General features: G+C 40.9%; 1 protein-coding gene across 1 annotated transcript; it reads right to left on the bottom strand.

Moving 5' to 3' along the window:
* Positions 1-12,112: 12,112 nt before the first annotated feature.
* cul3b (cullin 3b) lies at positions 12,113-118,112 on the bottom strand. Its single transcript, XM_080185524.1, has 16 exons — positions 117,767-118,112; positions 84,021-84,218; positions 82,877-82,990; positions 67,045-67,205; positions 61,829-61,943; positions 61,137-61,365; positions 51,873-52,018; positions 49,470-49,646; positions 39,490-39,660; positions 38,174-38,281; positions 35,998-36,122; positions 32,935-33,046; positions 27,335-27,469; positions 25,632-25,818; positions 19,060-19,205; positions 12,113-17,877 (listed from the first exon to the last, which is right to left on the bottom strand). The coding sequence occupies exons 1-16, from the start codon at positions 117,827-117,829 to the stop codon at positions 17,746-17,748; spliced, it is 2,319 nt and encodes a 772-aa protein (XP_080041650.1). The 5' UTR covers positions 117,830-118,112; the 3' UTR covers positions 12,113-17,745.
* Positions 118,113-121,995: the final 3,883 nt, after the last annotated feature.

The raw sequence follows: 121,995 nt of genomic DNA, 5'->3' as shown, positions 1-121,995 counted from the left end.
GCTGGAGTAGAGATTTATGGTCAAGTAGGAATATTCTAACAGAAATTTCACTCAAGTTTCCTTGCTTTATCCAGTGAAGTATTAATCAGGGTCTTAATTAGCCCATTACAAAGGAGTATTTACAGCAAACAGGCGCATCAGATTTGCTAGTCAATGCGTCCTTCCGTTATTTATTTAAAGCGTCACCACCTCCTATCCCTTCTTTTCTATGTTCTTCTAACACATATACTTGCTAGTTATCTTCCGATTGGGCACTTTACAGCCTTCTGTAAAGTTCAAAACTTCAGAGCACGAACTCTCTCCTCCACCTTCACCCTATTTCCATTTTTATTCAGTTTCATCCCATTCATCCATTTCATCATCCTTCTTTCTCGCTTCCATTTTTCCACTTTCCAATCCAGCTCTCCTTCCTGCCCCTTGTCCCAGCCCTCTCCTGCTTTGAGCAACAGCTACATTCCTCAAGCATTAATTTAACAATCGGTATCTCTGTTCTGCCATTCACACATTCGGATCACTTAATGATTACTGTTTTGCATCTTCTCAGCCTTCTGTTTCCTCGTTTATATTCCCTTTGTCCCATTCTGCCACTCCCATAGTGTAAATCTCTGCTGATTCCCTTTGCTCTCAGTTCAGATGAATGGTCATCCAAACTCGAAACATTGCCTCTATTCTCTCCCCATTGATGCTGTAAGACCTGCTGAGATTTTCCAATATATTCTGTTTTTGTTTCAAACTCTAGAATCCACGGTATTTTGCTTTTATCTTTCAGGTCACCCCTTGGACTCTTTCTAGAGAAGAACTTCAGCTTAATTGTTCAATCTTTCTAGATATTCACTAGTATCATTTCAGTAACTGTTTTGTATTTTCTCCAGTGCCTCTATAATGTTCATAGTACTTTAAATGTGGTCCAACCAAAGTTCTATTTTTATTTTAGTAAGGCATTTGATAAGGTTCCCCATAGTAGGCTCATGAAGAAGATAAGGATATGTGGGATAGAAGGAAATTTGGCCAATTGGGTAAGTAACTGGCTGTCTCATGGAAGACAGAGGGTGGTGGTGGAAGAAACATTTTCAGACTGGAGGCCACTTACCAGCGGTATACCACAGGGGTCAGTGCTGGATCCTCTGCTATTTGTGATTTCTATCAATGACTTGGAAGAGGGGGCTGAAGGGTGGGTTAGTAAATTTGCTGATGACACCAAGATCGGTGGAGTAGTGGATGAGGTGGAAGGCTCTTGCAGGCTGCAAAGAGACATTGATAGGATGCAGAGCTGGGCAAGAAAGGTGGCAGATGGAGTTTAGCCCTGGTAAGCATGAGGCGATTCATTTTGGTAGGACAAACTTGAATGCAGATTACGTGGTCAATGGCAGGGTTCTGAGGAAAGTGGAGGAACAGAGAGATCTTGGGGTTCAGATCTCTGAAGGTTGCCACTCAAATGGATTGAGCCGTGAAGAAGGCTTATAGCGTGTTAGTGTTTATTAACAGGGGGTTTGAGTTTAAGAGCCATGGGGTTATGCTGCAACTATACTGGACATTGGTGAGACCACATTTGGAAAATTATGTTCAGTTCTGGTCACCTCACTATAAGAAGGATATAGAAGCATTGGAGAGAGTGCAGAGGAGATTTACCAGGATGCTGCCTGGTTTGCAGGGTAGGACTTGAGGAAAGGTTGAGGGAGCTGGGGCTTTTCTCTTTGGAGCGGAGGAGAATGAGAGGTGACTTAATAGAGGTTTATAAGATGATGAGAGGGATTGATAGAGTGGACGTGCAGAAACCGTTTCCTCGGGTGGAAGTAGCTGTTACTAGAGGGCATAACTATAAGGTGCATGGTGGGAGATATAGGAGGGACGTCTGAGGTAGATTCTTCAGTCAGAGTGGTTGGGGGTGTGGAATGCACTGCCTAATGTGATAGCAGAGTCAGACACTTTAGGAACTTGCAAGCGATTATTGGATAGGCACATGAAGCATGTCAGAATGACAGGGAGTGGGATAGCTTGATCTTGGGATTGGACATAGCTCGGCACAACATTGAGGGCCAAAGGGCCTGTACTGTGCTGTAATGTTCTATGTTTCTATATAAATTTAACTACTTTTCAATTTTATGCTAGAAGCTGGAGTACTGTGTGCAGTTTTGGGTGCCGTACTTACGCAAGGATATTTTGGCCCTGGAGGGAGTGCAAAGGAGGTTTACTAGGCTGATACCGGAGTTGAGGGGATTGAGCTATGAGGAGAGGCTGAATAAACTAGGCTTGTACTCGTTAGAGTTTAGAAGAATGAGGGGAGATCTCATTGAGACGTATAAGATGATGAATGGGATGGATAGGATAGAGGTGGAGAGACTCTTCCCGCTCAAAAAAGACAGTAGGACTAGGGGGCACAGCCTCAAGATAAAGGGGAGGCGGTTTAGAACGGAGTTGAGGAGGAACTTCTTCACTCAAAGGGTGGTGAATCTCTGGAATTCTCTGCCCGTTGAAGTGGTGGAGGCTGCCTCGCTAAATATTTTTAAGAAGCAGGTTGATGGGTTCTTGATAAGAGAGGGGATTAAGGGTTATGGGGAGAGGGCGGGAAAGTGGAACTGAGCCACGACAGATCAGCCATGATCTTATTGAATGGCGGGGCAGGCTCGAAGGGCTAGATGGCCTACTCCTGCTCCTATTTCTTATGTTCTAAATGAGCACCAATTCTGTATCACCTCACACTTGTCTACAATGAGGCTCATTTGTCAACTGGGACTTGCATTCACATTGAGTTTAATCATGGAATCTTAGTGTTGAAGGAGACCATTCAGCCCATTGAATTTGCACTGACCACAATCCCACGCAGGCCTTATCCCCATAACCCAAGCATTTACCCTAGCTAGTTCTCCGACACTAAGAGGCAAATTAGCGTGGCCAATCCACCTAATCTGCACATCTTTGGACTGTGGGAGGAAGCTGGGGCACCCAGAGGAAACCCATGCAGACACAGGAAGAATGTGCAAACTCTGCACAGACAGTGACCCAAACCAGGAATCGAACCTGGATCCCTGCCACTGTGAGGCAGCAGTGCTAACCATTGTACCACCATGCCGCCCCATTTGTATATTCCTTTATTTTATCACTGTCAATCTTTGAATTAATTAGACCTCTCATTTAGTGTTGTCTCAAAATTTGAAATTGTAAAGTATTTGAAATCATGAAAATCACTAACTAAATGCATGTATTCCTTGAAAGCAACATGAAATTACACAGTAACTATTCATGTTATTACCACAGTAACAGTGACTTCAATTATATTTTATATTACTTGCAATAGGATAAATGGAGCACAATTTCTTTGAATGAAATATGTCCATTCACATTTGAATATAGGTTTAACAATCTGGAAATTAAAAGCTGGCATCCTTAAAAATGATTTTGAAACTGGCAGTTTATTCAAAAATCCAACTGATTCAGTAATATCCTTTAAGAAAAGAAATATGCCATTCTAAACTGATTTATCCAATCTGGTATTCCAGACTCAGAACAATGTGGTTTAGTCTTGTGCTCTGATGTGACCCAAGAAGCCACTCACTTGTATTAAACCAGTACAAAAAACAAAAAAATGGGCTGCAGCAATTCAAGATGTCTCACAAGAATAAATTCCAACCCTATCAATATACCCACCTCTGGAGAGTAAAAACATTTGCATCCAGTGTGCAATACTTCACAGAAAATGATATAAGTAACCAATGGAAGTAAAATAATTATATTCAATGCTGGAGTCCCCACACACTTTTCCCCCACTCCTCCCAACATTTTGCATCTCAAAATACTTCAAGGCAATCATATATTTTTGATGTTGAGACACTTGTAATTTTCTAGAGAAACATGACAGCCTCTTTGCACACAGCCAGTTCCTACAAATGCAACACATTTCCTTTAAATTACTGTACCTCAGATGTTCTGATTCAGCATGTATTTAATTCTGTGAACTTCAGTATACAAAGAGTAGAATTTATGTTCCAAGGTAATCCAACTGCAGTGAGTTCCACAAGCAATAGTGTGCTAAGTTTTATAACTGATTTTCTGAATACAGAATGTTTTTTGTTCATTCATGGGATATGAGTGTCACTTCTGGGACAGTATTTATTGCCCATCTCAGAGGGCATTTAAGAGTCAACCATATTATTGTGGATCTGGATTCACATGTAGGGCAGATCAGGTAAAGACAGAAGATTTTCTTCCCTAAAGGACATTAGTGAACCAGATGGGTTTTTATGACAACAATGGTTTCATGGTCATCATTAGTCTTCTTTAATTCAGACATTTATTGAACTTAAATTTCACCATGTGCCATGGTGGGATTCAAACCCAGGTCCCTAGACCATTACCTTGAGTCTCTGGATTACCAGTTCATGACGACAACACTGTCTCCACATAACTCATGCTCTAACACTTTTTAATTATTACCACCATTTAAATTGCTATTTGCTTGCTTTGTACAAGTCGAACCCTGAATTTGAAGAAATTTAGTCCACCTTTTGACACATATTGGCTTGTCAGCACAAGAATTACACCCCAGTATCGCTTAGTTTAACCCTTCATCAGCACATTAAAAAATGATCAGATTATAAGTGGTTGCAGTGTTAATCTACAGCTATGATAGGCTATAGAAATGTGATTTTGTCTATAATTGGTTATAGGTTGGAGATATTGTCCTCAGGAGTTTCTGCTGAACTCCATAATTTCTTGTTCATGTTAAATTAAAATCAAACAAATGTGTTTTAATGTTCATGTCTATTGGCTATTAAGTTGTAGAGCACTCGATGCCTGTGCAGAATCCCAAAAAGCCATGAACCTGGTCACATGTCACCATCTATTTTTAGTATGATCTCAAGGGAGACTATCAACTTTTAAAGATATCTGTGGGTTATTGCGCCAGGCACTAAATTTAAATATCACTTACACACACCTGTCAGTGTCTCAAAGTCCAGGACTGTTACAGAAATGGCCCACACAGGGAAGAAGCATGCATCCCCAAACGTTTGCCAATACTTTGCTGGAACACCTGCTTGGCATTGCAGAAGTCTCCCAAGACCCTCAGTACTCTTGTCGCAATCCAAGGAGGTCCACAAAGGTAACCAACCTAACTTGGGACCAGGTGTCTGTGGTAAGCACCAACTCTACCCAAAGGAGATTGATCATACGGTGCAGAAAACACAAGAAATGACTCAACTTTCACTCTCTAACCTATCACACATTGGCAGGATCAAACTCTACAAGGATCTCTCACACTGTTATCACATGGGACACCATCAATCACTCTCTCACGCACTTTGACATCTCCATCTCGCCTCACATCCTCTGCAGTTCACATATTTATTGCAAACGTGGCTCCACTCAGCACACACAGCCTTCTTTATCATGCCATATGCTCTCTCTCTCTCCTCGCTACAAAGGCCAAGCTCACTCAATGAAAGCAAAAGATACCAGATTGGTGGGCCTGGCAGAGATCAGGACCCTCAACCAGAATGAGTGTGCTCTTCACCTGGCTGGAGAGGACCTGGACTGTCAGCAGCACACACAAGTGAGGATTCTGCACTCGGTTATCCTTCAGACCCCAACACTGAGGGTGATATTTTTGTATTATCATTACTTTCTTTTATAGGCACCTCCAACAAGAGACACTAAGAGGCAGCCCATCATCTCCAGCCCCCTTGACATCTTGAATGAGGATTATGAGGATGCAATAAATTAAGATCCTTCATAGTGCTCACCCACACCTTCCACCATTACAGAGACACACACTGGTGAGTTTAGAGTTAGAGCAGACTTGGATTTGCAATCTGCTGAGCACAGCATAGAATTTGGTCCATAGAACTGGAGGCAAAGACAAAGGTCAGGGGCATTCAGAGGACTAGTTTCTGTTGAGTCCGAGACAGATGATGAATCTTTGGATGCAATCCTAAGGCAGAAATTGAAGCTGTAGTGAGACAATGGAATATCAGGCAAGGTTGTCAGATTGCAATGTATGATTGAGAAATCCCTCCTCATTCAGTTTGAAGTTATAGCGCCAGCATGCCAAGGCATGGAGGTCAACAGAGTTGGGTGGCAGTCAGCAATGGAGATCTTCATCCAGGAGTTGGATCCTGCACTGCACTAGGAATTGCAATCCATCACTGTAGGCATTGGCTATCAGGGGACCAGGGCACTTTGATCTCACTCCATCTGTCCCTTCTCCTCAGGGAGTTAGCTGGGGGCCCTGATACCCATAGGGACAAGAACCAGCAGCTGAACAAGTTATGGCTTTCCACCCAGATGACTCTGGGTTGTCTAGCCAATCCCCTCTGTCTGCGACCTTATCACATCCAACTCTACAGAATGAGAAAGGTTTGCAAATGTTTGCTACATAAATTCAGATGCTACCCCATTATTTCATCGAATTCACCCAGTGCCTAACATCAAGAAGTCAAGTCAGAACTCAAATATTTGGAAGAATTAGAAGTCATAAGGCCAGGACAGTTTTCTGAATGGGCTGCCCCATTGTATCTGTACTGAAATTGGACAGAATAGTCCACATTTGGGATTGGATAATGATGCATCAAAATTTAAAATGATTAATACCCACAAGAGTTTGTATCAACAGACCAGGTTACTCCTCTTTGGTGTTCCTTCAATATGCACTATTCTTTAATGCACCTTGGAAAGTTTATTGCATGACACCCCCAAAATAGCAGTGCACCAAGATGATGTTTTAATCACAAGAGCTTCCTAAGAAGAGCATCTGGCAAACCTCAGATGTTTAAGAGACTCAAAGATTGGGGTGCAATTTAAAATAAAGTTTAACTTTCAGCTCACAAGGTCACTTATCTTGGATTTAAAGTCAATGTCAAGTGGTTACACTCTCAAGAAATAGTAGTAAAAGGTACTAAGGAAGCACCAGCACCTTGGAATGTATCAGAAATGAATTTTTTTTAGGTATGCTTAATTACCATGGATGGTTTAGACCAAGTCTCTCAATATTACTGGCACATCTGCTTTTAAAGAAATATCAATGTTGGTCTTAGAGACATACACAAAAAGCAGCTTTTGAGATTGTCTTTCCAATCTTCAGATTTGCTAGTCCATTTTGACCCAAAGAAAAATAATCCTAATGTGAGATGCACCACCCTATGGCATAAGGGCAGTGTCATTTCATAAAATGGCCCGTTGCTTTTGCAACACAAACCTTAACTGAGGCCGAGAGCAAATATGACTAAATTGGGGGGGGGGGCATGGCTGGCTGGCCTGGCCAACATTTATGGGATTAAAACATTTCACCAACATGTGTATGGCGTCTTGTGTGCACGGTGTTTTCTCTTTAAGGCAGATCAGCAGAAGTGTGTCATCTGACTTGAGTGATCACACCAAAGGAAGGAGTCACCTTGGGCAGAATCATCTAGAAGCCATGCTATAAAGCACATGAAGACTGGAGTTGCTGCTCCAGGGCAGTAAAGGGCTGCAACTCCTGTCCCAAGTTCTCTCATCAATAAACACCCTTTGTTTCCAACAAAGTCTGAAATTTCTTGAAGGTGTCAAAACAGGGTTCTACTGCATGATCGTTGCTGATCACAAGTCACTATTAGTCATGCCTATTGCATCAGCAAGAGTCTAGTGGTGGGCTTAATTTCTAGCAACATATAACTATGTGCTCTGACACCAATTGGGCACCCAAATCTGGAAAGCAGATGCCTGGGTTGCCTTCCAGTGCCTCAGATCATACCACCACCTCCAGTACCACAAGCCTTCAACCTTTTGGATACGTTGCCTGTAGCATCAATCCAAATTTGGAATCAGACTCAGAGGCCCAGTCCTGTCCAAAGTAATGCATTTGGTATTCCACGGATGGCACTTTGATAAGTTGGACCAACTCAAGCCTTTCCAGCTCGGCAAAGACAAATTGAGTGTGTGGCTGGAGTATTAATATGGGCATTTAGAGTAGTGGTTCCGGGCCGAGCAAGAGGAATGTTGTTGCAGGAATTACACAATGCTCACCCAGGTCAAACCAAATGAAGACGCTCACTAGTAGTTATAGGCCGTGGCCAGACACTGATAAGGACATTGAAAATCTGGTCAGCCATTGTGATCAATGCCAATTGCAACAGACACTGCCTCCTTTAGCTCAGTTGCACCCATGGGAAAGGTCTGGCCAACCTTGGACACTGTTACATTTGAATTTCACAGGTCCTTTTATGGGAACTATGTTCTTAATTATTGATGATGCCCATTCCACATGGCTTGATATTCATAAGATGAGAACAATTTCATCCACAAAAGTTGAGAAACTGTGACAAATCTTTGCCAAGCATGGCCTATCAAAAGTTTTATTCTCAGATTATGGCACTGCCTTTACAGGGATAGAGTTTCAGCATTTTACATGAAATAACAGAATACAACGTGTGCGTACGTACCCTAATACCCAGCCTCAAATGGCTTTGCAGAAAGAACTGTCCAAATATTCATATCAGCAACAAAAACAGCCGGTTACATCCTTGCGATTGAAGCTTGCTAGATTCCTCCTTAGATACAGGATGCCTGATGTTACCCACAGGAGTATTTGTCCCAGAACTGCAGATGGAGAAGTCCTTCTAGTCCAGATCTGACCTAGTGTTCCCCAATTTAGTGAAGAAGGTGGAGGTGAAACAGAATGCACAAAAGAGGTACCATGATTCTGTTATAGGTGATAGATCTTGAGGTAAATTATTTGGTATTCACCTGGAACTTTAGATTGGCCATTGTCCAGCCTGGGTCCTCGAAAGATCATAACAAAACCAGAACCGGTGTCCTATCTCATTGACCTGCAAGGCAGAGAAGGAAACATGTCGACCACATAAGAAAGAAACTTAATACAGTACAAGCAGAGCAGGCTGATCCAGCAGCACCTATCAGCATTCCTCCAATAGTGCCAAGACTGGTTACTCAGGAAGAGCCCTGTGTTGTTCCAGTGGGGACCAGAGTAGATGTCCACACCTCCTGAAACCACCCAGATGCTGCTCAAGACATCGTTATCTCAACTAAGGCAAAGCCAGCCAGAGAGCTACAGTGCTCTCACAGAATTCGTAAGTCTCCTGACAGACAGATTTTGAGACTACTGCTACCACCCCCCACTTTTTATTAAATTGACCATTATTGTAAATTGTCGTCTGTTCATAAATATGGCAATAAGGAACTTTAAGGGGGAGGGAAATGTGGTAGCACATGGAGCAAGTTAAGCTCAGGTCTAAGCATGCAAAGTGTTGGTTGAGAGAAGATCTGACAGCAGGCAGCTTATCAGTTGCCACCCATGAGTCATCATTTTTTTCCACATATAGATTTATTCAGGTAAACAGCTTCATTGAATTTCACCTACCGAATTGTTGTGCCTCATGGCTTTTAAATTATTTAAATATTCTTCATGACATGGCTTGGCAGGAAACAGGATCCACCATTGAAAGCTGAAGTGGGCAATCACACCCCTTTTCTTCATTGCTGGGTAACTGACTTCTTGGTCCCTGCAACATTTTCCTCTCCTGCCCACTATTGTGTCTCTGTGGGCAAAGGTGGAAAATCCCAGCCTTAGAATATTAACCCAGTTACTATTAATGGTTACTTCTCAACTCAACCCAAGGCTTCCCCTATACATTCCAGGATCCTGCACATTCTTTTGCTTTTCCTTTTGTAATCAAATAAATACGCTAGCGCTATCTGGCATTCACTTTTATTTCTTAATACAACACTGCTTGTGTCTATGTGTTTTACAAAGGAAATCGAAAGATGATGCACTGGATGTTGCATATAGATTTTGAGCCACTTCCATAACGTGGCTATTTCTCCAATAATTGGGACAATTGGAGCCATTCTCAAGATGTTAGGTTTCACGGGGTTATTCAATTTTTTCTGGATAAATGACACTCTTGACTAACTTCATTCGTACTTAGTGATTCAAATACCAGGAACACTCCCCATTCTTAATAACCACTACGCTCCTTGTCCTATCTTTAGGCAGACATAGACCACTGTCTGCATCGGCTCATATAACTCTTGGTCCCACAACTGCTTTACAGCTCCTAGCAGACACATTCATTGCCCACTCCAAGCCCCAATCAAGCTGCTTCTCTCTCTCTGAGTAAACGCACACCAATAAAGTAAAACAAAAGGAACCTTTCTAAACTCACAGCCCATTTCCACAGTAATGTAACATAGTCTGGGATGCTCCAAATGTTTTAAATCTTCAAAGTGAGACTCAATAATTTATCCCGGTAATGAAATCAACAATCCTCTTACTTGACATTGATTTCATCAATAATCCCTGCGTTTACAGGTTACTTTTACCCTCTTTGATCTGGAGAACTTGCATGACTAATTGAAACCTCCCTGGTTTACCCGCCAACTTCAAAGCATTTTCGGAGGTGTTTTGAGACTGTCAAAACTAGGTCTTCCAGTTGGAAGCAAAGTAGTCATTATAACTCTAGGTGTGAATGCCTTTTATCACCAGCCCCGCAACACAAAAAAACTTTTGAACTATTAGTCCAGCTCTGTTTGCATTGCTCTTACCCCACGGTTGTCAGTTTCTCAATCAGATGTTCCATTAATCTGCATTTAAAATTCACTTTCTAAAACTAAAAGTTATATTCCCAATATGAAATTAAGTATTTATTATAGCAAAATAGTTATTGCACTGGAATTTGAGCAGCTTCAATTCAGTGATAGGATTTTGTGTTACATTAACTTCAATGCTACAATATTCAACTTCATTAAAGATATAATGGTGAATCTAGGGTAACTCAAACTATCCAGCTACTAGATGAATTATCACATCCACTAGACTACTTTAGAGGAGAACGTGACAAAGATTGCCTTTGAGGGGCTTATGGATGTATATTTACAAGCGTGAATATTTTAGGACATACATTTTTTTTTGGAGGATATCTTGAGATGTTGAATTGGATTCAAGTATGCAACAAAAGACCAGAGTTACTATTTTGGAATGAAGGAATCAGCTGTCTTTGTTGCTTCTATACTGGACAATTAAATGGAGTTGTCCTTTTTGACTTTAAATCAACTGGTACCAGATGGTTTAATTTTAGTATAGATTTTATAAGTTTTGACATCATTGCCAGGGTGCGAAAGCAGTCTTCATTGTAGTTCCTAACTTTTATTTCCAATCAGATGGATTATTACTGAGCAAGTATTTGAAATGCATTGGCCAGAACACTTTGTTCCACAGATGAAGAGCTGGACATTCAAATTAGCTTTCTGGGATCAAATCTTTGACAAAGATGGTTCAATTTTATTTGATTCACCCACCAAAGTTTCTTTCTTTTCTTCTGAGTACTCAAATGAGCAGGGTGAGGGGACAGATTTAAGTTGGGGGCAGGAAATTTAGAGGAGATTTGAGGAAAAACATTTTCACCCAGAGGGTGGCAGGAATCTGGAACTCACTACCTGAAAAGGGTGGAAGAACTGGAATCCTCACACATTTAAAAAGCATTTGGAAGAGCACTGGAAGAACCATAGTATACAAGGCTACAGAGCTGGAAAATGGGATTAGGATAAATGTGTCACTATCCATCAGAGACACAATGGATCCAAGTGCCTTTTTGTGCTGTAAAACTCTATGGGTGGGATTTTGCGATCTTGTTCATTCTAAAACCGTAAAATGCTGCACCGTGGTCAATGGACCTTTGCATATCCCAGCCCTTGCCCAGATTCCTGTGGCAGGCGGGGTGGTAAAATTCCAGCTTTTGACTCCACATTCTAGATATAAAAGGTTAACATTCCATTTACCTTTCTGACTATTTCTCGTACCTAACTACTATATTTTAATGAGCTATGTTGCTCCCTAAATCCCTCAGGACCTCCACTTTCTCAGCTTTTCACCGTTCAAGTAATGCTCAAGATTTATCCTCTTTTGGCCTCAACGTTAAAAAATATGCCTACTTAGTCAATTGAAGAAAACTGCCTACGAAGATGGAGCAAGCTCGGTGCCATAGATTTCCCCTTGCCTGGCTTCAGTTTGAATCTTGCATCAGGTCAAAGGGATTTCCAAGCATTCAAGAACAATTATGTCATCAAGCAGAGTTAACAGACAAAATTCTCTGTGATATTAAAGCAGAAAGCAAAATGCACGGAATAATACACCAAATGCATTTTTAATAAAACTTTTTACAGAGAGCAAATTAAATAGATGGAATATGAGAGAGGAAATATAAAAAACTAAAACATTTTAATTTTCAAAAAATGTGAATCATATTAATTTGACATCCCACAAATATAAAATCCATTTTGTGAGAAGAGGAAGACTGTTAAGCAGTAAACACAAATTCAGTGCATTGTTACTCAGATGTATGGGACGAACGCCACCTGCGGGTTCATTTCCAATTCACAAGACATTCTGGCTTGGAAGTACCCTTCACTGTCGTTGGATCAAAATTCTGGAACTCCCTCCCTTACAAGAGTATACTTCCATCACTGGGACTGCAGCAGCTTATTTTCACCTTCTCAATAACAATTGTAGATGGACAATAAATTCCAGCTTTGCCAGTGACACTCATGCCCAGGACAAAAAAAGCTACATTTCATTGAACAAAGTGCAAGTTTTTCATGGGTTTTTAACATATGTCTTATAATGTAAAAAGGCAAGTTTTCATCAAGTTAGTGATTCTTACTTGACAATAACGTGGGTGGACTTCATCAGCACTCTTCGTGAGGAAGCGTAGAATCACTAAAAGTAGCTCTGGATTTCCATACTTGGCACAGGTACAGGATCTCAAAGTTGTTGACAGTTTCACAGCAATAATGACTGCAAATTTTACTAGCTTTGTTGTCATTACTGTTACAAAATCTGGGTGAATTATGAAATCAAGACACTTTGAGGAATTTGTTTTTATATGTGTCACAAGCAGGCTTACATTAACTCAGCAATTAAGTTCCTGTGAAAATCCCTAGTTGCTAAACTCCAGCGCCTGTTTGGATACACTGGGAATTTAGTATGGCCAATGCATCTAACCAGCGCATCTTGGGAGGAAGCCTGAGCACCTGGAGAAAACCCACAGTCACGGGGAGAACGTGTAGACTCTGCACAGACAGTGACCCAAGCTAGGAATCGAACTGGGTCCCTGGTGCTGAGATAGTAGTGCTAACCAATGTGCCACCCAATGGATGGAATTCTTTTGCATCCTATTTGATTAACCAGTGACAAAAAATACATACACGCCATGTGTACTTTTATCTGACTGGAGAGGGTGACACATATTGCAAACTGCAATAGAAAACCAGCAATTTTTTGGTGATTATATAAATTCTTAATATAAAGTAGTTGCATTATAAGATACACACAAAATATTAATTTTTTACTGATCAATATTTTTATTTTATGAAAAACCACCAACTCAATGATTAAACAAATTTTGCCCTAGACACAATGTCACATGCATACTCACGGTTTTCAATTACAATTAACTGAAAAAAGCTCCTACCCGCTATACAAACACATTTTAAAAATATATTACTTACCAAGTGAACCTCTAAAAATAGCTAAAATGTAATTTTAGTATCTTCAGCTAATTACACAAGAACCTATCCACACTTGATGCACAAGTCAAATCCAGTCAATAAATTCAACATTTTTTTTGGTATCTAAATTTATATTTCACAAAATTGTACATGAATCCCCACAAATACAAAAAATGTCACCCAAAATGAAATGCAAGTGTTCTTACTAGACATGCACAGAGCAGGCATGCTTGGTTACCTTTTAATGATACTGAACAGTTCAGCATCCAAACAAAATTGTATATTCATGCGTAAGTTGCTTAAGCTTAATGTAAATATGGCATTCAATTAAATCTCAGGTAGTTAGAAACTTAGAAATATAATTTTTTGATTAGAAGGACTATTCAAAATTGTAACAAGAGTCCAACTTAAATACTTGAATAAATGTAATTCAAGACATACAAACAACATCCATTTATTCATGCAGGCACATCAGTGGAATGGATAACAAAGTCTAGAGCAGTGAATGACTATGTGTTTCAAAACATTAGGTTAGAATAATGCTGTTTTCTTTGTACAACACATTACTATCCTGAACAAGGATGTCAGAAAATATACAGAAGGCAAAATAATCTAATTTGCATTTGATGCAGTGCAATCTCAGTACATTCCTGAAATTATTACACTATGCAGTAAGATACAACTTAGTAACTGACTAGCTTGGTAAGAATTACTTAGATTAAAAACTGCAGCAAAATATGAATAAATTAAAATATATAGAAATTCTAACATCACTATTAAATTAACTTGATTTGTGTGCACTTCTATTGTGATCCAACATCAGAGACCATAGGTTGTCATGGATGAAAATGTTATTTGTTTTACCATAACTTACGGCAGTGAAAAGTAAGCAATGTTTCTTAGCCTGCACCTGTTTGAAAAATTCAAAGTTTTGGGTATAACTATCATAGGATTTTAAATATTATTTAATTAATTTTAGCTTTTAGTTTGGATCAACTGAACGGATGTGTACATTGAGCTATTTCAGATTACTTACCGTCGATCAATCATCCTGGAAATATTCAGTATAAAATGTCTTGATTTGCTGAAATATTATAAAAAATGTTTACAACAACACATTAAGATTTTCAGTGCTCAGGTTTAGTGCAGAGACCTGAAGATCCGCTGTGTATCTAGGCACAACTTAAGCTGGATCTTTATCAGCTACTGGCATCATTTGATAACTTAATTCAGGGCAATAAACATAGTAATGTCCAGAACAAGGATGGTTGCAGATATACAGATAGAAAGGTAGCTAGATTTGCAGTTGAAAGATCTTTCCTGGCTTATGTTGCTGGACCAGGAACAAAGTTTTCATTAGTAATTCAGTGACAGTGAATTCAAACAATGGCAATCTGAGAATTTGATCTTAGTTTCAAATAGTTTGGATATTAAAGAGCTAAATGAAGCTGTCAGGTTGGCATTAAAAAGCGCTTCACTAATGCCATTTAAGGAAGGAAATAAATGTCGTTCTTCCCAATCTAGCCTACATGTGATTCTAACTGCCGTCTGAAGTGGCCTGGGTTGGAACTCAACTGCATCAAAACCGTAGTTCAAGAAAACAGCTTGTCAACTCTTATTTAGGGTAGCTAGGGATCAGCAAACATGCTAATCCTAAGTGATACAAGTACCTCAAGAATGAAGAAATATCAGTTAATTGAATTCAAATAAGTAAGCATGTATGTCAGCTAATAACCTTTCATATGACAGATTTTCATTCACAAGTGGAGCTTTCTTCTTCCTGGTTCTTTACAGCACAAGTGAGCTCAACAAAATGTTTGAAAATTTGAAGCTCACATCAAGATTCTCCATGGGTCTCTCAAAAATTACTCGCAAGTCAAATTAAACATTTTGACAATATAAGTAAGTATGGAATTTTTAAGCAAAACTGTGAAGATCCACATGAAAAACCAATTCTCAAGAGTTTTGAGTACTCCTTTCTCAAACATTAAGGCCCCCAGCCTTCAACACTATGAGCAGAAAACAATGCTTTCAAATAAATATAACTATTGCAACAGCCCTCCAAAGACAATAGCCTGCGTGAAGATAATTTTTGACTTTGTAGAAATGTAGTAAGTGGGATAGCAAAGAAGAAAGTTTCTTGTATTTAAACTGACTTCCATTAAACCAAATTCATTTGTTTTATAAATACAGAAATTTACTAATTCTAGGTTAAGTAATCAAGTCAACAGACAAAAAAACCTACAAAGGAACATTTTATGTAAAATAAATAATGTACTTCACAGAATAGCTTAATTCAAATATGAATGACAGAAAATAGGTGACACATCTAAATAGGTGATGTTTATATAAACAACTTCTGCAGTCAGTGTTTTTATTTTAAATGGACTTCATTTCCTTTCAGTATTATCCTAGAAGTTACATCAAAACATTCAACTTTGTATTTTGTGTAGAACCTTTAATGTGCATTCCATTGGGTGGGATCATAACAAAGACCTTGACTGAACTGGACTGATCGTAATATGCCCTTAAAAAGCAGTACAGCAAACAATCTGACATTTACCTGTAATAACAACCTCATAACTTAAAAAAAAATCAATAACCCATTAAGATTAACCTTTTAAACATAAATTATGGTAGATATACATATATTAAATGTCTCCAAAATTTTGTTAAACTTTTTTTATTTAAAAAAAAATCCCAGAAGGGATCACTTGCTTCCATTCTCACTCCACTATAGCAATGGATAAGGCTTCAAGAGAGTAACTCCAATTTAATTGTGGATATACTGAAGTCTCAGTCCAGAGAATATGATTAGTGAGGTAGCACCCCAAATTATGCTTAACAGTACCTGGGAAACGTATTTGGTGATTTTATTTGCATGTATTAAGAGCCTTACTTTATAAAATTCACTGAATCAGAGCATCACCAAGAACATTCTATCACTGAATAATGTAAATTAATTTTTTTAGGTAAAGTTCTAAAACACTGAACTGTGAAATGGGCTACACTACATACAAAAATGGTTGGGTATCCTTCAATGCTGTGATGGGGAAAACAAGCCTCATTAATAGCATATTTCTTTAATAGATATGGAATTCTTTAAAAAGAAAAAGACTAATTCACTCTCAGTCAAGAGACAGTCTTTCAATTTTCTGAGGCAGCCTTGCTTAGTTTGATATAAACGTATCCAAAAGATAAACTATAAGCAAGCTTTCAGCTTATCCACAATTGTAACTAAAGAGGAGTTTTTCTTTCAAGGCTCCCATCATTAAAAAAATCATCTATTTCATGCATATGTCACCTCTACCTTAATGCTTCATTTCAGAATACTAAGATAGGAAAATTAATCCCAAAAGATATTACGACTGTATACATCTTGCATACAATGTGGATTTTCTCTAGTTTACTAATTTTTTTTATTTTGAATTCCTCTGTCTACAAGAAATGTGATGAAAACAATGCCCTGTACAAGCTACTATTAGCAGTGAGTACAACAGCAAAAATATTATACATTTTATACACACTGAAATAAAACGTAATCAACTTAAGAAGTAACTGGATATGGACTGCACTTGCCTTCAACAAAATGAGAAACAATTGTTTAATACAATATTAGCGACGTAATGGGCTGTTCTACAGGGCCCTATCCAAAGATTTTTATTGTAATAATGCCTCCATTTATTAATGATAAATTACAGCATGTTCAAACAGCACATTCTTGGCATTTGAAAAATGTGCATATTATCTTGGAGTTTCCAGTCAAGGTTTCATCCAAGCGGAATATCGCAAAAGCAGGGCAATAAAAGTGAGGCAGCTGCAGTTCAACCAGCTCAATATACCCAATCCTTACAAGCACAGAGGTGCCAACACTTCAGAAAAAAATGCCATTACATCAACATTGAGAATCGGGGAAAAAGAAATCGAACAATTATTTTATTTTTATCGATGGTATTTCATGTTTTCTAGATTTTATTTTATTTTTTTTTACAGTACTGAAAACAAAATGAAAACACATTCACATTTTCCCGAGGAACTGTTAAAGATGATCTCTACATGGGTAAAACGGTGAGCAACCAGAAGATGGGTCCATTTTTGTTCAAAATTATCACAGGGAATGAGGGCTTGATCTGAATAATCTAGTACACTTACTGCAATTTATTTGGAGACGGTCTTCTTAATATTTTTAAAACGAACCTCCCAATTCATGCGATTATACAGTCCAGAACAGATAAACCTGTTGAATGCATCTTATGCTACATAAGTGTATACTTTGCGATCTTCAGGTGTTCGTGCCAAATATTCTCTCTCAATAAGTCCCTCGATTCTTTTTTTAATAACCACTGGGCTTGGTAAGAAGCGAGCCTTCAGCTGCTGGGTCACCTATGGATGGGAAAGGGTGAAAAACGTTACTTATGTCTCTAAACTGAACTACGATAAACATCAAGCTCTTAAAATTTCTGTAACTTAAGAGTGATCCTGGGGTTCGGCAGCATTGAGGAAATGGTTCTAGGATCTCACAGCTCTTAAGTGTAGATTGTGCAACATTATACAATTTGAAAAACAGTGCAAAGGAAGATGCTGGCCTTTGACAGAAATGCAGATTGGGAATGGAAGATTCAATTCACAGGAAAGGGGTGAGGGGAAGTGGAAGCGGAAGCATGAGGGAAGTGGCGCTTAAGAGGCGGAAGCCAAGTTCCTTCGGCAATGTAAGGAGTCTCACAACGCCAAGTTAAAGTCCAATAGGTTTATTTGGTAGCACGAGCTTTTGGAGCGCTATTCCTTCATCAGGTGAGTGAAGAGTTGGGTTCACAAACACGGCACACATAGACACAGACTCAATTGCCCTAGATGTGCCCTGTTTGTGAACCCCACGCTTCACTCACCTGATGAAGGGGCAGTGCTCCGAAAACTTGTGCTACCAAATAAACCTGTTGGACTTTAACCTGGTGTTGTGAGACGACTTATTGTGCCCACCCCAGTCCAAAGCCAGCATCTCCACATCACGGCTACCTTTTGCAATGGGCTGTGGCAGCAGTGGGGATTCTACAGTTTATCACAGGGGAGGCTGCGGTGATTTAGCAATGCAAAAAGGACCAGCAAGAGGGCAACAGTGTGCAAGGGAAGGCTAGTGAGGGGAAGGCCAGATGAATAATCCCATGTACCAGTCAGTCCAAAGTTAAAGTGCAAAGCTGTAAAATCAATGGGACTATACCAGCACAATAGAAAAACATGATGGGAAACATGCCACAGAAGAATAAACAGAACAAATGCATGACAATTAAGGGTCAATGTTATAGACGTGGATCTGATTCTTGGACATTGATATTAGGAAATATCTACTAAATGAGTCATATATGAAACAACCAGTTTTGATTATCATCTTTCACATGTAGGCCAAAATTTTCCACCCTCTTTCACGACTGAGATTTTCCAGCACTGCTGAAAGTAAATCAAGTTTTGGCTGGAATGCCAAATTTTTGTTCTCATTCGCAACAGGTCCTACCACAAAAGAGACCAGAGAATCCTGCCCGTACTTCAAAAAAAAATCAACTATTTTTTTACCTCTGCTACCAGGACATTATGCTGCATCTTCTTTCTCGATTTCATGATGCGTACAATGGCAGCTTCAATTTCATGCTTTCTATCATCATCAACTTTCTGCCGTGTTTCTTTTCGCTCTGGGTCAGACTCTCCTTGTTTGGCAGCAACTGTAAATTCAATCCAATAATCAATTTAAACCTTTCAAGAACCAAACTCACAATGTCTAAACTTCTGACATTTAATTTCATATGAACCTAACTTTCCTTTGATGAAATAAGAAATTAATAATTTCAAGCAGAGCTACAATATAGAATACAACACAGTAAGTTAGTAGGGGTTGAGCAGTAGCATTGCAAGACTTACATTTCATCAAATCATAAGAATACTGACTTTCCCAATGAGGACATATGTCAAAGAGCATTCTGTAATTCAACCTAAGTGAATATTTCACTGTTAAACTATATACCCACTAGTGAACAGATTACTTCAACAAAGCTACATAGATTGTCTTGGAGTACAATCAAAACATTAATTAAAAATCAAACTTCTGAATCAGAGTGGGGACTTCAATCAAACGCATGGGACACCAAGACAAACATATTTGCTGTTTTCTCTTGCAAGAAGTTTGTTTCTGTATACAATTTTAAGTAAAAAGTCTGACAACACCAGGTTGAAGTCCAACCGATTTATTTGATAGTACACTCACTAGCTTTCGGGTTAGTCCCTTCGTCAGGTGAATGGAGAGTTCTGGCCTCAGACAGAACATATAAAGCACAGACAGTTTACAGATTACGGATTAGAATGCGAATCTTTACACCTAACCTGCAGTTCAAGTCTTAAAGTGGTCGACAATGTGAATGGAAGGAGCACTGATCACAGGTTAAAGAGATGTGTATTGTCTCCAGACAGTACAGTAAGTGAGGTTTTGCAGACCCAGGCAAGTCACGGGTGTTACATATTAGTGCAACATGAACCCAGGATCCTTGTTGAGACTGTCCTCGTGCGCGGAACTTGGCTATCAGTCTCTGCTCAGTGACTCTGCGCTGTCGTGTGTTGTGAAGGCCGCCTTGGAGAATGCTTACCCGAAGGTCAGAGGCTGAATGCCCGTGACCACTGAAGTGTTCGCCAATAGGAAGGGAACAGTCTTGCCTGGTGACTGTCGAGCGATGTTCATTCATCCGTTGTCGTGGCGTCTGCATGGTCTCCCCAATGTAACATGCTTCGGGACATCCTTTCTCGCAACGTATCAGGTAGACAACGTTGGCCAAGTTGCAAGAGTATTTACCGTGTACCTGGTGGATGGTATTCTCACGTGTGATGATGTCATCCGTGTCGATGATCCGGCATGTCTTGCAGAGGTTGCTGTGGCAGGGTTGTGTGGTATTGTGGTCACTGTTCTCCTGAAGACTGGGTAGTTTGCTGCGAACAATGGTCTGTTTGAGGTTGCGTGGTCGTCTGAAAGCAAGAAGTGGAGGTGTGGGGATGGCCCTGGCGAGATGTTCGTCTTCATCAATGATATGTTGAAGACTCCGGAGGTGATGTCGTAGCTTCTCCGCTCCGGAGAAGTACTGGACGACGAAGGGTACTCTGTCCACCGTATCCCGTGTTTGTCTTCTTGAGGAGATCGGTACGGTTTTTTGCTGTGGCGCATTGGAACTGTCGATCTATGAGTCAAGCGCCATATCCTGTTCTTATGAGGGCATCTTCCAGCATCTGGAGGTGTCTGTCACGATCTTCCTCATCTGAGCAAATCCTGTGTATACGGAGGGCTTGTCCGTAGGGGATGGCTTCTTTAACATGTTTAGGGTGGAAGCCGGAGAAGTGGAGCATTGTGAGATTGTCTGTGGGCTTGCAGTACAGTGAGGTGCTGAGGTGACCATCCTTGATGGAGATGTGTGTGTCCAAGAATGCAACTGATTCTGGGGAATAGTCCACGGCGAGTCTGATGGTGGGATGGAACTTGTTGATGTCCTCATGTAGTTGTTTCAGTGATTGTTCTCCATGAGGCCAAAGAAAGAAAATGTCATCGATGTATCTAACGTATAGCATCGGTTGAAGATTCTGTGCGGTGAAGAAGTCTTGTTCGAACCTGACTGTTCCGTTCCTGTTGGCGAACACTTCAGTGGTCATGGGCATTCAGCCTCTGACCTTCGGGTGAGCATTCTCCAAGACGGCCTTCACGACACACGACAGCGCAGAGTCGCTGAGCAAAGACTGATAGCCAAGTTCCACACACGAGGACGGTCTCAACAAGGATCCTGGGTTCATGTCGCACTATGTGTAACCCCCGTGACTTGCCTGGGTTTGCAAAACCTCACTTACTGTACTGTCTGGAGACAATACAAGTCTCTTTAACCTGTGATCAGTGCTCCTTCCACTCACACTGTCGACCACTTTAAGACTTGAACAGCAGGTTAGGTGTAAAGATTCGCATTCTAATCAGTAATCTGTAAACTGTCTGTGCTTTATATGCTCTGAGGCCAGAACTCTCCATTCACCTGACGAAGGGACTAACCCAAAAGCTAGTGAGTGTACTATCAAATAAATCGGTTGGACTTAAACCTGGTGTTGTCAGACTTTTTACTGTGTTTACCCCAGTCCAACGCCGGCATATCCACATCATTACAATTTTAAGGGCATGGGAAGAAGAATCATGATACTAAGGATCAATCAACACTTCAGACTATCCACCCCTCCAACCCAGTCACAACTCTGATCTACAGTATGAAAGTTATGATAAACTACCCAAATATTTAATTGTGACCTACCTAGAATGATTACTGGTCAGAATCAGATTCATTTCAGACTCCATACAGTGGAGAGCTTTCAATTAATGTCAGATCCTGTTGCCATCTTTTTGAATGCACAAGTCAGCAACAGATCCAGTTACATAATGTGCCTTTGCTGAAGCATTTACCTCAGATTTAGGTTTCTGTTTTCCCAGAAAATCCACCCTTGTGCTTATCAATAACAAAGAAACTCTACACTTTGAGAAATTGAACAATGGCTAAACATACAGGAAAAAGTATCTGAACCGAAGTTTTTTCAGTGATCCAATTGAGGTATGGAAAGCATCAACAAAAAATCAAGTACTTGGGCGTATGTTTTCACAAAAGGATGTTTGAACCTATGACTAGAAGTCCATCAAATTTCAGTAGTGTACAATGCAAAAAAATATGCTGAAATCCAACAAACAATCATTAAATGTATGACAGGGGAGGTGGGGGAAAACATGTGATTAGAGTTTAGAAGAACAAGGGGAGATCTTATTGAGACATACAAGATGATGAATGGGATGGATAGGATAGAGGTGGAGAGACTCTTCCCGCTCAGAAAGGACAGTAGGACTAGGGGGCACAGCCTCAAGATAAAGGGGGGGCGGTTTAGAACGGAGTTGAGGAGGAACTTCTTCACTCAAAGGGTGGTGAATCTCTGGAATTCTCTGCCCGTTGAAGTGGTGGAGGCTGCCTCGCTAAATATTTTTAAGACGCGGGTTGATGGGTTTTTGATAAGCGAGGGGATTAAGGGTTATGGGGAGAGGGCGGGAATGTGGAACTGAGCCATGACAGATCAGCCATGATCTTATTGAATGGCGGGGCAGGCTCGAAGGGCTAGATGGCCTACTCCTGCTCCTATTTCTTATGTACAGAGTGGGACAGCAGCCCAATGGGATTAGAAACCTTATGGGGCAATTATAAAGGAGTGAGTTGTCAGTGGGGTGACACTAATATTTTATTGATGCGTGGCAACTGAAAGAAGAAATGTTAGCATCCAATGCCTAAAAAATTGTCTCGAGCTCAAAATCTCAACTAAATATCCATTTTACTGGATACTTCAACTGAAACACCACTGCAAACCTCTGCCTTTACTTCAGCTTTACTGCCATTGAAATGCTTACATATACATGCGTCCATCATTTTCAGATTCAATCAATAATTATCTCCCAATCTTCACTGTGCAAATTTCAATCTGCTTGAATTTCTGCTGCTTACATCTTGCTTCACGCATCTCATTTACTTATCATCCCGCTACAGCTGAACTACACTGATTTGGGCAATTTGAAACCATTGTGTTTAAAATCCTTGTCGAGAGAGATTCCCCCCACGACTTTTCCCACGTTATGAAGTTTCAAGTTCTATGTCTCTGATTTTTGTCATCATTTCAATTGGTGGAGGAGTTTTCGACAGCTTTGTCCTCATTACTAAGATCAAGCTATTGGTCACTTCTGATAATCTCACTTTTTTGTTCAACACCTATTTTTTCTTAAATCTACATGGGAGGGTTCTTGGAATGTTTCTTATAATCAACATCTCAATTAATTACTACTTCATTCTGTTTAGTATGTACAGAAATGTTCAACACGGTTAAGGCATTATTAACTTTTGTCCACATTACTTTTGGAGTTACTTAAGAGGTACAAAATAAAAAATACTTGTACTACAAAGTTCTTAGCTTCTTTCCAATATTATTGTTCTCATTTAATATCTAGCACTTCTGATGTGGTGTTTTTCACCCAGAATCCAGGATCACTCCAAAATACTTCAGATGCTGAAAATCTCAAAACTAAGTTGCAAACACAAAGATGGGCAAAGCATCTGTGGCGAATCACCAAGACATTGCCTATTTGGAGCTTTTGAGCTACGAAGAGGGGCTGGATAAGTTCAGTTTGTTTTCTTTAGAACAGATAAGGGGGGCCTGATTGCAGTGTGCAAGGTTGAAGGGTATGGACAGGGTGGATAGGAAGCAGCTGTTTCTAATGGCTGAAGGGTCAATAATGAGAATATAATTTTAAGGTGAGGGACAGGAAGTTTAGAGATTTGACAAAAAACATTTTTCACCCAGAAGATGGTGGGAGTCTGGAAATGCAGTGCCTGGGAGAGTAGAAGAGGCAGGAAAAAGTACACGAATGAGTATTTAAAATGACATAACATTCAAGGATATAGGCCAAGTGCTGAAAGTGGGTTTAGTGTAGTTTTGCTGCAGCTAATAAAAACAAGTGTTCCACCTTAACGACCCTATTAACCTGTCCTGCCATCTTCAGGGTTCTGTGGACAAGCATCTCAAGATCCCTCTGAGGTTCCTAGTGTCCTGCCACTCTGAGTACTCCCGTATCTTGTTCCTCTTTCCAAAGTGCATCACCTCACACTTTTCAGGATTAAATACCAACTGCTAGTGATCTGTCGATCTGATCGATTCACCTGTATTTTTCTGCAACATTAGACCTTCTTCCTGGCTATTAACCGGCTAATCTTTGTGTCATTCCAAAGCTGACTTAACATCTTCTCCACACTCTCATCTATATTTTTTATATACATCACAAACAAGGGACCTAGCATCGACCCCTTGAGTTCACCACTGGACATGGCCTCCAGTCACAAAAAATCCTTCTATCACCATCCTCTGTCTCCTTCCACAAAGTAAAAAATCTCACAACACCAGGTTGAAGTCCAACAGATTTATTTGGTAGTAAAAGCCACTAGTTTTCAGAGCGCTGATCCTTCACCAGGTAAGTGGGAATCCTATTCACAAACAGGGCATATAAAGACACAACCTCAATTTACAAAATAATGGTTGGAATGTGAGGTACAAACAATGTGAGTGGAGGCAGAGTTAAGCACAGGTTAAACAGATTGTGTATTATATCCAGCCAGGACAGTTAGTAAGATTTTGCAAGCCCAGGTAAGTCGTGGGGGTTACAGATAGTGTGACATGAACCCAAGAACCCGGTGAAGGCCGTCCTCGTGTGCGGAATTTGGCTATCAGTCAGCGTCCCACCATAAAGCCAGTTTTGGACCCAACTTGCCAAGTTACCCTGGATGCCATGCACTTTTACCTTCTTTATCAATCTCCTATGTGGGAACTTAGCAAAGACTTTACTAAAACCCATATGAACTACACCAACGGCACTACCCTCATCTATACACCCGATCAACTCCTGAAAAATTCAAATTTGTTAAGCATGACAAAGCCATGCTGACTATCTTGATCAAATCTTGCCCCTCCAACTGGAGATTAATTTTCTCCTTCAGAATTTTCTCTAATGTTTTCCCTGCCACTGATATGAAACTCTCTGGTCTATGATTCCCTGGTTTATTCCTATCGCCCTTCCTGAAATATAGCTGTCCAACTTGCTAACTTTTCAAATTAAAAGATACTTCTCTTACCTTGGTCTCCTTGTCTAATTCTACTTCGGCCGATTTATCTTTGTATTGCTTACTATAATTACTTATCACATATATGGGCTCTGACTTTTGTTTCTCCCTAGCGCTTCTCGATTAATTTTTTTCAACTAGAACTGATTGTTGACACTGTTCCAGACTGTATCACTGCAATGCTGACTGCAGGACACTATTCCCAGATTGCATCCCTGCAATATGAACTATAGGACACCGGCTCAGACTTAAAGCTTTAAATCTTATACAAGTGGGGAAAGGGGCCTCCTTAGCAAAAACTTCCTCATTACTCATTTTCCAGAAATGAATGTTAATAATTTATTCACTCTTAACTGGCCAAATATTTTAATGTGAGCAATTATTCCTATCTGCGCAAAAAATAATCACTTCAGTTTAATTGATTTTTTGAAACAAACAAACCTGTTTGAATCTTGACTCTGTGCAATTTTGATGTGAACTGATCATTCACTATAAAAACATGACCAGGCTCAATTTCTTTTGACTTGGGCTCTTTGCTAAGGACTCGTTGTGTTGGTTTGCCACATGCTAAAGACTGAAGAGCTCTGATCAATTCTCGTTCAGGAATATCTGTCTCTTGCTGAATTTCCTGCAAATAAATTACAGCGCTTTAAAAAGATTATATTTACAAAAATACCACATTTCCAAATGCACAACTTTGTTAAACATTAGCCAAGTAACAGGGCTTTTAGAAAAAACATCCAAGTATTTAAGTGGAACAATTCTAATTTTGACTTGATCCACATCATTGTAAAGCTTAAAAGCACTTGACAGAGAACGCACAAGTATAGAAAAGGAAATGTTGCAACGAAGAGACAAGCTACTGCTCTTTGACACATATCCTAGGACAACATACCATCTTTGATGTTGTTGTTTGCTTTGCAGCTCATGCATTAACAAAGTAGAAACATGGACACACCATCCCTCTTACAAGCACAAAGTTGGAAAACTTGCAAACATCATAAGTAAAAACAAAATAAAAATATTGTAGCTGCTGAAAATCTGAAATCACAGAAAATCCGTTAACACTTCAGGTTGCTGGTCCTTCATCAGAATTAGAAAAAGGTGTAAAGAGTTTATACCACCTCTAGGCCCATTTCTTGTTTCTTTACTCATTCCATTACCACCTGCCTTGAACCGTCATCCTTCTTGTCAATTAATCTCTTCTGTCTTGCATCCCATCACTAAACTTTCCCTTTTGTTCTCTCCTCTTTACTTCATTTCTTTAAAGCCTGATACATCTTCAACTTGTTTCAGTTCTAATGTTCACCCCTTTCCTCACTCTCCAAAAATGCTGCCTAACCTAAAGGCTTTGTTTTTATTTCTTTAAATATGTATACTGCTATTAAGTTGAAATGCAAGTTATAAATCACTCAGTTTAAATCTTCTACTCAGAAGTCTGAGCTATAAGCTCATTTTGAAGTCAACCAGCCTCTGCATCCACTCCTCTGATATAATCCATTCCGCTACCAGGGAAAAGCAGCCAGTGTAATCAAGGACACCATGCATCCCAGATACACTGTCTTCCACATTCTTTTGTCGGGAAAAAAAAAACAAAAGTTTGAGATCATGTACCAACCAACTCAAAAGCAGCTTCTTTTCTGCTGCAATCAGAATTTTGAATGGACCTACTTCGCACTAAGTTGATTTTTTCTCTACACCCCAACCATGACTGTAAGACTACATGCTGCATTCTCTCCTTTCCCTCTCTATGCACGGTATGTTTTGTCTTTATAGTGCACAAGAAACAATACTTTTCACTGCATACTAATACATGTGACAATAATAAATCAAATCATATCTCTCTGGATCCTATTAAGTGACTTAGATTATTTCACTTACCCGCACTGCAAAAACTTTTCTGTTGGTAAAATCCACACATAAATCAATCTACTCTGAAGTGCATTTAACAACAAAATAGCAATTATCTGCCTCACAGCAGCATTTGAGCAGTCATTACCTCTTTACATACAACTGTCTTGCAATTAAAAATGGCATGCAACATTATACCTGTAGGAACTCATCTTGCGGAGCCACATCGGGAAGAATGTCTATTTCCTAATATGACAGTCATGCATCACATTTTTGTCATACTCTATTCTCACCTCAAATGTATATTTCTCTCTATTGTTGAACAGCATTAATATGGTCATCTGGAAAGTAGATACTTGCAATATGTGCTTTCTGGTGTTCGAGCCAGTTACTTGTGCACCACCTACTCCAACTTCAGAACCGTCTTCCTGTTATGACACAAATGTATAATGAACATTCAATCCACACATATAATTATTTTTGAAACATTAGCATGTGACACTGTTATTCTAAGGTAGTGTAATCATATGAACACAAGTTTGCCAACTTAAAAATAATTTTGGCTAAACTTTCTGGGATTAAATCAATGGACTCAGTGAATGCATAATTATTAAAGAAAATTAGGTAAAGCTGTGCTTTTTAATGGTAACAAATCTGCAAAACTGTGCTACAAATGGTTTCACATCAGGAAGGATGAGTTGACATTTTAAAAATTCTCTTTAAAACAAAAGCCAGGCAACATGTTGCGACTGACACTCTGGTGGACTCCTAAATTGTAGTTAATCAAACCTAAACTTCTACAGACTATCGAGAATATAATTTCTCCCTACCATCCACTCAAGATGGTTAGTTAGCAGTATATTACTCATTTATCACCCACTGATTGCTACTGCTCTAAAAAACCCATTCATCAGCACATTTATAAACTCAAAATTTAATCAAACTCTATAGTAAACTAAAAAATCATTCTCAATTGTTTTGTCCTCTCAAAGGTCAGGGTTTGCCTGGCTTTTTAAATATATAAATACTTAAGGACAGGTTTAATCCTTTCACAAAGGAGAAAAAGACAGATTACATCTCAGCTGTATTTTCAGTTGGGCAGCACAATGGCACTGGTTAGCACTGCTACCTCACAGCACCAGGGATCTGGGTTCAACTCCCAGCTGGGTCACTGTGTGGAGGTTGCACATTCTCCCTCTGTCTGCATGGGTTTCCTCCAGGAACTCCAGTTTCCTCCCACAATCCAAAGATGTGCAAGTTAGGTGAACTGGCCATACTAAATTCTCCCTCAGTGTACCCAAACAGGCGCTGGAGTGTGACAACTAGGGCATTTTCACACTGAACCGCAGTGTTAATGTAATGACTACTTGTGGCTAATAAACTAAACTTGGATAGCTTAAACATTGTTTTAAACTCAATAACTTTTCTGTTGAGCAATACTGCAGAAGGCAAAATTCAGAATATAAAAACAGAAAATGCTGCAAGCATTCAATGGGTCATACAGAATATGTGGAGAAAGGGTTAACATTCACCAATTAGAACCTTTGTCATGACTTCAAAGAGTAACTAAATCTGAAGTTTTAACTGCTATCATCTTCGCAGAAGAAGCTGGATTGCTGAATGCCACCAACTTTGTTGTTGATCTATTGTGATGGAACCTATACTTACCTTAGTTTGACATTTGGAGGTTGGGGACTCTGATTTCTGAGGATTCTCGGGCGTTTCATGCATGCCCTGGTCAGGAACCAGCTGCACATATATAGTTCAGTTATTTCATGCTCTTCAGATTAAGGACCAGCCTTGTGCACCAGAGAGAAAGAAGAATGGCATGAAACCCCAGGTCAGTTGACCTGTTAGAGTCCCATTACCAAATAGGTGCCTTGGATCAGGACTGCAAGAGAACAGGGAGAGATCAGGAGACATCTGAAAAGGAGGTCCCAGGTAAGGGATAAAAGACAGGAGTTCCTATTAATTGAAAGAAAAGAGCAGAGAAGTAGGCTGTGAATTAATGTGCTGCAGGGAGCAAACTTTAAATGAAGTGGGTGTGAGAAAGGCCTTAAAGATCTGAAAAGGCAGCCAAAGTTTGTGACTCCGTTGTGGGCCACAGGGGAAAAGGTACCCTTTTGGAGTAGTGGTGTTCTGCATGGCACTGCCAAAGATTTGAGATTGTGCTTGGAAGGTGAAGCTCAGAAATTAAGCTTCCTTGGAAAGAAACCCTGTGAGAATGGAACACTGAGATGGATCAATTTTGAAGTCATCCAAGTTGGAGCAACGTTTGAGAGAATTCCAAGGTAAGAACTTCAAATGTGAAGATTTCTTGAAGAAATGTGAAGAATAAAGTTTCAGTGAGATTGCTTGGCTCACAATGTGACAAACGCCTGGATGAGCTGTTCAGAAGTCCATGGAATCTGTTTTCGTCACACTTTTTGTGTAGTATGGTGTGTTTGACCACGCTTGTTGATTCACATGTACCTCATACTTACCCTGAATGTAAGAGTATAAGGTATTATAGATCATTTTATCTTTCCAAACTTACAAGTTTATTTTTATTTATTCCAAATCTATGGAATCTTGTGGCTTTATTAGTAACCTTGAATTTTAAACATTTTCTAATTTAACAAAGAAGTTACTGGTCCCTAACTTGACCCCCAAGCAACCCTGGATTTGGTCAAGAATCATAGCACTATGTACTCAAGAATTTAGCATTGTCTACAAGAATTACAAGATTGTAACAGAGCCAGCAGTTCAAGATTTTGCCCAGAAGCATGATGATTCGATTGTCTTATGGTATGATATCACTTGGATATCTTAGGCAGGCTGCCATAAATTCTGATTACTTCTGTTTTAAAATGCTTTAATACTATTGTCCAAAATGGGCTACTGACACAATCACCAGAATATGCTTATGCATTTAACCAAAATATTTAAGACCAAATTAATGACAGAATATTTATTAAAACTATTTCTATTGAAAACATGACTCCCTGTACAATCAATTAGTTGTTGCAACTCAATATAAATAAAATTAACCAAATGATTAAGCTCCAGATGCTGAAAAGAAGCATATTTAAAGTCAAGTTCTAGATAAAGCTTGACTCGTCACTTCCATTTTACATCAAACTTAACTTGCAATGAAACACGTAAATTTATGCTGCAGGTTATATTAATACATTTTAAATTTGATTTATAGACCACAGCATCATCTTTGAAGTCTTTAAGAACATAAGAAATAAGAGGAGTAGGCCATCTAGCCCTTCAAGCCTGTCCCGCCATTCAATAAGATCATGGCTGATCTGAAGTAGATCAGTTCCACTTTCCCACTTTCTCCCCATAACCCTTAATTCCCTTGTCTGTCAAAAACCTATCTACCCGTGACTTAAATATATTTAGCGAGGTAGCCTCCACCACTTCAACGGGCAGAGAATTCCAGAGATTCACCACCCTTTGAGTGAAGAAGTTCCTCCTCAACTCCGATCTAAACTGCCACTTCCCCCTTATCTTGAGGCTGTGCCCTCTAGTCCTGCTGTCCTTTCTGAGCGGGAAGAATCTCTCTACTTCTACCCTATCCATCCCCTTCATTATCTTATACGTCTCTATAAGATCCCCCCCTCATCCTTCTAAACTCCAACAAGTACAGACCCAATCTATTCAGTCTCTCTTCATAGTCTAACCCCCTCATCTCCAGTATCAGCCTAGTGAACCTCCTCTGCATTCCCTCCAAGGCCAAAATATCCTTGCGCAAGTGCGGTGACCAAAACTGCACACAGTACCCCAGCTGCGGCCTCACCAGTGCCCTGCAGTTGCAGCAAGACCTCCCTGCTTTTATATTCTATCCCCCTCGCTATAAAGGCCAGCATCCCATTCGCCTTTTTGATCACCTGCTGCACCTGCAGACTGGGTTTTTGCGACTCAGTCCTTCTGCACTGTAGCATGCTGCAGCTTTTCGCCCTTTAAATAGTAATCCCTCCTACTATTATTTCTGCCAAAGTGGATAACCTCACACTTGCTAACATTGTACTCCATCTGCCAGGTCCTCGCCCACTCGCTCAGCCTATCCAGATCCCTCTGCAGACTTCCCACACCCTCCGCACAATTTGCTTTTCCACTCATCTTTGTGTCCAGCAAATTTCGTTACCCTACACTCAGCCCCCTCCTCCAGATCATCTATATAAATGGTAAACAGCTGAGGCCCCAGGACCGATCCCTGCGGCTCTCCACTAGTCACCAACCGCCAATCAGAATAGCATCCATTGATACCAAATCTCTGCCTCCTATTAGAGGACCAATCCTCTATCCACGCTAACACCTTATCCCCAACTCCATGCCCCCTAACCTTCTGAAGCAACCTTTTGTGCGGCACCTTATCAAACGCCTTTTGAAAATCGAGAAACACCACATCCACCGGTTCTCCTCTGTCTACCGCACTAGTCACATCCTCATAGAAATCCAATAGTATTGTAGGGTGTCGAAACCGAGTGTAGGGTGTCGAAATTTGCTGATGACACCAAGATTGGGGGAAAGGCAAATTGTGCGGAGGGTGTGGAGAGTCTGCAGAAGGATCTAGATAGGCTGGGCGAATGGGCCAGGAAATGGCAAATGGAATTTAATGTTGGCAAGTGTGAGGTGGTCCACTTTGGTAGGAAGAATGGTAGGAAGGACTATTACTTACGTGGCGAAAAACTGCAGCAGGCGACGGTGCAGAGGGACCTCGGGGTCCTTGTGCATGAGTCGCAAAAACCCAGCCTGCAGGTGCAGCAGGTGGTCAGGAAGGCGAATGGGATGCTGGCCTTCATAGCGAGGGGGATTGAATATAAAAGTAGGGAGGTCTTGCTGCAGCTGTATAGGGCATTGGTGAGGCCGCAGCTGGAGTACTGTGTGCAGTTTTGGGCGCCGCACCTGCGCAAGGATATTTTGGCCTTGGAGGGAGTGCAGAGGAGGTTTACTAGGCTGATACCGGAGTTGAGGGGGTTGAGCTATGAGGAGAGGCTGAATAAACTAGGCTTGTACTCGTTAGAGTTTAGAAGAATGAGGGGAGATCTCATTGAGACGTATAAGATGATGAATGGGATGGATAGGATAGAGGTGGAAAGACTCTTCCCGCTCAAAAAAGACAGTAGGACTAGGGGGCACAGCCTCAAGATAAAGGGGGGGCGGTTCAGAACGGAGTTGAGGAGGAACTTCTTCACTCAAAGGGTGGTGAATCTCTGGAATTCTCTGCCCGTTGAAGTGGTGGAGGCTGCCTCGCTAAATATTTTTAAGAAGCGGGTTGATGGGTTTTTGATAAGAGAGGGGATTAAGGGTTATGGGGAGAGGGCGGGAAAGTGGAACTGAGCCACGACAGATCGGCCATGATCTTATTGAATGGCGGGGCAGGCTCGAAGGGCCAGATGGCCTACTCCTGCTCCTATTTCTTATGTTCTTATGTTCTTATGTTCAATAAATTTGTCAAACACGACTTCCCCTTAACGAATCCGTGCTGCGTCTGCTCTATCAAACCATTCTTTTCTAGGTGCCTCGCTATTTCTTCTTTGATGACGGATTCAAGCATTTTTCCAACTACAGACGTTAAACTAACCGGTCTATAATTCCCTGCCTTTTGCCTGCTACCTTTTTTAAACAGCGGCGTAACATTAGCCGTTTTCCAATCTTCCGGCACTTCCCCGGAATCCAACGAAGTTTGATATTTCATCTTAGCAGCTAAACAAATGCCATGAGAAGCATGCATAGCTTTCTTTGCATAGCACCAGACACAGAATTGAGATTATTATCAAGCTGACAATGATTCCCTTTACTCCCTTATTTTAAGGATGATTTCATTTTCTTTCTTCACCTTCCTGTTTATAATCAAGTTGTCAGCAATTTGGTAAATGTTGGATTTTTTTTTATTAGTTACTATGAAGGCACTTGCCTTTTTCACAGGTCCATAGAAAGTAGCATTTAGATCTGCTGAACCCATATGGTGTTGGAGTGTGAGCTGTCGACCACTGTGCTTTGCCAAATAGAATCTGCAATGAAAACAAAAGTCAGCATTTCTATAAGCCTCCAGATCAAAATGCAAGGCATAATGACAATAACATGTAATTATATTTCAGTATGATTTAAGCTCCAGAAGTGATCACTAAGAATTTATCTATTCTTGGTTGACGTTGGCCACAAAGTGTTATTAATGTGGGACCTTAGAAGACAGTAATGTTTTAAAATGTCTCCACTCTTTTGAAAGAAAACATTCTGAAGAGGAGCGTGGGGTCATAATAAACCTCTGTCCAGAACTGCAAGGGGATTTTATTATCTTAATTGTTACTGGAGATGGAAATATTTTTCAATCACCCTCTGGCAGCACTTGCTGTGGAAAAGTTCATGGAACATTAAAAGGGCAAGGGAAGGTCAAAGAAACAGCACCCAATATAGTAAATCCAAACTTACCGTTCAGTTTGCATTCAGAACAATGCAGGACAGCACATTACTAATATAATAGATTCTAAAATGTGGTCAGTTTGCACGTTACAGGGTCAAAAAAGCTCAAAATTTTTTAAGTATTGCCACTGAAGGAAGTAAGTTCAAATAATTTGTTTCTAGCGGAAGTTCAAAGTCATAGAAACCAGTGTTAAAGAACATAAGCAATAGAAGGAGTACACTATATGGCCCTTTAAAACTATTCCACCTTTTAACATGATCATGGTGGATCACTGGCCGTAACCACCTAGTAAGAAGTCTCACAACACCAGGTTAAAGTCCATCAGGTTTATTTAGTAGCAAAAGCCACTAGCTTTCGGAGTGCTTGCTGTGCCTTCGTCAGGTGAGTGGGATTTCAGTTCACAAACAGGGCATATAAATTCACAAACTCAGTTTGTCTTTATATGGCCTGTTTATGAACTGAAATCCCACTCACCTGATGAAGGAGCAGCAAGCACTCCAAAAGCTAGTGGCTTTTGCTACCAAATAAACTTGTTGGACTTTAACCTGATATTGAGAGTCTTCTTACTGTATTTACCCCAGTCCAACGTCGGCATCTCCACATCATAACCACCTACCCACGTACTCCCACATCGCTTGATTCAGAGGAGCCCCAAAATCTGTATTTCAGCCTTAAATATATTCAATGATGGAACATCCAGAATCTTTTGGGATACACAACTCAAAGGATTTACAACCCTTTCTGGAAAGGAACCTGATCATCTTAGTCCTAAATAATCAGGCTCTGGTGGTTAGCATTGCTGTCTCACAGCACCAGGGACCCGAGTCCGATTCCCAGCTTGGATCCCTGTCTGTGTGGAGTTTACACATTCTCCGTGTGTTTGTGTGGGTTTCCTCCCACAAGTCCAAAAGGCGTGCTGGTTAGATACATTGGCCTTGCTAACTTCACCCTCAATGTACCCAGATAGGTGCCGGACTGTGACGAGTCAGGAATTTTCACAGTAACTTCATTGCAGTGTTAATGTAAGCCTACTTGTGACACTAATAAACAAACTGTAATCCGAGCCCCAATGTTCTAGATTCCCCAGCCAGGGAAAACCCACTTCAGTATGCACTTTGTTGAGTTCCTTCCAAATCTTGTATATTTTGATATTGGCTGGGTGTATTGCATTCAAGAGTTCAGAATATACAAACACTTAAATGGAGTAAGTCGGCAGAGTAACATTGTGTACTTAATGATTCCACATGGAAAACCGAACCAATTATCAGGACAACTGTCATTCGGCAACAAACATTAAATGCATTAGCATCCGTAATACAACTATTTGTGGATGCCAAAAGTGGTTGTATTATAGATGCAGATCCAATCAATAAGTTCGAAATTATAATTTATTCACTCCATATAAAACATTGGCCTGGGTAACAGATGGAGTATTTGGTCCAGTTGGGCATAAAGAACTCAGTGAAGAACGAGAGACGATCTCAACCTGCATATTAGTGTGAGGTGAAGGCAGCAAAGTCGCTCTCCATTCAAAGCAAAACTGGTGAAGGTGCAATTCAAATTGAAACAGCTAAACCAATTGAGCAACGCTCTGCAATTTCATATTATAGAGCTTGATAACATACATATATAAAGCTCACAAATCTAACTTTATGCACTGCATTTTTTTAAAAAAATGGGATTCAGAGATAACTCTGGAAGCTACAAGCCAGATTGAAGCTAGGAGGATAAAGGGACACAAGATTAGAATTACTGCTTTTGTCATGGATATAGGAAAAAAAGAGTGGAATTAACAACCTGTTTGCAATTTATTTTCTATATAATTAATTTCAAGCATCTTGTTTCATGCGTGGGGTTGTTGACTTCTGCTGCCACAAATAAATTCAGTTAAAGATGAAAGGCAGATTAGAATGTTGATTAAGCAGACTTATGGAAGAAAAGGATTAAAATAATACTCAGGGTCCGAAACAGATTAGTTGGATTGGAGAAGAGAGGATATACTCGGATTTCCGAAGAACCAATTTACATAGATTCAACTCTTGAGAAAATTCAAAGCTAGCTGCTGGGACGTTTTCCATCTCGTTACCCCCATTGTTATGGTAAATATCAATACTACTAAACTGTCCTGCAATAAAAATAGCTCGTGATATTTTGTAGAATTAAAAGTTAATAGGTTTTATAAAGTGACACAAAATAAATCAAATTCAAATTCTTTGTTACAAATAGTTAATACAAGTGTTTCAATTCTACATTTGCTATAGCAGACACATTAAGATGCTTTCAGGTAAGTCAACTCAGCTAGGTTTTAGACTTTTTTTTCAAAAAGTGATTGTGCATGAGTGAAAATTAAAATACAACTTCTCATTTACAATGCATTTAGTCCTGCAGCCAAACTCCTCTAATATCAAACTTTAAAAGAAAACAATTATTATCTTCCCCCACACAGAAAATTTTGATTAATCCAGCTTTTAATTTTGATTTTGTGACCAAATAAGTTGTTAAATGTTCTTAAAACAAAATTGTTTTATTATGAAGCTTTACCTTCTAAAGACTTCAAAGGCATGCCGTGGTGCTGGGGGGATGTTACATTTTGGTGTCGCAGACTGAGTAGGCCAATAACCTGTAGTCAGAACTCTTACTGTCAAGTCAACACCACCTAGAGAGACCTGGGGGGAAAAAAAGCACAGTTCATCTTTATTACAAAATACAATAGGCAGGCACTAGGCAGAATTTTGTGATTAGTGGCAAATCAACTATACCTCCTACACACCTTAAAAAAGACTGCCCACTAAGATCCTATGATCTTTATGGTCTTGATCTCACCTCTCCTAACATTAGTTTGATTCTGCAACAAAATCTCCATGTCTCCAACAGCAGTTTTATCAATGGGCAAACCAAGCAGTTGATCACGGTGAAGAATTTTCAGATGGTAAGCCCAAAAGTCAAGTGTACTGATTATCATTCATTTCTTACACATTTTACACTGGGTGAAATAAAAATGGGGACATGCCATAAGAACGTAAGAAATAGGAGCAGGAGTAGGCCATCTAGCCCTTCGAGCCTGCCCGCCATTCAATAAGATCATGGCTGATCTGTCATGGCTCAGTTCCACATTCCCGCCCTCTCCCCATAACCCTTAATCCCCTCTCTTATCAAAAACCCATCAACCCGCGTCTTAAAAATATTTAGCGAGGCAGCCTCCACCACTTCAACGGGCAGAGAATTCCAGAGATTCACCACCCTTTGAGTGAAGAAGTTCCTCCTCAGCTCCGTTCTAAGTCGCCCCCCCTTTATCTTGAGGCTGTGCCCCCTAGTCCTACTGTCCTTTCTGAGCGGGAAGAGTCTCTCCACCTCTATCCTATCCATCCCATTCATCATCTTATACGTCTCAATGAGATCTCCCCTCATTCTTCTAAACTCTAACGAGTACAAGCCTAGGTTATTCAGCCTCTCCTCATAGCTCAATCCCCTCAACTCCGACATCAGCCTAGTAAACCTCCTCTGCACTCCCTCCAAGGCCAAAACATCCTTGCATAAGTGCGGCGACCAAAACTGCACACAGTACTCCAGCTGCGGCCTCACCAATGCCCTATACAGCTGCAGCAAGACCTCCCTACTTTTATATTCAATCCCCCTCGCTATGAAGACCAGCATCCCATTCACCTTCCTGACCACCTGCTGCACCTGCAGGCTGGGTTTTTGCGACTCATTCACAAGGACCCCGAGGTCCCTCTGCACCGTCGCCTGCTGCAGTTTTTCGCCACGTAAGTAATAGTCCTTCCTACCATTATTCCTACCAAAGTGGACCACCTCGCACTTGCCAACATTAAATTCCATTTGCCAGTTCCTGGCCCATTCGCCCAGCCTATCTAGATCCTTCTGCAGACTCTCCATACCCTCCGCGCAATTTGCCGTTCCACCAATCTTGTTCCCCTGTACAGAAGTTGGAATTTCATAGACTTAAGAAAATGAAAAACTTACGGAATTTAGTCATGTAGAAGTTTGATATTCCACAAATATAAAATTAGTTTTACAATCAGAATTGTTCAGCAAAATTTATAAATTTAGCACACTATTAAAAACCCAATTACCTCTCATTCAACATGGTGCAGCTTTTTAAAAATAGCAATACTACAGCACAATGGGAAAGTTCACATCAGTTAAAGTGATTCCTAAAAACTACTTCTTCAACAGTGCATCCCAGTGGAAGAAGAGGGAATCGCTGACACCAACTTCTGAGCTTTGGGTTTAACTGCACATATGTGGGTTGCTGTAGTTGCTATCAGTTTCACAGTTCTAATGACTAAACGTTGGTAGTTTTGCCATTAATAAAATCATAATGTCTGAGCCATTGCTCATTATAGGCTAAAATTTAGTTTGTCTTTTTTAAAATAATAGATTTAGTTAGTATAAATCTTAAAGATCACATACACCAAAAAAGTTTTGGTGGCTCCATGCTTAACACTTTGAGGCAAAACTAGTTTATTGGTGGTTGTGCTTTGCTGGTGAGAAGGAAAGGTTAAAACTTGTTGAATACAAATAATCTACTCTTCTAATTATACAATCATTATCAACCATAGTCTACAAAATAGAAACATTCAACATCAATAGATAATAGTCTAATGGATATGTCAAATTAGAAACTTTGGTTTTCAAATCATATGGCATTGCCCATACCCAGGAGTATACTAAACACTTTACTGAAACATTCTCTCACCCCAGTCGTTTGTAGGTGCTGCCGGAACTCATCCATTGTTGTATTTGAGATACTCATGTCCCTGAACATTCCTTCCAGTTTAGATGTGAACTGGCAACCACACTCCGTCTGAGGGAAAATAATCATTTAATGCAACAATTCAAGAAATCAGCCATAAACTAAATTGGCATGCAATAACCCAAGTCCCAAAAATGTTGCTTTAGAAAGAGAAAGAGGTTTGCTTAATGAATAATATGTACAGTTTGCATATCCTGATCTCCAAATTCAAAAGGATTAAACAGAAACTAAAACAGTGACAAAATTATGCTTTTCATCTATTTCCTAAAATGATAGAAAAGAGATCTTATTGAAGATAAAATACCAGATTGTGATTTTAAATAAAGTTCCTTGAAATAAAAATTTCAATATTTTAAACAATAAAAATAGTTAGCTTATTCATATTCAAAAAATATTGTTCAACTGAATAATGTTGAATTCAATTATGTACTGTGGAATTGCCACAAAAAGCAACTTTTACATATGCTGTTCCTTCTGAACATTATTATTATGGGCATTTACGTTTTACCATAAAGCAGTTTAAATAATGGGTTATTTTAAAATCAGGTCAAGCCTGTACAACAGAGCATAGATTCATAGTAAGCAGAATGTGCTGAACTAGACAGTGCTCATGTTAGCAGTAACTGGAGGTAAATTGATTGTACACAAATATGTTTTGATTGTCCAAACAGTAAAACTGTATTTATGGCTCACAGCAGGCCAACACTGCTTTCCACTATAGCAACATAAATTTATCTTTTGCTAACTCAACATAAAAAGATGTGGAACTGAAACAATGATCTTACAATTTCCTTACAGCTATTAAGCAGATTTGCATAACTGTTTTTACCAGAACAAGTGGTTAAGTTTCAAGATTTACTCTACTTCTGCTGCAACATTTTGTCACTGTCTTGCAAGCTAAAATTTTCACTACAGTACTCACTCAAACATTAATAAACTATAAAATTTTTAAATTAATCTGAGTGAAAAACTTAAATAATATGCATATTAGTGAATCCTCTAGTGAAAATAATATTTTAAAACTTAAGGACATTATGTTGGATAATATCATTATAATTCACTAACTAATTATTTAAGCTGCATCTTATATCTCCTTTGTACCACTCCCTCTAAATACAGTACATAAATAAACTTTGTGTTTACAATTATATTTAGGAAGAGGAAGATTACTGCACTAAGCTAGCTACTGTTCACCAATATTAATGCAAATGTGACTAGAAATTGTTTAAAATGCTATAACTTAAGATTCACATTTTCACCTTAAGTTTAGAGATCATATTTTTCTCTGAGTCATCAGATACACTTTTGTTGGTGAGAAGCCTTCTGGCCAGATGTTGTTTGTAGTAGCGTTCAAATACATCCTTCTCCTGCATAAATCGGAACAGAACCATGGCCTTGTCCAAGATGGTCTCTACTTCTTGTTCTGTCAACTTAAAACAAAAAAGAAATCTCATCTTTGTAATAGGCCAACCTAAATTGCCTTAAATTAAGTGCCACTTTAAATGCACCTATGAATTCCAAGTGATAGCTGTTTGTACAGATCTGTTAAAGCATTTAAATGTCTCAGAGAAGTTAACAATTAAAACTGATACTAATAAAATCTTTAGTCTGAACAAGTTGTACATGGAATTTATTTATTCATAGCAGATATCAAAACATGACATTGAAATTTCTGCATAATTGCCATCAAAGTTGCAATCTATACTGAAAAAATGATGGCAGTTTTTAAAAATGATTTCTAGCCATAACCATCTTATGCTACAAAATACACAATCATTTATGCCATTTCAAAAATCTGGTCACAAGAAGCAGCCACCACCCACCACCCATTAACTAACTCCATCCCAGATTAGAATATTGAGTTCCAGATGACTGCAGCCTTTTGGGGTGTTTGTGATTGCATCAAGAATCTCAACAACACTGGCATCCATGGACAGGTGAAATCAGGGTTAGTCACTTGTACCTACAGTCACCTGCACCTGAAGTCTGATCCAAATCCAATCCTTCTGGATCTACAGCCTGGGTTTTGTCATCAGCAGCGAAGTATTAGTGCTCACTGCTGACCTTGAAGAACACTACTCACAAAGATCTAGCAATTTATGGCATGGTCTTTCGCAAGGTCAGTTTGAATCTGGTGCCAGGTCAGTGGGATCTCCATGTATTCAGCAGCAGCAATGTTATCAAGTGGGGCAAACAGTCAAACAGAGTGAAGAAATCTTCCAGACAGCAAACCAGGAAGATCCACTGAACTTTTTAAAAGTTTAATAAAAAATGTTGTACAGTGCAAAATAAATGATTGAGGTATATGCATGTGAGTCAGTTAGATTAATTATCAAATTCAAAAAAGTTAAAGGATGATCAATGTAGAAATTTGACATTCTACAACTATAAAATTAGTTTTTTAGCCATTCAACAGGAAGTTAGTTTTAAAAAAATTATTGCAATATAACGCAAGTTGAGAGTTATTATAAGGGGACAATTTTTCATCATTTGAGAGTTCTATTAGACTGCAGTTTGGGGGAACATCTAATATTGCATCCGATGGGGAAATTTAGGTCAAGATTTTATGTGGAGGCGGTGGCGCCCAGCCCACAAGTCGGGTAAGCTAGCCTCTGACAGCCCTGGAAGCCATCACTTAATTTTATATTCTTCAGGTAATAAAACGTCTGCAAAAGTGGTTTCCACTCCTCTGAGGCAAAATATCCTACTTCCAAAACTGTTGGCTAACTACAGCACCAGCTGAAGGACACCAGGAATGGTGACTGCTGCTGGGACTGCAGCAGGCCCTGTCCAGATGTTATCAAAGAGGGCCAAGTGCAGTATGGTGTGGTCAGCTTGCCAGCACCATTTTGCAGGCCCTGGCCAAGGAGTGGGAGGGAATGAGAGACAATCATGCTAATTTCCAGCAGGGCATTCCTCATTGCTGGGAGTGGGAGGGGGAACATGACCTTCCATGAGCCACAGGGTGTCCAAACAGGACATGCCAACATGCCAACTCTGCCACCCACATAATTTTACACTGCATCACGTCCCAGTCCATTCTCGGACAACAACACAGCTACGTTCTTGAGTTTTGATACTTGAAAGATCAAAGATACACCAACTAGAGCACGAACATGGTAACAAACTCAAAATTAATAAGTGAATACACTATAGAAAAATATTGAAGACCTGATAAAGTTATGAAATGCTGAGCATAAATATGCCAATTCTATTAATAATCAAAGTGTCAGGCAGCAAGGACAGTAAATAACTAATGGGATATGTTACAACAAAGATTAACTGAGGATCCTGATTACTAACAACCTATCTGCAACAGTAGATAACAGAACTGTTGATTTTTTAATTATACTTTCACTGGATATGGGTGTCACTGGCTAGAAAAGCACTCATTGCCCATCCCTAATTGCCATCATGAAACTGGTTGTGAGCCACTATCTTCAACGAATCCCTGTGGTGTAGATACATCCACAGTGCTGCACATAAGGAGTTCCAGGATTTTGACCCAACGACAAAGAGAGAATGGCAATATCGTTCCAAGTCAGGATGGTATGAGGCTTGGAGGGGAACTTGCAGATAGTGGAGTTCCCTTGTATCTGCTGCCCATCTTGGTATCAGAGGTCATGGATTTATAAGTTGCTGTTGAAGGAACCTGGTGAGTTCTGCAGTGCATCGTGTAGGTGGTACACAATTACCGCTGCACGTTGATGGCTGAAGGAGTGAATGTTTAATAAGGACAATAGGGTGCCAATCAAGCAGAACCCTTTGTCCTGAATGGTGTCAAGCTTCAGGCAAGTGAGTATTCCACCACATCACACTGTGTTGACAGTCTGATACAACTACATAGTTTGCTAAATGATTTCAGAGGGTATTTGAAGGGCCAACCACACTGATTTGATTTATTGTCACATATATTAATATTGTGAAAAGTATTGTTTCTTGCATGCTATACCGACAAAGGATGCATTCATAGAGGAGAGAGTGCAGAATGCAGTGTTACAGTCACAGTCAGGGTGTAGAGAAAGATCAACCAAATATGAAGTCATTCCATTTAAAAATCTAATGGCAGCAGGGTAGAAGTTATTCTTGAGTCGGTTGGTACGTGTTCTCAGACTTTTGTATTTTTTCCTGATGAAAGAAAGTGGAAGAGAGTATGTCCAGGGTGAATGGAGTTCTTAATTATGCTGGCTGCTTTTCCAAGGCATCAGGAAGTGTCAATGGATGGGAAGCTGGTTTGAGTGATGGCTGGGCTTTGTTCATGACCCTTTAGTTTCTTGTGGTCTTGACAGAGCTGAAGCCATACCAAGCTGTGGTATAACCAGAAAGAATGCTTATTATGATGCATCTGTTAACAATGGTGAGAATTATAGTGGACATGCCAAATTTCCTTAGTCTTCTGAGAAAGTAGAGGCTTGGTGGGCTTTCTTAACTAGTGTCGGCACGGGGGAACCAGGACATGTTGGAGGTTGAGATACCTAAAAACCTGATGCACTCGGCCATTTCTACTTCGTTGCCACTGACGTAGATGGGGGCGAGTCCTCCACTACACTTCCTGAAGTTGATGACTATTTCCTTCATTTTGTTGAAACGAGGGACCAATTATTGCCATTGCACCAGATTCTCTGTCTTTCCTGTACTCTCTCGTCATTATTTGAGCTCTGACTCACTACGGTGGTATCATCAGCAAACTTGAAAACCGAGTTGCAAGGGAATTTTGGCAGTCAGAGGTGTATAAGGAGTATAATAAGGAGTTGAGAACACAGCCTGTTAGGGCACTGGTGTTGAGGATGATCATGGAATTGGTGTTGTTGTTATCCTTACTGATTGAGGTCTGTGGTTAGGAAGTTCAGGATCCAGTCACAGAGGGAGGAGCCAAGCCCCAGGCCATGGAGTTTAGTGATGAGCTTTGTAGGCAGAGCTGTAGTTGATAAAGACGAGTCTGACATAGGTGTCTTTGTTATCTAGGTGTTCCAGGGTTGCATGCAGTGCCAGGGAGATGGCATCTACTGTGAACCTGTTTTAGTGGTTGGTGGTAGTGCATCCAGGCAATCTGGGAGGCCAAAGTTGAATTGTGCCATGACTAACTTTTTGAAGCACTTAATAACGATGGATGTCAGAACCATCAGACGATAGTCAATGAAGCACACTGCCTGGCACTGCTGAAACTCTGGAGTCACATGTAGGCTGGAACAGAATAAGGGCAACAGATTTTGTTCCTTAGAGAAGATTAGCGAACAGTTTATACAACAATCAAAATTGGTTTCACGGACACTATAATTGACTAGTTTTTAATCTCAGATTTTTAAAATTGAATTTAAATTGCACTACTTGATGGAATTTTAAAATGTGGTGTTGTAATGTAGAATCCGCCTCCCCAGAGCGTTTGCCTGGACCCGTAGATTACTAGTCAAATGACATTACTATTACACCATCACCTCCTCTTATTCAAGTTCAGCAGTTTCGCTACAGTTCTTAATTATGCAAAGAGCTGGAGTAGTTTTAGTAGCCTAAATAATATCAGCAAAACATTGGTTTGTACAGCTGTCAAAAAAGTAAAAGCTAAGTTTGATGTTGGGACTGAAAATTGAAGGAAAGCATCAGCTCAAAGTCTGAGAATTGAACTTATTGTTGGCAGTTTACATGCTTCAAGTACAATGTTCCACTGAAAACCAGCATTAGAAAACAAAATACATTATTTATTCAAACATTCTGCAAGTTATCTGTGCTACTTTTCAGATGTTTAACAGTGACTGCAGTTCACACAGTAACTTGTTGCAAAATCTACATGGTCAAAGAGTAATTGTTGAATTTATCAAGTCAATTGACAAAAAAGTCTCTGGTTTTTCCTCACTGTATTTTCTAGTGGTGCAGGCAAGTCAAAAATCCAGCATGTTCATGATGAATAACCTGTAATTTAGAAGCCACCCCGAGCAAAACAATCACTGTACATCACTTAAACAAACATTTGTAAGGTCCCACCTTCTTTCTCTGTTATATGCAAAGCTAGTGAAGCAGAGTTTCAAGCTCAAAATTTTTACTCATAGCACCCTAACATTTACTCCCCTCTCGCACTGTTCCATGCCTTTGATGTATTAAACTTAAAAAAAAATGCACAAATTTTTTCAAATCTTTCCTTGCACCTGATCCATTCTAGCTCTGAAATGTACACTTTAATCTCACTATATTGTACTTCCTTGCACCATTTTTATCTTACTGCTAGTGGTAGAATATTCTGCCACCTCAAATCCTTTTCAAGAACTCTTTCTTTTGTACCTTTGTTTCCCTCTTTTCAACGAGGCATTTAAACGTCTCTCTCCCTATTGGTTTAATGTTCAACCTTCCTAATAGAAGACAGAATGATGCCATAAGACCATACACTGCCAGGTCCTTCTCTTCCTGCACCACTTTTTAATATTGTATCATTTAGTTTATATTGATCCCTCATTCTTTCGACCAAAATGTATTACTTCATACTTTTCTGAGCATATTGTTGTCTGTTTCACCAGTCTGCATGTCCTCCTGAGGTCTGTTATTATCCCCATTTCTGTTTATTACGTGTGCTTCAGATGCTTCACATATTGAAAAGGGCACAAAATATGCAAAATGCTGTGGTGAACCACAAATGCCATCAGAATTTCTAGTCTACTGAGGGGATGATGAGGTTTCTTTTGACAATGCAGATAATTAAAAAACAAAGAACAATACAGCACTGAAACAGATCCTTTTGCCCTCCAAGCCTGCATTAATCATGTTGTTCTATCTCGACCAACTGCCTGTATCCCTCTATTCTCTGTCTGTTCACGTATCCATCCAGATAAGTTTTAAATGCACTAACATGTCTGCTTCAACCACCTCACTTGGCAGTGCATTCCAGACCCCCACCATTCACTGTGTAAAAAGATTCCCCTGCACATCTCTACTGAACCGTTCCCTCTGTTACTCTGAACTTGTATTCCCCTGTAATTGTCATTGCTGCCCTGAGAAAAAGCTCCCAACTGTTCACCTTATCTATTCCTCTTATAACTACATAAACTTTCATCAGGTCTTATGTGAGAAATAAAAGAATGAACAGAGTGAGGTTAGGGCCAGTCAAGGGTAGTAGTGGGAACTTGTGCATGGAGTCAGAAGAGATAGGTGAGGCACTGAATGAATACTTTTCTTCAGTGTTCGTTAAGGAGAGGGGCCATGTTTTTCAGGATGAGTGTGTCACTCAGGCTGATAAAGGAGGTAGATGTTCTGAGGGAAGATGTATTAGCAATTTTGAAAAACCTGAGGGTCGATAAGTCCACTGGACCAGATGGGATACGTCCTAGAATACTTTGGGAGGCAAGCGATGAGATTGTGGAGCCTTTAGCTTTGATCTTTGGGTCCTCACTGTCTACAGGGATTGTGCCAGAGGACTGGAGAGTGGCGAATGTTGTTCCTCTCCAAGAAAGGGAATAGGAATGACCCTGGTAATTGTAGGCCAGTTAGTCTTACTTCGGTGGTTGGAAAGTTAATGGAAAGGGTCCTGAGCGATAGGACTTATGACCATTTGGAAAGATGCAGTTTAATCCGGGATAGTCAGCACGGTTTCGTGAGGGGTAAGTCCTGCCTCACAAATTTGATTGAATTCTTTGAGGAAGTAACTAAGGCAAAGGTAGAGCAGTTGATGTTGTATACATGGATTTTAGTAAGGCGATTGATAAGGCTCCCCATGGTAGGCTCACGAAGAAAGTAAGGAGGTGTGGGATAGAAGGAAATTTGTCCAATTGGATAAGTAACTGGCTGTCTCATAGAAGACAGAGGGTGGTGGTGGTGGATGGAAAATTTTCAGACTGGAGACCAGTTACCAGCGGTGTACCACAAGGATCAGTGCTGGGCCCTCTGCTATTTGTGATTTTTATCAATGACTTGGAAGATGGGGCTGAAGGGTGGGTTGGTAAATTGGCTGATGACACCAAGGTTGGTGGAGTAGTGGATGAGGTGAAAGGCTGTTGTAGGCTGCAAAGAGACATTGATAGGATACAGAGCTGGGCAGAAAATGGCAGATGGAGTTTAACCTTGATAAGTGTGACATTATTCATTTTGGTAGGACAAATTTGAATGCGGATTACAGGGTTAACTGCAGGTTCTGAGGAATGTGGAGGAGCAGAGGGATCTTGGGGTTCATAGTCACAGATCTCTGAAGGTTGTCACTCAAGTGGATAGAGCCGTGAAGAAGGTTTACAGTGTGTTAGCATTTATTAACAGGGGGTTTGAGTTTAAGAGCCGAAGGGTTATGCTGCATATATACCAGATGTTGGTGAGACCACATTTGGAATATTGTGTTCCGTTCTGGTCACCTCACTATGAGAAGGACGTGTAAGCATTGGAGAGAGTGCAGAGGAGATTTATCAGGATGCTGCCTGGTTTGGAGGGTAGGTCTTATGAGGAAAGGTTGAGGGAGCTGGGGCTTTTCTCTTTAGAGTGGAGGAGGATGAGAGGTGACTTAATAGAAGTTTATAAGATGATGAGGGGGATAGATAGAGTGGAAGTACAGATTCATTTTCCTTGGGTAGATGTAGCTGTTACTAGGGGGCATAACTGTAAGGTTCATGGTGGGAGATATAGGAGGGATATCCAAGATAGATTCTTTACTCAGAGAGTGGTTGGGGTGTGGAATGCACTGCCTGCTGTGATAGCGGACCAGGACACTTTAGGAACTTTCAAGCGGTTATTGGATAGGCACATGGAGCACACCAGAACGACAGGGAGCGGGATAGCTTGATCTTGGGATTGGACATAGCTTGGCACAACATTGAGGTTGAAGGGCCTGTACTGTGCTGTAATGTTCTACGTTCGAGGTCGCCCCTCAGCCTCTGTCTTTCCAGGGAGAACAATCCCAGTTTATTCCATCTGTTCTCATAGCTAATGCCCTCCATACCAGGCAAAGATTGGTAAAATCTCTCTCCAAAGCCTTCACGTCCTTCTGGTAATGTGGTGATCAGAATTGGACACAGTATTCCAAATGTTGCCTAACCAACGTTTTATATAACTATAAACATAATTTGCCAACTTTTATACTCAATGCTCCATCCAATGGGGGCAAGCGTGCCATATGCTTTCTCTACCTCCTTTTCCACCTCTGCTGGTGCTTTTAAGATTCTGTGGACCTGCACGCCCAGATCTCTGTATCTATGCTTCTGCCATTTATTTTATAGTTCCCACCTGAATTTGATCTATCAAAAACTCACATTTATCCGGATAAAATTCTATCTGCCATTTCTCCACCCAATTTTACAGCTCATCATGCTGTATTCTCTGACAATCTTCATCATTGTCTGCAACTCCAGCAATCTTAGTATCATCTGCAAACTTGCTAATCAGAACAGCTACGTTTTCTTCCAAGATATGTTCCAGCATTGATCCCTGCAGAACACCACTAGTTAAGACCTCCATTCAAAAAAAAACACCCTTCCATTGCTACCCTTTGTTTTCTATGGCCAAACCAGTTCTGAATCCATTTAGCTAGTTCACCCATGATCCCATGTGATTTAGCCTTTTGCACCAGCCTGCCATGAGGGACCTTGCCAAATGCTTTACTAAAGTCCATGTAGACATAAAGTCCACAGCCGTTCCCACATCAATCATTTTGTCACCTCCTCAAAAAACTCAATCAAACAAGTGAGAAATGACCTCCCTTGTACAAAACCATCTAATAAGACCATTCAGTTCCAAATGTGTATAGATCATATTTCTGAGAATCTTCTCCAACAATTTCACAATCACTGTAGTCAAGCTCACTGTCTTATATTTACTCAAGTTATCTTTGCTACCCTTCTTAATAACAGGACAACATTAGCTATCCTCCAATCCTCTGGGGCCTTACTTGCAGCTAATGAGGAAACAAAGGTTTCTGTTAGAGGTCCAGCAATTTCATCTCATCTCCCCCAGTAATCTGGAATAGTGCCATTTGGCCCTGGGAATTTGTTTATCTTAATGTTTTTTAATACATCTAACACTTCCTCCCTCGTAATGATGACTTGTTCTAAAGGATTTACATATCCCTCTGAGACACCACCAATCAACATATCCCTCTGCTTTGTGAATACCAATGCAGAGTACTCATTAAGGATCTCATCCACTTCCTTTCGTTCTACACATAGTTTCCCTTCTTTGTCATTGAGTGGACCAACTCTTTCTCTAGCTACCCTCTTGTTCCTAATATATGCCTCGAGATTCTCCTGAATCCTGTCAGTCAAGGACATGTCGTGATCCCTTTTTGCCCTCCCAACTCTCCGTTTGAGTTCTTTTCTACTTTGCCTGTATTCTTCAAGTGCTTCATCTGTTTTTCGTTGCCTAGACCTTACATAGGCATCCTTTATCTTTTTGACTATATTCACAATTTCCCTGGTCATCCACTGTTCCCGAATCATGCCTTTCTTGGTCCTTCCTTTTCACTGGCACATGCCTGTTCTAAACCCGATCAACTACTCCTTAAAGACTCCCACATGCCAGATATGGATTTACCCTCAATAGCCTCTCTCAAACAACAGCCTCCATATCCTGCCGAATCCGGTTATAATTAGCTTTCTCCCAATTTAGTACCTTAATTCTCGGTCAACACTAGTCCTTCTCCATGAGTATCGAAAGCTTATGGAATTTTGTTCATGGTTTGCCACACGTCCCCCCACTGCAACTTTGATGACGTGGCTAGGCTTATTCCCTAGTACCAGGTCCCCCTCTCTAGTTGGACTATCTACATATTGTTCCAAAAAACCTTCCTGGACACAAATTCCTCACCATCTGGACTCCTCGCCCTAAGGGATTTCCAGTTAACATGAGGAAAATTAAAGTCTCCCACTACAACTGCCCTGTTATTACTACATTTGTCCAGAATCTGCTTACATATCCATTCTTCAACTTCCTGTGGACTGTTGGGAAGGCAGTAGTACACACCCATCACCGTGACTACCCTCTTCCTGTTTCTCAGTTCATTACAATATAAGGCCAGTGATTTCCTTTCACTATATAAAACGCCATGGTTCCATGGATAAGAGTGTCAGAGTTCTTGACTGTTATCCTACACTCCTAATGGAGCTGTAACATGTAATCAGGTGGAAACAGTGGCCAATTATTATTCAAATAGGCTTTAAATTAATTTCAGGCATTTTAAAACACAAAGGAAAATCAGAAAGGTGCTAAATTCCAGAGAAATGCATCACTGTGTCGCAGGTAAGAGAAGGATAAAAAGTGAAAAATGATCAGAAATACTTACGCCTTTTACTCCCTTTTTAAGTTTGTCATCAATAAATAATGACAAATATTCTGGGGATCGGGAGTTGAGGTTAAGGAAGTATTCAAAGTCACCAGCAATCGTTTGTTTAAAAAGACGATCATTGTTGAATGAATCCTGAAGGAAACGATCAAATCTGCCTTTCAGATCGAGAAGGCCCTGTTTGAACAAAAACATGCATGTTTAGAATGCAGGCTCATCCTGGACATCTACATTTAAATAAGCTTGTAGCTGTGAGAAGTTATTATAAATTCTCATAGCTGTATCTTAAGTAATTGAGTCTGTCAGTGCAAGCTCAATGAGCCAAAGGGCCTCTTTTGTACTGTAAGTTTCTGTGATTCTGTGAACTATTTTTAAATTACATTTATCCTAGAATATTTTGGGTATAAAAGTTGTTCAAATATTAACGTTATTAATGGCTTAGCCATTCAACATTTTTAAAATCAGCTGTCAACTTCTACAGCCCTTGTACTGTTCAGATCATGGGAGTGCCGCTAACGCTGAATCACCTATCCGTGTAGCAAAAATCACACATCCATGGAAGTCTGAATCAGCAATACTGCTACTCAATTATTGGGGCCAGCACTCCACTCCACTCCTCTCCCCACATTGATTCAGGTCACCTCTCAACATTCTCTTTTCTTGCCTGTACAGTTTTTGCAATGCTAGTTGTGCCCAGTTATCTCTCATATTGTCCTTGTAAATCTTATTTTATATTTTCTCTTATGCTTCTGTAACAACGAGATCAGAACCATGCACCACAGTGGTCTAACCAAAATTCCATACGAATGTAACAATTCCAGTGCTACACACTTTTTAGAATATTGTTAACCTGCACTGCTATTTTTAAATACATGAATCTGTATGCCGAAATCCTTCTGTGTCTCCATTCCATTTAAACTCATTTTGGAAGGAATAGCTGAATTTTTTATTCCTCTTACCAAAATGCATGACCTCACACATGTCTATGGTAACATCTATTTGCCATTTACATACCAATTCTGCACTTTCGTTCGTATCATGAATTTTGTTAGTTTTCCTTGGGTTTAACTATACACATTGGCCCCTATCTCACCCCAGCACAGCTATGAAACTACTTACAAGTAAACAGGAAAACTTGCAGAGACCAGTCATTAAAGTCTCCATTAATCACAAAAATCAAGCTCTAAATTTATAAATTGAACAATTTCTGATCTGCTATTAATCAGCAAACATTGGCCTTTGTCTTGCTTCGATGCAAGTTATGATCTCTGGCAGAAGTTAGAAAAAACTCCAGAAATAGTGATCGTGATTTTCTGAGCTCGCTGTGCCTGGCGCAAATTGTGATAATCCTAGCAAAAATAGTGTGTGGGCCTAAGGATTGGTTGTGCACTTGGTGCCTATCGGTTTGCAATCATCCTAGCACCATTCTACTGGCACAAACCGGATCGGCCATTTGACTTGATTTCAATCTTATTAGCAAGTACTGCCTGCTGGAGACTAGGTCTGATTTCCACAGTGGAGGGGACAGGAAGGGGGGCAGCAACTCAGAGATCACTGAAGACCTGAAGGGTGGTTGCACTGCCCACCAAACATCCTGGTGCCAAGGGGGTGGGGCCTAATGGGGAGGGCATATCGGGGAGGTGGGGGGTTCAGAGCAAGGTGACCCATTAGGAGGGCCCTAATACCAGTAACCCATGTTGGGGAGTGTGTGGGGGAAACTTGCCACCGATGAGGGAAGAGTCCTGATATCTGTGGGGAGAGACAGGGATCTCCCAATGCACTGAGAAATCTACAAAATGTACCCTGTGAAATGGCACCTGAGCACTCTGCAGCCAGGCTCACCCAGTATATTTAAGCCCAGCTTCCCCCAGTACCCAGCGTGCAACTCCACAATAAAAAAAGGACCGAATGTGGGGCAATTGCGGTCTGGACTGCATCTGACAGACTGGCACAGATTGCTCAGATATTTTCACCTGGAAATTCCAGCTGTTCTGAAATTCTACCCATTTTTCTTTTTTTTGATAAGAAAAAAGGTTGGATTAACTTGAGCATGTGAAGGAATAGAGAGAACACAGTATATTTTTCTCATCCTATTCCTACTCTTGAATTATGTTCCATCATTCAAATGTCTCATTTATTCCGATTGATTTAAGACCTTTAGCTCAATGCAACCTTCAAAGCAGTGTAATTTATGAAATGACTACTACTGAAAACTTCTTCAACATTCCAACATATACAAAAAAAACCTAAAATGTATTGCTTAAACTGCTATCGATAGAAGTGAAATTTCTGAAAAGCATATCGTAATCTAATCTACTTGTACATTTTCATTCAGGTTACTGTTTGTTTTCCTTTCTACTCAACCACAATTACAACGAAAGGACAGAATAGTCACATGCTCACCTGAATGTAATCTACTGGGTTCTTGCCTTCTCCTTCCTCAGATACCAGTGCCTTGCCCTGTTCTCTCAGGTAGGAACTCATACACTCGCACATAGTTTTCAGGCCATTTGGCACACGGCTGAAAAGCTTGTACATACAAGCTAGATCTGAAATAGGATATAAAGGACATTTTGTACCAGTTTGATTGTGCGCTGCAAAGTGGTTATACCGTGTACTGGTTAAACTTTAAAATATAGATGTATAAATTTTAACTTTAAACTTTGAAGTCAACAAAACACCATATTTCTACGCAGCACAACTCTGGGTTGCACAGTCAATATTATTTTAGCTGCAGTGTCCCTTTCAATAAAAACAAAATAGCATCAAAGGATTCAGATGTTAGTTTGGCTTGATTTAACTTTTCATTTTTACAGATAGTTTAAGGTCTTGATCACTACTGGATGTTCAAGTAGATTTTTCATTACAACAAATAAACGATTTAGTAACCAACAAGGAACAAGATCAACAAACAAAGTGATGGTTCCTTTCTGCTCAACACATGTAAAAAAAAATTGAAGTCCCTAACCAGCAAAAAAAACTGGAGAGTTTCAGATGTACTTTTTGGATGAATTTGAAAATGCAATACTTTGACACTGTTACTTTTTTTGGACCAAAGTGCGATTTTCATTCTCACCAGTTTTGTTTTGGACGGGGGGTGCAAGGACATAGAGCCGAAGCTGCAGAATGCACAATGGCACCCCGATCTCCCATCATCAGTGGCAGTGTAACCACCCATCCCATGGCAACACAGTCGCCAGTATCGGGATGCAGTTAATAAGTCACTTGTCAGGACCCTCTTCACAGCCCACACTGCACACCCGCTCCTGTGCCGCTCTCTCCTCCTTGCATATCCTGACCCCCTTCCATTGATCAACCTCTCCACCCTTGCATATCTCCACCTCTGCTGATCACCCAATCCACTCATCAAATCCAACTGCAGAACTCCCCAAAATAGCCTCACAACAGTTATCCATCCTTGCTTCTGCGGCACTGCCCCTGCAGTGCTTCCCTTTACCTCACCCCCATCATAGCAATACCTCACTGACTCCAATCCAACTCAGGCCCCACCCCTTTGATGCTGCCCTGGCACAGTTATGGTGCCTGGTGGTTGCTGCCAGGGTGCCAATGCCCAATGGGCACTACCCAGGGTGACAATGCCTGATGGGCACTACCCAGTCCTGCCCTCAACCACCTGAGGGCTTCAATGATCCACTGACGAGGCCATTAAATCTGGTCTCCGCTGGTGGAGGCTGGCTATGATTCTCACTGGCATGAGAACCAACCTATGAGGAGTTACGTGCAAGGCCAGATACTGCCGAGCAGGTCTCGTTAATAATATTAATACCTAAATCAGCTTTGCGCCCTGTTTGGGTGTGAAGCCGATCCCACCAGCAAAACGTGCTGGTAACTCTGTGCAGCGAGAAATCTGGCATGAACGCGATTTTTTGTTCCACACACAATCTTACTGGCTTGCCACACCAATCAACTGGTGCGGCAAGCTGGCCCTTTGCCAGTAAAAGAAAGATTACTGAATAGTGCAGAGATATACAAATATCTCCATATTTAAATCCATTTTCAATTCTTCAAAACTGACAGCGCTAGTTACATACTTTGTTTCATGTTCTTGCGTGAACAGAAGAAATAGGATAGGGTTAGACCACATAGCACCTTGAGCCTGCTCTGCTATTTAATGTAATCATGTTGATCACTGGCCTCAAGCCCACTTTCTCACCTACTCCCCATGTCCCTTAATTCCTTGCAAACCCAAACATTTGCCTATTTTAGCCTTAATTATATTTAACAAAGGAACATTCAGAACTTGCTAGGACAGGAAGTTCCAAAAAGATTCACAACTCTTCGATTGAAGAAACTGCTCATTTCATTCCTATATAATTTATTCCTTATCTGGAGACTGTGCTATAAGTTCTAGATTCCCCAGCCAAGGGAAACAATCTCTCAGTGTCCATTCCATCATGTCCCTTCAGAATCTTGTATGCTTCATTGAGATCAACTCATTCTTCTAAATTCTAGAGTATAGACTCAATTTATTCAGCTTCTCATTATCAGGCTACCATCGCAGGGACAATTGCAGTGAACCTTCATTGTACTGCCTCCAATGCAAGTGTATCCTTTAAACATGGGGACCAAAAATGCATAGTCCAGGTATGTGCTCACCAAAGCTCTATATAACTGTAGTAAGACTTCCTTATTCTCCAATCCCCTTACAATAAAAGCCAACACGCCATTTGCCTTCCTCTTTATTTGCTGTATGTGCATACTAAGTTGCTGTGCCCTTCACAGAAGTACACCCAACTCCCTGAGAAGCACCAAAGTCCTTCTTATTAAGACTGACAGTTGATATTACATGGGAACGGTAACAATTTCTGGAAAAATAATGACTAATGACATTGACAAATGAGACAGGTTATGTTGAAGACCCCAGGGATCACTGCTGGACCACAACAGCCCTTCAAATACCTTGATGACTTGGGATTCATAAATTCAGTTAGAAATTGATCAAAGGCTACATTCAGATGTGGCAACTCAGAAGTCAGCCAAAAGTTGGCAGAACAATGCCAGGTATAACTTAATATGAATTAGTTCAACATACTGTTCACAGAAAAAAAACTGAGCAAAACATTTATTCAAACAGCTAAGAAAAATATGAAAGGGTGCTAGAGGTTTTTGACTTAGTGTAACAGGTCCAACCAATACACAGTAGCAAACAAAGTCAACAGTATGCCTAACTGTGCAGCCAAAACAGAGAGCGTAAGTCTGATTCAAATGGTATAGTGGCTCTAATCAGACCACACAAAGCACTGTGAACAACTGCGGTCATCAAGAACGGAGATGGCCTTCAATTCATTCAAACAGAATTTGGAATTTTGTGTTAGAAGTCTGAGTTATGAATAAAAATTCTAGACATCTGAATGTCTGATCAGTGCCCATAAAGATCACTGTTTGTCATGTACCTCTATGTACAAGATTAATCTGAAACACTACTTTAAAGTAAATTGCTAATAGGATAAAAGTTCAAATTAGGCAAGTAAACTTAAGATATAAATCAGGTCCCCAGCAAGATTGTTCAATATATGGAATGGACTTCTAAATAGAGCAGCAGAGATTGAAAGCCTTGAAATCATTTAAAGGATAACAAGATGTTGCAGTGAGGCTACTTCAAGGTCTTTCCAGATAAATGTGAAGCACATCAGTTGGCCATCTCCATTAATAATTATCTTGTAACATGGAGCTATAACAGTAAAGATTGGATCTAAAAGTACAATGTTAGCAAGTGAGGTTATCCACTTTGGCAGAAATAATAGTAGGAGGGATTATTATTTAAAAGGCAAAAAGCTGCAGCATGCTACGGTACAGAGGGACCTGGGGTCCTTGTGCATGAGTCACAAAAACCCAGCCTGCAGGTGATCAAGAAGGCAAATGGAATGTTGGCCTTTATAGCGAGGGGGATAGAACATAAAAGCAGGGAGGTCTTGCTGCAACTGTACAGGGTACTGGTGAGGCTGCAGCTGGAGTACTGTGTGCAGTTTTGGTCGCTGCACTTGCGCAAGGATATACCGGTCTTGGAGGGAGCACAGAGAAGGTTCACTCGGCTAATACCGGAGATGAGGAGGTTAGCTTATAAAAAGAGACTAAATAGACTGGGTCTGTACTTGTTGGAGTTTAGAAGGCTGAGGGGGGATCTTATAGAGACGTATAAGATAATGAAGGGGATGGATAGGGTAGCGGTAGAGAGATTCTTCCCGCTTAGAAAGGATAGCAGGACTAGAGGGCACAGCCTCAAGATGGGGGGCAGTTTAGATCAGAGTTGAAGAGGAACTTCTTCACTCAAAGGGTGGTGAATCTCTGGAATTCTCTGCCCATTGAAGTGGTGGAGGCTACCTCGCTGAATATATTTAAGTCACGGGTAGATAGGTTTCTGATAGACAGGGGAATTAAGGGTTATGGGGAGAAAGCGGGAAAGTGGAACTGACCCACTTCAGATCAGCCATGATCTTATTCAATGGTGGGGCAGGCTCGAAGGGCTAGATGGCCTACTCCTGCTCCTATTTCTTGTGTTCTTATAAAATATAAACAGTGCATTTTTTGCAGAGGCTACCATTTTAAGGTAAAAGATGCCTCTTAAAGATATCAACCTCATGGGACAAGAGAACGTGCCTACGTTTTATTCTTGAAAACAAATGGAAAATAGAACAGCAAAACCTTTAAATGCATAAACTGAATCCAAATATCCTGTGCAATTGTGCAGAACATCCCTCCCCAATAAAGATAGATTCCAACTATCCTTTCACCCTTTGATAACAGTTCAAATCCTGCTTAGGCAATAATTTTGTTTGGAGCCTCAACCAAGTTCCATATTGGCACAGTCAAAAAAGGTCCTGATCAGGCATTAATGGGAAATCAGACTCAAATCAGAAAATAGCTGTTAAGGAAAACAAAATAATTTCATAACACAGCAGTAGGAATGTTTGATTAAACTTAAAACTGTCCTATCAGTATGGCGTTTACCTCAGAGTAATTCTGTTCTTGCACTGTGCTACACTTGACCCATGTGGTGTTTAGTACTAAAAACGGGTAAGTGCTCCCAGTGCCAACACTGCTGAACTTAATCAGCACAAAATTCTCCAAGAAGAAAGAAAAATCCTCTGTTGCTTAAAAGACTCAAGAGTTGCCGTACATGAAAAAATGTAATGAAAACGGAAACATTCAAATTGAAAAGAAGTTTGTATATAACTGAATTTATGGAGTGTGTTCAAGGCTGCCATTGAAGAGTTTGGATGATATTTGTGACTCAACTCCAGCATACAAACTTCAGTTCTTCCCTCATTGCTTAGATCATGCAAATTCATGTGTCACAATCTCGTGACAATGCCAAGCCATCCATTATTCTCAACGTAATTTATGTGAGACACACGTACTTAAAAAAAAAACACTGGGCGCAAGACTAATTCAGTAAGAAGTCTCACAATACCAGGTTAAAGTCCAACCAATTTATTTGCTAGGAAACTCAGAAGATTTTGGGGTTTGTCCCTTTGGTCAGGTGTCTTGAGGCCAGAACTCTCCATTCACCTGACGAAGGGGCAAACCCCGAAGCTTCTCAGTTTACTATCAAATAAATTGGTTGGACTTTAACCTGGTGTTGTGTGACTTCTTACTGTGTTTACCCCAGTCCAACGCTGGCATCTCCACACCACTGCAAGATTAATTACAGCCTTTAACTCACTCTAACAATTTACATTAAAATTAAGTTTAAAATAACTTCTGTATCTTACTATTCTTGCGATTGTTCCAGTATCTCCATACTGTGACAAAAGGGTACTTTGTGGTTTCTACACAAAGGAGGCCAATAAGGTATGTTATAAACAAGGCAGTCATACTTTATTCCTCATACCTATAGATTTTTAATGTCTTTTCAATCATTGCATAAATTAAGTGCATGAAAAATTTGCTCTTTTGATGTTTTGGGAAAATTCTGTCTCACTACATGAAATATGTTAAAAACAATAAAAAAAAGACCACAGTGGACAGATCTCATTGGGAGCTCAGAATATACCAAAACCAACATTTTTTTTTAAAATTGCCGACATAAAATAAATTTCAATTAGAGATATTTTAGGGGCTTCTTTTCTAGATACCACAGCTTCTTGTCCTAACTGAACACATTTGTAAAACAGTAATGGGGCAAACTTACTATAAAATAGTTTGGATTATGCCTAGGGACATGATGTCAATTTAGCTGGAAAATTTGTAAGGAGAAAGCTTGCAGTAGGCAATAGAGAATAAATGGTGACTGAGAGCATAAAGAAAGTAACAGCTGAAGTTTTAGAACACTTTAAACTGTGAATTTATGAAAAAGTTATATAAATCAACTAAATCTAAGTATATTATAAGCATTGAACACATTTCCAAACAGCCTATCTGCAACCTCAAGCAGTGCTGACCAGATCAGCAATTTTCAGCTCCCTGCATATCAGATGAATTCTTGTCAGACTCTTGGGTTGTTTCAAACTGCTGAGTAACTCAGATTTCAGTGACCTGGCCACTCCAACAAAATCATATCAACACTACAATGCTCACTCTTACTTTCTAAAAAGCAATTCCACGTAGGAATCATTTTTTAGCAAAGCAGGAAGCAATTTCAAATTATGTAGCTTCAGCCAGGTTCAAAATGGGAAGATCAAGGAGACATCTAGATATATTATATAAATGTTTTAACATTCAAATTAAAATTGAAGCACAAGAAATAGGAGAGGAAAATGGGAAGGAAAGACGGGTGAAATACTTTAAAGGCTATATATTTACAACATTAGAAAAGCAACTTCAAATAGGTGAAGTATCAAATCCATCACAGGGAGAATTGAATTCTCTAGAGTTGCTAGCAGTTAAACAGTTGATATATAGTTTAGTCCCATTTACATTTTCCAGAGACCACCTGTTGGAAGATTCATAAAGAGCTTACATTTTCCATTTTCATCGCAGAAAGACAGTTGGTGTGTGCAGGCCCACATCATTTGTAAAGAAAACCTTACAATATATAGATGTGAAAGTTCATTTTTTTGAAAAATATTTATTTGGTAAAGCTCCTGCTGTATTTTCTCTATGGAAATGTTCACAAATATAAAATCTCACTGCAAACAGAGATACAAATTCTTATTTATTCCTTCAAATAGAATTGGAAATTAATTCATAAGCTCAACAAAACATTAAATCCAAACTCTCAACCAAATTAATTCCACTCCAAATTGGGATCACTGCAAAGATGGTGCATTTGGGCTTCCGGAAGGCTTTTGATAAGGCCTGTCATAAAAGGCTAATGAGCAAATTTAAAGCACATGGATTGAGGTAACAGATCGAGAATTGGTTGATTGACAGGAAACAACAGGGATTCAGTACTCAACCCCAGCTGTTTACTATATATAAACAACCTGGATGAGGGAACCAAATGTAATATCTCCAACTTTGCTGACGGCAAAAAACTGGATGGAATTGGAAGTTGTCAGGAGGATCCAAGGAGTCTTCAAAATAATTTAGACGCGTTGAATGAGTGTGCGAACACATGGGTAGATGCAGTACATCATGACTAAATTGAAGTGTTACACTTTGTGTGAAAAACAAAAAGGAAGCATTTTATTTAAATTGCAATATATTGGGAAGTATGGACGTGTAAAGGGATCTGTCAACGAAAGCAGACAGGCAGGTGCAGTAAGCAATTTGGAAGGCAAATCATATGTTGGCTGTCTTTGCAAGAGGAACTGAATTCCTAAGTAAGGTTGCCTTACTGCAGTTACACACGCCTTGCAGGAAACAGACCTGGAGTACTGCCTGTAGTTTGAGTCTCCTGACCTAAGAAAGGATATACTTGCCAGAGCGAGTACAGCAGTGGTGCACTATACTGATACCAGGGTTGATGGGACTGCCCTACAACAAGAAATTAGTGAATACAGGCCTAGTTGTACCCAAGTTTAGAAAGATGACAGGAGATCTGATCGAAGCATATGAAATTCTAACAGGGCTGGACATACTAGATGCAAGGAAGATGTTTTCCCTGATTAGGAAATCTAGAACCAGGGGATACAGTCTTAGGATACTGGGTAGACAATATTTGACTGAGATAAGGAAAGATTTTTTCGCTCAAAGAGAAGTGAACTTGTGGAATTCTGTACCACAGCAGGTTGTGGAGGGCAAGTCATTGAATACATTGAAGAAAGAGAGAAATTATTTTAGCGTTTACTGGAAAGTGATAATATGGCATTGAGATAGAAGGTTCAGCCATGATCATATTGAATGGCAGAGCAGGCTGGAAGGGCCAAATGGTCTATTCCTGTTTCTACATTGACGGTATGTTAGTTCAAAAGTTTTGGTAACTACAGCCGTAAACTCAACACATTAATCTAACCCGAAGAATTTTTAAAAATATTTCTGGGGTCTGTTGCAGTATTCAGTGCTCGCTGAGCAGAAACTAATAGCCAAGTTCTGCACACGAGGACAGCCTCAACCGGAATCTTGGGTTTATGTCACACTATTTGTAACCCCATGACTTGCCTGGGCTTGCAACATCTCACTTATTGTCATGTCTGGAGACAATATACATCCGTTTAACCCACGCTTAATGCTATCTCCATTCACATTGTCTGCACCTTTAAGACTTGAATAGCTGTAAAGACTCGCATTCTAATCAGTATTCTGTAAACTGAGCATGTGCCTTTATATGCTCTATTTGTGATCGGAACTCCCCACTCACCTGACGAAGGGGAAAAGCCTCGAAAGCTGGTGGCGTCTGCTACCAAATAAACCTGTTGGATTTTAACCTGGTGTTGTGAGACTTCTTATTGTATTGCAGTATTCAGTAAAGCAGGATTGCAGGGCTATGGCCAAATTAAGCTGGAGGCTGAGCGTCTACAACGGTGAGGACATCAAAGGGGCTGGGTGTGAAAAGCATGCATCTGAAGTAATCAGGCCAACTTAGATGATCTCCAAGAAAACATAACGTGGGTAGAAATTTGCATTAAGGGATGAATGAGGAATTGTACTCTTTGCCATTGAATTTCAATGGGAGGTAGGAAGGAGTTTACAATTTAGAAGAGGTCGTAAATAAATACTGCAAAATTATTATACTTTATTTTACTCAAAATAGTGGCCATAAGGAGAACATAAAAGGTTGTTATACTCTGGAAGAGATAAATTTCTTAGAAGGACAAGAACAATAGAAAAGATGAAAGAAAAAAAACATTTTCATAGGGAGGTTGGAAGCTATTCTGTATGTAGCCACGTAAGATCTCCTAAAGAGGTTGTATTGTGCTGAGACAAACTGTGAAGTGAAATGAAAAGCCTTTAGCCATCACAGAGAAGTGTTTGGTTTTCCCAGAAAGCAGCATTTGCTTTAGTCTTGAATTTCAATAGCTTAGTGGGAGGGGGAACCCCTGGGAAATACCTCCCCAACCGCAAGAATAGGTTGTGCTTTGTGGCAATATCTTCAAAGTTTTACAGTAATTTATGGCTCTAGACTTCAGAACGCATATTTTTTGCTCATATACAAATAGAAAACAGTTGTGATTGCTCTCAAGTTTCTCTTCTTGGGATGAGGCTCATACAGCACTTACCACCTGCTGAATCATAGAATATAGATAAACATGATTTTGTAAAATATTTCTCTCCAAAATAAAACTTGTATACTACAAACAGGAAAGAAATATCCTTGGAAGTTACCTTCTGTCTTTCCATTTTTTAACATATGGACTAAGCCTGAGTTTTCCATTTCTACAATAGTCTTCATATGTTTAGAAATTAGTTCTCTCTCCACCACCTTCACAATTGGTTCTTCTGTGGATTTATCAAGACAGTGCATAACTCGTTCAATTTCTTCGTTAATCCGTGCTTCCACTTTCTTAATGTACACAGATGCACTATTCTCTGCTAAGAACTTCTGGCTTTCCATCTATACAAAAAGAAATGTTTAGAATTATAGAATCCCTACAGTGCAGAAGGAAGCCATTTGCTTCATAGAGTTTGCACCAACATTCAGAGTATCTAACCCAGGTCCTCTCCCCAACCTATCCCTGTAACCCCACACATTTACCATGGCTAATCAATCTAATATACACATATTAGGACACTGAGGGGCAATTTAGCATGAACTATCCACGTAACCTGCACATCTTTGGACTGTGGGAGGAAACCCTTGCAGACACAAGGAGAATGTGCAAACTCCACACAGTCACTCAAGGCTGGAACTGAACCTGGGTCCCTGGTGCAGAGAGGCAGCAGTGTTAGCCAGTGCGCCATTATGTTGCCCTTTTACAATGAAACTATTAGAATTGCTTTACATAATTATCTTAACACTATATATTTGATAATTGCATATTACCTTGTTACAAGAAATTAAAAGCATTAACAGATACCTGGAAGAATTCAGCTGACATTTCTAAAAACGGAGCCTCAAAATCTTCCTCATACACTGATCGGCCTTCTAGGCCAAGGATCATGAGCATCTGACAGGCATTCCGAATTGCTCCTCTAGTAAAACAAAGAAAATGGAAAAACAGGTCAATTAAGAATGTTGTTTTTAGATAATATCAGACGGTTCTCTTTTTTAAAAAAAAGTCTAAATTGAATAGATCAGACCTTAATAAGTAATGCTGTATTAACGTTTAAGATTGGCCAGGAGAATATTAGGTGTGTGATGATACAGTGTTATTAATATATGTTGGGGATGCAGGGGCATGTCTTTGAGAGACGGTGTTTTTCTACAGTCAGTTTATCTGAGGAAAAATATAGCAGATGCTGAGAAAGTTAGCTAATTACTTATTTTAGCCATCTAAGTGGTTATTTAGCAGGAGGCTTAATGGGATGTTTTATTAATTAAAATAATGGAGGGTAAATTAGTTATTCTGGGACTGAGTCAAGTGATATTAGAAATGGGAGGAACTAGGCTTGAAGCAGGAAAGTAGTTTCATTCTAAAATAAAGGGCAGTTGCTGCCTGGAGCTTTTAAAAAGAGGCTTGCTCTCTCTCGCACTCTCCAGAAGTTTTCTCAAAACTCCAAGACCACTAACAAATGTTAAAGCAAGTTTGCCCGGGTTTACTAACTATGCTTTAAGTGTGTTTTAAGTTTATAAGAGAAATATTGCTTGATTGGTATTGATATACTGAATAGTTAGAACTTAGAATTGTTTCCTTTCAATTTAAGTATTGCTCAACTGTTAATGGTTAAGCTAATTCATTTGTTAAAGTTGAACTGTGTTGTTAAATAAAGTTCACATCTGGAGAGAAACATCCTATCTTCACATATGTGTCAAAATAGAAAAATTGTTGTGGTCTACTCTGGTTTCATAATCTATGGCGGGGTTCTGATCTGGCACCATATAAGGTCAAAAACAAAGCATTAAGAGCAGAAGTGCTGGGTTCCAGTGACTGGCAACTAAGGACTTATAAGAACAATAGCTTATTAATTAATTTGAGCAACTTGTACATGCTTCCACTCTGCCCACGCACAGAGAACAACTACCACGCTTCTGCTATGTGACCCTTCAAAAAAAGAGTAACGGTGGAAGTGCGTTTTTCTGACTAGAGATCTGCAACCATGGTGTTCCGCAGCGATCAGTGGAGAGAATGCGGGTGGTCTGCTTAGTAAGTTTGCAGCTGATACAAAGATTGGGGGAGTTGGGGAGATTTGGTCAAAGAAATAGCAGATGGAATTTAATCTGGACAAATGCAAGGTGATGGATTTTGGAAGGTCTAATGCAGGAGGAAAGTATACAATAAATAGCAGAACCCTTAGAAACATCAACATATAGAGGGGATGTAAGCATATGGGTCCACAGTTCCCTGAAAGTGGCAAGAAAAGTAGATAAGGTGATCTATGTTGAGAAAGCCCACCAACGTCTCTACTTTCTCAGATGTCTAAGAAAATTTGGTATGTCAGCTTTGCCTCTCACCAACTTTTTCAGATGCACCATAGAAAGCATTCTTTCTGGTTGCATCACAACTTGGTATGGCTTCTGCTCAAGACCGCAAAGAAATACAAAAGATCATGAATGTAGCCCAATCCATCATGCAAACTAGCCTGCTATCCATTGACTCTGTCCACACTTCCCACTGCCTCAAAGCAGCCAGCATAATTAAGGACTCCACGCACCCTAGACGTTCTCTCTTCCACCTCTTCCGTTGGGAAAATGATACAAAAGTTTGGGGTCACGTACCAACCGACTCAAGAACAGCTTCTTCCCTGCTGCCATCAGACTTTTGAATGGACTTATCTTGCATTAAGTTGATCTTTCTCTACACCCTAGCTATGGCTGTAACACCAGGAAGGAAATTTGGCCGATTGGGTAAGTAACTCGCTGTATCATAGAAGGCAGAGGGTGGTGGTGGTGGAAGGAAAATTTTCAGACCAGAGGCCAGTTACCAGCGGTGTACCACAGGGGTCTGTGCTGGGTCCTCTGCTTTTTGTGATTTTTATCAATGACTTGGAAGAGGGGGCTGAAGGGGGGTACATTTGCCGACAACACCAACATTGGTGGAGTAGTGGATAAGATGGAGGGCTTTTGCAGGCTGCAAAGAGACAGTGATAGGATGGAGAGCTGGGCAGAAAAGTGGCAGATGGAGTTTAACCCTGATGAATGTGAGGTGATTCATTTTGGTAGGACAAACTTGAATGCAGATTACAGGGTCAATGGCAGGGTTCTAAGGAACGTGGAGGAGCAGAGAGATCTTGGAGTTCATATCCACAGATCTCTGAAGGTTGCCACTCAAGTGGATACAGTGCAGAGGAGATTTACCAGGATGCTGCCTGGTTTGGAGAGTAGGTCTTATGAGGAAAGGTCGAGGGAGCTAGGGCTTCTCTCTTTGGAGTGGAGGAGGATGAGAGGCGACTTAGAGGTTCATAAGATGATGAGGGATTGATAGAGTGGACGTGCAGAAACTATTTCCTTGGGTGCATGTAGCTGTTACTAGTGGGCATAACTATAAGATTCATGGTGGGAGATATAGGAGGGATGTCCAAGGTAGATTCCACATTGGGGTGTGGAATAGACTGCCTGTGATAATGGAGTCGGACACTTGAGGAACTTTCAAGTGGTTACTGGATACCCACATGAAGCATACCAGAATGACAGGGAGTAGGATAGCTTGATCTTGGGATTGGACGTAGCTCGGCACAACATTGAGGGCCGAAGGGCCTGTACCGTGCTGTAACGTTCCATGTTCTACTACATTCTCCACTCTCTCGTTTCCTTCTTTATGAATAGTATGCTTTTTCTGTATAGCACACAAGAAACAATACTTTTCACTGTATGTTTATATATGTGACTGTGATAAATCAAATCAAAGTTGGCGTATGCATGCTTGCATTCACTGGTCACAGCATAGAGTATAAAAGTTGGCAAGGCATGATATAACTGTATAGAATTTTAGTTAGGCCACATTTGGAACATGGTGTATAGTTCTGGTTGCCACACTACTGAAGATGTGGACACTTTGGAGAGAGTACAGAAAAATTTTACCAGGATGTTGCCTGGTTTGAAGTGTGTTGGCAATGAGGAGAGATTTAAAAAACTTGGTTTGTTTTCACTTGAATGTCGGAGGCTGAGGGGTGATCGGATAGAAGTTTACACAATTAGGAGATGCATGAATAGAATGGACAGTCAGAGTCTTTTTCCCCAAAGTAGAAATGTTAATTGCTAGGGGACACTGCTTTAAGATACAGGGGGAAAGTTTAAATGAAACATAACAGACAAGATTTATTTTTGTTTTACAGTGCTAAGTGCCTGGAATGAATTGGCTTACTCCAGTGATAGTTATCAATTTCTTGGTAATACTCAGCCCTTTGGCAAACTAGGTTTGGCGTTCTGCTTCCTCAAACTTCAATCTCTTCCCCCTACAATAAAGTCTGAATTGTTTAATTTCATTCTATATTTGTTTGAGGTTTTACAGCAAATTCCATGCAGCAAAAGAATGCAGGTTTGCTGTGAAACAACTTGGTTTCAAGATAGCAGATCTCAGGAAGTGAATTCCAATACACATTGCCTACGTACCTGGAGAAACAATTGCCACGTCAGGCAAAAGAAGTGAATGCATAAAAATTGAGGCAATAGAGCAGCAAGTTCAAGGAGTTGTAGGAGGTTAGAGCTAAAGACAAGGTCAGGCAATAAAAGGAATAAAGCACTAATGTCAGACCATTGATTCTGGAACATGCATATCCATTTAAGTAAAATGTAAATTCTCCAACCACCAATCTTTGAAATGCCCACAGCTTCAGGCAGGAGGATAAGTTTGTCAATTCACTTAATTTACTTCAGCAGTATTCCCTTGCTACACTTAATAATTTTGAAGCCCAATAGTTGTACATAAGAAATAGGAGGAGTAGTAGGCCATCTAGCCCTTCGAGCCTGCCCCGCCATTCAATAAGATCATGGCTGATCTGTCGTGGCTCAGTTCCACTTTCCCGCCTTCTCCCCATAACCCTTAATCCCCTCGCTTATCAAAAACCCATCAACCCGCGTCTTAAAAATATTTAGCAAGGCAGCCTCCACCACTTCAACGGGCAGAGAATTCCAGAGATTCACCACCCTTTGAGTGAAGTTGTTCCTCCTCAACTCCATTCTAAACCGCGCCCCCCCCCCCCCCCCCCCCCCCCCCCCTTTATCTTGAGGCTGTGCCCCCTAGTCCTACTGTCCTTTCTGAGCGGGAAGAGTCTCTCCACCTCTATCCTATCCATCCCATTCATCATCTTATATCTCTCAATGAGATCTCCCCTCATTCTTCTAAACTCTAACGAGTACAAGCCTAGTTTATTCAGCCTCTCCTCACAGCTCAACCCCCTCAACTCCGGCATCAGCCTAGTAAACCTCCTCTGCACTCCCTCCAAGGCCAAAACATCCTTGCGTAAGTGCGGCGACCAAAACTGCACACAGTACTCCAGCTGCGGGCTCACCAGTGCCCTATACAGCTGCAGCAAGACATTTCTATAATTATTAGGTACAACTTAATTCTGCCATGGTACTATTGTAAGGGTTTACCAGATTTTGTTTTAAATTAAGCTACAAAGAAGAAGTAGAGGGGGTCACATCATCCATAATGAGTTCTGCCCGACAACAAGCGTATGCGGTTTGGTTATCAGGAAGACTGGGGGCCTTGATTATGACACGCTGGAAGCAAAGTTTGGTTCTTTAGTTGGTTTGTTAACAGTCTGAAAACCTGAAATCTTGGTGTACAATTCCATTAAGTCAGTCACTGGAAATTCAAATCACTTGTTCAAACTTAAATCAGTCTCTACAGCGATCATAACGGCCAAGATAGCATGGAAGTTAACAAACTGATTTGATCATTCCTTTGGTCTTTCCTTCAGGACATTAATAAACCAAATGAATGATGACAATTGTTTCATGATCACCATTACTGAGCCTGGCCTTCAATTCCAGATTTTATTGATTGAATTCAAATTCCACCAATTATCATGTCCCTGTAGCATTAGTGTGGGCCTCTGGATTACTAGGCTAGTGAAGTTACAGTGCGTCAATGTTTCCCCATTTAAAACAAAGAAATAGGTCTATGTATAAAATAGTGTTACGAGCAGTTCTGAAATACATGCATCAAACACAGTAACTGCCTTGATTTACCTGTCCACTACCTCTCCTTTCCTCTCCCTAGCAATCATATCCAGGAGTGTCTGACGTAGGTGGTCTCGGATGCAACCATAACGCACAACCTGATCTCTGAAAATGATCAAGCCCAAGTTGTAAACATTCTCTACGTTATTCTGTTGTACATACACACGATCCTGCAAAGGGGAATAAAATAAAAATGACAGTAATTTGAGTGTAGAGTTTTAACTAGCAACTTGTTAATTTCTGTTAGTTGTAGTACATTTTATTTCACCATAGAAGAGCTCATAGTCAAAACTTTTTTTGTTACCTTATGCACCAAAAGCTGGAGTGCAAATTTTGCTGTCCAACTTCTAACAAATGACAATGTGACCTGAGGAATCACAACATAAAACTCTGCCGTATATAGCAAATACCATTACAATGAACATGCAGCATAACTTTACTCAAGGTGAAATGAAAAACAGAGGATCCATGAATGATGACAAGAAGATTATTTTCACAATGTGGTCAACAATTTCTTATGCTTCTTGTTGCATGAATAAGCAAAACACAATTCTTCTAGCCCTGTAGGCAGGATATCAATTTTCAAGCTTATTACTACAAAGCTAAACGGTCGATCTTTATATTAAAACTGCTCAAGTTTATGAAGCAATATTGTATTTCAGTTGAAGGAAGAAGGGGTTGCAGAGAAAGAAACAAAAGCAGAGTGAGAGACAAAGAGGAGGAGATTCAAATTGGACAAACCCAAACAACTGCAGGGAAAGAACTTTTTATTATGCAATGAAATTAAAATAGCTATTAAATTTGAATAGATACCATGGAGTGGATCTTCATAGGAGTGGCAGTCATTGTTAAATTGCTGGCTGTTCAAATATTCTCCCAGGACCTTCAAAGCCTGGCTTATCCAAAAATGCAGCATCCCTCAGAGAGCTCCGCCACAGTGTAACAGAGTCAATGGAAGACGGGATACATCACTGTTCTTTGAAGCAGTGTACTTGGAAAGTGCTGGTGGTGAGTGGCTAAATACCTGTTTAGTTTGAGTTTTTTGTCTCCTTTTCCGGTTCACAGGGTTTTTGTTAGTTTTTTCTCTCCGTAGCGGAAGTATGCACGGGGGTAGTCAGGAAGGTAGCGCGGAACATAAAAAGAAGGCCGCAATAGACAGCGGGCAGCGGACTGAGTTGGGAGCAGAGTAAGAGCTTTGGCTCCTCTGGCTGAGGCGAGAGCGGGCGTAGGACAGGTGGGTGTTTCTGTTGTTGTCTGTCTTCTTTTCCCTTCTTGTGCTGAGGTCCTCAGATAAATGGCATACTCAACTGGGAGACGAATTAACTGCATTCGGTGTCACATGTGGGAGTTTCTGGGGCCAACTCATCTCTCGAAAGTCCACATCTGCGCTAAGTGTTGGGAGCTGCAGCGTCTGAGAGACCGGATGAGGGAATTAGAGCTGAGGCTTGAGGATGTATTTCTAGTAAGGGAGAACGAGGCACTAATGGATATGAACCATAGTCAAGTGGAGATACTAGGGCCTAAGCGGGGGGACAGGTGGGTAACCATTAGGAAGGGAAAAAGGAGGAAAAAGTTATGGTCCAAAGGCTACCCCAGTGGCAGTCTCCCAAGATGTCAAAGGAAGGGTATCAATTGGGAAAGGTGATCTTCCAGAGGGAAGACAGGAGGATCAGAACACCTTACAGGGAAGGAAAGGGATTAGAAGTGAGATAGTGGTGGGGGATGGGAGGGTCAAAGGAATAGATAGGCAGTTCTGTGGGCAAAAGCAAGACTCCAGGATGGTAGTCTGCCTCCCTGGAGCAGGGGTACAGGTTGTTTCTGAAAGGGTTGAAGGGATACTGAAGGGCGAAGGGAACCAAGCTGACATAATTGTGCATGTAGGTGAGAAGGACATAGGAAGGAAGAGCCAGGGGACAGTGAGTACGCAGGCAGTTTAGGGAATTGGGTGCCAGGCTGAAGAGCAGGGCCTCCAGGGTGGCAATCTCTGGGCTGTTACCAGTGCCTAGGGACAGTGGGGCTAGGAATACTGAGATCCTTCAGCTAAATGCGTGGCTGAAGGCTTGGTGTAAGACGGAGGGTTTTACATTTGTGAGTCATTGGGAAGTGTTCGAGAGAGAAGGGCACCTGTATAGGAGGGATGGGGAACACTTAAATGGGAAGAGCACGAATACCTTAGCTGGAATGTTTCGGCAGGGTTTAAACTAATGTAAGGGGGGGCATGGGGGATGAAACCGGTAGCTCAGTAGGCACCGGGATTGGGAGCAAGTTAGGTGACAGGGTAAGATTAGATGAGAGGACAATCATCCAGGAGAGGGAGGATCTGAGTGGGCCTGGAGGTCTGGAGTGCGTCTGTTTTAACGCGAGGAGCGTAACGGGTAAAACGGATGAACTTAAGGCCTTAACGTTTGCAAGGAATTTAGATGTGGTTGCAGTGACAGAGACATGGTTAAAAGGGCAGGACTGGCAGCTGAATATTCCTGGGTATAAGTGTTTCCGACATGACAGAGGGTCAAAAAGAGGAGGGGGAGTGGTGTTGTTATTTAGGGATCACATTACAGCTGTGCAGAGGGAGGATGATTTAGAGGAGTCGGGAAATGAGTCGCTGTGGGTGGAGTTCAGGAATAGGAAGGGAGCAATCACTTTGCTAGGGGTATACTATAGGCCACCAAATAGCCCGAGGGAAGTGGAAGAAAGGATATGTAAAGAAATTCTGGATAGGTGTAGAAAAAAATAGGGTGCTTGTAGTGGGAGACTTTAATCTCCCTGGGGTGGATTGGAAGGTGCCTAGGGCTGGGGGTCCAGATGGGGAGGAATTTGTAAAATGTGTACTGGAAGGGTCTTTGGAGCAGTATGTAGCTAGCCCGACTAGAGAGGGGGCTATACTGGATTTAGTTCTGGGAAATGAGTCTGGTCAGGTGATCGAGGTTACAGTAGGAGAACATGTGGCTAACAGTGACGACAATTCAGTCTACTTCAGGACACTAATGGAAAAAGATGAGTACTGTCCGAAGGGGAGGGTGCTAAATTGGGGGAAGGCTAGATACAGCCGGATTAGGCAGGAACTTATAGATACTGATTGGGAGACGTTGTTTGAGGGTAAGTCCACGTTCGGCATGTGGGAGTCTTTTAAGGGACAGCTCAAACGGGTGCAAGAAAGACACGTGCCGGTTAAGAGAAGGGATGGGAAAGGTAGGATCAGGGAGCTGTGGGTAACTAGGGAGAATGAGGACTTGGTCAGGAGGAAAAGAGAGGCGTACGTTAGGTCTAAGCAACTGGGAACATAAAAACATAAGAAATAGGAGCAGGACTAGGCCATCTAGCCACTCGAGCCTGCCCCGCCATTCAATAAGATCATGGCTGATCTGTCGTGGCTCAGTTCCACCTTCCCGCCCTCTCCCCATAACCCTTAATCCCCTTGCCTATTAAAAACCTATCAACCCGCGTCTTAAATATATTTAGTGAGGCAGCCTCCACCACTTCAACGGGCAGAGAATTCCAGAGATTCACCACCCTTTGAGTGAAGAAGTTCCTCCTCAACTCCGTTCTAAACCGCTCCCCCTTTATCCTGAGGCTGTGCCCTCTCGTCCTACAGTCCTTTCTGAGCAGGAAGAGTCTCTCCACCTCTATCCTATCCATCCCATTCATCATCTTATATGCCTCAATGAGATCTCCCCTCATTCTTCTAAACTCTAACGAGTACAAGCCTAGTTTATTCAGCCTCTCCTCATAGTTCAACCCCTTCAACTCCGGTATCAGCCTAGTAAACCTCCTCTGCACTCCCTCCAAGGCCAAAATATCCTTGCGCAAGTGCGGCGACCAAAACTGCACACAGTACTCCAGCTGCGGCCTCACCAATGCCCTGTACAGTTGCAGCAAGACCTCCCTACTTTTATATTCAATCCCCCTCGCTATGAAGGCCAGCATCCCATTCGCTTTCCTGACCACCTGCTGCACCTGCAGGCTGGGTTTTTGTGACTCATGCACAAGGACCCCGAGGTCCCTCTGCACCGTCGCATGCTGCAGTTTTTCGCCACGTAAGTAATAGTCCTTCCTACCATTATTCCTACCAAAGTGGACAACCTCACACTTGCCAACATTAAATTCCATTTGCCAGTTCCTGGCCCATTCACCCAGCCTATCTAGATCCTTCTGCAGACTTTCCACACCTTCCGCGCAATTTGCCGTTCCACCAATCTTGGTGTCATCAGCAAATTTCGACACCATACACTCGGTTCCCTCCTCCAGATCATCTATATAAATGGTAAATAGCTGAGGCCCCAGCACCGACCCCTGGGGCACTCCACTAGTCACCAACCGCCAATCCGAATAGCACCCAATGACCCCCACTCTCTGCCTCCTATTTGACAGCCAATCCCCTATCCACGCTAACACCCTACCCCCAACTCCATGCCCCCTGACCTTCTGTAATAACCTCTTGTGCGGCACCTTATCAAACGCCTTCTGAAAATCAAGAAACACCACATCCACCAGCTCTCCTCTATCCACCGCCCTAGACACATCCTCACAGAACTCCAATAAATTCGTCAGACATGACTTCCCCTTAATGAAACCGTGCTGCGTCTGCTCTATCAAACAATTCTCCTCAAGATGCCTCGCTATTTTCTCCTTGATCACGGATTCTAACATTTTACCTACAACAGACGTTAAACTAACCGGCCTATAATTCCCTGCCGTTTGCCGGTCACCCTTCTTAAACAACGGCGTAACATTAGCCGTTTTCCAATCTTCCGGCACTTCCCCGGAATCCAGCGACGTTTGGAAAATAATCACCAAGGCATCCACTATCACCTCTGCCATTTCTTCCAGAACCCTCCCGGTCCTGGGGACTTGTCTACAATCAGTCCCTCCAGTCTGTCGAGCACTGCCTCTCTAGTAACAATAATGTCATTCAGGCCCTCCACTCCTACCATCTTTCCATTGCTAACACCCGGCAAATTAATCACGTCCTCCTCCGTGAAGACCGAAACAAAAGAGTTATTCAAGGCCTCAGCCATTTCCCCATCCCCTACCACTAAGTCCCCCCTCTCATCCTCTAAGGGTCAAACATTCACCCTAGTCAGCCTCTTCCTTTTTATATATTTATAAAAATTCTTACTATCCTTTTTTATATTAAGCGCTAGCCCAGCTTCATAGTTTATCCTACCCTTCTTCATCAACTTCTTTGTCATTCTTTGTTGATATTTAAACCTCACCCAATCCTCTTCTCGCCCACTACTCTTAGCTGCTCTAAACGCATCCGCTTTTAATTTAACACTTTCCTTTACTTCCTTCGTTATCCACGGCTGATTATCTCTCCTCCTACGGTTCTTTCTAACCATCGGAATAAATTTCTGCTGAGCACCAAGAAAGATCTCCTTAAAGATCCTCCATTGTTCCTCAGCAGACCTACCTTCCAACGCGCTCCCCCAATCAACATTCGCCAATTCCTCTCTCATCCTATTGTACTCCCCTCTGTTCAAACAAAAGGACACATGTCCGGGAACCCACTTTCTCCTCCTCCATCTGCATCAGAAACTCCACCATACAATGATCACTCTTCCCAAGAGGATCCTTCACCACAAGGTCCCTAATTCTACCTGCCTCATTACATAACACCAGATCCAAGATAGCTCACTCCCTCGTTGGCTCCAACACACACTGTTCAAGGAAACTATCCCAGCAGCATTCCAAGAACTCTTCCTTAAGCCCACTGCGTCCAACATGGGTCGACCAATCAATATGTAAATTGAAATCCCCCATAATTATCGCCGTTCCATTCCTGCACGCCGCATTTATTTGCGCGTTAACAGCCCGCCCCACCTCCAGATCATTATTTGGGGGCCTATAGACGACACCCACCAGCGTCTTCCTCCCTTTGCTGTTCCTAATCTCCACCCACAACGATCCCACTTTCTGCTCTTTGGCTCCTATATCATCCCTTACTACCACCCTGATGCTATCCTTAATCAGCAGAGCTAAGCCCCCCCCTTTTTCCTCCCACCTATCCTTCCTAAACACTTGATACCCCTGTACATTCAGCTCCCAGTCCCTGTCGCCTTGCAGCCACGTCTCTGTAATGGCCACCAGATCACATCCATTTGTGCTGCTCTGCGCCTCCAGCTCATTCACTTTACTCCGAATGCTTCGTGCATTCAGATAAAGTGCCTTCATCCCAGCATTCACCTGTACCCTATTTGCCGGAATGCCACCAACCTTACTCACACCCCCTACTCCCCTTATTATTGGGACATTCTTGGCCTCTTCCCTTACCTGTACCCTCTCCTTTACTTTAGACCCCGTAATTTCACCTACCCTCGCACCCTCCCCCCCCCCAATTAGTTTAAAGCCCTATCTACAGTCCTATCTACACGATTCGCCAGGACTCTGGTCCCAGCACGGTTCAGACCAACCCCATCCACCTGAACAGGTCCCACCTACCCCAATACTGGTGCCAATGCCCCATAAAATCAAACCTATTCCTCCCACACCAATCCCTGAGCCACCCATTCACTTCCTTAATCTTATCAACCCTACGCCCGTCTGCACACAGTTCAGGCAGTAGTCCAGAGATAACCATCTTGTCGGTTCTACTTTTTAATTCCATTCCCAGCTTTTCGTACTCCCTCTCCAGATCCTCGCATTTTGCCTACGTCGTTGGCACCCACATGTACTACAACGACCAGATTCTCACCCTCCCACTCCAGGTTCCTCTGCAGCCCAGATGCGACATCCTGGACCCAAGCACCCTTCTGTGCACTTCATCATTGTGACAAAGGACAGTGTCAATACCCCTAACCACACTATCCCCAATTACTACTATGTTCCTTTTCACCTTCTCTATGTCCTGTGTCTGCATCACTGTACCATGTGCAGTTTGCTCACCAACCTCACAGCCCTCGTTCTTGTCCACACTGGAAGCAAGAACCTCAAACCTGTTATGCAGATTGAGGGGCTGAGGCATTTGGTCCCCACCCTCCTTCCTCCACTCAGCAGCCCCCTCCTGTTCCTGACCCTTAGAGTTAGCCAGTCTGCGGGGGGTGGGGGGGAGATGTCTCTTGCACCCCATTATCAATGGCACCCTCCCTCCCCCTGATGAGCCTCAGTGTCTGTAGCTCAGAGGCCAGCTCATCTACCTTGAGCTGGAGCTCCTCCAGCAACCTGCACTTACTGCAGACATGGTCACTGGGAAGGACCATGTCTGCAAAAGAGAGAGCATTGGAGGAATACAGAGACAGTAGGAAACAGCTTAAATGGGGAGTTAGAAGGGCAAAAAGGGGGCATGAAGTGGTCTTGGCAGACAGGACTAAGGAAAATCCAAAAGCATTTTATTCCTATGTCAGGAATAAAAGGAAGAAGGTTAGAGGAAAAATTGGTCCTCTTAGGGACAGAGGAGGGGAACTATGCCTAGAATCTGAAGGAATGGGGGGATCCTGAATGAATACTTTGCGTCAGTATTCACGAAGGAGAGAGACCTGTTGTCAGGTACTGTCTTGGAGGGAGTTGTAGACCCGTTAGAGGAAATATCTATTATGAGGGAGGAAGTGTTAGGGTTTTTAGGTAATATTAAAACTGATAAATCTCCGGGGCTTGATGGCATTTATCCTAGGCTGCTTAGGGAGATGAGGGATGAAATTGCTGGGCCTCTGATGCAAATCTTTGTCTCTTCTTTGGACACAGGTGAGGTCCCAGAGGACCGGAGGATAGCGAATGACGTACCGTTGTTTAAAAAGGGTAGTAGGGATAACCTGGGTAATTATAGGCCAGTGAGTTTGATGTCAGTGGTAGGGAAGTTGTTGGAAAGGGTTCTTAGGGATAGGATGTATAAGCATTTAGAGTGTGGCAATTGTGTGGCAATTTTATTAGTGATAGGCAGCATGGCTTTGTTAAGGGGAGGTCGTGCCTTACGAATCTGGTAGAATTTTTTGAGGAGATGACAAAAACGGTCGACGAAGGACGAGCCGTGGATGTCGTCTACATGGATTTCAGTGAGGCGTTTGACAAAGTCAAAAGGTTAAGGCTCATGGGATACAAGGACAGGTGTCTAGATGGATTAAGAACTGGCTTGGTAATAGGAGAATTGGTAATTTTTTAGCTGGAGGTCTGTTACTGGTGGTGTGCTGCAGGGCTCAGTACTGGGACCTTTGTTATTTGTAATATACATAAACGACTTGGAAGAGGGAGTAAGTGGTGTGATCAGCAAGTTTGCAGATAAACTTCATCATCATCATCATAGAACCCTACAGTGCAGAAAGAGGCCAATTGGCCCATCAAGTCTGTACTGACCACAATCCCACCCAGGCCCTACCCCCATATCCCTACATATTTTACCCACTACTCCCTCTAACCTACGCACCTCAGGACACTAAGGGGCAATTTTAGCATGGCCAATCAACCTAACCCGCACATCTTTGGACTGTGGGAGGGAACCGGAGCACCCAGAGAAAGCCCACACAGACATGAGGAGAATGTGCAAACTCCATACAGACAGTGACCCGAGCCAGGATACGAAGGTGGCTGGACTTGCCGATAGTGAGGAGCAGTGTCAGGCAATACAGTGGGGTATAGGTAGGCTGGTATATTGGGCAGAGAAATGGCAGATGGAATTTAATCCAGATAAATGCAAGGTGATGCATTTCAGAAGAAAGAATGTAGGGGGGAGTTACACGATAAATGGTAGGCCTATTAAGGGTATAGAAACGCAGAGGGACCGGGGGTGCAAGTACACAAGGCCTTGAAGGTGGCAGTACAGGTGGAGAAGGTGACAAAGGCGGCCTATGGTATGCTTGCCCTTATAGGGAGGGGTATAGAATATAAAAGCTGGCGTCTAATGTTGCAGCTGTATAGAACGTTGGTTTGCCCGCGTTTGGAGTACTGTGTCCAGTTCTGGTCGCCTTACTACCGGAAGGACGTGGAGACCCTGGAGAGAGTGCAGAAGAGTTTACCAGGATGTTGCCTGCTATGGAAGGCCTGAGCTACGAAGGAAGATTGGGCAAATTGTGGTTGTTCTCCTTAGAAAGGCGGAGGATGAGGGGAGATCTAATAGAGGTGTATGAGATTATGAAGGGTACAGATAAAGTGAACAGTGGTAAGCTTTTCCCTAGGTTGGATACAATAATTATGAGGGGCCATGGACTTTGGGGGGGGGGGGAGAGATGGCGAGGTGTAACTCGGATGTTAGAGGGAGGTTTTTCAGACAGAGGGTCGTGGGGGCCTGGAATGCACTGCCAAGTAGGGTGGTGGAGGCAGGCACGCTCTCTGGGGTTGTTTAAGGCTTGCTTAGACAGGCACATGAGCGGACTAGAGATGGAGGGATACAGGAGACTTTTCTAAATAAAGAACAAGAGCTTTGGGACGTCCCTGGGAATCAATTGATTCCTATGGACCTTCCAAATATTTCATGGTTCACTTCTTTATTTCTGTGCTTCTGGGGATTCCATAAATGCCTGTCCAAGTTTTGCATGTTTATTGATGTCTTTTCTTTTACTTCACAGGTGATTCGGTCTGCCTTGTTGACCAACAAGGGGCATACACGCGGTGGGTCGTGTGATGGCTGTTCTTGGATGTTGCTTCAAGAGTTCCCTAGTGCTTCACGTCGTTAGTGTACACTTAAACTGGACCATCTGACGGGCAACATGACAGCTCAGTGACTATCACTGTTCGCTGTGCAGACACACGGATTTGGGCCGGTGTCTGCAGGAGTTTGCACATTCTCCCTGTGATTGCGTGGGTTTTCTCCAGGTGCTCCGGTTTCCTCCCACATCCCAAAAAATGTGCTCATAGGCTGATTGGTGTAACAAATTGTCCCTAAATTAGTCTTCCCTCAATCTTCCCCAATAGGTGTAGACAAAGGTCATGGGTAGAGGAGGGCACTCAATATTAAAATGGTGGCGTGGGCTCGTTGGGCCTGTTTCCCGTGCTGTGTTGTTCGTTGTTCTATCTCCATTTTAGAGTGCTAGTTGCCAGCTGGTAAATATAAAGGTCTTCTTTGAATGCCAGTCGGTGGGGAGGTAGTGTCACTGATTAGGGTGCATGGGTGTGTGTGTGTATGTATGGGCACAAGTTCTGTATTTACCCAGGAGTAAGATTAAAACCTAAGTTTCAAGTTAACACTTCCTGGGTTACAAACTATGAAATACATCAGAAGTTTCCCAAGTCTCCGACTCTAACTCAAAGATAAAGACATTCGTGGAGGGTCCTAAGGAGCTGAGGAATTTCTTGTCAGAAGTTTCAACTTCCCAGGCAATTCCCATGCAAGTCAGCACATCAGGACTTCCACAGGGGTCTGAAACGAACAATCGTATGTCTAGTCACTAGCAATCTGGAGATTGCAAGATTTGGATACAAATCTGTTGATGATCTTGAGTGTTTGAATTTAAAAATAGGGGGACTTTATGAACTCAGGCCTTTCCAATGTTTCAAAGATACAAACAAAATAACTCTTTCTTGGTGTCAACTTAGAATCCTATCAGCAGTAGTGAAATGTTTCAGGTTATACATAGAAACCTTTCCTTTGCTTACAAATATTTCAAATTAAATTGAAACCTGCCTGCTAATTTGAAAAACAAAGTATTAACAAAATTCAACACAATTCAGCTCTTGCTGCCTTCCATTTAAACCTATTTTGGTGCTATTGAATATGATGGATATTTAAAAATCAATGATGACTGCAAAATATGATTTTAAAAAAGACAGGTTTGCTTAATTTAGTGATGAAAAAGGAAGAAGAAACAAGAGAAAACAAGGACAGCATGGTGGCACAGTGATTCGCACTGCTGCCTCACAGCACCAGGGATCCCGAGTTCAATTCCAGCCTTGGGTGACCGTACGGAGTTTACACATGCTCCCATTGTCTGTGTGGGTTTTCTCCGGCTCTCCCACAGTATAAGCATGCGCAGGAATGGTGGACTGGTGAAGTTAAATTGCCCCTTAATGTCCCAAGATATGTAATTTAGGGTTTGACGAGGTACTTGTTTTGGGGGAATATGTGGGGTTATCAGTATAGGGTCTAGGTAGGAAGCTCTGTCAGAGAGTCAGTGCAGAGTTCAAGGGTCAAATGGCCTCCTTCCACACTGCAGAGATTCTTTGAGTTAGAACAATAACCACGAAGAAATTAAATGAGTATCCTACCTCTCAAGGTCTAAACAATTAACAAGAATTTTGTAGCATAAATAACAAAAACAAAGTGCCTTTGTGGAGGATTCAGATAAGGGATGTACATGAATGATCAGCGACAGAGCACATATACCAGGCTGACGGCGCAAGAAACACTTTTGGGGACTCAGTTGGCATTGTGACAGTGCAGGAATGTAGTGAGTGTAACTAAATGGAATGAGTCTGCAGAGAAGTTGGAAAAATATCAAGTAGTTGAGCACTCTGAAGATATTGGAAAGAAGCAATAGAAAAGACAGCCATGCTCAGTCCTAATGGCTGCTTACCTCATTTTGACCAACACTGGGTCACTACTAAATAAAGGGCACTAAATAAATATAACTGCAAGGTAACTTGCATGGGTTCAATTAGTTCACGATGCCAAAAAAGTGTCAGCTATGACACTCACCAACTTTTACAGAAGCACCATAAAAAAAGCATTCTTTCTAGTGGCATCACAGCTTGGGATGGCTCCTGCTCTGCCCAAGACTGCAAGAAACTACAAAGGTCATGAATGTAGTCCAATCTATTATGCAAATCAGCCTCCCATCCACTGACACTGTCTACACTTCCTGCTGCCTTTGAAAAGCAGCCAGCATAATTAAGGGCCCTACGCACCCCAGACACACACTCTTTCACCTTCTTCCATTGGGGGAAAGATACAAAAGTCTAATGTCACGTACCAACCAACTCAAGAACAGCTTCTTCCCTGCTGCCATCAGACTATTGAATGAACCTACCTTGCATTAACTTGATCTTTCACTACATCCTAGCTGTAATTGTAACACTACATTGCGCACTTTCTCCTTTCCTTCTCTATGAACGGCATACTTTGTTTGTAAAGTGTGCAAGAAACAATATTTTTCACTGTACGCTAATACATGTGACATGATAAATCAAATCAGATATAAAAACTAGGACATTCACAGTGGTAGCAGACATAGGATAGAGTTAAAAGAAAATGTTTCTTTTGCCACACATCAGAGATTATTTCCAGGAATATGCATTCCATTAAAGTCCTAAGGCTCTGGGTTATGATTCTATAAATAGCATAAACCTTGCAGCAAAGATGGGAGGCCAACATGGGAAGCACCTAACTATTTTTTATGAAACTAACTGACATAAAGTCTTGAGCATCTTTATGATGGACAAAGGGTCAACTTTTCCACTTCCACCCACCGCAGGAATCAGAGTGGGCGAGAGGCAGACCATGGCAAGGTCCGATGACCTCCGGTGGGAATTTTTGGTTTCAGGGCAAGCGTGGACCGAAAAATCACACCCAATATCTTCAGAGCTTTATTTAAAACATAGCCTTTCTTTGCTCCTTGTTATAATGGAACAATCTTTGTGCAATAGCTACATGATAAAAATTAGGAGCCTGCAACTGTAAGTTGTACTTGCATGAGCAATCAATAGTCTTCAAAGTTTAATAAGTGATTGGCTGGCTGTGCTTATTGTTTAAACTTTGAGAAGACAATTGGAATAATTTTGAGAGCCTGTCTTATGATGTTTGATGAGAGCAAACAATTAAGCAATGTACAATAAATGTGTAAATAGTCCTACTGAGCAAAGATTATCATTTGGGACTGAAATAAAGTTGCAAATGATTTCATCAAATAGCAGAGCAGTACATTGCCAGCTGTATAGTCCTCATACTCATCATCTGCTTTTCTTGTACCATATTTCTGGGCGACCAGGGTTTTTTCCAATAGATTTCTCATGCTTTCCTCACCCTGAACCATTTACTTTGCCTCTGGGTCCATCTTTTATTCCTGTACGTTTCCAATTGCATCTTCATTTTGACTGATTGACATGTACCACATTTATCACAGCATTACTCTTGCCTCCAAGCCTATCACAAATCTCTCTCTTCTCTTCTTTCCAATAAATTCAATAAACAATCCAGGAGAAATGTATTTATCCAGAAAGTGGAAATGACTACAATTAGTAGTTTAAGGTGAATAGCACATACACAATTAAAAGCAAATTAATTAACCATGAGGGAGGAAGAATGCTCAAAGATGTGATTTGATTATTGTCACATGTATCAGGATACAATGAAAAGTATTGTTTTTTGCGTGCCATATAGAGAAGGCACGTGTGGATCATCAATATTACCACTGACCAGTTGGGCCAACTTGTAACCCATTTCTACGAAATTCTAATAATATCTTCCAGTTTCAATAATAGGTTATCAACCCGAAATCTGAACTATTCCTCCACAGGTGCAGTAGGGCTCCAACTGCTTCTAGCAAATCCTGAAAATAATCACCTACAAAGAATAGTTAAATACAAGGTGAGACCTTCAAAAGAATATATAGTAAAAAGAGGACACTGAATTACTGGAAGGTAAACAGAAACCGGCAGAAGCATTGCTTCAGTTGAAAAGTAATTTTAGGAAGGAGGCTAATCCTGAAATGATTATACAAGATGATATATTCTAAAATAGTATTAGAGAAATTAGTTCAATTAAAGGGAGACAAAGATCCTGGAATACATCTTCGGCAATTGGGCAAGAAACTGTGGAGGCCGTAGACATAGTATTTTGTGTTTGTATTCAGAATGAAAGTGTGCAGGACGACTGGAAAGTAGCCAATAAATTACCAATTTTCAGAAAGACTGAGCTATAAACAGGAAATTACATAAAAACAAAGTGCTGGATAAATTAGGCAGTTCTGGCAGCATCTACAGACAAAGTTAACAATAAATCAAACATGACTCTTCTTTGTAACTTAGACAAGTACAGTCCAGTTCATTCAACTTTGTGACAGAAAATTTTTGAATAGGTGGGATGCCAGAATATTTCACCATTACTGTATTACACAACTCATGAGAAATATAACCAATTAATATATCCATAAGATTGGTTAGTGTTAGAAATGTCTTCAATTTTCCCCAAATAGCTTTACCAGTCTGTTCAGATTTTCAAGTTTGAATTGGTATATGATAAATATATCACAGAAGGCGCAGTTTTCACTTTGCTTCTATAGCATTACAATTGCAATATCTGGAATGCACCTCAACAGAGAAATTTACTGGGGTGTTCTGGCTCACGTGGATAATTTGAAGCACACAAGAGTGAGAGGGGAATGAATCATGGGAATTGCATTTTATGCTTTTCCACAGAACTACAATACTATGTATAGTGCCAAACAGGCCAAAAGTTTACAAACTGCTGTGAGAAATGAGTAACAGCAAGCAAATGAAGTATTTATGGACAGAATCCAATCATATTTTAAATTTTGTTCATAGGATGTGGGGTTCCCTGGACAGACCATCCCTAATTGCCCTCAAGGGTACTGCTGAACTACCTTCTTCTACTGCTGCAGTTTGTTTAGTATTTGTACATCAATTGCGCTCCTAGGAAGGGAGGTGCATGATAGTGATTCAGCCACAGTGAAGAAACAGCATTCAATTCTCAAGTTAGAATGGTGTGCAACTGGAGAACTTGCAGGTGGTGGCGTTCCCAGCTTTATTTACAGCTTACGTAATAACTGAAAGCTCACTGTGGAACAGTAGAAATAATAAAATCAATCTGATAACTAAATGGAGAGGAGGAAGTTTGGAAGGAAACAAAGCTGATGAGATGGACAAAAGTCGTGCAAAATATCCATATTACACACATTTGAGGCAACAATTAGAAGCAAATATTGAAAACCTGAAGCCAATTTCTATCAATTTGTTTTTATATAGAAACCCACAAATGTTAATGATTTTTTTTTGAAAAATCAGACAATGAACTGCAATAAATGGTAATGCTACTTCTCAACAATTGAAAGCTGCTAACACTACTCCAAACAAATTCCCAAAGATCTGAGGCTAAGTTTCCATAAAACTTCTCAATTCACATTTTTCATTAATTGAGCAAAATTGGTTTCACGAGATCTGAAGAACTAACATTGGGCTAATCACAAAAATATACATATCGGTAGAACACAAAAGTAGTATAGCAACGCCATGTAAAATTTAAACACTGAAAAATTTCCATTATTCATATTGTATGATACCATTTAGATAATAATCATGAAATTTTAATATTTTTCACTTTAAAAAGTACTCTTAACAGTTTTTGCAAGTGACAAATTGGATTTTAATTACTGACAAAAGATGCATCCATTTCAATCAAAGAGAGTTTAGATGGCTTATTTTCTGCAACTGTATATTGATAAAGGAAAAAAATGAGACTGTAATGCAAAAGTAGTTATTCAAACAAAATATATCATAGCTTATTGAAATTTCTCATTAAGCTCCATTAAGCAATAAGAGTGATGCATTTTTATATTGAGACCGGGCCTCTTATCTGGTGTCCCAAAATCAAGAAGCATCCGAAAACTGGCTACATTCATAGTTAGTGCCCTGGGTATAAATTTGAATAAAACACTTTTATTCTTTTGTTTTAATAATTCATTTTATGTATTACGTGCACGCTAGACCAAGGATCCTAAAATCTATAAAATTCCCAAATCTGGCACAGCAGGTCCCAAGCTTCCTGGATCCAGGGAACAATACCTGTACAGCAACTGATAAATTGTAAGATCTATGGCTATATAATTCCATTAGATCTTCTCTCTGATTTTTCCAAAACACTATTATTTCTACCAATTCTACAAATTGTGAAAGTGAATTAACTTTAGTGGAAGAAGGTAAAATTATGTTAGCTTAAGTTAAATCACATCTATGAAGGCCTACCCACCATGTACATGAGGATATCTCTTATCATCACCATTGCTGTTTGGTGGTCATTCCACGCTTGATTCAAGGTCTGTAGAAAATTATTATTTAACGAGTTCAATACATCTTCTCGTACCTGTAAAAGCAACATGCAGTTAGCTTGTATGGGTAATCTTTTTGATACTAGTATCCATTAGTAGAACTACTGATAACTAACCATTAAATGTAATTAGATCAAATCATTCAATGATATTAAATGACATTAAGCCAATGGTGGACAACCTGTGGCCCGGGAACCCTCACCTGGCCCATCAAGGTTCTGTGCGTGGACCACAAGACATTTTGTTGACTGTTACCCACGTGCAGAGTTGCCACATTCTGCTTGTTTCATCTGCGTAGCGTTTTTTTCTCCCAGTAAAATCACCACAGTTCCAAATGGCCAAAGGCTGCTCTCCCCTTTAAGGGAAAGAGATAACTGATGGAGATTTAACCTCAGGATCAGCACACCTCAGGCAAGGGGCAAGGTTCTGAAGGTGGGCCTTCATGAATAATGTCAGCCAGTACAGGAATTGAACCTATGCTGTTGACATCGCACAGCAACATGAACCAGCTGTCCAGCCAACTGAGCTAACCAAACCTATTCCTCCAGTGTAACAGAAGTGATACACACATATATACAAGGACACATGAAGTGAGGTGTGTACGTGTGGATTGCACACGGCATCAACTGTGAGCTGTGAGCTCATACTGCATCCAATCAAGCATAAATATTTATTTTGTTTTTAACCATTTGCAGTTGATGACAGTTCCATTAATATATGAACGATTAAAACATTTTCTAAACCTGTTATGAAATATTCAGTGTGTATTAAATATATTCAATTTTATTCAAATGTCTTAAGTAAACATGCCTAATTTCAATCTTGTGGCATGAAGGGGAGCCAGTCAGGCAGCCCACTCACTAGCCTAGGTTACCCATCATTGCATTAAGCACTCATCCCCCTTTCCAACCCAGAGTTCCTCATTTATGAAAAAACTTTACCTTATTTATTTCCTCATTTAAATTTAGTCAGTAGGGTTTATGAATTCATCTAAAGTCCAGGGGAATTTAACTTTTCACATGAAGCACTGAATTAGCCTTTCTTTATTTAAAAAGGCACACTTACCTTATTGATCAGATGTTCAGTTACAACTTCTCTCAGTCCAGTATACAATTTCTCACCATGCTTATGCAATACCATTGTATATGCATTTCTGTAGAGTTCCTCAAAGCTGAGCCCACTATTATTTTTGCGCTGAATCTCTTGAATGGCATTCTTCAATAAATCCCAGATGCTATTTACATATTTCTCATCCATAGTCATCTGCAGGGCAAAATACACAAAATTACAAATTTAAAATGTCAGCATTTCAAGTGCAATGAAGATTTGGGAGAAAATTCTAGCATTTAAGGCATTGGAGGCTAAAGATAATATTTCCAGTCATGGCACAATGAAATCGAAGATATGCAAGAGGCCAGAATTGGAGAAGTGCAGGAGTCAGGAGTCAAGGTTGGAGGATGTAACCAAGTTAGTGAGGTACAAAGCCGCGCAGGGGTGAGAAGCTTAAAATCAAGATGTTGCCAGACTGGGAGCCAATATGGGAATGATGGTTAGTGAATGGGGCTTGTGAGAGTTATGGATGAATTCAAGTTTGCAGAGGATATAAAGAGTGAGGCCAGCCACGACGGCATCAGTACAGGGTTGCAAATGTGAGACTTAAAGGTGGAGGGAGTGGAAAAAAACCCAGGCAAAAATCATATGAGTAGCATGATGGGTGGCATGGTGGCATAGTGGTCAGTACTGCTGCCTCACAGTGCCAGAGACCCAGATCTGATTCTCGGCTTGGTCACTGTCTGTGTGGAGTTTGCACATTCTCCCTGTGTCAGCATGGGTTTCTGCCCACAGTCCAAAGATGTGTGGATTAGGCTATGTTAAATTGCTCCTTAGTGTCAGGGGGACTAGCTAGGGTAAATGCATGGGGTTATGGGGATAGGGTCTGGGTGGGATTGTGCTTGGTGCAGACTTAATGGGTCGAATGGCCTCTTTCTGCACTCTAGGATTCTATGATTCTAAGAAGATCTAGCAGTATAAGAAGTGATGACTGGATACTGGAAGTCAGAACACAGGGGCATGGTTTAAAATTAAATCTTACAAAGAAATAGGAGACCAGTTGGCACCTTGATTCCTCAAGACAATTTTCCTGCCCATTCCCCATATCCCTCAATTTCCTGAGAGAATAAGAACGTCTCTCAGTCTTGAGTACCTTTCATCCACAACTCACTGCTGTAGGCAATTCCAAAATTTTTAAGTGAAGATATTTCTCTTCATCTCAGTCCTAAATGATTGAACCATTATTCTGAAGCTGTACCCAGTGTTCTAGATTCCCCAGCCAGGGAAAACAATCACTCACTGTCTACCCTGTTGTGATCCTTTAGAATGTTGTATGTTTGAAACAGATCACCCTTCACTCTTCAAAATCCAGAGAATATAAGCCCAATTTACTCAGCCTCTCATCCCAAGAAACAATCAAATGAATCTTGCATAATTTTTTCCAAGGCATTAATGTGCTTTCTTAAACATGGGGTCCAAAGCTGTGCAAAGCCCTGTACAACTGTAGACAGAGGACTCCAATCTCTTGCAATGAAGGTCAACATGCTATCTGCCTTCCTAATTGCTTCCTGTACCTGCAAGGTAACTTTGCATTCCTTGTACGAGTTTCTCTGAAAATCAATACTTAAAAGTTTGATACTATTTAAAACATGCTTTTTACTTTTTGATTCTGACTGCAAAATGAATAACCAACCGCCCATATGACGCATTATCTACCACTTTATTGCCCTTTCAAAATCTACTTATTTTTCCAGCTTCTCTGTTTCTTCTTCAGCGCGTACATTTATATTGAACTTTGTATCATTAGCAAATTTAACTACATTTGCTGGTGTCTTCAATTAATTAATGTAGAATATTAGTTGCTGAAGCCTCAATACTAACCCTTGTAACATTGAACACCTGACAGCCTATCAAATTGAAAATACCCTGTTTATCCTAATCTTCTACTTCCTCTCCTGTGATCAATGCATCATTAAAGCAAATGAATTACCCAAAAATCCATGAGCCCTTATCGTGAGCATTAACCTCGAGGGGTACCTTATATAAAGTCCTCGCTGGGCACCGCAGGGGCTGAGGCGTATTACAGACCCTTACAATCACATTTTGATTTAACGTTTTAAGTTTCCTTTCGACTTTGGTTTCTGTTCGGGCCTTTTGGGTGGCTGTCCCTTTTAATTTGTCCCTAAGTTAATTTGAGTTTGTTTACTTGTTGGATGTGCAAAAGAGCTACTTTATCAAAAGCCTTTTAGAAATCCAAGTGTACTACATCTACTGGTATCCTTTTATCTACACTATCTGTTATATCCTCAGAAAACAGATGCATTTGTCAAACATGACTTTCTTTCACAAAACTATGTTGAATTTGTTAATGGGATTCGTTAAGTCTTCCTTAATAATTGATCCCAGCATTTCCCTGACAACTGATGTCAGATTAACTGGTAATTGTTTACATTCAATGGATAGAGTCATAAAAACAGTCAGCTTATACAAGACTTGTTTATGTCTTATACGCATATGTTTACTATAATTTAAAAAATCTGATTAAAAATGTAGTTAAACCTTCCCCATTCCCTTCTCACAGACCCCACTTTCGCTCCCCTCTTGCAGCCCATGACCTGCCCAGCTCTTCATCTCTCAGGCCACGCTCTCTCCCCACCCTCTCACAAGACACTCTTCCCCCACTCCCTTCTAAAGAAGCCAGCTCAGGATGAGCAGGAAACAAAACTCAAATTATATCATCTGCCTGGCCTGGTGCAGAATCTAATTTGGGAACCCCTGGTTTGGATAAACAAAATTGGCAAAGGTGATCTGGATGATGAGCTTATAGAACGCATTTGTGACATTTTCCTGGAATGACACATGCTGGGATCAACTAGTGATAAAGCTATCACACATCTCATTGTGCAATAAGGTCTTTTTTAATTCATAATCTCACAGTAAAAGAAATTCTGGGAAAAGTGATCAGAATATAATTGAATACCATATTCACATTGAAATCAACATACTCCATTCGAAACAAAACTCTTAAATAAAAACAATTACAAAAGTTGAGAGGGAGGGTGACTAAGGTTGAATAAGTAAATATGCCAAGAAGTACGGCAGTAAACAAAGAGAGAAGCATTTAAAAGGAACAATTCAAAATGTTACACCATTAAAAAACTCAGCAAGCAAAATCTATCTAAGCCTTATTAGGGAAGTTTAACAACAGAATGAGATTAAAAGCAGTTTCTAACGTTGCAAAGAATAGTAGTAAGACTGAAGATTGATGAAAAGGGAAATGACAGTAAACTAGCCAGGAATATAAAAAACAATTGTAAGAGCTTTTACAAGCATATAAAAAGAAAATAGCTGAAGTAAACATTGGAATATCTGGTTACCTTGTAAACGTGCCTTTGCAATAGCAACCAATATAAACCATGTCTCTATTTGGGCCGCTACTTTGTCAACTTTACTACAAATACCTTGTGCATTCATACAAACAACCTTGAATTTTATTTATTATTATTCTTTGACCTCATACGATGATGCACTATACCTTTAAACTCTATTCTCTCCTGTCCCCTTGTCTTTTAAGTTTAAAACCCTGCTTATAATGTTTGCCAGGGCACCTACTCCAAACAAGTTTAACTGGAACCCATCCCAATTGAACAGCTCTCTCCTTCCCCAGTACTGAGACCAGTGCCCAATGAATTAAAAAAAGGCTTCTTTCCACACTATTATTTGAGCCAAGTGTTTAATTCTTTAATCTGTTTGACCCACTGCCAACTGGTGCACTTCCCAGCTAACTACCTGGAGATTTATCACCTTTGAGGTTCTACTTTTTAATACGGACCCTAATTCCTCAAATCTTCTCAGCAGAATATCAATCTTAGTTGTACCTATGTAGACCATGACAGGGCCCTCCCATTCCAAATTCATCTCCAATTGCAAGATGTCTCTACCTGGGCACTCAACACAATCTTTGGAACTCTTAGTTGGAGCTGCAGAGAATAGCATCAATTCCACTGATTATACTGTCCTCTATCACTTCCAGATTCTTTATCATTCCTCATTGCCACTTGAATGGCTTTATCCATCATGGTGTTATGGTTCATTTGCACATCTTTCCTGCAATCCTTGTCTTCATCCAAACACATAACAAGCACCTCATAGCTATTTGTTAAAATCAAGGGCCAAGGCTCATAACAACATAAGAAATAAGAGCAGGAGTAAGCCATCCAGCCCTTCGAGCCTGCCCCGCCATTCAATAAGATCATGGCTGATCTGAAGTGGGTCAGTTCCACTTTCCCGCTCTCTCCCCATAACCCTTAATTCCCTTGTCTGTCAAAAACCTATCTACCCATGACTTAAATATATTTAACGAGGTAGCCTCCACCACTTCAACGGGCAGAGAATTCCAGAGATTCACCACCCTTTGAGGGAAGAAGTTCCTCCTCAACTCCGATCTAAACTGCCCCCCTCTTATCTTGAGGCTGTGCCCTCTAGGCCTGCTATCCTTTTTAAGCAGGAAGATTCTCTCTACCTCTACCCTACCCATCCCTTTCATTATCTTATACGTCTCTATAAGATCCCCCCTCAACCTTCTAAACTCCAACGAGTACTCTCTTCATAGTCCAACCCCCTCATCTCCAGTATCAGCTGAGTGAACTTCCTCTGCACTCCCTCCAAGGCCAAAATATCCTTGCGCAAGTGCAGTGACCAAAACCGCACACAGTACTCCAGCTGCAGCCTCACCAGTGCCCTGTACAGTTGCAGCAAGACCTCCCTGCTTTTATATTCTATCCCCCTCGCTATAAAGGCCAGCATTCCATTCGCCTTCCTGATCACCTGCTGCACCTGCAGACTGGGTTTTTGCGACTCATGCGCAAGGACCCCCAGGTCTCTCTGCACCGTAGCGTGCTGCAGCTTTTGGCCCTTTAAATAGTAATCCCTCCTACTATTATTTCTGCCAAAATGGATAACCTCACACTTGCTAACACTGTACTCCATCCGCCAGGTCCTTGCCCACTCGCTCAGCCTATCCAGATCCCTCTGCAGACTTTCCACACCCTCTGCCCAATTTGCTTTTCCACTCATCTTCGTGTCATCAGCAAATTTCATCACCCTACACTCAGCCCCCTCCTCCAGATCATCTATATATGATCCTATTGGAGTTCTATGAGGATGTGTCTAGGGCGGTGGATAGAGGAGAGCCGGTGGATGTGGTGTTTCTTGATTTTCAGAAGGCGTTTGATAAGGTACCTCACAAGAGGTTATTGCAGGAGGTAAGGGGGCATGGAGTTGGGGGTAGGGTGTTAGCGTGGATAGGGGATTGGCTGTCAAATAGGAGGCAGAGAGTGGGGGTCATTGGGTGCTATTCGGATTGGCGGTTGGTGACTAGTGGAGTGCCCCAGGGGTCGGTGCTGGGGCCTCAGCTATTTACCATTTATATAGATGATCTGGAGGAGGGAACCGAGTGTATGGTGTCGAAATTTGCTGATGACACCAAGATTGGTGGAACGGCAAATTGGGCAGAGGGTGTGGAGAGTCTGCAGAAGGATCTAGATAGGCTGGGCGAATGGGCCAGGAACTGGCAAATGGAATTTAATGTTGGCAAGTGCGAGGTGGTCCACTTTGGTAGGAATAATGGTAGGAAGGACTATTACTTACGTGGCGAAAAACTGCAGCAGGCGACTGTGCAGAGGGACCTCGGGGTCCTTGTGCATGAGTCGCAAAAACCCAGCCTGCAGGTGCAGCAGGTGGTCAGGAAGGCGAATGGGATGCTGGCCTTCATCGCGAGGGGAATTGAATATAAAAGTAGGGAGGTCTTGCTGCAGCTGTATAGGGCATTGGTGAGGCCGCAGCTGGAGTACTGTGTGCAGTTTTGGTCGCCGCACTTACGCAAGGATATTTTGGCCTTGGAGGGAGTGCAGAGGAGGTTTACTAGGCTCATGCCGGAGTTGAGGGGGTTGAGCTATAAGGAGAGGCTGAATAAACTAGGCTTGTACTTGTTAGAGTTTAGAAGAATGAGGGGAGATCTCATTGAGACATAAGATGATGGATAGGATAGAGGTGGAGAGACTCTTCCCGCTCAGAAAGGACAGTAGGACTAGGGGGCACAGCCTCAAGATAAAAGGGGGGGGGCGGTTTAGAACGGAGTTGAGGAGGAACTTCTTCACTCAAAGGGTGGTGAATCTCTGGAATTCTCTGCCCGCTGAAGTGGTGGAGGCTGCCTCACTAAATATTTTTAAGTCGCAGGTTGATGGGTTTTTGATAAGCGAGGGGATTAAGAGTTATGGGGAGAAGGCCGGAATGTGGAACTGAGCCACGACAGATCAGCCATGATCTTATTGAATGGCGGGGCAGGCTTGAAGGGCTAGATGGCCTACTCCTGCTCCTATTTCTTATGTTCTTCATCACTACAATCTGGATCTGCACACCTTCCTCACTTGCAGCCACACCTTTCTATTTCTGATCACCGACTAATTCATATACTAGTTAATCTAAGGAACAAGCATCCAGGTAATTCTCCTCTTGCCTGATATCTCAACTGCTGCATCTCAGACTCCGGTTCAACAACTTCGAGCCAAAGTTGCTCAAGTCACAGACCCTGACGGCATAAGTGGTTGCCCATCATAATGCTTTTCATAAGCTTCCACATGTTGCAGTTGTGACACGTAACCTGTTTTGCCATATCTATCCTCACTTATTAGATCAGTGATTTACCAAGTTAGTAATGAAAGCCATAACATTGCTCATACTTGGTTAAGGAACACCGAAGCAGAAGTTAGACATTCTGAAGCTCAAGCCTGTTAATTAGATCACAAATGATCTGTGCCTCATTTCTAAAGATCTGCCTTTGATACACTTATTCCTATTTCACAACCACATGCTAACCCTTGGAGACATTGGGCTGCTTTTTAAATGGGGCAGGGGTGAAGAAGAGGGATGCAACCCTCCGCCTCACTGAAGAAAAGTCAGCTTACACTATGCATCCCAGCCTGCAAGGGAAGATAGTAGAATTGTGGTAATCGCAATGCCACCAAACATGTAATCCCAGAGGCCAGGTGAGTGGTCCATGGTTGTAGATTAGAGTTGCACAATATCAGAATTTAAAATCAATTAATTAAGTAAAAGAACAAGTTTCGGTAATAGTGATCATGAAACCATTCTTGACTGTCGTAAAATCCCATCTGGTTCTCTAATGTCCTCTAGGGGAAAAAAAATCTGCCATTTTTACCTAGTCTGGCCTACACGTGACTTAGACCCACAGCAATGTGATTGACTCTTAAATGCCCTCTGAAATGGACTAGCAAGCCACTCAGTTGTATCAAACCCACTACAAATTCTACAAAAAAAAAGGCAGCATCAACCTAGGCAACAGAAATGACACTGGAAGATTCAACTCTGTCAATCTTGCCAAGTTGTCCTTATGATCATCCAGGGGTTTGTGCCAAGAGTGAGAGGGCTGGCCCACAGACTCGTCAAGCAACTGCCCAAAATTGTATCCAAATATGATCCCTGTGAGTACGACTATGTTCCAGACAACATCAACACCATCCCTGGGTACATCTTGTCCTGTAAGAAGTCTCACAACATCAGGTTAAAGTCCAACAAGTTTATTTGATAGCACAAACCACAAAATAAGCCACCAAATAAACCTGGTGTTGAGAGACTTCTTACTGTGCTTACCCAGTCCAACGCCAGTATCTCCGCATCATGACATCCTGTCCTACCAGAGATGTATGGTCAGGAGAGACATTCCAGGGAATTCTCATCAACAACTCTGGACCTCATGAAGTCACAATGTACCAGGTCAAACAGAAGCAAGGAAACCTCCTGCTGATTACTTCACCAAAGCTGAGAAAATGTACTCCTCCATATTGAACACCACCTGGAGGAAGCACTAAGGGTGGCAACATCATAGAATGTACTCAAGGTAGAAGATTTTAATATCCATCACCAAGAGTGTCTCAATTGCATCACTACTGATTGAGCCCTGAAGAGTACAGCTGCTTGACTGAGTCTGTGGTAGGTGAAGGAACCAAGAAGAGGGAAAAACCTATTTGACCTCATCCTCACCAATCTACCTGCTGCACCTGTCCATGTTAGTACTGGTATGAGTGACAATTGCACAGTCTTTGTGAAGATCTTCACACAAAGGATACTCTCCAGTGTGTTGTATGGCACTACTACAATGCTAAATGGAATAGAATTCAGGTATATATAGCAACTCAAAACAGGGCATCCACGAGGTGTTGTGCACAGTAGAGCTGTGTAGAACCACAATCTGTAACCCCATGGCCAGGCATATCCCCCAGTGAACCACTGCCATCAAGCCACGGAATCAACCCTGGTTGAAGGAAGTGTGCAGGAGGAACACCAGGAGTACCTAAAGACAAGGTGTCAACCTTGTGAAGCTACAGCATTGGACTACCTGTATCCCAAATAACAAATGCAGCATGCAATAAACCCCAATTGGGAATGATGGTGGACAATTAAACAACCAACTGGAGGATGCGGCTCCACAAATATCCCCACCCTTAATGTTGGGGGAGTGCAAAGGCTGAATTATTTGCAACCATCTTCAACCATAAGGCCATATGGATGATTCATCCATGAGGCAAGCAACAGCAAAGTGGTATTGTCACTGGACTAGTAAACCAGAGACCGAGGGTAATGCTTTGGGTACCTAGGTTCAAATCTTAGCACAGCTGATGTTGAAATTTCAATTCAATAAAAAATATATGGAACTAGGAGAGTCTAATGAAGACCATGAAATCACTGCTGATTGTTATAAAAACCCATCTGGTTCACTAATTTCCTTTACAGAGGGGAAATCTGCCATTCTTACCTGGTCTGGCCGACATGTGACTCCAGAGCCACAGCAATGTGGTCGACTCTGAAATGGCCAAGCAAGCCAGTCAGCTCACAGACAATTAGGGAAACGCAATAAATTCTGTCCCAGCCAGCAATGCCCACGTTCCATGAATATTTTTTAAAAATGTTGATAATGTGCCAAATGTGGTTCAGGACTTAACTCAACAATCTAGGATGACAAACCAGTGGGGGCACTGTGCGAATGCTGCACCGTCAGAGGTATAGTCCTTTGGACAAGACATATGTAAAAGATTTCATTACATTAGGGTGGCGTGGTGCCACAGTGGTTAGCACTACTGCTTCATAACACCCGGGACCAGGGTTTGATTCAAGTCTTGGGTGACTGCATGCACACATTCTCCCCATGACTGCATGGGTTTCCTCTGGATGCTTTGGTTTCCTCCCACAGGCCAAAAATGTGCAAGTTAGGTGGATTGGCCATACTAAATTGTCTCTTAATGTCCCAAGATGTGTATACTAGGGGGATTAGCTGGGTAAGTGTGAGAGTTTACAGGGAAACGACTGGGGAGGTGTGCCGACGTGGGATGCTCTTTCGGTGGTTCGATGTAGACTTGTTGGGCCGACTGGTCTTGTGTTTTGTAGGAATTCTATGTTCTATCTTGGCCTCCTCTCAACATCGCCAGCCTTCCACTAATTCAATTTTCTACATGTGACAAAAATGCCTGAAGGCACTGGATACAACACAAGCTATGGCTCCTGACAACATTACAGCAATAGTCTTGTGCTCCAGGACGAGCAGCATCCATAGCCAAGCTGCCCAGTACAGCTACAACACTGGCATCTACACAGCAATAACTGTCCAGGTATGTCCTATCAAAAAAAAGCTGCACAAATCCAACCCAGCTAATTATCATCCCACCAGTCTACTCTCAATCATCAGTAAAGTGATGGAATTAGTCATCAACAATACTATCAAGTGCCACTTATTCAGCAATAACCTGCCCAAGGCACAGGTTAGGTTTAGCCAGAGCCACTGAATGCCAGACTTTACAGCCTTGTCCAGTGGTGAGGTGAGAATAATGGCCCTGGACAGCAGGGCAGCATTTGGCAAAATGTGTCATCAACAAGTCCAAGCAAAATGAAGCCAATGGTATCAGTGGGAAAACTCTTCATTGTGTTTGGAATAGCTCCAATCAAAGAAAGATGGTTGTGATTATTGGAGGTCCATAGAATCCCGACCGTGTAGAAGGAAGCCATTCAGCCCATCGAGTCTGCACCAACCACAATCCCACCCAGGTCCTATTCCCGCAACCCCACGTATTTACCCTGCTAATCCTTCTTATAGTAGGGTCAATTTAGCATCACCATCCTGCATGTCTTTGGACTGTGGGAGGAAACACAGGCACCTTGAGGAAATCCACGCAGACACAAGGAGAATGTGCAAACTCCACACAGACTGTGACCTGAGACCGGATTTGAACCCAGGTCCCTGGTGCTGAGAGACAGCAGTGCTAACCCCTATGCCACCATGCTGCCCCAGGTCAATCATCCTAGTCCCAGAACATTACCTCAGGGCAACGTTCTGGGCCCAACCATCTTCAGCTGCTTCATCAATGACCTTCCTGCCATAGTAAGTTCAGAAGTAGTAACAGTCATTGATGATTGTACAACATTCAGTACCATTGGCGACTCTTAGATATTGAAACAGTCTATGTCTAAATGCAGCTAGACTTGGACAACATTTATGCTTGGGCTGATAAGCTACATTCACAACACACAACTGCTAGGCAACAAGGGACAATCCAATTATCATCTCCAGGCATTTAGTTGCATTACCAATGCTGAAGCTCCATTGTCAATGTTCTGGGGAATATCACTGGACCGTAATGAAGCTGAACTGGACCAGCTGCATAAATACTGTGGCTACAAGAACAGGTCAGAGCCTGGAAATTCTGTAGAAAATAAGTCACCACCTGACTCCTCAAAGCCTGTCCATGTTCTACAAAGCACAAGCCAGGACTGTGATGGAATACTCTCTGCTTGCCTGGATGAGTGCAGTTCCAACAACATTCAAGAAACTTGATACCATCCAGGACACTGCTTGATTGCTACCCCATCTGCCACCTTCATTATCCACTCCCTCCACCACCGATGCACAATGGCAGCACTATGTACCATCTACAAGACGCACTGCAGAAACTCACCAAGGCTCCTGCGATAGCACCTTCCTAACCCACAACCTTTACCAACTGGAAGAACAAGTGCAGCAGATGCACGGCAACACCACCACCACTTGCACGTTCCCCTCAAAGTGATACAAAATCCTAACTGGCACTAAATTTGATTTGATTTGATTTCTTATTGTCACATGTATTGTGAAAAGTAGTGTTTCTTGCATGCTATATAGTCAAAATATACCATTCATAGAATACATATTGGAGAAGGAAAGGATAGGGTGCAGGTTGTAGTGCTGCAGTTAGTTAGGATGAAGATATTGCCATTCCTTCAGTCAAAATCCTGGAACAACCATCGTAATAGTACTGCGGATGTACCTATCACACATGGACTAGTAGTTCAAGGCGACAGCGCACCGCCCCCTCCTCAAGGGCAATTACGAGTGAGTAATAAATGCTGATCAACTCAACAAGGCCCACATCTCATGAAAGAATTAAACAAGTAATAATACACTTTAGGTAGGCTGAATTGGTTAACAGTATGACTTCCGCCTCTCACGAGGGATTCACTGCCAGCTGCAGCCATTCCAGAAGTACCAGCAACTCAGTAGTAGGCACTGCCAGGACTGCAACCCATGCCACGAAGGCAGACCAACGGATCCTGGATTGAGGCAAGTCCCTCTCAGGGGCATCACCTTCCTTTCTGCCCTTTTAAAACTTCTTCAAAAAAAGGGACCAGCCCACTGTTGTCAGCCCAAACCAGCTGTTATATACAGAAAGGGGCTGGGGGGGGTGGAATCAGTTGAAACAGCACTGATTTTTCCTCTCATCACTCATCCATAAACATAAAAATGTTTTTTTATTGAAAAAGCAGTATCATTATTTCCCAACTCCTATCATTTTTATGAAATCTGATTTCTCCTAATAATCTCACAGCAAATTCAAGGTAGGATTAATTCACAAAAGATCAGTTGATTGCACAAATTCAAAATCATAAAAAGGAGGGTCTGCAACTCCATACATAAAATAAAATGACACCAGAAACAAATTATCATGAGGAATTCCTTCACAGAAATCAGGCAGGCTGAAAACCATTGGATACACTTTTCTGGTGATGTTGACTTCACAAGATCAAATAGCCATGCAGAGATAAATCAGTTTGTAGGCAATGGTACAAAACTTTCAGCAGAGGCAGAGTAAATGGGACAGTTGATCCTCCTAGCTTGAACTCCTCTTGTGTGGCCTACCAGTCAGGTGCCCAAGGAGGCAACCTGTTAAAAAAGCTAAAGTGTTAGGTCATGTTAGGAGACCTTACCTCCCCACAATACCTTCCAGTGACTGAAAATCAGCTGTGTTCCAGGCTGATAACATCTCAGCCATTATGGGTTGAAAGAGGTACAAAGTGTAAAGAGTTTGATGTTTGGGGAATCATTGCCTCTGTAAGCACAATGACTCTGCTGCGTAAACTAGGCCTAGTTTATCAAATACAAATGGCCTACATATAGCTCCCTTTGAAGTTGGGTTGTGCATTCTCCAGGCAATCTGTTAGTAGCTCTTCAAAAATAATGTGGAGTGACATTTCCAAAGTAATGTATTTTGTTCTGGTGACTCATGGACAATAACAAACAGACAGAGGGTCAGCCATCTTAACGGTCTTTGTTCATCCATACAAATGATCTCAATTAGTCAGATGTGATCTATGATTTACAAATTTACATTGATTCTCTGATGCAAAAACCTGACACCTAATGACAGTCACTTTGACCTCAAGACAGATTCCAGTAACCCTCCCTAAAACTAATTAATTAAAAAGTCTACAATTAACTGTTTTCTCCCTCCCTTCTACTTTAACTTGTGGAGTGATATTGCAATTTTCTCAAACAATTTCTCAATTGAGTGAGTTTTGGAAAATTATAATACATTCAAGCATAGGATCATCATTTCATGTGGAATAAACGCAAAGCATTAATCTGCTGCTCAAACAGATATTTCATTAAAGCTTAAACGTTTGGCTGGTATTAAGTAATCAATGGGTTTATATTGGTGAACTGAAGCTGAAGACATCCTTTCTCCAGTTTTGAGTGCATCAAAGTTCCTTTCTGTTTATAGACAACTTCCTGGCTCCCCAGTGTTGGACTTGCGAGTACGTCAAAGATATGTTGGGGAATCCCTCTCAGAAGTTCCATGGTAATGGTATAGGATGTTAGGCTATGATGTAAAAAATTATACTTTTAGCACACAAGTTATTCTTTTATGAAATGAGAGTTGTGCTGGAAGGGCTAGCTGTCCATTCTTAATTGCTCTGAACTGAATGATTTGCTAGGCCATTTAAGAAGTTAGTTAAGAGTTTGGAGTAACATGTAGACCATATTAGGTAAAGGTACCAGATTTCCTTCAGTGAAGTTTACAGTACACCGATCTCCCCAGTGTCTGTACTTCAAATGTCATGTTCCAATCTTTTTGCACACTATCGTTGTCAAAGTATAGGGCAGCAATTGTCCAGAAGCACTAACTTCCCCAATTGCATTGTGCTGGGAACGTTTGACTAGGCAAATTAAATCGCTAACTTTGGATGGTTCTGCTAGTGATATGTTAATAGTTACTCTGAAAAATGTAGAACAAATAAAAACACCTCTAATTTCTATCCATTTTAAACACCTAGGCCAAGCCCTGCATGGGACACCCTCAGAACCCCCAGGATATTCCCAATCCCCCCCGCAGTCCCAAACCTCCCACCATGGGCTTTCTTCCCATCCCTCAGCCGCACGAGTCTCCCCCCCCACCCCCCCCCCCCCCACCCACCCACACACACACCTACCTCTCAGGCCTGATTCCGAACAGCCCCCCCCCCCAACATCGCCCTGAGTCAACCCGACACAATCCACCCTCACCCCACCAACCCTTTCCCCAATAACACAACCCTCCCAGCCAGCCAAATGCCATCCATTTACGTTGTCCCTGGCTTTCAGGTTCACTGAGCCCTTTAGGTCTACCTGCTTTACAGCAGTTGAAAAGGGGGCATGGCCTACCTGAACTTGCTGTTGTTGTACTGTGCTGGAGCCATTTGCTGCAGGCTCCAAGCAGCTCCAGCCAGCAGAGATTTGAACAAAGTTTTCCCTGCAGGTGAGCATGCTTTAAACTCTTGTTTGGTGTAGAAAGTCATGGCCTTATATTTTGATGACAATAGTGTGCAAAAAGATTGGAACATGACATTTGAAGTACAGATACCGGGGAGATCGGTGTACTGTAAACTTCACTGAAGGAAATCTGGTACCTTTACCTAATATGGTCTACATGTTACTCCAAACTCTCAACTACCCTCTTAAATGGCTTAGCAAATCACTCAGTTCAGGGGCAATTAAGGATGGACAGCTAGCCCTTCCAGCACAACTCTCATTTCATAAAAGAGAAACTCGTGTGCTAAAAGTATAATTTTTATGTCATAGCCTAACATCCTATACAATTGTTCAGTTAAGGGAATATTTTGATACTTTACAGAGCAAAGCATTACACCATGTAACCCACCATGCATTATTCAGCTACTAAGTTAAGCCATTTCTCTAACAGATTGCAAAGTCTAATTTTTAAAGATCATACTGTGTTACTTCATTCAAACAACAAGCAACATAAATTTGCCGAAAAAATTAGCATTAAAAGAGTCAATTAAAATAAATAATAAGATTGGATGAAGGAAATTATAATATGTCACTCAACAAAACAGCATGGTTAGAATATTTCAGCCAAGCAAGATACTTTGCCACAGAAAGTGGTTGAGGTACAGACCATTTCATCTTTTAAAGCAAAAGTGGATACATATTTCAAATCAACATAAATGGCAATGGGGAGAAAATGAGATAGTACAATTAACTGCGAATTTAGTAAAGAACTGGCACAGACATGTAGGTTTAATGGCTTCCTTCTGTGAAAAGATTAATTGCAATGTCAATAACTTAGTCTAGTAAATTAGCATGTAAATGAATGACAAAAAATTGCAGCTGAAAATGGGGAATTATGTAAAGAGCATGTTTTACATGCATGATGCTTACTAAACAGAACATCCTCTGAAAATACTGCAAGCAGCACACAAATTTACTTCTAACAATAAAAACTGTGAATCTACTGTGCATTTCCTGTCACATTTCTCCTCACAATTATTAAGAAAAGCAAAGGCAATTATATAGTGAAACCCGAACGACCAGCTGGGGCTGCTCTCCTTGTAGCAAAGGAGATTGAGGGGAGATTTGATAAAACAGGACATAGAACATTACAGCGCAGTACAGGCTCTTTGGCTCTCAATGTTGCGCCGACCTGTGAAACCAATCTAAAGTCCATTTAACCTACACTATTCCAATATCATCCATATGTTTATCCAATGACCATTTAAATGCCCATAATGTTGGTGAGTCCACTACTGTCACAGCAGGGCATTCCACATCCTTACTACTCAGAAAATAAAAGGTATATAAGATTATGACAGGGTTTGAGGTATGTTGGCAAAGAAAAGCTGTTCCCATTGGCTGATGGTACAAGGATGAGTGGACACAGATTTAACGTTTTGAGCAAATTGCAGGGGAATGCGAGGAAGAACTTATTTTATGCATCGAGTGGTAATGACCTAAAACTCACAACCCATAAGAGTGGTGGAAGAGAAGACTATCAATTATTTTTTAAAAAACTGAAAGAACATTTGCAGGAAAGAGACCTGCAAGGCTACAGATGGGATTAGATTAATCAAAGGGCCAAATGGCCTCTTTCCATGCCATAATGACTCCAAGGGCCATAACTTCCTCAGAGTAGCAATCACTGTTGGATTGCCACTCTGTACTGACTTACCCGTGTTTAAATTCTTAAGTGCCTATCTTGCCTGACCTTCCTGACTCAGGCTGGGTGAGATTCAGACAATTCAGCAGGTCCTCAGCTCCAGCAGTGATGTGTAAAAGAAGCAGAGCAAAATAGAACACGCCCCCTCTTTGACAGCAGTAGCAGCTGTAAAACAAGTGTTCTTAATCATCCTACTGAAAATAACAGACCAGGGAGTAGGTAAGTGTCAAAGTGTATGAGGTGTGGTGGGGATAGGGATGTCTCTGGAGTAGGGTTTGGTCTGAGTACTTAGCATAGCTATTCTGAAGTTAGAAGTGCTTTTGTTTCTTCTAACTCTTTCAGAAATTAGCGATTTAAATCACTGTCAGGTAATTTTCCGAGAGCAATTGTCCAGGGGAAATATGCTGGGTAAATTCTTACCTGGGAATTTCCAAAAGTGATTCCCTTGTGCATCTTTGGGGTGCCTCCTCCTCTTCCCCCACTCCAATCAGATGTTTGGGAGCCAGGGAGTTATAGGCCACAGAAAATAAAGACTCAGCCTCCTAACTGATCTAACCAATCATGCTAAAAGTACAAAGCTAAGATTCAGATATGTAGCTGAATAGTAATTAAACCTTCAATGACCTGACCCAATATTTACTTTAAAATGTTTCCTCAAATCGACTAGCAAGCAACAGGTCTCTCTCTAATTGGTATTTTATTCAGGAGCTTTCATTGTTATTTATTGTCTATAAATTACTAGATTTATTGAATTCAATTTCTTAATGATTGATTTGAACTCAAGAGCTGCAGATTCAATAACAGAACTACTAGGCCAAATGTTTATCTGATATTTTAATGCTAGAAAAAATTCAAATTAAACAAACAAAATTAAGCAAAGTCAAGTTACTCTATCCAAGGTATTCGCTACAGTATTTTGTGTGATATAAAAATGACAAATTGAAGTGGAATCATGAACCAGAAATTGCTGGAGTGATGCATCTCAGAGTGAAGAGGAAACAAGTAACTCACACATCTTCCTTTGTTGAATGTCTATGAATCCTGGTTGACCAAATCAGTCACTGCATTTTGTTTTATAAAAACCATTAATTCTACATTACATACCAAACAAAACCTAATGAGCCCTACTCCAAAACAGTTACTTACAGATTACTTATCATATATCATCCTGACCTCTACCAATAGCATTATCACTAACATGCTGAAAATATCACCACACTGAATGTTCAGAGTTCAATAAACAGCATTTGAATATATAACAATGATAACATTTCACAATGTTTGGATGGTAATTATACAAATAAAGGTAAAGTCAAGTCCCAGATGGCCACAAGCCGATCTCTCCTTTGAGGGGGAGAACGGACGAGTGATGATTTAATCCGAGAATCACCACACTTCAGACAAGGGGCAAGGTTGAGATGACAGGTCTTCATAAATAAACTCAGCCAGTACAGGATCTGAACCTGTGCTGTTGGCATCGCTCCTACATCACAAACCAGCTGTCCAGTCAAATAGTGATAACTGACTCCCTGACCATACAAATATAGGCACAAAGTCTCACTAGGCCACAATTTCTAAATTGAGACTTTAAGAAAGAAATTACAACTTGTATTTTAAAAAAATGTTTACAAGTTGGTATTCAAACGCAATGTTTATAGAGATTTTGGTTGCTAGATCCTTATAAAAGTGCCCCTAAGTGAATTAAAAGTCATTTCTGAGATGAGTCTGACTTTATCCCAAATGCAATAAATGGAATTAATTGAGACAATTCCAGCCTAGCTCACAGCAGATATTGAACAGCCCACAATGCAGCATGAAACTGACAATCCTACAATCAGATGTGTAACATCCAAGAATATCTACAGTAATTTATAAAGAGAAAGAGATCAGCAGGCCAAATATGCAGCAATGTGGTGACAGTTACCCAGGCAAATAGCCTGTGTGTGGACATACATAGTATAAGCAATAGCTGTGCTTGAAGCACAAAGTAAACTTTATGGGTATGATACTGTGATCATTACAGGAATCAGACTACAACTTGAACACCTGAAGAAACAAAATATTCCATTCTTACAGAATCTTTAATAAAAACCTGGAAATTGGAGGAGGGAGTAGTAACTGACGAGAAACAAATAGAAAGAAGAATTTATAATAAGAGCCAAGTGGGCAGTGGAAGCAGAATAAAAGAACAGCAAAGGATGCAAGGCTCGGATGGGAGTTGTAATTAATAGTTCCAAATGCTAATGATTTGATGGGAAATCTATTAAGAGACACCATACAGCATTCAGCAAACAAAGTGGTTATGACTTTTTTTTCCAATTTTCACACAGGCTGGGAGAAGTGAAACAGTTTCAAGTGGAAATCCATTGTATTGGGACAGTTTTCAAGACCAACACATTTAGATCTGATGAGGCAACAGGCCATACTAAACTTAAGTGAGCAACTAGCCAGAATTAGATAATAATCCGATGGTAAGGCAGCATCTTGCACAAACCGAACATAACATTATTGAACTTATTAGTTTGCAATTCTCCTTCATGAAACTAAGGTTTTAAATTTAAGCAAGGCAAACTTCAAAGGGGATAAGTAGTAAATTGAGCACAGTAAGCCGGCTGAACTGTTAACGATAAATCCATAACGAGTGAAAAGTATTTTCAGTAGTATCTGTAACAACATAAATCCAGTACATACTCCTAAAAGGCAAAGGCTCCACTTGTGCAATTAAGCCACCACAATCAACAAATACAATAAGATAGCAGCAAACAAAATGAGTAGACTTTCAGAACAGATAATGGAAACCCAGCAGGCTGGGATATTTGTAAAACAAACAGTAGCATACTTCTGCATTAAAAACTCGCAAGGAACATTAATGATAATATTAAAAGTTTTATATCGAGAGAATGGTAGAGGGAAGTGTGGGATTTTTCAAGATGGACACAGGCAAGAATGTAAATACATTGGAAGCAGTTCAAAGAATGTTTCCCAGAAGGTTAGGCTTGTATCTGAGTTTAAAAAAAAGGTGTCTTGATTGAAACATATCAGATCCTGAGGGGTGTTGACAGGGTAGGTGTGGAGAGGATGTTTCCACTTGTGGGAGCATCTAAAACTAGGGGTCACTGTTTGAAAAAAATAGTTCACCCATTTAAAACAAAAATGAGGTAAAATGTGGAACTCTCTTCCTGAAAAAGTGATGGAAACAGAGTCCTTATATATTATTCCGGTAGATGTGGATAGATTCTTGGTAAACAAAGTTAACATAGGTTATCGGGGATAGGTAGGGTGCAGATTTGAAATTACTGAGTGATCAGCCATGATCTTATTTAATGGTGGAGCAGACTCCAGGGGCTGAATGCATATATCTTCCCCTTGTTCGTATGTCAAATGTCAAGACAATATATTTGATGCATGTGTTGCATTTGATTCAAACTAAAAGACAAAATATCTGGCATGCAAAGTAGCCTAAATACAATCAGCGGATTTGAGATTTTCGAAAAATGGTGAGAGAAAATGATGAAATTTAATGTAGACAAATGTCTCCATCTCAGGATATCAAGCCAAGGTGAAGAAATTGAGATTTTTGTTTCACTATTTCCCAATGTTATCTAGATTCAAGAACTGGGCCTTTGGATTCAAAAGTTGAAAATGTCACTTCAGTGTTTAAAAACAGAGACAGGAAGAAACTATGCAACTACAGACCTGTCCATTTAACACCAATTGTGGGTTGATGGTGATCAATTAGATTACTGAAATCTAATCAGCAACTATGTACTTGGATAGAGATCAGTTGATGAATGAGAGTCAGCATGGATTTATGAAGGGTATGTCATGATGAATATATCTGAATGCAATTTTTAAAAGGAAAGTATTAGCACGGTGGGTTGAACAGCATCTATACAGAATGTATATATGGATTTCCAGAAGGATTTTATTACGGTTGTGGGCAAGAGGTTATTAGTGAAAATGAAAGCGTAGTAAATCAGAGGTAACCCTCCTGCATAAGTTTAAAAGATTGGTCGAGTGATGAGAGACCACGTGTACAGGGTTCATTCTCCTATTGCAGAATACAACAAGTGGTGCTTCTCATAAACCTATAGAGGAACCTCAGCTTTTCACTATACTGTTGACATTGTTGAAGAAATAAACTTATATTTCAAAGTTTCATGCCAAATTAACAGACATACTAAATGGTGAGGACAGGACCAGGAAATTAGGAAGGTACGTAGACAAAGCGAGTGGGGAAAACTATGGTAGATGCAGTGCAAGAAAATGAGAGATCATCCACTTTGGACCTAAAAAAGACAAATCAGGAGATTTTCTTAATGACAAGGAATTGAAAGCATTGCCAAAGCAAAGTGATTTAGTTGTCCATGTAGGCAAATCACTAGAAGCCAGGGTACAAGTACAAAAAGAATGTTGGCCTACATATCAGAAGAATTGGAATTAAACACTCCCAGGATAGGGAAGGAAAGTTATTGAAATTTCCTGATTGTCATCCAACAGTATCTGCTGGTGGTGAAATGTGGTTATAACTTTGTCACTTAAGGAGCACCACAATGTGACTGGTGCCTCTGAAACTAACCTCAAGCAATGATCAAGTGTCTTCAGCCAAGGTAGAAGAGAAAGTTGTCAAAAAGGAAGCAAAAACAGTGCTTGAAAAATAGTTTAAATGCAAATTTTAAAAAATAGCTTAAATGGAAATTTAAAAACTAAGCTAGAAACTCTGCACAGAAAAGAATTTTTGGCAGATCATCTAATACATATAAACAATAATACATAAAGTGTATTTTTCACTGTTAATGCTACTTTTTCCTCAACTTTATTTGAATTACAGTCAATATCACAAAACTGAGAAGTGATAAGGGCCAACTAAGCTTCAAAAATTAAAGATTTTTACTCTGACAATTAGCCCAGATTTTGCAATAACAATCTGTGTTAGATGGAGTGCAAGAAATGAGAGATCATCCACTTTGGACCTAAAAAAAAATCAGGAGATTTTCTTAATGACAAGGAATTGAAAGCATTGCCAAAGCAAAGTGATTTAGTTGTCCATGTACGCAAATCATGGACAAAATTTATGTCAGTGATTCCATACTCTCTACTGTGTGCAGCGTTGAAGTCCCCAAAGAGACTGCAATTGAAATACCAAACTGTCAAAAACTTGTTCTTAAATACTACCGGTATTACTGTAAAAAAATCCATGGAACCGTAGAAATGTTATGGTGCAGAAAGAGGCCATTCAACCCATCTTGTCTGCGCTGGCCAAAAAGAGACAAAGAAAATTAGCTACTCATTTTAATCCCTCTTTCCAATGCCTGGTCCGTTGTCTTGCTGGTTACAGTACCTCAGATGCAGATCTAGGTACCTTTAAAACGAGTTGAGCGTTTCAGCCTCAACCATCTATTTAGGTAATAAATTTCAGACACCCATGGTCTTCTGGGTGAAAAAGTTGTTCTCATGCACCTGCTAACCCTTCTACAAATCATCTTAAATGTGTGTCCCCTGGCAACTGAGCCCTCAGCTGGGGAAACAAGTTTTCCCTGTATAGGCCCCTCAATTTTATACAGTTCAATTAGGTGACTCAGCCTCCTCTGTTATAAGCAAAGCAACCCTAGCTAATCCAATCTCTCCTCATTGCTGCAATGTTCATGCCCTTGAAGAAGTTACACCTCGCTGAATAAGGTGTAATTAAAAACTAAACATTGGTGGAATGTCAAGTTTCTCCATTGTGATTTATTTTAATGTCATGATATTTCAACTTCTCCCATGAGTACACCCCAATCATCGATTTTGCTCTCTGGAATATTTTAAAAGTTAAGAGTTCAATGCCTTATTTTTCTTGGTTCACTCTGTAACAATACTTCAACATGACTGGTTGTTTACCATGCTGGATTACATTATTATTGCTGAACGTCAGGAGATCGCCTTGATTTGGTGCCAGATTTAAACTGGCATTAGGAAAGAGATTTGTAGGCAGGTGGACTGGCCATGGTAAATCGCCCCTTAGTATCAGAGCAACTTGCTTAGGGTAAATACGTGGGCCAAATAATCTCTTTCTGCACTGTGAGGATTCTATGATCTGAAAGGAGAAACTCTCACCACATCACTGGATCTTTGTGAGCAGCGTTTTTCAAGGCCTGTAGCAAGCACCATCACTCTGCCGCTGACTGCAAAATCCAAGCCATTGAAACAGATGCGTTGCGTTGAAATTGCATTATATCGCCAAAACAAATGTAAAATGCTGACTGCTGGTGGTTATACAGGAAAACAATACATTTGGTTCATTTCCAGCAAACTCAAATATGAAGGGCAGCAGCATGTGCTCTCAGATGTCAAGTGTTTTGGCAGTTACCCAGAATCTAAAAATTAGGTTATTGTCAGCTGCAAAAATATATTATATACATGACATATCAAATAAAAGATCAATATCCATTTGGTTACAACCCATGCAGTAATTACAGTACATCACTTACCAGCTGAAAACTAATATTCAAGATTCACCCTTACATTATATAAGAATAAAATAAAATAAGAAATAGGAGCAGGAGTAGGCCATCCAGCCCTTCGAGCCTGCCCCGCCATTCAATAAGATCATGGCTGGTCTGTCGCTGCTCAGTTCTACTTTCCCGCCCTCTCCCCATAACCCTTAATCCCCTCTCCTATCAAAAACCCATCAACCCGCGTCTTAAAAATATTTAGCGAGGCAGCCTCCACCACTTCAACGGGCAGAGAATTCCAGAGATTCACCACCCTTTGAGTGAAGAAGTTCCTCCTCAACTCCGTACTAAACCGCCCCCCTTTTATCTTGAGGCTGTGCCCCCTAGTCCTATTGTCTTTTTTGAGCGGGAAGAGTCTTTCCACCTCTATCCTATCCATCCCATTCATCATCTTATACGTCTCAATGAGATCTCCTCTCATTCTTCTAAACTCTAACGAGTACAAGCCCAGTTTATTCAGCCTCTCCTCATAGCTCAACCCCCTCAACTCCGGTATCAGCCTAGTAAACTATCTAAATAAATAAATAAACAAACCTAGTAAATTATCTCCCCACTCCATTCCATTCTACTGCCAAGAGAAAGCCCTCCCTCCATTAACTTATGTTTATTGTTGCCTTTTCAAAGAGTTACACAATTCTTCAAATTTCATATCCGTGCAATAGTTAATTGTTTAAAACATATATTCTATTACAGTGGGTGTCAAAACCATTTTGATTGAAGGACCCTTCTTCCAAATGCAGTAGTTATCATCTAAAATATAACACTATGATTTTCATGAATTCTGGACAAACTTGTATTTGACAACTATTTGAGATTCAGTAGGATGAATACTTTGAGATCTTAGGCTGGGATACTACCCTCTGCACCCTAAGCCAGAAGCTCCTGGTTCAAGTCCCATCCCAGGATTTGATAGTCAAGGATGGTTAAGAAAGTCCCATGATTTTTTTGAATACTATTTAAGCTAATTTCAAGGGAAATTTTAAATGCTTAGTGTGGAACAGTTTCCTTCACTCCCTAAGCAGTTAGATTTTAAATTATTTGGAGAAGAGCTCTGCTATTTGAAGGAAAATTACTGTTCTTGTTAGGCAGTCCAAAATCGCAATCTTCCTTAAAACTATCTTCAACCATGCAAACCATACCGAGTCCTTCCACGATACTTCAGTGCATACACCTATCCGTGGCCATCACCATTTTGCGCTTCGCATTTCTGGTGTAGGTCACCGAGTCCCTGATGACATTTTACAGGTAATGTTTCAGGACCTTGCAAACTTCTCATTGATCAGTCCAGAGATGTGCTTGACGCCCTCGCAGCGAGCAGTCGGCTTAGTGATAGTCTGGATGTTGCTGCAGAGCACTTTACAGTGCCGTACTTATAATGAATGCACTTAAGTGTCACTAACCAAAGCTCTCAGTTGCTACAGCCTATGATCTGCTATTGGTTTACAAACTGTAATGTTGCAAATATACCAGCTCTGTCCTTCTTCCTCTGTGTGCAAAGTGATGGATTAGTCCTTGCCTTGTTCAAATATTTCAAGCAATCTCAAAAGCATTTCTTACATTGTTTGGAATTCCCAGATGCAATGCACTACATTATAAATGCATGATCCCACATTGCTTGACACTGGATTATCTACATCCTCTTAATGCACAGGTGGCTTAGGGGAGCAGATTGTTTGAGTATATTCTAGGACAAAAATGGGCAAAATCTTTGTATCGTCTAAAGAAAATTTTGAGGATGGCTATATGTATCCTGCCAGAGGTGTCTCAGTTCAATAAATCTCGTTGAGCTCAAATTAACAATTCTTTCAACTCCTGAAGCATTAAAAAAAAATTTCCAATTCGTCAGAAAAAAATTTCCAAATTTTTCTTGGAGCAGAAAATTTGAAATAGCTATGGTTGATGTTTTTGTTTCAAGCTTTCTTCACTTAAGGATTAGGAAAAGATAGGTTTCAGAGATTAGAAATGAGTGGAGGATAGGATCATATGAATGTGCTTGAGAGTTCGGATTTTTGTACACAGAGTCTTGATTCTTTTCATTGGGCTGGGAAACAATTTTATGAATGGACAATACTTTTTAGTGTATGAGGGAAACATGTATTTTGCATATCAGAGAGGTTACAATTATTGTATATTTGCAGTGCCATTCCTTTTAATACAGGTATGTCTTTTTCTTATTTGTCAATGGAACCTTACAAGTTTGGTTTACTTGAATTTGAATTTTTGTGCATGGTGTGTGGGAGTCTCTGATCCCATTTTCAATTTTCCTTCATGAGATGACAGCACATCATTTTATTGAACTGCTGCAGTCCTTGTGGTGTTGGTACACCAATAGCACCGATAGATAATACCCTCCAGAATTCTGAACCAGCAATGTAATTCCAGATTGGAATGATATGTTCCTTGGAAGACAGTCGGGTTTCCATGTGCCTGCAGCCCTTGTTCTTCTAGGTGTTGAAAGCTAATAGTTATGGTAGGTGTCAAAGGAGTCTCAGCCACTTGCTGCAATGCAACTTGTAGACAGTACATAACTCTGCCATGGTGCAAGAGGGGGAGAATATTTAAGTGGCGGATGGGATGCTGATTCAATACGTTATTTCGTCTTGGACGGTGTTGAGTTTCTTCAACGCTGTTGCAATTTACTCGACTAGGTAAGCGTTCAGTATTTCATCACCTTAGGGGATTTTCACAGTAACTTCATTGCAGTGTTAATGTAAGCCTACTTGTGACTAATAAATAAACTTTTTACTTTGGTGAAGATGAGTCACTCACAAAGCATAGCCAGCAGTTTTATGTGGCTGGTCCAAATAAATTTTTGGTCAATGATGACTTCCCACAAGCAATGATGCTTGTGGAGAATTCAATAATAAAAATGTAGTTGATAGCCAATGGAAGGTGATCAAATTCTAGATTCATAGAATCTCTACAGTGCAGGAGACGATTATTTGGCCCGTCGAGTCCGCACTGACTCTTCAACAGAGTATCTTACCCAGACCCATCCCTCACATAATCTCCATAACCCCATGCATTTACACCGTTAATTCCTCTAATCTATACATCTGGGATGCTAAGGGGCAATTTAGCACAGCCGATCCCCGTAACCCACACATCTTTGAACTATGGGAAGAAACAGGATCACTCAAGGAAACCCACACAGACACAGGAAGAACGTGCAAACTCTATACAGTCACCCAAGGCTGGAATGAATCCAGGTCCCTGGCATTGTGAGGCAGCAGTGCTATCCACTCTACCACCTCCCTTATTGAATTTGGTCATTGACTGATACTTGCATAAATGTAGTAGTATAAATGTTGCCAATGTTACTTGCAATTTATCAACCTAAAATTGAACGTAATTCAGATCTTGCATGTAGGGGACAGACTGCTTCATAGTTTCATCCCTGCTTCATCCCTGATATCACACACACGTGATAAGGCAGATGACCACCTGTTTTATAAGGACTGAAATGTTAAAACACTGAATATGCAACATATTGTTCTGTCACGGTGAACCTGCATTCTTCATGGTTGCAGCACACAATAGGGTCCAAAACCAGTCCAATTTCTCATGAAAAGTAAACGCACTTATAACGACTGTCAGTTTCATTGCAAACTAAAAGCAACTGCAGTTGAAATCAGTGTTTGGTCTTCACAAGCCAGGGTGAGATGAACTGCTGATGACATGAGGAGTCAATTAAGGGTGGCCCATGATTTGTTACTCTTTACATATCTTTGCATCAGGCTATTATTTATAGTGTGTGCATTTAAGTGTCACCAACTAAATTAACCCTTGCAGAGCTTCCTACCATCAGGTCCTCTCATGAGCTTGAATCCAACAGCTCAGACAGGCATGCCTTAAGGCCAGAAAGTTGGACCTGTGAATAGGCACAGCTTCATCTCAGACTTTAATTACTGGGGGTGAGGATTGGTGAGGATACAATGGAATATATGCAAGTTTCAGGTTCAGAACTACTGAACATTTAATGAAATTGCTTTTGTTTTAAAGCAAAACAATTACATATGCAAGAATGTGATGGAAAAATCTTGGTCCATGTTTTTCACAGAAGACCAGCAAATTGACCATGACGTTACTTATGATTAGTTAACAAGTACAAGTTCTACATAAAAGATGAGGACAGAGCTGGAAAATATATTGGGATGTAGAATGAACTCATGGTAAGAGAATGCAAATATATGTTAAATGTTGACTTAGTAAATCTGAATAGAAATGTTGATGTAACTATTTATAATGTTAGGTGTTGACTCAAAAGTATGACCATAAATTATGGCCACAGGAAATGCATGTCCTACCCAAGACTCTTTGTATATAATTAAGCATGGATAAATGTTGGGCAGCATTAAAGTAAACTAAAAATAGCAATCTAAGTTGTTCCACATAAAACTTGATGCAACATTGCACGTTTGGTATCTTTTGTATGTGGATGACGCCTAATTTTGCCTCACCGTCACCGCTATCAACTTCTCTACAGCTGCCAAATGATTAGAATGTTTTCCTGATCTCCAGTACTGGACAGCCAGAAATTTCCTCGAATTAAGTATGCTTTGAAGTTCTATACCATTCCCTACAAGGCTTAATTCATCTCTACACACCTACCCCATCATGGAAATCATCTCCCCTGGAAAATGAAAAAGTGAGTTATCCAGCATTCAATTTTCAGGGGAAATTTAGCATGGCCAATCCACCTAACATGCACATCTTTGGACTGTGGGAAGATGCCAGGGCACCTGGAAGAAACCCATGGGGAGAATATGCAAACTCCACACAGACAGTGACCCAAGCTGGGAATTGAACACAGGGCCCTGGCTCTGTGAAGCAGCAATGCTAACCACTGTGCCATCCTCCATCTTAAAATCTTTTAAGGTATTGACACACTTCTAATTCCAGTCTCGCGAACACCCCCAATTTCAAATGCTCTACCACTGATTTGTGTTTTCAGCTGCAAGGTCCCAATTTCTGGAATCCCCTCCATACACCTCTCCCCTTCTCTCGTTCCTCCTTCAAAATACTCCATAAAATCCATTCCGAGCAAGCTTTTATCCTTTTACCCTCATTTTGCCTTATGCGATTCAGTGTCAACTGTTGTTTTATAATGCTCTGTTAAGTGCCTTGGGAAGTTTTATTATATTAGCAATACTATATAAATACTAGTTGTGGTAGCAATTTCTTTTGGTATTAAACCATGTACTATTGACATGAATTACAAACCAAACTTTTGAGAAGTAAATTTCTTTGAAAAATTGGTCGTGGATGCAGAAATAGAAATCTAAGCAGTTGTGAAACTATGCTTGACAAATCACAATTGGTGGAATAAAGTAATATTACCAAAAAATGTCTCAAGTGAATCCCAGAAAAGGTGAGAAAGTCCAGTTCACAATTACTTAGAAATAAACAGTCCCAAAATTGGTATTACAACATCCAACCTAGGTCAAAGGAAGAACAAGTAACAACCGATTATCTCAGCAAATACAAACATCTCTTTCACTCAATAAAAAGATCTGAATGAGGAGGTCTAATGGCCCTTGCCATAGCTGACTGGTAGTGGCTTAGTCCTTGAACAATGGTCTTGAGGAACATCAGAAGGAACGTGATCAAAAATATTTAGATGTTCTTTGGTGGGGAACATTCCTTCAGTTCTCTGCCCAAAGGCAGGTCTGACCTACATTGCCATGACTATCACTACAGGTAAGCTAAGGGGGCATACACTTTTGCAAGCATGTTGCAATGTGGAGATATGAATTGTGTTAATAGAGGCTCCAACATCTCTTTCATCACATGGATGACCAGGGATCTCTCTCACTCTTGCCACAACGTTTGAGGGATATGTAGGTCAATATTCAACCAGTTTGGCCACATTATGAACACACCTTCCAATAGGCCTTAGATGTGGGACTTGAACCCTGCAAGTTTCAATGAAGTTCTTTGAAATTCCAGACAGTACATATCTAATTTGCTTAGCCTATCATGGGAAAAGCTGCTCATCCCAGGAACCAATCTAGTGAACCTTCACTGTACCACCTCCAATACAAGTATATCCTTCCTTAGATATAGTGGCCAACAGTGTGCACAGTCTTGCAGATGGGGTCTTCCCCAAAATGTTCTACAACTGTAGCAAGGCTTTCTTATTTTTTGTACTCCAATTCCCCTTTCAATAGGATAACACACAAGCCTTTCAGAACATCAATATTTAAGACTTACCTTTTAAAAAATTCTTTCCAATTCTAATGACTAAAGCAAACTCAACACTTCCCATATTTCACTACATCAGCTACCTTGCTAATTCTAGCTACATATCTTTGCAAGATGACTATGCCTTCCTCAGAATTTACATTCCCAGCAAACTTTTTACATTGTCAGCAAACTGAAATATATTACCTGTAGGTACCGTCGTCCGAGCTATTAATATAAATTTAAATAGCTAAGGTCCCAGCACTGATCTTTGTGTACTCCACTAGCTACAGCCTGCTAATTTTGCCCTGTTTATACCTACTCTCTACTTCTAATCTCCCATGCTAATATTACCCTCAATCCATGGGCTGTCATCTCGCGTACTAACCCTTTTTGAGGCATTTTATCAAATGACTGTTCCAAATACACAACATCCACTGGTTCCCCTTGATCTACTCTGCTAGCTACATCCCCAAAAAAAACTTGAATACATTTGGCAAACTGGATTGCTCCTCGGTAAAACCTGGGACTTTGCCTGGCATACAATAATTTTCACAGTGAATGGTTCAGATTTTCTCAGTAATAGATTCTAACATTTTCATACAACCATTGGAACAAGGAGCAACGGTAGGCCTTTTGACCCTTTGAGCCTGCTCTGCCATTTAATAAATCATGGCTAATCTGATAGCAACATCAAATTTGCCTCTCATTTACCTGCAATAACCTATCGCTCCCATTCTTATCAAGAATCTATTCACCTCTGCCTTAAAAATATTCAAAGACTCTACTTCCACCCTTTTTTCAGGAAGAGTTTTAGCGACTCACAATTTCGCCTCACCATTTTAAACATGCAACCCTTTATTTTTAAACAATGACCCCCAAATTGAGATTCTCCCACAAGAGGAAACATCCTCTCCACAATTAACTGATGTCAGGCAGTTCCCTGTTTTCCCTCTTCCCCCTTTCTTGAATAACAAAGTTTCATTTGCTAACTTCCAATTCACTAGGACATTCTAGAAAATTTTGGAAAATTATATCCACACACTCAGCAGTTGCTTTATTTTTAAACCAGAGAATGTGTACCATTAGATCCTTGGAATATGTCAGCTTTTAATCGCTTGAGTTTCTCAGTAATTGTTCTTTACTGATATTAATTAGCTGAAGTTTCTCACTCTTGTTAGCCTCTCAGCTGTCCTCCATTACTGGTGTGCAATTTGTGCCTTCTATTGCTAATGAGATATTAAGGGGAGAATCCTTATTTTTGCTTGGTATCTTCATTCCAAGCCATTAATATCAAATGTGAATAGCTAAGGTCCCAGGACTAACCTTTGTGGTACTCCACTAGTTACAGCCCGCTAGTCTTCGCGTTCTAGATTCTCTCATAAGGGAAAACTTCCTGTCAGTATCTAACCTATCAAGCCTGTTCAAATTGTATAAGGTTCAATAAGACTGTTCCTCATACTTCTAAACGGCAATGAGTATTGGCCCAACAAGTTCAACTTTCTTCAAAAAAAACCTCTGATTCCAGAAATCAGCGAGTGAACTTTTAGAACTGCTTCAAATGCAAATATACTGCACCTTAAATAAGGAGGCAAAAACTGTATACAGAACTCGAGGTGCAGTCACACCAATGCCCTGCACGATTGCACAAGACTTCCCTACTTTTATACTTTATCCCCTCTGTAATAAAGGAAACATTCCATTTGGCTTCCTAATTACTGGCTGAACCAGCACATCAGTGTTTTGTGATTCATGTCAAGAACAGTCAGATCCCTCTATACCACAGCATTCTGCAGTTTCTTCCATTTTAGTAATATTCTGTCTTTTTTTCCCACAAAAGTGGACAAACTCACATCTTCCCAAACTATATTCCATCAGCCAAATTTTTGCCCATTCACTTAACCTATTTATATATATTCAGTGTCCTCCTCATATTATTATTATTCGTATTATTTGCAAATCAGGCTACAATACCTCGGTCCCTTCTCCCAAGTCATTAATATAGATTGTAAATAGTTGACGCATCAGCACGGATTCCTGTAGTGCTTCACAAGTTATAGTTTGTCAACCTGTAAATAACCCATGTACCCCAGCTCTTTTTCTTCCTTCAGACAGCCAAGCTTTTATCCATGCAAATATATTAGCCTTAACACAAACTTGTGTAGTAACCTTTTATGTGGCACCTTACTGAAAACCTTTTGGAAATTCAAATACACCAAGTCTACTGGTTCACCTTAATCCACCCTCATGCTGAAGATAACATTTTGTGCATTATTCAACAACTCAGCCATAGCAGAAACTCAAGCTTTTGACTTTTAATGATAGAAATAGTAATAATCAGCAAAGCACTTTCCCTGACATACATCCTTTGTTCAGATAGTCTCTCCATTCTCATGAGTTTACATGAATGAAGTCAGAACGTTAAACAGAACTTGATGCATGTCAACACATTACCAGCGAACCTATGGATTCTATTAGTGATATGCATCACAGTTATCATCTTGCTCAGTGCTGATAAGAAAACTGAAGTGTTTTTAATAATTTTACATAATTGCTAATAAGGCTAACTATATTGTAAAAAATTCAGCTAATTAAATGAAGAATCAACAAAAAGTACTTGTGTCTAATTGAATGAACTTGGTAACTTGATTGCTGCAGATGCAATACTCCGATCTTTTAAAAGCGGATCAAATGCAGCCAAATAATGTATTTTCAAACACTGTAGTTTTTTGCCCTATTACAAGTGTATGTTCCAAATTAAAATCAAAATATGAAAACTCCTGATATATAAATTGGTCAACAATTGTTTCATTGAAATTGAAAATGGTCTGCTGCAGGTCCATATTTTTGAAATATAACAAACACTAAATTAGGTAGCTGTACTTTTTGCAGATTAGATATGCTACCTCTATACTACTTAGAAATACCCCAACTGAATAGGTAAAGCAACATCAATATAATTCAAAATAACTATCATTGTAGCATTGTTTAGTGTTGTTACTTCTAGTGATTATTTAGTGATGTTGCTTTTACTGGTAGAAACTTTGAGACAAGTAATCTAACTACCCTCATCTGAAGACAAGTGTGCAGCATGAGTACTTTTCTTTTTAATGCAGAAGATATGAAAAACCAAGAGAAAAAAGCCTTTCTGCTTTTCAAGTTACTTTCTTGTCCTACCTTCCAGTTGTGCTTCAATTAAACAAAGCTGATTTTCATTTGGACATCCTGAACTACATCGGAAAGGAAGCCTATAGGAAGCACCTGCTGGCAATTGCGCAAAGCTCAATGAGTGGACTCCTTGTCCAATGTCACTGTTGTCCATTTTCATAAATGTCTGTCAACTAAATATCAGTAAAAAGTCTGACAACACCAGGTTTTAGTCCAACCTATTTATTTGATAATATTCTCACAAGCTTTCGAGGGGTTACCCTCTTCGTCACCTGACGAAGAGGGTAACCCCTCGAAAGCTTGTGAGAATATTATCAAATAAATAGGTTGGACTAAAACCTGGTGTTGTCAGACTTTTTACTGTGTTTACGCCAGTCCAACGCCGGCATACCCACATCATAACTAAATATCAATCAGCTTAACTTTACTGTGCAACTTTTCAGCAGGAATAGTAACACCTACAAAGCAAAACTTCTCTAGAACAAATGGCAAAGGAATACAAATAGTTTTCATTGGCAATATATCACACCATACAACCCTTTTAATCATCCAAATGATGAACAGTGATCTTTTACACTATTTGGGTTAAGACATAACTTCAGTTAGCTTAGCAGAATTTTCTGAGAAAAGTCCAATCATTATTTGGCTGGTAATGTTTAGGTCTACTTTAGTAAAAGTTAAAATATATTTGACAAGGCACAGCACACAAAAAACATTCTTCAAACACTGCAACAATTTCAAAGAATACGCAAGACCAGCAGTGTCAAAATATTACAAAAATTGTGACCAAAGCAACATGACTAACATTCAACACAAGTTACTTCCAAAGATCATATTCCACTGGTAAACTTGCTGCTGCAAACAAACATCACACAGCAAGCTTGTGTTTCTTTTGGGTAGTTATATAAATCAACAAATTATGGGATAAATTAAAAGGCAGTCCCTTAAAGAGTTACTGTATCAAAATAAACTGTGTGTAGAACTTTATGTAAGTGAATGGAGCCTCAACTGCAATATCTACATAAGCAGAGCAAGGAACCGTTCCTATGTACAAAGGTTATTTTGCATATTCAATTGTTTATTTATTCAAGTCAAAGGCAAAAACTGCATGATTTCAAATCAATTTGTGCTTAGGTCAGGAATAAACCCGCTGGATAATCTGTACCGTTTAAAATGCATTAATTATAAAATATTTTCAAGTAGGGATGAGCTGTCAAAACACAAAATCTTTCAATGATAACTAGAATCTATGAAATATTTTACAACGTAACAAAGCTGTTGGAAATTGCAGTTCCTAACTTACAAACGACAATTCCAAAAGGAGAAAGACACATTCATCACACCTTTCAAGTAGTTCATAGTGCAAAGCATTGAGGCCCAAATATCCTCGGTTGGGGATGAGGGGTGCGTTAGTCTCGCTCACAAATATCTTGCCATTTCAATTCTTACACGAGACTCTAAATTATAACTCAAATTCCCAAGTGTAACAACAAGTTGACGTATTCAGTGAACCGATCTGTGTTACAGATGATCCGTTGGAATTAGAAGCGTTTCTACTAGATTGAAAACACAGCAAATAGGTAACCCTCCACACTCCCATCCCGTCACCTTCTTAAGCAAACAGAAAAGATCCCAGAGTTGTGAAACTGTTTCAGAAAATTAAAGCCGCGCCTTGTAACTTATTTCCTTGTATTTCAACGTCATTTCAATATCTTATTGTCCTAGGAATCTGTCATGTACAAGGGCCTCTATATTTTTTGGAAACGGAGGGAGGTGTGATGGTGGTTGAAGGTGAAGATTTAGAACAAGTAAATTAAAGGATGACAAAATTATCCAAAAAACAAAAAAAAAGAGACGGTTTCGTGCTGCACAACGGGGAGGGCATCGCAGCAAATAGTCAAGGACTAAAGAGCCTCCCTGTCTGGCTTCCACGGAGCACCATGAATATTAATCAAACGATAAGGGGCCTGCTCCTGTGTTGACATCCGCAGAAGCCCGGGCCCTCGATTTGGAACACTCGCAGCCTCCGCCTGTGCGCGGCGGGGCTTTTTTCTTTGGCCCCCCTCGCTACTCAATTGCCGCTGCCGAGGTCCTTACTTACGGGAAACGCTCGTATCCTCATCTTGGTGTCCTTCTTCGTCCCAGTTTTGCCCAGGTTTGACATGTTGGCGGCTGTGGCTTCTTTCACATAGGACTCTCTTACAGGGGAGGGAGAGAGAGAGAAAAAGGCAGTGGGGGGGGGGGGGGGGGTGGAGGTTCCGATAAAACACCGAGCTATAATCAAACGTCTCAATTAGGCGGGGTCTCCGGCCGATGATTCGGGTCGATCCGACCCCTTCAGCAGAGAGGCGGCGGGATCTTCGACCATGAAACTGTTTTTAATATCAAATTAAAAAAAATCTGTTGAAAAACAGCAGCCCGGCTCCTATGGCGGCCGAAACCCTCAATGCGCATGTCGCTCAGCGGCCCCCGCTATCGCGAGAACTCAGGTCCAGTCCTCGCAGATCGAACCCGAGACTGGCCATCCCGGCTCGCGCAGACCCGCCAGCTGTCAATCACCCCGTCAGATGTCAATCACCCAGCCAGCTGTCAATCACCACCCCAACTGTCAATCATTCATACGTCTGTCAATCACCCAGACAGCTGTTAATCACCCAACCAGCTGTCAATTACACCGCCAGCTGCCAATCACCCAGCCAACCTGTCAATCATCCTGCCAGCTGTCAATCACCCCACCAGCTGTCAATCACCCCAACAGCTGTCAACCACCCAGCCAGCTGTCAATCACCCTGTCAGCTACCAATCACCCCACCAGCTGTCAATCATCCCACTAGCTGTCAATCATGTCGCCAGCTCTCAATCGCCCACCCCCTGTCAATCACCCTGCCGGCTGTCAATCATCCCACCAGCTGTCAGTCACCCCATCAGCTGTCAATCATCCAGCCCAGCTGTCAATCATCCCGCCAGCGCTCAGTCATCCAACCAGCTTCAATCATCCCGCCAACTGTCAATCACCCTACAAGTGTCAATTAACCCATGAGCTGTCAATCACCCATGGAGTTGTCAATCAATCAAGGAGCTGTCATAATCATCTTACAGCCATCAATCATCCTGGAAGCTGTCAATCACTCCAGGAACTGTCAATCACCCTCGGAGCTGTCAATCACCCCAAAACTGCCAATAATCCCAGGAGCTGCCAATCACACTGGAAGTTGTCAACCATCCTGGGATCTGTCAATTATCCAGTGAGTTGTCATTCACCCAGAGAGATGTCAATCAATCATGGAGCTGTCAATCACCTTACAGCACCTTGGAACTGTCAACCAATGGAGGGGACTGTCAATGAACCAGGGGATTGTCAATCAACTGAGGAACTGTCACTCAGCCAGGACCTGTCCATCATCACCCGCAACCAATCGCTGTCAATTTTCATAGAATCCCTACCAGCTTGTGCAGGAGGAGGCCAATTGACCCATCGAGTCTAAACTGACAACAATCTCACCCAACCTGGTAACCCCATTCTAAACAAAAGGTAGCAAGCTCCTTCCAGTTATTAATATCAATGATACTAAGCTCCAAGAAAAGCTTCTGACTGTCTTTGAAATGTTTCCTTTGTTCTCCCAATAACATTGGTCATTTGAGAGTTGCAGAAACAGGATGTCACAAGGACTATGGTTTTTGGTCATTGAGGCATAGTGTCCACTGAAATTGATTTTGCTGGAGATTTGCCTAAACAATTGTGGATTTTGCTTCACAACGAACACTTACATCTGTTCAGTGGTCCTCCCACTGAAGCTGGAGGATGGGTAATGGAGGCATTGCTGGTGGAACTTCTCTACTGTTCTTATATGTCACTGATATGCATTCCAAGTCTCATTGCAGAACAGGAAAATGGTGATAACAACTGTTTTGTAGACTTGGACTTTCATTGATTTGCAAAGGTGTTTGATGCCTGCAGCTGTCAATCATCTGAACACTGAAACTATCAGTCACCTGAAGAACTGCCACTGTAGGTCTCACAGGAACTACAGTTGTCAAACATGAGGGAAACTGCTGCTGTCAATCATGTAGGGAACTGCAGCTGGCAATCACCCAGTGAACAAGTTGTAGCTGTCAATCACCCAGGGAACTATATCTGTCAATCACTCAGGGTGCTGTGTCTGCCCATCAACTGGGGAGCTGCAGTAGCCAATGACCAGTGAGGTGCAGCTGTCAATTGTGGAGATTGCGGTGGCGCAGTGTATTATCACTGAACTAGTAACAGACTCAGGGTAATGCTCTGGGGACCAGACTTGAATCTTACCATGGCGGATTGTGGAATTTTCATTCAGTAAATAAAAACATCTGGAATTAAAATTCAATGATGACCATGAAATCATTGTCAATTGTCGTAAAAACCCACCTGGTTCCCTAATGTCTTTTAGGGAAAGAAGCTTGCTGTCCTTTCCTGGTCTGGCCTACTTGTGACTCCAGACCCACAGCAATGCGGTTGACTCTTAAGTGCCCTCTGAACTAGCATAGCAAACCACTCAATTGTATTTGACTGTTACAAAGGAAACAAAAAGGAATGAAAATGGATGGAACATCTAGCATTGACATAGGCACTGGAAACAACAAACACTGGAAACCCACCCATGTCAATGCTGCAAAATCCTTCACACAAATGTCTGGGGACTTTGCCTAAATTGGAGAGCTGTCTCACAGACTAGTCAAGCAACAGCCTGACATAATCATTCACACTGAATCGTACCTTACAGATGATGTCCCAGACGCCACCACCATTCCTGAGTGTGCCTGTCTCACCAACAGGACAGACCCAGCAAATTTGGAAGCAGAGTGGTTTACAGTCAGGAGGGAATTGCACTGGGAGATCTCAACATCAACCCTGGACTCCACAAAGTCTCATAGCACCAGATCAAACACGGGCAAGGATACCTCCTGTTGATTATCACATACTGTCCCCCCTCAGCTGATGAATCAGTACTCTTCCATGTTGAACACCACTTGGAGGAAGCAATGAGGGTGGCAAGGACAATAGAATGTATTCTGGGTGAGGACTTCGATGTCCATCACCAAGAGTGGCTTAGTAGCACCACCATAAAGGGCATACATGCTAGACTGGAACTACAGCAGGTGGTGAGGGAACCAGCAAAAGGGGAAAAGAAACTTGACCTCATCCTTATCAACCAGTCTGCTACAAATGCATCTGTCCATGACAGTATTGGTAAGAGAATCCACAGCACAGTCCTTGTGGAGACAAAGTCCAACTTCAGATTGAGGATATGCTAAATGGGATAGACTTCAGATAGATCTAGTAACTCAAGACTGGGCATCCCTGAGGCACTGTGGGCTTACAACAGCAGCAAAATTACACTCAACCACAATCTGTAACCTCATGGCTAGCATATCCCCCAATCTGCAGTTAGATGTGGCAAAGGCTATGGGCCCTGACAACGTTCCACAATAATCCTGAAGACTTGTGCTCCAGAGCATGCCATGCTCCTAGCCAAGCTGTTCAAGTACAGCTACAACACTAGCATCGACTGGCAATTGCCCAGGTATGTCCTGTACACAAGAAACATCTAGCTAATTATTGCCCTATCATTAAGGTGATGGAAGGGATCATCAACAGTACTATCAAGTAGCACTTACTTGGCAATAGCCTGCTCATGGATGCTCAATTTGTGTTCCACAAGGTCACTCAGCGCCTGATCTCATTACAGCCTTGGTTCAAACATGGCCAAAAGAGTTGAATGAAATAGGTGAGGTGAGGATGGTTGCCCTTGACATTAAGGCAGTATTTGACTGAGTATGGCATCAAGGAGCCCTAGCAGAACTGGAGTCAAAGGGAATCATGGGTAAACCCTCTGCTGGTTGGAGTCATACCTGGCACAAAGGAAGATAGTTGTGGTTGTGAGGTGTCAGTCATTTCAGCTCCAGGACATCTCTGCAGGAGGTCTTCAGGGTAGTGACCTAGGCTCTGCCATCTTTACCTGCTTCATCAATGATGTTCCTTCCATCATAAGGTCAGATGTGGGGATGGTTTCAATGTTCCATATCATTCACAACTCCTCACAAATTGAAGCAGTCTTTGTCCAAATGCTGCAATAACTGGACAATATCCAGGCTGGACTGACAAGTGACAAGTAACATTCTCTTCACACAAGTGCCAGGCAATGACCATCTCCAACAAGAAATGATCTAACCAACGCCTCAAGAGATTCAATGTTATTACCATCACTGAGTCTCCTGTTATCTACATCTTGAGCATTACCATTGACCTGAAACTGAACTGAACTAGCCATTAAATATTGTGGTTACCAGAGCAAG

This window comes from Carcharhinus amblyrhynchos, chromosome 3 (genome assembly GCF_965287045.1).
Source record: "Carcharhinus amblyrhynchos chromosome 3, sCarAmb.v2.hapA, whole genome shotgun sequence".
Classification (NCBI taxonomy): Eukaryota; Metazoa; Chordata; class Chondrichthyes; order Carcharhiniformes; family Carcharhinidae; genus Carcharhinus; species Carcharhinus amblyrhynchos.
Note: the sequence above shows the minus strand (reverse complement) of the source record. Positions and strands in the feature narration are given on the sequence as shown.

Excerpts from the sequence above, each read along its gene's own strand:
- cul3b (XM_080185524.1), bottom strand. The coding sequence starts at position 117,829 with ATGTCAAACCTGGGCAAAACTGGGACGAAGAAGGACACCAAGATGAGG. Across the intron at positions 49,647-51,872 it reads ACCCAGTAGATTACATTCAG|GGCCTTCTCGATCTGAAAGG; the intron begins GTGAGCATGTGA and ends TTGTTCAAACAG. Across the intron at positions 39,661-49,469 it reads TTAAAAAGGGAGTAAAAGGC|TTGACAGAACAAGAAGTAGA; the intron begins GTAAGTATTTCT and ends TTTTGTTTTAAG.